Source organism: Spodoptera frugiperda, chromosome 24, assembly GCF_023101765.2.
Source record: "Spodoptera frugiperda isolate SF20-4 chromosome 24, AGI-APGP_CSIRO_Sfru_2.0, whole genome shotgun sequence".
NCBI lineage: Eukaryota > Metazoa > Arthropoda > Insecta > Lepidoptera > Noctuidae > Spodoptera > Spodoptera frugiperda.
In genome coordinates this window covers 5604413-5748591 of record NC_064235.1, presented here as the reverse complement: position 1 = coordinate 5748591, position 144179 = coordinate 5604413, and the positions used below count along the sequence as shown (strand labels likewise).

The 144179-nt window shown below is 39.6% G+C and overlaps 4 protein-coding genes and 1 non-coding gene across 5 annotated transcripts; 2 read left to right on the top strand and 3 right to left on the bottom strand.

Moving 5' to 3' along the window:
- Nucleotides 1-34686: 34686 nt before the first annotated feature.
- Nucleotides 34687-62686, bottom strand: LOC118278534 (uncharacterized). The gene is made up of 29 exons (XM_050703436.1): nt 62519-62686; nt 61005-61049; nt 60481-60692; nt 59686-59778; nt 58882-59004; nt 57821-57967; nt 56166-56290; nt 55189-55345; nt 54281-54375; nt 53552-53720; nt 52541-52787; nt 51802-51968; nt 51185-51408; nt 48302-48506; nt 47726-47863; nt 46847-46940; nt 46426-46524; nt 45647-45755; nt 44655-44798; nt 43913-44036; nt 43226-43323; nt 42607-42819; nt 41957-42095; nt 40263-40487; nt 38833-38940; nt 37603-37729; nt 36938-37052; nt 36286-36408; nt 34687-35176 (listed from the first exon to the last, which is right to left on the bottom strand). Exons 2-29 carry the CDS (start codon nt 61039-61041, stop codon nt 35026-35028), a joined length of 4008 nt encoding a protein of 1335 aa, XP_050559393.1. The 5' UTR covers nt 61042-61049; nt 62519-62686; the 3' UTR covers nt 34687-35025.
- Nucleotides 62687-75204: 12518 nt separating this feature from the next.
- Nucleotides 75205-110735, bottom strand: LOC118278533 (glutamate receptor ionotropic, kainate 2). The gene is made up of 21 exons (XM_050703835.1): nt 110428-110735; nt 94757-94867; nt 93718-93879; nt 91603-91737; nt 90763-90885; nt 89659-89825; nt 88424-88477; nt 87841-88002; nt 87038-87181; nt 86168-86380; nt 85397-85600; nt 84495-84599; nt 83525-83661; nt 82717-82840; nt 80917-81114; nt 79605-79811; nt 78809-78992; nt 77553-77680; nt 77031-77141; nt 76422-76542; nt 75205-75710 (listed from the first exon to the last, which is right to left on the bottom strand). The coding sequence occupies exons 2-20, from the start codon at nt 94827-94829 to the stop codon at nt 76498-76500; spliced, it is 2676 nt and encodes an 891-aa protein (XP_050559792.1). The 5' UTR covers nt 94830-94867; nt 110428-110735; the 3' UTR covers nt 75205-75710; nt 76422-76497.
- A 5681-nt stretch (nt 110736-116416) lies between these two features.
- LOC118278532 (complex I assembly factor ACAD9, mitochondrial) lies at nt 116417-123959 on the top strand. The gene is made up of 9 exons (XM_035597778.2): nt 116417-117219; nt 117926-118087; nt 118924-119067; nt 119572-119722; nt 120474-120625; nt 121370-121485; nt 122403-122560; nt 123040-123111; nt 123652-123959. Exons 1-9 carry the CDS (start codon nt 116562-116564, stop codon nt 123872-123874), a joined length of 1836 nt encoding a protein of 611 aa, XP_035453671.2. The 5' UTR covers nt 116417-116561; the 3' UTR covers nt 123875-123959.
- A 467-nt stretch (nt 123960-124426) lies between these two features.
- Nucleotides 124427-137911, bottom strand: LOC118278530 (glutamate receptor ionotropic, kainate 2). The gene is made up of 18 exons (XM_050703836.1): nt 137649-137911; nt 136473-136619; nt 135670-135873; nt 134894-135060; nt 134291-134464; nt 133469-133674; nt 132404-132563; nt 131605-131721; nt 130933-131037; nt 130310-130409; nt 129450-129627; nt 128791-128974; nt 128172-128293; nt 127086-127198; nt 126475-126565; nt 125901-126062; nt 125364-125437; nt 124427-124802 (listed from the first exon to the last, which is right to left on the bottom strand). The coding sequence occupies exons 1-18, from the start codon at nt 137725-137727 to the stop codon at nt 124489-124491; spliced, it is 2697 nt and encodes an 898-aa protein (XP_050559793.1). The 5' UTR covers nt 137728-137911; the 3' UTR covers nt 124427-124488.
- A 2553-nt stretch (nt 137912-140464) lies between these two features.
- On the top strand, nt 140465-140566 carry LOC126912311 (U6 spliceosomal RNA). Its single transcript, XR_007706937.1, has one exon. It is a non-coding gene; the product is annotated as a U6 spliceosomal RNA (small nuclear RNA).
- The last annotated feature ends 3613 nt before the right edge of the window (nt 140567-144179 follow it).

Genomic DNA, 144179 nt, shown 5'->3' with positions numbered 1-144179 from the left:
AGTAGTTAGCTGTTAGCTTTGTATGGTGAAAGGTATTTCATTAAAAACATAATATAAAAACTAAGCAAATCTCGATGAAGCTGTTTGTTTATCTTTAAAAAGTGAGGGAAAGCCATGATTCGGCACGAATGGGCCGGCTCGCCCGGAGTGATACAACGGCCTCACAGAAAACGGACGTGAAACAACGCTTGCGTTATATTTCGTTGTGTCAGTGTGATTACCGGAGGCCCAAATACCCCTTCCCTACTATCGATAAATGGCATACTTAAGCTGCGCATCTTACTCACACAGCTACAGAGCTTAGTATCAGTAGAAACGGTCACATATTTCCACAGCTTAGCTATTACATCTTCTTAGTATAGCTTGTTTTTAAGAGGAGAAAATCATCCAATGTCTTCTCACGCCTTGGGCGAGGCGAGAGGGAGTGTCTGACTCTTACTGACTAAAAACCACCCCGTTCCTACACCTGCTTTTTGAGTCAGAGCCCAGGTAAACCCGCTAGGTAGTCCGCAGCTATGGATGATACTTATCAGCTCTAATGGGCCCCATCTGTGGTCATTTGTTCGTAGCATATCTACATAGCACATCTCTGGTGCAAAAACTCCCCCCCTCTACTATTATACCGAAGTACAATAACATTAAGATTTTAAAAAGATGTCGCATTTGAAGACGGACCACTTCAATTCAAAACTTTTTCTCATTTCTTTTTCTAAATTAGTTTGTCAACTCACGACGTTTCGACATCTAATTTTGTTGAATGACTCAATTGTAAGTTGGTTATAATAAGTATGTACTTGTGTCACTGGACAGTGAACCTCGCTACCATCAGTTGACTGGACATCTACACTACATGAGTCACTGTTTACATGTGAACATTAGCTCATGACGATACCAGCGTACGTGTGTCACTGGACAGTGAACCTCGCTACCATCAGTTGACTGGACATCTACACTACACGAGTCACTGTTTACATGTGAACATTAGCTCATGACGATACCAGCGTACGTGTGTCACTGGACAGTGAACCTCGCTACCATCAGTTGACTGGACAAACAACACATTTTATTTTTCACTTTGTGTGATCCACAAAATTTTTGTCTCGGTTTTGGGTGTCATGTGTATGTGAACTTGTATGTTTGTAAACGCACCCACGACACAGGAGAAAATCCTAGTGTGTGCAACGTCTAAAAATAAATGATTGTCTAAAAACCTTTTTTATGGAATGGAGGGCAAACGAGCAGACGGGTCATTTGATAGTAAGCGATCAGCGCCGCCCATGGACACCCGCAACACCAGAGGAATCACAGCCACTTTGCCGGCCTTTTAAAAAGCAATAATTAACAATACATAATTTTATTTTGAAGAATGATTTCTAGGAAGTTTTGCCACCAACCATGTTTCAATATTCCTTTGACATTGAGCGATGGTAGGTCCCTCGCGTCATGTTTTGAAAACCTCTGTGTGACGTCATCAGTTTTAATTATGTTGCCTCAGTATTGCAAATATTTTGACGGAACCTTTGGCCGCGTAGTGTCGTGTGTGTGCGTGTGTGAGTGTGTGTGTGGGCGGACTGGACATTGTAATAATAAAATACAGAGATAGTAGACAATAAAATACAAGACAAGAAAATACAGAGACAGAAAAATATAGAGTGTATTTTTGGGTGTTAATTGGCTATACATATTATTAGTTTTTTAATGTTTTTTTTTCCATCGACTGCAAATAAGGTAGTTTTTTAGTTGGACCTGTATGTATGTTTGTGCGCGACTATCTCACGTTTGGCTGATCCGATTTTAATGTGGTTTTCAATATGGCATTTACTGTAGAGCATAGCATAGTACTGAGGAGAAGTCTTTGGGATATTACCTGACTTAAAAAAAAATGGAGGCGGCTTCCTATTTAAAAAAAGTGTTTTTAGTTATATGTAGTAAAATACTGCCTCGTTGGTTGAGTTTTCGCAAGCGTGACTGTCAAGCAAGGGCTCTCGAGTTCGATTCCTGTCATGCAAAATATTACTGCATATTTCAGTTTTTATTGGCTGGTAGCTGATGCACTAAGGAATATTTTAAAACATCCACAAACCGAAAAAAGTGTCAGTGGGCACAGTTAGTTACCTAGTAAAAAAATAAAACTGTACTGAAAATTTCACAAACACAACAAAATATATTCACCCTATACATAATATATACATTGAAATACATTACGTAAACAGCCAATCGGCGGTCTTTGAAACCATTTCCATCAATAATGAGCTATCTTCTGGTAAATAATCTTCCAATTCTCTTACATTTCAATTGTCTAACTTAAATTGAGAGGCTGTGTCAATATGGTGAAAGTTACAAACCCGACTCTGACAGCTGATGTTGCCAAGCAGGGGGGACTCGCTAACGAATTTATTCTTCAAACCAAATTGTTTTGGTAAAGAGAAGTTAAATTTTGTGTCTCTTTAAATAATGTTTTTTTGTTAGTAATATTGTATGTAGTATATACAAACGTGTAACAAAAAGGGGGTATGCATATCAATTGCACGGTTTCTAGATAACATAACAAACGATACCATAGGGGAAGGGTTTTTTAAACTTATGTTTTCATGGAACGAAGTTATGAATTTTTCCTATATTTTTTTTTCGTGCGAATCAAAATTAGTTTGAATGTTTCGTAATATTAGCGAGTGACCCCTGTGAAACGTGTCACAACACTGTGACACGTTTGCATGATTTGAAATCAAGAACCATGCGATACCGATATAAATGTGGGAGAGCCATGCTTCGGCACGAATGGGCCGGCTCGAACGGAGTGATGCCACGGCCTCATAGAAAACCGACGTGAAACAACGCTTGCGTTATGTTTCGTTGTGTGAGTAAGGTTACCGGAGGTCCAATTCCCCCTTTCCAATCTTCCCAATCCCCGATTCCCCAACAAGGCCAACAACGCACTTGTAACGCCTCTGGTGTTTCAGGTGTCTATGGGCGGCGGCCATTGCTTACCATCAGGTGATCCGTCTGCTCGTTTACCGGCTTATTCCATTAAAAATACCACTGACAAACAGTAAAGGAAAATATCGTGAGGAAACCTGGGCTTATAGCTTACAGTTTCGAATGAACGAAAGTCTGACTGTACTTATTTTAATAAGATAATTTCAGCCCTTTCCTACCAGAAAGTGGTTGAGAAGGCTTTTTGATGTAACTTAAACATAATTTCAACATTTAGGCTAGTGGAATTAAACTTAGGTTAGTAATTTTACCGCAAAACCGTTTTAACTTAGTTAAGTTTAAGTTTAAAATAACTTTGCATGAATTTTGTAGTAGAATTATGTGGTTATGTCTTGTAGTTGGGTGTCTTTAGCTAATATTATGCTGTATTTTAACGTTCTTTTTAAGGGGTGAAAATCATCCAATTACTTCTCTCGCCTTGGGCGAGGCGAGAGGGAGTGTCAGACTCTTTCTGACTAAAAACCACCACGTTCCTACTCCTGCTTTTCGAGCCGGAGCCCTGGTAAACCCGCTAGGTAGTCCGCAGCTCCGGATTAGGCATCAGCCCTACTGGGCCCCATCTGTGAAGGTCTGATAGCTCTTTGAGTACTTGACTTGACACTATTGATGATAGAGTAGTGCTACTCTAATAATACAATAATTTTTTAGTCTTTATTCCGCTTGTAGACGTATTTTCAGCATGCTGATGATGATGAGCTGACTAATTCTTATTTTAATGTCCGTCTTGTAGATTATTTTAAACATAAGAAACGTTTTTTTTTTCTACGGAAACAAATACATTCGAAGATATAACGATTCAAACTATCGCGTCAAAACAATTCTAGGACATTTTATTCGTAGAAATGACGTATTTACTCCCACTCCTAACCTTTGATTCGTTTTATTAACTTATGTGACGAAATAAAAAAAATACGTGTTTAATATTTGTCCATTACCTAACTGTACCCAAATATAGTGCATCTGAAAAACAAATGAGAGAATACATGTTGGCGATGGATGAGTTAGTGCGGTCACAATCACAGGAGAACCAATGTGAGAAATGTGATTCTAGCAATATACTGCCTGCTTGTACTTTGCCACCATGTGATACCACCTTGCCTCATGGTGCCAGTTTATTACTTCCTAGCCAATGTAATAATAACTCTAGTTGTAATAACAATAATGTTGTAATCTTCAGTGATGAGATTGGTAAAAACTTAGGTTCCTTATTGACAAGTAAATACCCTGGACAATCAATAATAAATCACTGTATGCCCGGCTGTACTTTTGGTAATATTTTGGAGAGAATTATTAATTATAATTTTAATCATGATGCTACCCTCATAATTATTTGTGCAAATAGAGGTAGTTTGAATAAAAATAATTTTCTTAAATATCATAGTTCACTTGTAGCACTTAAACTAAAGCAAATAATTTTGTTTACATTACCTTACAGCAATAGCTTGCCACAGGAAGAAAATAACCATAGATATAAATTAAATGTTGCAATGTGTAATTGCATAAATTATAATTTATGCAATTACACAAATGTACATATTATTGACACCAACAATTATGTTGGTAAACATGTATATTTGACGAAAGATAGGTACTATCTTTCCAGGTATTATTTAAGACAGATAGCTGTGTCGCTATCATATTTTATTAATATAACAGCCAAAAACTTGGCTAAACAGGTTGCTCCTATTGAGCAACATTCAAAGATTGACATAGCTCAAAATAATTCTATTGACATTCCCTATAATTTAAATTAAAAAATAAGACAAGAGAGTCCACCTCTTGCAAATATAACAGTAATGTTATCAATCTGGTTCACCAAAATATTCAAGGTTTTATGAGTAAGGAATTAGAAATAGAACTATTTTTAAATTGTAATAATGTTGATATTCTGTGCATTACTGAGCATTGGTTGAAATCTCATCAACTAATGTTCAACTTTGGTAATCATCAGATTGGTAGCTCGTTCAGCAGGGAAAACGCTATACATGGTGGTTCACTAATTTTACTAAATAACAAACTTAAATTTAAAGAACGCAAGGATATAGTTAGTTACTCTGTTGAACGTACTGTTGAAATAGCCTGTGTGGAATTAGAGCGGTTTATTGTTTTAAGTGTATATAGACCACCTACTGGTTTGTATGACTGTTTTGAAACAGTATTAGATGAAGTGTTAAATAAACTCAGTAGTTCAAATAAATTCATCATTACTTGTGGCGATTTTAATGTAAATTTGTTAGAAAATTCTAGTTTAAGTACAAAAATTGTAAGTTTATTTGCCTCATTTAACCTCACGAACCTGTTTCTGGAGCCCACTAGGATAACTCCTACTAGTGCCACTTGCCTAGATAATATTTATACTGATATTGTACCAATTAATAAACAAATTATATCATTGCTTGATTCAGATCATTGTGGACAATTAATTTCAATAACAAATAAAGTAAATAAAGTGTCGAAACCACATATTATTGTTAACCCAAAGACTGAAAGACGCATTGAAACTTTCAAATCTAAACTCACTGACAAAATACCTTTATTATTAAGGAATAAAAATTCTAATAACTTGTGTGATGAATTTTTTAACATTTACCATACCGAGTTTAAGTCCACCTTCACACCTAAAACTATACCAGCTCATGGCAATGCGTCTTTCAACCAATGGGCAACTACTGGCATCTATAAGAGTAGGAAACGCCTATATGAGCTTTATAACGAGAGGACATATATTAATACAACTGAATTTAGTGAATATGTAAAGAAATATTCTAAATTATTTAAAAAAGTTTGCTCAATTGCAAAATCGTTATACTTGAGCTCTAAAATAAAAAACAGTGACAATGTAATTAAAGCGACCTGGAGTATTATTAACAGTGAAACAGGGAGGTCTAAAGAGAAGAGTAGTGAATTTAGTCTTATAATTGATAATAATGTAATTAAATCGGATGCAGAAGTCGCAGCTGCATTTGAAAACTTCTTTTCGGACGTTCCTGTGTCCACTACTAAGTCTTTGAACTCATCTCCCACAGTTGCAGAATCTTTACTAAAAGAAAATGTTGCAGCTTGCAATTTAGGCTTCTCTTTCGAACACATAGATTATACAGATATAGTCAAAACGTTCCATACCTTGAACAAGAAAAAGACTGCAGATCTGTGGGGTAATTCTGTGTACATTACCGGCTCTGTAATAGATATTGTAGCACCCGTATTAGCTCTAATCTTTAATAACTGTATCAATCGTGGTGTGTTTCCTGATCTCATGAAGAATAGTAAAATAACTCCGTTATTTAAATCGGGTAGTACTTCTGACCCCACTAACTTTAGACCTATTTCAGTACTACCTACATTCAGTAAAATTTTTGAAAAAATTATTCTACATCAGTTGCAAAGATTCTTTAATAGAAATAAATTATTACATGGAAATCAATTTGGTTTTACAAGGGGTCGTTCAACAACTGATGCCGGTGTTGAACTTCTTAATCACATTTATGATGCATGGGAGGACTCGGCCGACGCATTGGGTATTTTTTGTGACTTATCCAAGGCGTTCGATTGTGTCCCTCATGAAACACTGATCAGGAAGCTATCCCATTATGGAATACGGGGCAGCTCTCTGGATCTTCTTAACTCATACTTGAGTAATAGGATTCAGAGAGTCGACATTAACGGAAAAGTTTCCTCCGGGTCTATTGTTAGGATGGGTGTTCCGCAGGGATCAATTCTCGGCCCGTTTCTCTTTCTTATCTATATTAATGATTTACCTTACCTTGTGAAGGATAACCATGGGATAGTACTGTTTGCTGATGATACATCTTTATTGTTTAAACTCAAACGTGGACAATTAGTCAGTGATCATGTAAATAGTGCTCTCTCAAAAATAGTACGCTGGTTTGGTGCCAATAATTTGTTACTTAATGAATCAAAAACTAAATGCATTAGATTCACAACACCAAATGTTAGACATGTGAAAACCAGCGTGCTAATCAAGGGCGAGGAGTTGGACCCTGTAGATTCAACTGTCTTTTTAGGTATAACCCTGGACGCTAAGCTACAGTGGGCTCCACACGTAGATAAGTTATCGAAAAGGCTCAGCTCTGCAGCATATGCCGTTAAAAAAATTAGAAATTTGACCGATGTAAATACAGCGCGATTAGTATACTTTAGTTATTTTCATAGTATCATGTCATATGGTATTCTCCTGTGGGGAAATGCTGCTGACATTCAGTCTGTCTTTGTGCTGCAGAAAAGGGCCATTCGATCAATTTATAATCTTAGTCCGAGGCACTCTCTTAGGGAACTTTTTAAAGAAATTGATATATTGACTGTTCCCTCTCAATACATTTATGAAAATGTAGTGTATGCTCACAAAAACATTAATTTATTCAAAAAGTATTGTGATATACATAATATAAACACTAGAAGTAAAAACAAATATATAGTTCCCACTACTAGACTTAAGAAAATAAGTGGTTCGTTCAGATGTCAATGTATACGCTTTTACAATAAAATTCCCAGCGATATTCAAAGTTTGAGCCTGAATAAATTTAAAAATGTTATTAAAGAAAAACTGTATAGTAAAGCTTTTTATAAAATTAAAGACTACTTAGATGATAGTCAGGCTTGGGAGTGAGCCGTTATAATGTCCACACAGGTCATGTTGACATGTTTGTAACACAAGTTACATTTTTATACAATTTGACATGATATACATTAATATCATTCGATATTTTTTATTTTTATTTTTAAAATTGTTAGTCTGAGGACCGTGTGAGAGTTTGCTTAGTTATTTCACTTTTAGTTAATTATATTCTGACAGTGTGAGCATTTACGAGACCTACCCAAATGTTCTTTTGGTTGGTAATGTTCGTCGGATCATTCAGCAACAGCCGTTAGCTGAGCTGATTGTAAACTGACACATGCGTACGGCCTTCTGAACAGGTCCGCTCATACTGTTGTGGTTCTTTCCTCTAAAGACCACTACAGAACCAACTTGCACGGTTCTCTCACATTAGCCTCTATTTCATTGTCTGGACTTTAAAAGAGACTATGACCTCTGAGTTTGTTTCGGCATTTCTTCTCAGAGTAGTCAGATAGGAAATGCCGGCCTCATCTAGCTATTTGAAATATTGACGTGTAAAAGTGTTATTTTATGACCTATTTACAGAAATAAATATCATTTATCATTTATCATTTATCATTTACTGACGGATTATACAGATTTTTAATTTTCATACGCCCGTCATCATCCCTATTGCCTAGCTATCGCCAACCGTGCAGTCAAAACCATTCCACGCAACGACACACCTTTTATCCCCGCTGGGGTAGGCAGAGGTGCACATTACGGCACGTAATGCCGCTATACAATGTACACCCACTTTTCACCATTTCTATACTAATATTATAAAGCTGAAGAGTTTGTTTGTTTGATTGTTTGTTTGAACGCGCTAATCTCCAGAACTACTGGTCCGATTTGAATAATTATTTTTGTGTTGAATAGTGCATTTATTGAGGAAGGCTATAGGCTAAAACATCACGCTATGACCAATAGGAGCCAAGCAGAGCGGGTGAAACCGCGCGGAAGCAGCTAGTTAATAATACGCCGTCATCATCCCTATTACCCAACTACCACGCAGTCAGAAACATTCCAAAAAAAGTATAATACTCTGTCTACCCCCTCAGGGGATATAAAAGCACGATTTATCACAAGATTAACTCGCTAACCTTCGACAATGAACTACATAGCAATAATAAGCGCCTTGGCATCCTCCGTGATCTCATCTCCTCATAATTTATTGAATTTTGTCCTCCTTGGAGGGACTCTGACCTTGCTAGAGTAAACTGGCCTTTAGCAGTTATTATCATGTATATGAACTATAGTAGAACTTACTAAGAGACATGCTTCGCCTCGAATGGGTCGGCTCGACCGGAGTGATACCAGGGTCGAGCAGAAAACTGACATGAAACAACGGTTGCGTTGTGTGAGTTAGGTTGCCGGAGGCCCTTCCTAATCTACCCAATCTTCGATTCCCTAACAACTCTTAAATACCTAACCTCTAAAAAGACGGCAACACACTTTTTTATGTTAAATGGGCCGATGTTTGGCCGCTATCTCGCCTGATGGTAAGTGATGATGCGGCCTACGATGGAGCACGTCTGCCCATAAGCAACCTATACCTACACTTGTCTTGTAATGCCTGTGGTTTACAAGTGTCCATGGGCGGCGGCGATTGCTTACTAGCAGGTGATCCGGTCTGCTCGTTTACCGGCTTATACCATAAAATTAATAATAATAAAAACTAGCTTCTGTACCTGGCTTCAGCGACGTCCCCGTGGTATAAAAAGCTCCTACTTTTTGAGTCTGAGCCCCGGTAGCCCATTAAGGCTAAAGACTGCCTAAGGAGTAATTGACAACCTAGGGTGTCCAGTACAGATTACCGGGGTTCCGGCTCAAAGCAGGAGAAGGAACGGGGTAGTTTTTAGTCAGTAAAAGTCTGACACTCCCTCTCGCCTCACCCAAGGCGGGAAAAGTTATTGGATGATTTTTCCCCTCAAAAAAAAGGGTGTCCAGTACAATTCCCGGGTCGGCCAAAATACTATTGAGTCATTTAGTGTTTTCGAAAATTTTCATATCTGCACACAGACCCAGGTTTGATTTACAGATCACACTAATTATGCACTAAGCACTTACATCTCTACCTACCCCCTTTTACCCACAACAGACGAACGTTAAATACATACACTTACCAATATACCTTTTATCATATTTACTCAACAATCAGACAATGAGAGATACATTCAAGTCAATGAACTCCACAACTACAGACGAAAATAACACTTAACGATACACATTTAAAGCTCAAATTCCCATAACCGTTACCAGATGGTAAAACTGCACATGTGAATATGGACTTTAGTATATAAGAGATAGAGTTTAAAGTTGGGTTTTAGATTTTATTTCTTTGTTAAAGCGTTTGATGGCATGCAAGGGCTTTGATCGTGGGTTATCACGAATTGGTGTTTACATTTGTAATTTTATATCTAGCTATTTATTTTTTCATGTGGTCGCAAGTGCGACTGCTGAACAAGGGGTCTCGAGTTCGTTTCCCGGGTCGCGCAAAGAATGACTGGGGCTTTTGGCTTTTCGAAAAAATCTCAGTAGTCTAGGACGGAGTCTGGAATTGTGTGCCAGTATATGGCAATAGGCTCGCCCCCTATTACATGGGACTTATAACACAAATGGTGAAAAGTGGGTGTACATTGTATAGCGAAATGCGTGCTATATCCATAGCACGCATCTATAGCATCTTTCCATAAAAAAAAACATAGCTTAGCTGAGTCCGTTTCCACCAGTGCTAAGCTATGTGTACCAATGAATATGATTGGTGGAAACCAAACGCATCCACAGCAACGTAGCATAACACATCTCTAGTGGAAAAGCACCCTTAATGTTACAAGGAGAATATATACAGAACAACAATCAAATATAGGAGACTATATTTGGTTCTTTACATTGAATTTTTAGAAACTCAATCCCCTCACATTAACAGTCTATAAGTGGCCACTGCTGACCAAAGGCCTCTTCTCACGCGAAGAAGGTCTGAGCATTAATCTTTAATTCTAAAGTATCTTATTCGGGTATATGACACCCACAGAAAGAATAGGGAAAGTGATAAATGTGTTCTACTCTCCTGTCACTACACTGAATATGAGAATATAAAATTTTAATACTCTCTCGACAATATGTTTGCGATAACCCACTTTATTAAAATCACACATAGTTCAAATTTCATTACCCACAAAAATGCTGTTTCGAAACCGTCTATTGCTTTCGTAGCCATACAATAATCAACCCTATTCTCTTCACATAGCGCTCAAATTTAATCGCAACCTAAACATTAACTTTTATTACCTTTTATAGCAGATAAAAATCGATTCAATTCTAAAAGAGATAAGGTTGATATTCGTATAATCGTTTTTATCGTTGGCAAAGTACGTTGAACCGAAAATTAATGAAAAAATATTCCGTAAGGATAATATATTAAAATTTTGTATAATTAATATATATTATCATACTGTGGGGTGAATGATAATTGGCAGGGATCACGAAAAAAAATTAACTTTTTTAAATCTTTTCTTTTAGTGACTTTTATTCTTAGAACATGCCAGCCCCGTTGTGTCATAAGCAGTGATAGGAATAGGTAGTGCTTATTAGCTTAAACTTTGAGAGAGAACAGAGAAAAGAAACGGAGACTTCTCTAGTACAATATTTTTCCGCACATCTGCCCGGACAGCACTTAAATACAATAAAAATAATGTGTTATTTGGAATAAGTTCGTGTTTTTCACCTAAAGTTTGCGTATAGACATAACATAACACAGTCGTCGCAATTATCTTTTCTAAATTAATTTTTTGAGAACATTTTTTTAAATGACTTGTTGAAGTTTTAAAACTATGAAACAAATATATAATAGAAAAAACTACCAATTGATTTTAAAAATAAATCTAGTCGCTAACTCTTTAATTCTTCATCCACAAAAGGCCGGAAACGCACTTGTAACGCTACGCTTTTTTTAGCGCCTGGGGAGACTGGAATAAAATTGTGCCCAGTATATGGCAATAGACACCCTGGGTGTTACATTGTACATGTGCTTCTCTGCCTACGCCTCATGAGACTAAAAGGCTTAACATATTATATTCTCTTACAATTTCAGACCTCAAACTGAAAAAATGATCAAAAGACTACAAAAATATCAAATAAATGATGAAAAACCTACGAAATCTGCTATCGTAGGCGTCTGCTACGCCGTAGTAACTACGCCGTAGTCGCTACGGCGTAGCATTTAATTTGATTTTAGTTTAGTTATAAATATTCAATGACTTGTTCGGGTTTATTTACTTTCAGGATTATTTAATGAAGGCCTTATGTTTTGATATAGACTGTTAAGTAGCCAAGTTTATTGAAAAATGAACCGTAATACAACGACATACAGTCTCATTTCAGAAAGGGATTTTGTTTGACTAATAGTAATACTTTTTTTATGGTATAAGCCGGTAAAGGAGCAGACGGATCACCTGATGGTAAGCAATCGCCGCCGCCGATGGACACCCGAAACACCAGAGGCGTTACAAGTGCGTTGCCGGCCTTTTGATGTTTAGGAATTTAAGGGTTGTTGGGGAATCGGGGATTGGGAAGGGGGCTAAGGTAACCTCACTCACACAACGAAACAACGCGTCGTATGGTACCTTGACCACAGAAGAGCTGTAATGTTGTAGGTTGTCTAAGAATGTTACGGACATGCGACGCGGCTGTTATAATGCCGTATTTGTAAAGAGTGTTCAAATTAGCTCAAAGAGAATAATGCACTTTTCGGCTTATCTACTGGGCCTATTTCGCTCATTTTTCGTATATTGTCAGCCAAGATGATAACAAATATGTGGTTTAAATTAAGTCATATGAGTTTGTTCCTTAAGATATTATCTTTCTTTCTTTATCTTTTTGAATTATTTGACTACCTCTGCCTACCTCTTCAGACATATAAATCCAATTACAATTCAATAACGCCCATTTCTCTATAAAAACAATAGCTAGCTATATAAAAATATCTCTACATAGTCTCTACATAGAGCTGAAAAGCAATTCCGTTAAGAAAACAGAGCATAAAGGCGCTTTTCCACCAGAGATGTGCTATGCTACGTTGCTATGGATGCGTTTGGCTTCCATCAATCATATTCATTGGTACACATAGCTTAGCATTAGTGGAAAGGGACTCAGCTAAGCTATATTTTTTTTATATAGAAAGATGTGTGCTATAGATGGCTTTCCTACTATCGATACATCGCATACTCGAGCTGAGCATCTTCCTCGCACAGCTACATAGCTTAGTATCAGTGGAAACAGTCACATAGTTTCACAGCTTAGCTATTCAGCTACAATTTGGAATGAGCACCTAGCTTCACTGACGGACAGACTTGTTTATTTCTTTCTTTGTTGACGTTTCAAAAGTACCTAAGTATATGGTTTAATTGGAATAAATGATTTGACTTTGACTTTTTTACGGAATAGGAGGCAAACGAGCAAACGAGTCACTTGATGGTAAGCGATCAGCGCCGCCCATGGACACCCGCAACACCAGAGGAGACACAAGTGCGTTGCCAGCCTTTTAAAAAGGAGTATGCTCTTTTCTTGAAGGTTTGAAGGTCGTATCGGTTCGGAAATACCGCCGACGACATACTTATTAAAAGCCTTTATTACATCCTCGTAGCATAGCTTTTTTTTAAGGGGGAAAGTCATCCAATGACTTCTCCCGCCTTGAAGCTACATAGTACATCTCTGGTGGAAAAGCTCCCTAAGGATTTATATTTAAAATCCACATCTAATGGCCTCACGTACAGACTCGACGAAGGCTTTTGTTAAACGTAGAGTTTGTGTAGACATATTTACTTTAAACGTTAGGTTTTGTCGACTCTATATCTTAGTTAAAGTACATATGTATGTCTTCATAGCTAATGTTCCCGCAGATATCAGTAACGCCGACTAAGGAGGGTATAGTGAAATTCTATAAAGTCAAAGTATATATTCGTGAAACAAATATATACTTTTTATTTGTGAAACAAATATATACTTTGGAACGAGCAAATATCTTTACTAGAGGACTGACCGACTGACAGCAGACTTTATGCTTTGGCACGAATAGGCCGGCTCGACCGGAGTGATACCACGGCCTCACAGAAAACCGACGTGAAACAACGCTTGCATTGTGTTTCGTTGTATGAGTGAGTTAATTACCCTTCCCAATTTTCCTAATATCCGATTCCCCAAAACAATTCACGTGTAACGCCTCTGGTGTTTCAAGATTCAATGTCTCCTATACAGAAGAGGCTTATAGTCTTTTTTTTTAGTGTGGAAAATGAGGCGAGAGGGAGTGTCAGACTCTTACTGACTTAAAACCACCCCGTTCCTTCTCCTGCTTTTCGAGCCGGAGCCCCGGGAAACCCACTAGGTAGTCCGCAGCTCCGGATCAGAGGTTTATAGTCTACCAGAGAATTGTCACGAGCTGTTGATAAGCAATTGAACCTTAAGTATCTTATCTTATAGTTTAAATTCCTATGTAGCCGTAAAATGTTGTTTAGTAAATAAACAAGCTGTTGTTGTTTAGAAATTGTTTTGTAAATGAAAATTACTATATTGTTTTGTGTAAAAACAATGTGTTAATTAGTGTTTTAAATTACGACAACAATGTTTAACATCTTCCTAGATAAGGCTGTTAAAATGTAGTCAGTATCAGCGTATGATTCGACATTAACAGCCTCAACAATCGTGGAGATTACAGCAAACCCTCTTTTGCCCACATGTCAGTTTCGCATAATCTCTACGCTTGGCAAACTAGTTTGAGATCAGAGATCGGTCTGGTACATTATTTTAAAACATTAGACATGTATTTTTTATTTTCTTACGGAAACAAATACTTTCGAAGATACCTAGATTTGAAATATCGTACGACGTTATTTCTAGGTACGTTTTATATGTAGAAATGAGGTATTTGCTCCCACTCCTAAACTTTGATTCCTTTTAGGTGTCTTATATCTTATATGACAAAACAAAAAAAAAAAATACGTGTCTAATATTTTTTCATTACCTAACTGACGGACTAAATAGATTTTTAATTTTCATACCCCGTCATCATCCCTATTGAGCAGCATTTCAGTATTTGGGCGTCAGTCAATAAGAACGCCAGAGTTTTTTTTTTAAAATTAAGTAGCGGTTGGCCGACTTCCCATGGGTGCAATTCCCTAACTTTTCCAAGCAAATTGACCCAATTTTTCTTTCATATAAACCTTGCCCTGACAATAAGGAAGATGGTAGCGAAAAAAAATTAGCCAATTTGTTGCAGTAACAAGTATTTCGGGAGTTATGAGTCTATATTACTCGTACATTTCGGGGACATATGTTTTAATTTAAAAGATTAGTTTGTCTCGAATATGAATTGAGTAAAGTTAAATTCAAAACATTTTTTAAGGCGTAGTATCGTCACGCCTTTTATCCCTTAAGGGGTAGACAGTGGTACACATTAAGGCACGTAATGTCGCTATACAATGCACAGTCACTTTTCTCCACTTTGTTTATAGAACCCGTGTAATAGGAGGCGAGTCTATTGCCATATACAAGGCACATCGTCACACGAAAAGTCGAAAAAAACATTGGCGATAGGTTCACCCTCTATTACATGGGACTTATAACACAAATAGTGAAATGTGAGTGTACATTATACAGCGGCATTACGTGCAGTAATGTGCACCTCTGCCTACCCCTTTGAGAATAAAAGGCGTGACGATACATTACTGCTGGTGTGGTTTCTGCAGCATATTTCGTTCACCCGCAAATTGTATCCGCACGTATTGATTTCAAGTTGCGTGCGTTTTTAATTAAATAAAGTATTCATTTTCGGTATATTTTTCCTATTATTATTTAAGTGAATTAGTCTGTATATAGAAAAGTTATTTGATATATTTAGTTTCATTGTAATTGTTAGATGTGAAAAAATATACCTATGTTTGTTTTTTATTTGATCTATAAAGATACGTTTTTAAATGCAGGCTCTAAACAGAATGGAACAAGTGATGGTAAAAAATCTAGGTTTATTGTCACAAAAAATATATGAGTTCAATGTTTATTTCTTGTAATAATAGTTGTAATCAACTGCTTAAAGCTGATGTTGCATGATGACACAAAAACAATTAAAATTACAAAAAACAAGAAACGATAGCGTTTTTCGAGAGCGTTCCGTTTACACCCTGTATGTTTATGAAAAATAATGTAGACTCATTTTCGTTTTTATAAAAAAAAAAATGTAGAGTCAGTCTGTTTTAATGCCTTGTTTTAATGTAAATGAAGATTCTGTGATACGAATATTATGGTAATTTCTACACAATACGTTTATACTGAAGGCAAGAGATCGCGCGTTCCCTAACGAGATGGAGCGATCAGGTGTAGTACTCGCCTTCAAAATACGCTAGTTTCCTACTAGTCAAATTCAATACTTTTTTCGAAACGTCAAAAACGATACTATTTTCTACGAACTTTGTATGAAATACTCTATTATGACGTCATCAGATTTTGACGTCAAATAGCAGACTTATTTCTAGAAATTTAGCTAGAAAATGTATGAATGAGAGTGTGATTATTTTTGAATATTTTATTGTATTGAAAAGTTGTAATAATTTATTTTTGACCCAGTCATCATCCCTATTATACATGGTTGTAAGAGACGCGCTGGACAGAAACCGCTGGAAGAAGATCATGTACTCCAGATGCAACCCTAATGCTGACCATAATCCTCAGACATGAGGGAACGACCCAGATAGAGAGAGAAAGAGATGGCAATTTTTAGACAATATTTTTTTCTTAATTCGAACAAAAGACAATTACATGCTATTTTTAAGGACGAAGCGAGGTAATTTTATTATGAATTTTTTATGATACTTTACGATTTTTTATTTTAAATCTAAATCCGAACGCGTGATTGAATAAAGGATCTCAAAAACATGTTTTTTATCGTCCGACAAAGCAAAGGAAAACATGATATTATGTATTGTATTTCAATTATTCCTTTACAAGACGAACATAAAATAGAAAATAATATTACAGAAATATCATTTTCAAAATTATCCCAATCTTCCAATCCCGATTCCCCAACAATCCTTAAATTCCTAACCCCCAAAAAGCCGGTAACGCACTTGTAACGCCTCTGGTGTTTCGGGTGTCCAAAAAAAGCGGCGATTGCTTACCATTAGATAATCCGTCTGCTGGTTTACCGGCTTAAACCATGAAAAAATATCTGTCAATATAAATTAAAATAGTTTACTGAGATATTGCGAAAAAAGCCCTTAATCTTGCCTTTAACCGCCCTAAAACCGAAGACAATTTTCCACAAAAATTTAACAGAAAAACTCAAAGAATTTTCATTGAAAAGAAAATTTCTCGTCACGAACTGAAAAACGGTACGTTTTATATCTTACCCACGAGCCGACCTGAGAAAATAGGGACGTCCAACGGTTGCGTATATTACAACAACAGCGAACGGCCGAGTATGCCGAAACAAAAAAAAAAAAAACAAAATTTACGGACCTTACTCAAAAACGAGAACTTACCTCGAAAAAAATTTTCTTCGCAAAATATTCTTATACTCTCTTTTTTTTCGTCAAAAAACTACACAAGTTATAATACACTCGCGTTCGTTTAAAGTGGTATTTTATGTCTATGTTGTACGTTTTTTTATGTTATTTTTTGTTACGGGCAGCGGGTGTCGGCGTCCGCTCGCGACGGCGGCTTGAAATCGACTGAAGCGTCGTTGGATCCCCCGTCTATATGTATAGCCCTCAACGTAGGTATGTTCGACTCGTGCACTACGAAACAGGGGTAAGAGGAAAATCAATAGTTTTCCTTTTTTCAAAAAAGTCAAAAGTAAAAATTATTTATTTCAAATAGACCAGGAAGGCACTTTTGAACGTCAAAGCAAATATAATAATATTAATAACGTCAGTCTGTCGGTCAGTCCTCTAGTGAAGCTATAATTGCTCGTTCCAAAGTGTAGATTCCTATGGAGAAGAACGAGCAAGAAACTCCATAGGTTACTCTTTTTCAATCAGATTCACAATACAATACTTGGTTACATTGTTTCGATTGCTTCAACTATGTGAGAACAATGTAAGTACAACTAATATTCAGTCAAAGTGATAGAAAAAAAAAATAACCTTGAGGACCTTTTTTGTCTTTTTGTCAAATTAGAATTGTTAAAGTTTAAATTTGAATGTATTAGTGATTGGTAATTTTAAGTTGTGTGCTTGGAATTTTTAGTGTGCTGTGAAGGGTGTTGAACTTTTATATTTTTTGCTTCTCAAATTGATAAAATGTATGAATGAATTAATAAGATTTATTATACTCTTTTAGGTATTTTTTTTTTCATGTCAAAGAAGAAAATTGTTCAGTTAAAGTGAAATCATTGTTTTATAAAACATCGACTGCTCGTCACAGTTCACTGGTTGTTTGTGGGCCTCCTCTGTATTAGAAGGTCGGCCATAATCTTCACGCTTAGCTAGTGGGATTAGGTTCATGATTTAAAATTTTCAAGTTTATGAGCCAGCACTACTGCTCCTCGGGTGTCATTACTGCTAGGACCGCCCGGAGGACACGGTGGATCATAGTATCATACGGTGGCAGGTGCCCTGCATGGGCTGGGTACCACCGTATCCTCAGGGATGTTATCGCCTCCGTCTCTGGTTCAAGCCGTCTCCTTGTTCTGCGAAGCAGTTATCCTAGCTAAAAAAGAGGCGGGCGCGTGAAGGAACAAACTTCCTTACGTCCCAACTGTCACAGAAGACACTTCGGGCGTCGGAATTTTAAAGACGGTCTCCGGCCACCGTAAGTGCGGGTCCGCATACAGCGGGCAACGGTAGCTCGCCGCCCAACCAGAACCTAATGCGTATGTGAGGCGCATCGCATTTCACATGCGCTTCAAAAAGCCATCAGACTATACAGTAGAGCTGATGCCTGACTCGGAGCTGCGACCAACCAAACGAGTTACTGAGGCTCCGGCTCGAAGAGCAGAAGTAAGAACGGGGTGGTGTCTAGTCAGTAAGAGTCCGACTCTCCCTCTTACCTCACCCAGGGTGGGAGAAGTTATTTGATTGAAATAAAATAAACTACTTCAGCCGCTCAGCCTCTCCACCTTCAATCTTAACTAATATAATAAATGCGAAATTAATTTTGCAAACACTTTACGCTTTCTAGTTAAACCAATCTTCTTGAAATTTTACAAGTATGGAGTTAATTATTATGTTATCGGCTTATTCACGTAACTGTTTGACGAGGAACTCGACTAGGTTCAAGCCATCCTAGAGGTTCATATTCATGAGCAGCATTCCGCGACACACATAGCAATTAATGTAATATGTCTCATGAAAGTTATAATAAAATTATAATTATGTAGTTGGTACGAAAAGAAAACAAAAAAAAAATACTACTACAAAATAACAACACTTACACGCTTCCCACACAATCTACAAACAAAATCACCATCACCAAAAACACACAACCTCTCCCACCACCGAAGTTAGTTAAACCAAAAAATTGCAATTCAATACTTACGTCGTTCTCGCACTAACTTAAAGCAACCCTCTGTTCAATGTATAGACGTACAAATATATATAAGTCTGTATAGCTATCTGACTGTTTTAAATAACACATGGTTATAATCTGGATGTCTGTGTGTTGTCAAGTTTTATTTAAAGCTTGCGGGGTAAGCAGAGGTAGAGGTTTTGTTTTTGAAGATATTTTTTTCTTTATTTTCTAGATTTAGGCTTTGGTGATAGTGGGTGGATTGTTTAGTAATGGTTCGATTACTGGGTGGACAAAAAAGATTATTGGATTTTTTTGGTGTTTGATTTTTTTTTATTATTGTATTGGAGTTTCTTATTGCTTATGTAAGGAGCTTTAAAAGTATCTGCCACGGCTTTAATGGGAGGTAGTGTTGTGTTTGAAAATTACAATAGTAAATATAAGTAAGTATGTTCCCGCTACTGGTCAGCTCTTATTTTTATATTTTTTCATCATACATTATTTTATTTTGTATTTTATAGGTAGTAAGTAGTATAAAATTTAATTTTAGAGTATTTTGAATAAATATATGAATATAAATGATTGATTATGAGTTTTTTATTTTTCATATAAAAAATCTACGTTTGTGTTTGTTATGAAAGAGCTGTCTCTTTCACTGTCTCTGTCGCTTCGTCAATGAAAATAATTATTTTCATCGCATCGTGCGTATTTGTGAACCACTTTATGCAGAGTAGAGTCAATGTTTATTTAACTTCTTTATGTTCTCAAACTGAATTAACTGGTCCGGGGTACGAAATTTCTTCACTATTGTAATCTTCAAACACAACACTACCTAACATTAAAGTCGTGGCAGATACTTTTAGAACACCTTATGTATTTGTTTTTAATACAAGCTATTTTAATAACATAATTGACAATAAATTATATGTAATGAATTTTAATACTACCTTTTTTTGAGAGCGGAATACCATCTATTTCTTTTTAAAGGGAGAAAATCATCCAATGACTTTTCTCGAATTGGGCGGAGCGAAAGGGAGTCTCAAACTCTTACTGACTAAAAAACACCCGGCTCCCACTCCTGTTCTTTGAGCCGGAGTCCTAACAAAACCGCTGGATAGTCCGCAGCTCCGGGTTCGGGCACGTTTTAGAGCCTTGCTTGATAAATGCACTGTACAACACAAAAATAATTATTTAAACCGGAGATTTTTTATGGAACACGCCGGTTAACGAGCAGACTTATCACCTGGTGGTAAGCAATCGCCGGGGAATCGGGGCTTAGGAAGATTGGAAAGGGGGAATTGGGCCTCCGGTAACCTCACTCACATAACGAAATACAACGCAAGCGTTGTTTCACGTCGGTTGACGCCATGGTATCACTCTGGTCGAGCCGACCCATTCGTGCTGAAGCATGGCTCTCCCACACTTAAAATTTACGTGTTCAAACAAACAAACAAACTCTTCAGCTTTATATATTAGTAAAAAAGTATAAATATAGATGTAACTTAAAACACAAAACCCTATCGTGACCACTTACAACTCATTTTATAGCGTGAAGTAAACCATTACAATTTTATAGGGAACATTTTAATACACGAACAACGAACAGACGATCACAAACTTTTACAGCTTTGGTGTTTGAGTATTGATACTTTCAGACTTTGTGGTTGACAAAGGGGGTGAGTAGAGGTGACGATTTTAGATGTAACAGGTTTTGACAAATTATGAATGTATTGTTCACAAGTACAAAGATATTTATAACTAGATATTTCCGCGTGGTTTCACCCGCTCATTTCGGCTCAAATACGCTTCTAAAATAAATTCTAGAATTGTACCTGTGTCGCAAAAAGCACACCATTAGGTACATGATAAAATAAAACTTTAAAAAATGGTATCGCCTTCAAATTTTCTTTACCGACTCTATTTTATTTCAAGTCGAGTAATATCCTTAAAATCTTCTCCTTAGTCTGAAAAATACTATGCTGAAAACAGAATCAAAAGCGGTTTACAAATATACATACATACAGATCAAACTGAAAACCTCATTTTTTGAAGTCGGTTAAAAACAACACCAAAATAATATACTGATAAAAATGCTCATCCAATTTCCTGCACCTCTGCCTACCCCATGAGCGAACAAAACAGCGTAAACATTTATAATTAAAATTCTTACCGAAGCAACAAAGCGCTGCTGATCTGTGAAATATAAAACAGGATTATGATATTATCATACGCGCGGATATCGGTCGGTAATTAAATTTAGAGACGAACGCCATATTGGATGTTTAAGGATGACAAACATCCATACTCATTTTTGCCTGTGGCTTCGTCCGTGTTCATCATCATCAACAGCCTATAAGTGGCCACTGCTGACCAAAGGCCTCTTCTCACACGGAGAAGGTTTGAGCATTAATCACCACGCTTGCTCAATGCGGGTTGGCGATTTCAAACTTATAATCAGAAATTATAAGCCCAGGTTTCCTCACGATGTTTTTTTCAACGTTTGTTAGTGGTGTCTAAATAATCTAAGAAAGTATTTATATCTCGGAAAAAGTTACATTGATATTTTGCCTTTGCGATAATATCGCATATTATGTGAGTGAAGTTAACGGAACCCAGTACCCGATTCCCCAACAATCCTTAAATTCCTAACCCCTAAAAGGCCGGCATCGCACTTGTAACGCCTCTTGAGTTTCTGGCTGCGGTAGTTGCTTACCATCAGGTGATCCGTCTGCTCGTTTACCGGCTTATATCATAAAAAAATTATCTGCCATCACAATGATTTATATGTAGTAAAAAAATACATTCCATGTGTATTTTCATTCCTAAAAAAGTATCAGGAAATCCACTCTACCTGTACCCTCATATATTTGATTCTAAAGTGATACCTATTAGCGAAAAATTCGCTTGAACTTTTCTAATACGGGGAGGATCGAAATCTAATTATTGTTAGGAGCAGACAATCGCACGTCAAGCTACCCCAATCTGTCACTCACCTACAATAGATATTGAACCTTTAACACACAATTGTAAGGTTGAAAATCCTCTGCTACACGTCGTACGCGATGAGAAAGCCAGCCGTGAAAATTACCTATAAAATACCGCTGTTACCGCCAACCCGCGTGCTGCGTTCAAATGGGAGAGTGCACTTGACTGGATTTCGTAATCTAGTAAGTAGTAAAATTGTCATTCATCTTTGTACGTTTGCTTATATATTTTAACTTTACTTAATTTTTATCTCTTTATTTAACGCGAGTAAACGGTTATTTTCATTAATAAACTCAATTGACCATTTTTGTATTAGCTGAGTAGTTGCTATAGTGATACCAAACAAAAATTTCATTCTTTAAAATTTCTGTTGGACCTGTACCTATAAATGTATCTAGAGTGTATGGCAATAGCCTTTTTTCTTTTTTTGTAATCTAATAATACAATTTTTATTTTTGGGTTCCATTCCGCTTATAGATGTATAATAATCCGTTAATATTTGACCCCTTAAGCAATTTTTATTATGGCACCAAAACTGTGGAACCAATAACTTCGGTTTTATTCAAGGTTTAAATATACATTTTCGGAAACATTATTGTAACGATTAAGGGTTATAGATTGAATAGAAACATCCAAGGTAGTTTCTTTTTACTGCCACACAATATACAGTAAGCACTTTTTACAGCATTTTCGAATTTAGACCAAAATTGTACGAAGCGTGAGTTAGATTTTCACAAAGTAACAGCCTTAACATAATTGTTACAAAACATATTACTCTGTAAAACAACATGTAAACTTGCCTAGAATGTTCCAACATTACCTTTAAAATACTTTCCTAACTGAGTGTTCGCAAGTGCGACTGCCGGACAAGGGGTCTCGGGTTCCATTCCCGACGGACAAGGGGTCTTGAGTTCGATTCCTGGATCGGGCAAAGTATTACTGAACTTTTTTCGGTTTTTCGACAAATTTCTCAGTAGTAGCACGGAAAATTGTGCCCAGTATATAGCAATAGGCTCACCTCCTATTACATGGGACTTATAACACAAATGGTGAAAAGTGGGTGTACATTGTATAGCGGCATTACGTGCCGTAATGTGCACCACTGCCTACCTCTTCGGGGATAAAAGGCGTGACGTTGCTTTTGTTGTTACATAATTGTTACAAAACACATTACTCTGTAAAACAACATGTAAACTTGCCTAGAATGTTCCAACATTACCTTTAAAATACTTTCCTCACTTTAAAGTAGAGTGGCCCGTTTGAACGAGCGAGTGACTTAGGCAAGTAACCAAACGAGGTGAGTTACTCATTTAACTGATGTTTAAGTCTTTGCCTGCCAATAGAAAACTGTTGATGGCAAATCCTCCGCTAACGTCGGTCACCTGTGACCCCCGTGGCGTTTAAAGTTGCACTCCAAGTTTTTTTTTATGAAACGCACCGGTAATCGATCAGACGTATTACCTGATGGTAAGCAATCGCCGCCACCCATGGACATGTGAAACACCAGAGGCGTTACAAGTGCGTTGCCGGCTTTTTGGGAGTTAGGAATCAGCCCTACTAGGCCCCATCTGTTGTGGTCTGATGGCTATTTGAGGCGATTGCGCAGAACGCGATTGCGCCGCACGCACGGGTCTGGTTCTGGTCGGGCGGTGAGCTACCCTTGCTCGCCGTCCGCAGACCCGCACTTATGGTGGCCGGAGACCGTTATGCGATCCCCGACGCTCGGATTGTCCCTCGCGACGGTTGGGGCGTGAGGAGGTTAATTCCCTCACTCGCTCCGCCTCCTCCTTCACAGTAGCGTTTAAAGTGTTAAAGTTGAACTCAAAGTTAATTTTGTCATTACGACAATGCAACGTAACATCACGACTTATTCCCGAGAGGGGTAGACAGATGTGTACGTGATTGTTGCAAGTAATGTGTCAAGCAAGTTGTGTATTATTAAGTGAGTTTGTTGGTGGTTATAAACAGGGCACTTCATATTTTAAAATATTTTTTATGGTATAAGCTGGTAAACAAGCAGACGGATTACCTGATGGTAAGCAATCGCCGCCACTCATGGATACCCGAAACACAAGAGGGGTTACAAGTGCGTTGCCATACATGGGTATTGTTGAGGATTAGGGAGACTAGGGAAGGGGTAATTGTGTTTCTGGTAACCTCACTCACACGATTAAATATAACGCAAGCGTTGTTTCACGTCAGTTTTCTATGAAGCCGTGGTATCACTCCGGTCGAGCCGGCCCATTCGTGCCGAAGTATGGCTCTCCCACACTAAAAAATAGACTGGACAGTAACTCTCTGATAAGCTCAAACCATTTTTATTCATCTTATTAATTTTTAACATGTAATAAAATTAAATTCTATAATTTTAAACTGAAATTTTTCAATCAACAAGCGTGTAGACAATTTCTCTCTGTTATACTTGATAGTATATGTCATTAAGTAATAATACATGAAAATCATAAAAATTCGTTGCAACGTCACGCCTTCTATCCGCGAAGGGTTAAACAGAGGTGCACCTACACATTGACACGTAATGCCGCTATACAATGCACACCCACTTTTCACCATTTGTGTTATAAGTCCCATGTAATAGAGGGTGAGCCTATAATAGTCATAAAAAATGAGGCATTTTCTACTGTCCTATTAAACAACTGTCTCGTCTAAACGCAGCACCACTCCGCGGTTTTTGGGTCAACAGCAAGCCGGTAGGATCTTTTTAGTAAATGTACACATATGATACGGATACGGAAATACTAATCAGTGTCTGTGTGATAGAAAACATGATATCACGTGTTTTTAAGGGGGAAAATCATCCAATGACTTCTCCCGCCTTGGGCGAGGTGACAGGGAATGTCAGACTCTTACTGACTAAAAACCACCCCGTTCCTACTTCTACTTTTCGAGCCAGAGCCTCAGTAAACCCGCTAGGCAATCCGCAGGTCTGGCTATTTATTTTTTAAGGAGGTAAAATCATCCAATGTCTTCTCCCGCCTTGGGCTAGGCGACAGGGAGTATCAGACTCTTACTGACTAAAAACTACCCCGTTCTGTACCTTGACTACAGAAGAGCTGTAATGTTGTAGGTTGTCTAGGAATGTTACGGACATGCGACGCGGCTGTTATAATGCCGTATTTGTAAAGAGTGTTCAAATTATCTCAAAGAGAATAATGCACTTTTTGGCTTACCTATACTGGACCTATTTCGCTTATTTTTCGTATATTGTTAGCAGAGATGAAACCAAAATAATGTGGTTTAAATTAAGTCATTAGAGGTACAATATTTTTTTTTTTTTGTTTAAAAGTAAAAGCATTTATTGAAATTCTTTCGGTATTATTTTATATATCGCGTTTTATACATAGATTAATTTAATTTAATTTGTTTTTACGTAGTTTTAATATAAAAGGTTCTTAATAACACGCATAATTTTTCGTATATCGTCAGCCAAGATGATAACAAATATGTGGTTTAAAGAGGTTTCCCCATACTGTATTTAAAAGATTGACCTCACAATTTCTCCTTACCCCAATTTTCTTCATCTCAAAACGTGTTCCGCCCACACGATTCAGGTATTTCGTAAGAACAAATAATAAGTAGGTACGTGTGTTTGTAAAATTTAATTTAATCTCACTTTGGGAGTATTTTTTTAATATTATTTTATCAGGGAGCAAATATTTGAGGTGGTCGGGCTAGAGAATTGGCGATTGTTTAGAAAAAAATTAAATTGGAGACCAATTTTTTTTTATGGAACACGCTGATGTTCCAGCAGACGTAACACCTGATGGTACGCAATCGCCGCCGCCCATGGACACTTGAAACACCAGAGGCGTTACAAGTGCGTTGCCGGCTTTTTAAGGGTTAGAAATTTAAGCTATGTTGAGGAATCGGGGATTAGATCGATCAGGGTAATTGAGCCTCCGGTAACCTCACTCACACAACGAAAGCGTTGTTTCACGTCGGTTTTCTGTGAGGCCGTGGTATGTATTTTAGGACAATGACTTAGGTAAAGCATATTCGCCCGTTTGTGTCACTCCGGTCGAGCCGGTCCAGCAGCGCCGAAACATGGCTCACTGTCACACTTAAAAGAGACTGGATAGTAAGTCTCTAATAAACTAGAACGATTTTAAAACTGCGATCTTCAAAAGACTACAAGCGGGTAGATAATTTTTTTAAGTCTGTGTTATACTTCAAAGTATATCTATTTAATTGAGTAGGTATGGTCATTCATACCTATTTGGGATAGAGACAGTTTTAGGGAGCTTTTGAACCAAAGATGTGCTGTGCTACATTGCTGTACTTGTACTGTGCTGTACACATAGCTTTGAACTGGTGGAAACGGACTCAGCAAAGTTATGTTTTTTTTTCGTAGAAAAATGCGTGCTATGGATGGCTTCCCTACTATCGCTACATCGCATACTCAAACTGCGCATCTTCCTCGCACAGCTACATAGATCAGAAGAAACGGTTACATAATTTCACAGCTTAATTTTTAAGAGGGGTAAATCATCTAATGACTTCTCCCGTCTTGGGCGAGGCAAGAGGGAGTGTCAGACTCTTACTGACTAAAAACCACCCCGTTCCTACTCCTGCTTTTCGAACCGGAGCCCCGGTAATACATCTTCATAGCATAGCTACATAGCACATCTCTGGTGGAAAAGCACCGTAAACCTCGCTGTTTTCCTAGCCCAACCTGTCCCCCGCCCACACCCAAATTAGGCTCTTGTCTATGAAACTGTGTATTTTTTTAAATTATAAAAACATTTATTTAGGAGCAAAACGCTGTTGTTTTGTGCTTGACATGTTTTTGATAACGTCTCTCGCTTTTTAGTTCTAAAAGGGTTAAGTTTAAGTGTCTTTTTTTTGAGGGGGAAAAATCATCCAATGACTTCTCCTGCCTTGGGCGAGGCGAGAGGGAGTGTCAGACTCTTACTGACTAAAAACCACCCCGTTCCTACTCCTGCTTTTCGAGCCGGGGCCCCGGTAAACCCGCTAGGTAGTCCGCAGCTCCCAAAGTTTAAGTGCCTTAAGATACTGCTTATTTGGTGCAATGGATGGTTAAACGGCTGCAGCGCAGGGCTTTGAGTTCGATACAGAACAACTCTTTGTGTCGTCGATAACGAATCGATGAATCGTTGAAATCTGAAATGACGTAATACGAAATGAATATTTTACGCAATGTCACGCCTTTTATCCCCGAAGGGGTAGGCAGAGTCGCACATTACGGCACGTAATGCCACTGTACAATGTACACCCACTTTTCAACATTTGTGTTATAAGTCCCATGTAATAGGGGGTGATCCTATTGCCATATATACTGGGCACAATTCCTACAACTACTACTGAGATTTTTTTACGAAACATCGAAAAGAAACCAATCTTTCCCGAGACCCCTTGTCCTTGCGACCACTGGACCATCAATTTATATTTCAGAGCAGTTTTTCATTAAGATTCAGTAAGTATAATTCCTTAGTAATGTATCATAACATTTAACACATAATCCCATGAATGATTTCTGCTCGGCCGTGGTATCACTCCGGTCGAGCTGGCCCATTCCTGCCGAAGCACTACCGACTCTCCAACAATATTTTTTTTCTAAACTTTAGACAAATATAATCATCCACATATCGCACCCCTAGATGAAGACTCCGGTAACTCAAAAAACAGTTTTTTCAAAAATAAAGAAAAACTGATATTTCTACAAAAGAAAAAATCTAACTATTAAGCGTCATTTTTTCAAAATGTTGGACGATATTGTTACGTGAGTTATATGTCCGTGTAGGTACTCGATACGAGGATTTGAAAATGCCATTAACTCAAAACGGGCACTTTTTGAGTTACCGGAGTCTTCATCTAGGGGTGCGAATTATTATAATACAAATCCATACCCAATACCACAGCAATTAAAAAAAAAACACACACAACGTCACACACCCAGCCCTCGCATGCTCGCATGAATGACCACGCATTACTGCGCATACTATGCTCACCTCCCCCCTACCATCCTTCATCCAATGCTCATGATCAAAGACCTTCAAAGATGTGCTCATTGAACACAGTCTATGAGATTATACGGCCTCCTGCCCACTTTGGTGAGGCGATGGGCAGGCATCAAGGTATTTGCCCATCGCACCGTAACACGGCATGCTTAGTTGAGTTTGTGGGCTGTGTGTGAGTATTTTTGTAACTGAGTAATGAGAAAAACTGTTGTCTCTCTGCATCACAAAGTTGACTGGTAGAGAATGCCAAATTGGCATTTAGTCCACCTTTGTATAATGTACATAAAGTGTAAGTAAATAAATAAAATGGTGACATAATTAGGTAGATGATTAAGTTTTATTTGAATGTCCGTCTTGTAGATTATTTTCAAATTATCTATTGTCTTAAGCAAACAAATAATTTCGACATAATATACAAAGGATGGATGAAAAATTATTACGAAAGAAATATACCTAAAGGCAGATATGTATTGAGCCGTAGGTAGAGTACGCCCTAGACGGACAAATAGAGACCAGATTAGCGATATATTAAAGAAGGGCCAAATTAAAAATACCTTTAACCGACGAGCATGCATGAAAAGACTGATGACTGTTGATGAAGCGAAAGAAGTAAGATTCGTAGCAATTGGCGGTCCATTGTCTCGCCTACCCACATGTGAGACAGGCATAAAGTTATGTATGTATGTAAAAAAATTATAAAGTTGATGTTATATTTGCGAAATCAAATACAATAGCTTAATGTCAGTAAAAAGTGCAGTAATACTTCAAGCCTACATCTCCCTATTTTTTATTGATAATTAATGAGCCGGTAAACGAGCAGACGGATCACCTGATGGTAAGTAATCACCGAGCGAGAGGCGTGTATTGCTGGCTTTTTGTAGTGAAGTTAGTTGGATTAGGAAAATTGGGAAGGCGAATAATTGGGTCCCCGGTAACCTCATTCACACAACGAAACACAACACAAACGTTGTTTCTGTAATTCATTCATAATTGACTAAAACCCACTGTTGAGTTTACATAGAACTCTTAGTTAACTTAACTAATTTAAAAAAAGTAGTGTTACATTTACACCACCTTATCAACTCTACTTGTGACCAGAAGGCTGGCTATTTCTTCGGTCAGAAGATAAGCATTGCCATTCAACGTGGCAATGCGGCCAGTCTTCTGGGAACGTTCCCCAGTGACAGCGATGCGGACGAGTACTTCGACGCCTAAAGGAGAGAATTTTTATTTTATTTAGTTAATTTTTCTTTATTTTATTTTTAAGTTTGTAGTAAGTTGCACATATTTATTTATTACTTTTTTAAGTTTTTATTTCCTGTAATTAAATAAATTACAGAGTTAAATACCGTAACATTAGTTTACTTTAATAATACTTCGAACCCACACCTCCCAGCAGTTATACTTTCATTCGTTCATAATTCACACGCAACGTTACGCTCAAGTGAAAATCAACCCTTATAAAACATATTCGTATAATATGTTTATGAAAATACCAAATAGGGTTGTGTTAGATACATCATTTGATTATTACACCAACCGTTTTCAAACTCAGTCGTGTTGATAAATTAAATTTCATATTAATGATTCGTATTTTGTTTATATTGATTTTAATTAGGTTTTTTATGGTATAAGGCGGTAAATGAGCAGACGGATCACCTTATGGTAATCGCCGCCGCCCATGGACACCTGAAATACTAGAGGCGTTACAAGTGCGTTGCTGGCCTTTTGGAGGTTAGGAATTTATGGGTTGTTGGGTATTCGGGGATTGGGAAGATTGGGAAGCTTGTGTTGTTTCACGTCGGTTTTCTGTGAGGCTGGACTCCGGTCGAGCCGGCCAAGCAGTGCCAAAGTATGGCTCTCTCACATTTGAACATTGATCTAAAATATTTTTTATTCATTATTCACTCATAATTCATATATTATATAATAACACATAATCATTAGCATATTGAACGCCGTGGTGGTCACCGGTGATTTGCCTTCAACAGTTTTCTATTGTCAGTCAAAGACTTAAAGTATTCATTCATAATTGACTGCCTCGTTGGTCGAGTGGTCGCAAGTGCGACTACCGGACAATCCCTCATATTGGAACAAACATGATGTTTGTTGTATATCCCACCTGTTGCATTATTAACTACCCGTGTCAATCCTATGATGTACTCCTATACATTACTAAGGTTTGCTAGAATCTCCACACCTGATAGTAGTGTCGGAGATTGCACTTAAAAAAATTAGATGATCCGTCTACTCATTTACCGGCTTATACCATAAAAAAGGATCAAACTCAAACTCAAAATATTTATTTGTATTACAGGTCTTAATTTAAATTTAAAGTACATCTTAACTGCCTTTTTCAGGCGTTGCAAATTTGAGGGCTAACTTATCCTAGATTACATTTACTTAACCTAGGACTTAATACAAACTTAAAAGTAGTGTTAATTTCTTATGTGTATAGGTATATTGTAGTATATTATGTAGTGAGCATGTATATACTACTCTGTCAGGAAAGTAGCGGGAAAAGATCAATAATTCACAAACTGTTTTTTATTCATCCAAATTTATTTTATCACCTTCAAAATATGCTCCTTTAGAAACGATACACTTACGCCAACGAATAATCCAATCATCAAAACATTTTTTAAACGCTGTTTCCGGAATTGAGGTCAGTTCTCGCCGCGAATTCTCTTTTATGTCTTCTACCGATTGAAAACGGGTGCCACTCCGAAGCTTGTTGACTAGTTTGCATGTCAAACTCATAAACCCACGTCTCGTCACCAGTAACAATGCGTTTCATGAATGTTGGGTCGGAATTGACTCGTTCTAGCATGTCCTCAGCGACTCTCATGCGATTGAGTTTTTGGAAAAAATTCAGGTCTTTTGGGACTAGCCGAGCGGCAACATGTTTCATACCCAAATTATTAGTTAAAATGGTACGGATCGACTCGTGAGATACAGAAAGTTCGGTGGCTATCTCTCTCAAAGTTGAATGAGGATTTTCAGTCACTATTTCCTTCACTTTTGCGATGTTAACTTCAGTTGCAGACGTTGATGGCCTACCAGAGCGAGGCAAATCTTCCATCACATCTCGACCGCTTTTGAACGCTTTGTACCACTCATAAGCACGAGTTTTTTATAAAGTCGATTCACCATAAGCCTTCTGTAACAATTTCAGTGACTCCGACCACGAAATTCCATTGGCAATGCAAAATTTAAGACAAACTCTTTGTTCAATGTTTTTGTCCATTATGAAAATTAGCAATACACACTAAATATGATATAACTAAAAATAGCACTGTATTTAATGTAAACAACAGATGCAACTCAAACTCCGCGCCAAAATGGAAAACAGTGCCAATCTAACAACAACAAAAAAAAAACAAAAATTTTAATTTGGAACCATAAATAAATAATCCATTACCGATACTTTTCTGACTGAATGTATATAGTAGTATGTGTATCTGATATGTAGTGAGTATATATATATATACAGTAGTATGTATATTATGATCTAAGGTTGTTTGGTTATAAAACCTTACCTTACCTTTGTTTTATTCATTTACACTTCTATGAATAACTATCAAATAAAAACAATCCTAATTATTCCTCTACACCAACATTTAGTAGGGCTGATGCCTGATCCGGAGCTACGGACTACCTAGCGGGTTTATCGGGGCTCCGGCTCGAAAAGCAGGAGTAGGAACGGGGTGGTTTTTAGTCAGTAAGAGTAGACTCTTACTGACTAAAAACCACCCCACACTTCCTCTCGCTTCGCCCAAGGCGGGAAAAGTCATTGGATGATTTTAATATTATATTTGAAGTGGAAATGAATATTATAAATTATATTATAAAGATTCATTTCAGATTGATCTTATTTATTCCTCTACACCTACATTTTATTTTTAAATTACCCTTTTTGTCTAGAAACAGATACATAAAGTTTACCAGGTCATTCGAAAAAAGATGAAAAAAATAAACAAATAACTAGCGTGGGATTCGAACCACCGCACATTACAGTCCACTGAAGCGATAACCAAAGAGTTCATTAACCCCTCCCCTACTAAAACTAAGCTTAGATCATAGACTAACATAAACAACTATAAACCCTCCTTACCTCCAACACCGTTTGTAAAATTAAAAAGTAACTGAAGCGAAACGACGATCAAAGAGCCCTTGTCTATGCTCGATTGAAAGTATAAGCCGATTAGTCTATGGTCATCCAACTGACCAATCACCAGTCGAGCTTGCACCGTGTTCTTTATTTAAAATTACCGTTACGTTATTGTTAGTCGGTGCCTGCTTGTCGTTGAGTTCACACGTGTGATCAAAGTGAAGATTTTATTATCGCTCTATTTAAAAAATATGTGAGGTGGCTCTTGTTCAATCGAGTTGAAAAATCGACCTAAATGCTTTGTTGTAGGGTTTTTTTTAGATGAAAAGCTGTTTGTTGGCTCTTTGAAGTCTTGGTTATGTAACTATAGGTGGTTGATGTGGAATAAAATATTACATAATATTGACATAGCATTTCATTATTATAACAAGAGACCAAGAAACCAAATTGGCGATATATTAAAGAAGGGCCAAATTAAAAGTACCTTTAACCGACGCGCATGCATGGAAAGACTGATGACTGTTGATGAAGCGAAAGAGGTGTGTAAGACTCGTAGCAATTGGCGTTCCATTGTCTCTGCCTACCCCCATGGGAGACAGGCGTAAAGTTATGTATGTATACATGTAACAATCGCTTTCACTAGTTATGTTATCAGTACCCTTAGTACGAGTTTCATTTAGGTTTAAAGTAATCGAAACGAGACCGCGTTCGGCGCTCTGATTGGTCGGTTTATACGAGCATTAAAATGTCGTGGTGGCCCAGAGGTTTAAGATGCCCGCTTCTCATACATGAGGGATTCGAAACTTACTAACGGCAAGTACCAATGTGACTTTTCCGAGTTATATGTACTTTCTAGTTTCTAAGATTATTTAGACACCATTGACAAACGGTGAAGAAAAACATTATGAGGAAACCTGGGCTTATTTATTATAAGTTTGAAATCGCCAACCTACATTAAGCAAGCGTGTTGATTAATGCTCAAACCTTCTTTTTTTAATACAATGGAGGCAAACGAGCAGACGGATCACTTGATGGTAAGCAAACGCCGCCGCTCATGGACACCCGAAACACCAGAGGTGTTACAAGTGTATTGCCGGCCTTTTGGGGGTTAGGAATTTAAGGGTTGTTTGGGAATCGGGAATTTGCGAAGATTAGGAAGAGGTGTAATTGGGCCACAACTCTTATATCATAAAAAAATAAAACATTAATTCACATAAATTATTTATTTATTTAAATTAATAATTGTAATTGTTATGTATATCTAAAATTATTTCTAAATATATTATATACATTACAAAAGTTACTATGTAGGTATGATTGTAATCACAATTTTAATTAGTACAACCTGATGCCCGTGGCTTCGCTCGCATAGTCTACCGACAAAATGACTTCATATTCTAAAATAAAAGTAGCCTAAGTTACTCCTTAGTACATCAGCTACCTGCCAATAAAAGTCTCATCAAAATCGGTCCAGTTATTTCAGAGATTAGCCGGAACAAACAGACAGACAGACAAAAATTGTAAAATATGTTATTTTGGTGTATGTATCGTATTAATATGCATGTAGTAAAAAGCGATTATTTCAATATTACAAACAGACACTTTAATTTTATTTATTAGTCTAGATTAGTTTAGATTAAATCTACTCTTATCATAATAAATTGGTCCTTTTATATTAAAACTATGCAAAATTATACAAATTAAATTATTCTATGTATAAAAAGCGATATATAAAATAATACCGAAAGAATTTCAATAAATGCTTTTATTTTTAAACAAAAATATATTGTATATGTGTATGTAATAGCAATGTCACGCCTTTTATCCCCGAAGGGGTAGGCAGAGATGCACATTACGGCACGTAATGCCGCTATACAATGTACAACCAATTTTCACAATTTGTGTTATAAGTCCCATGTAATAGGGGGTGAGCCTATTGCCATATACTGGACACTTTTGGACTCCGTTCTACTGCTGAGAAAATTTCGAAAAACCGAAAAAGCCCTGTAATAGGTACTTTGCCCGACCCGAATATCGAACCCAGTCGCACTTGTGACGACTCGGCCAACGAGGCAGTATATGTAATAATTATTTTTTATTACAACCGAAAATCACTCTTTTACTTATGTACATAAAGATTAATATACCATAAAGTAAATGACGCGGTGCTGAAACCTACCAACGGCAAGTACCAATGTGACTTTTTACGAGTTATATGTACTTTCTAAGATTATTTAGACACCACTGACAAACGGTGAAGGTAAACATCGTGAGGAAACCTGGGCTTATAATTTCTGATTATAAGTTTGAAATCACCAACCCCCATTGAGCAAGCGTGGTGATTAATGCTCAAACCTACTCCGTGTGAGAAGAGGTATTTGGTTAGCAGTGGCCACTGCCCACTATGATGACGTATACATATAGGCTGTTAATGTGTGATTGACATAATGACGTCTCCCGCTTTATATTCCCAAAAAGTAAGAGAATGTAATCTGAATCTTGCGAGATCTCGTTCATTTTTATATTTTTATTTTTCGCCAATTATGTTAAGAGAAAAAATTCTTGTAATACGCAAAAATACATATAATTAATTATTATGTTATCGGCTTACTCACGTAATTGTTTGACGAGGAACTCGACAGTAGCAGCGCGACAATCGTCGCGTCGTGTGTCGCGGAATGCTGTTCATGAATATGAGCCTCTAGCATGGCTTGAAACTAGTCGAGTTCCTCGTCAAACAGTTACGTGAGTAAGCCGATCACATAATTATTAATTTAGTATGTCTCACGAAAGTTACAATAAAAATAATACATATAATGTTAAGAACACTAATAATATACATTTTTGTTAGTACATATCCCACAGACGGAGTCTAGGTATATATGTGGTACCAGAACCACCAGCTCATACTCATTGAAGTATACTTGGAGATCCGTGGCCCTGGAGACTATCTTCACCGTGTCTCTGATGTGAGATATCCTGTGAAAATAAATGGAACATTAATATGAATGAGAAAAACTGAGTGATCGAGTGAAAAATAGTGTTGTTAGAGAAAAGTGTGGTTTGAAAGACATGGATTGAAAAGGGAATGTTACGATGGTTTGGACATGTAGAAAGGATGGATGAAAACAGATTTACGAAAGAAGTATACAAGGCAAATATGAGTGGGACCGTCGGTAGAGGGCGCCCCAGACGGACATATAGCGACCAGATTGGCGATATATTAAAAAAGGGCCAAATTAAAAGTACCTTTAACCGACGAGCATGCATGAAAAGACTGATGACTGTTGATGAAGCGAAAGAAGTGTGTAAGAACCATGGCAATTGGCGTTCCATTGTCTCTGCCTACCCCCATGGGAGACAGGTGTGAGGTTATGTATGTATGTATGTATGTATTTATATGAATGTCTTTTTAAACCCATCTAGTGTCAGAAGGTGCTTTTCCACGTTTGGCATCGACCAATCATATTTATTGGTACACGGGTTCAGCTATGTTTTTTTTTATTTTTTATATGGAAAGATGCGTGTTATGGCTTCCCTATTATCGATACATCGCGTAGGTACTTGAACTGCGCATCTTCCTCCCACAGCTTCACAGCTTGGTATCGGCGGAAGCAATCGCATAGTTCACAGCTTAGCTACTACATCTTCATAGCATAGCTGCATAGCACATATTTGGTAGAAAAACACAATTAAGGGGACACAGACGAAAAAGGTCTTCGAGACACAAGTCCACTAATGAGATTACTAAATTGTTTCAGTAGGTCTGTACCAAAAAGTGTCGCAGGTGCCATGATGGTGGTGGCATCATGAACTCACCTATAATACTTGGTTTTTTATGGTATAAGCCGGTAAACGGACGGATCACGGCAAGCAATCGCTACCGCCCATGGACACCCGAAATACCAGAGGCGTTACAAGTGCATTACCGGCCTTTTGGGGGTTAGGAATTTTAGAGTTGTTGGGGAATCAGGGATTGGAAAGGGTAATTGGGCCTCCGGTAACCTCAATCACACAACGCAAGCGTTGTTTCACGTCGGTTTTCTGTGAAGCCGTGGTATCACTCCTGATGACGTCAAATAACTTACCAGAAATGGTTGCCCCCATTGCTGCTGTCCACGATAGGTTTCTGCTCATCCTGTGACGTCACCAGCACGTAAAACCCTCCTGTGTATATCTTCACACCATTCTTTACTTTTATTACTGCGAATCTGTGAGGAAATATGAATAATATTAATATTTTTTAGTTGAACGCGAAGCGGTGCGGTGACACGCGAATACAACGCGATGCGGTGTGACGGCGGCTATGTCCTACGTGCATGTGAATCGTTACGCTATGTTTCTATTTCCGAAATTATACGGTGCCATGTCCAGTTCGCGCGAAAATATCAACCCAATTGATCGCGTTCGCGCCGCGCCTTACCTTATACCACATAGGTTTAGTCAGGTAAATACATTTTGACACTAGTATTAGAACTCGAAACGGGATATTTAAAATGTTTTTTACTCATCAGTTCATCCGTGATCATGGCGCTTGCAACAGTGCCGAAATATCGGAAACATGGTAAATATCCCGTTTCGAGTTCTAATACTAGTGTTAGTGACCATGTCAGTTTAAAAACTTATACATTTTGATAGTTTGTTGTTTTCGCAACCGCGCCGCACCGCATCGCCTTCGCGTCTAGATCGCTCGCGCAAAACGTCGTGTTAGATAAAATATTGAATAAAAACATGACTTACTGTGGTTTAACAGTGCAATCAGCCAAGATGACGTGCTCAGCTGTGTCTGACGTCATCACCAGCTCTTCTCCTCCGAACAACAAGTGTACCAAGTTGTCTTGGACGCGACATTCACCTAAATTAAACAAATTCAATTATTACAAAACACATTTTTTAAGGAGGGAAAATCATCCAATGACTTCTCCCGCCTTGGGCGAGGCGAGAGGAAGTGTTAGACTTTTACTGACTAAAAACCACCCCGTTCCTACTCCTGCTTTTCCAACCAATCAAAGGGCTTAATACGAGATCTCGCCGCCGTCCATGGACACCCGTAACACCAGAGGCGTTACAAGTGCATTGCCAGCTTTTTGGGGCTTAGGAATTCGAGGATTAGGTAGATTGGGGCGTGGGGCAATTAGGTCTCCGGTAACCTCACTCACACAACGCAAGCGTTGTTTCACGTGGGTTTTCTTTGAGGCCGTAGCATGGCTCTCCTACACATAAGTAAGTAAGTAATAAAAAAATAAAACGGTGTCTGAAAAATACCGACTTTCAGACACTAAAACTGGTGGTGCCCATAAACCTCGAAGTAATCGGTGTACATAAATAGAAAAAAATATATACCGGCGGAATTGCGAACCTCCTTTTCGAGGAAGTCGGTTAAAAGTCACAAAAGAACTACTTACGGTACAGTCCCAAGGTCTTCATGATCTGCACATCAGTCCAGCTGTCCAGTAACCAGGCGAAGTTATCAGACTTGAACTGCATGTCAGCGCCCTTGTTGACACTCACTGAGGCTAGGCCATTTCTTTCCTGGAAACAACAAAAATATCAACATCATTAGCTAGAAGACATGGGACAGGAGATATAAAATGGGAAGGTAGCCACAACCTCCCAAACTACTGCAACTCCTGTGCACCAGGATCTACAGTAGATACAAACATGAAAACACCGGAAAGGTATTGGGACAAGCTCGTCAAAACCTCCCCAAAACCGCTGCAACTCCTGTAAGCCAGGATCTACAGTAGATACAACCATGAAAACACCGGAACACTGAAGTCCGGCGCGTCTCAGGGATATGAATGACTGTCTTGGATCCCGCAACGAAACAAATCAGAAGATATTATTATAGGAGAAGAAAAAGAAAACGATAGTTTCCACTTCTCTCGGTGAATTTAATGCAGGAGTCAGAATGACAGAAGCCTAAGATTGCACAACTGGGAGAATATGGCGAGTCTGTTTCCACCAGTGCTAAGCTATGTGTACGAATGAATATGATTGGTGGAAGCCAAACGCATCCACAGCAACGTAGCATAGCACATCAGGGTTTATCCTTCCTGACGCTATAACTCCAGAACGCACGAACCGATTTCCACGGTTTTGCATTTGGAAAGGTCTCGGGCTCCGTGAGGTTTACAGCAAATTCAGGAAAAAATTAACATTGGTGGTGAAACTCACTCTGGTCGAGCCGGCTCATTCGTGCTGAAGCATGGCTTTCCCACACTTATAATAAACTAACTACTTCCGCGCGGTTTCATCCGCTCTGCTTAGCTCCTATTGGTCATAGCGTGATGTTTTATAGCCTATAGCCTTCCTCGATAAATGCACTACCCAACACAAAATTAATTATTCAAATCGGACCAGTAGTTCCGGAGATTAGCGCGTTCAAACAAACAAACAATCAAACAAACAAACTCTTCAGCTTTATAATATTATAGTCTTCCTCAATAAATGGACTATCCAACACAAAAATAATTATTCAATTCGGACCAGTAGTTCCCGAGATTTGCGCGTTCAAACAATCAAACAAATAAACTCTTCAGCTTTATAATATTATTATAGTATAGATGTGCCACACAGCTGCGGCTGTATGGGCCTCGTTAGTGGTGGTAGAAAAGGATTATACTATAACTTACTTTGATAACCGCAGTCATATTAAGCGGTTCCTTGCTGTAACTCCTGACGAGCTGGCCCAGAGCAGTCTGTGTCACTATATCAGACTCCAGGATACCCATCTCTGATAACTGGAATAAAAAATAACTTTTGTATGCAATACAAAATATACAAATATGTGCCTTCAGAACAATATGAGTTGGCTTTACGTTTAAAGTAATCAAAACAAAAGTGCGTTCGGCGCTCTGATTACTGTTGAGAAGTCCATTGAAATGTTATATAAAATAATATTAATTCAAAATTTAAGAGACTTATTATAATAAACTGCTTTTAATTGAATATTATAATTGAAAAATAAGAGGTATGTAAGAGTCGTTGCAATAGGCATGTTTCCTACTAGTCAAATTCAATAGGTACTTTTTTCAAAATGTCAAAAACAACATTTTCTATAAACTTTTTATGAAATACTCTATTATAACGTGATTATGACGTCAAATAGCAGACTTATTTCTAGAAATTTAGCTAGAAAAATTCTAAATTAAATAGTTCTTGATGAACTACTTAATTTATGAATGAGAGTGTGATTATTTTTGAATATTTTATTGTATTGAAAAGTTGTAATCATTTATTTTTGACCCAGTCATCATCCCTATTGGCGGTCCATTGTCTCTGTCTACACCAATACAGACAGGCACGAAGTTATGTATGTAATTTAAAAATAAATAAATGGCTGTGTGAGTGGCTGGGCAAGAGGATGCCGTGCAACGTGTAGCGGGTTCGATTCCCGCACGAAACAACTCTTTGTGTGATCCACAGATTGTTGTTTCGGGTCTGAGTGTCATGTGTATGTGAAATTGTATGTTTGTAAACGCACCCACGACACAGGAGAAATCCTAATGTGGGACAACGTCCTAACAACCCCTTGTATGCCGTATATAAAACACAATAGAAAATACATTCTGTCTTGCGTGTATCCATGTTTTGGGCACAAGAGGTTTATTCCAATGCAGTCTAGGGATCCTGTGGCATCAAGCAGTTATTTTTTGATTTGAAAGATTAAATTATATATTATTTTTATTTGTATAGAAGCATTATTTCAAAATTGTAAGTGTACATAATATGTGGGCACTATGTTTGAAAACCCGCTATTTTATTTTACAAATTGGTTTTATAGTCCCGTTAGTTTTGACGTATGGTAGTTACATTGTTCCTACATATATATACAACAGATTAATAGTGTATTAGAGATATTGTAAAAAACCTTTTTTTAAAAGAGTAACGATGGAGTTTCTTGCTCGTTCTTCTCCATTCGAAGCTACAATTTGGAACGAGCGCCTAGCTTCACTGACAGACAGACTAACGGACAATTCAATTTGACGTTTCAAAAGTGCCTAATTTAGGATTAATTGAAATAAATATAAAAAAAAGAGGGGAAAAAAATGATGAAACTCACATTACTCCCAAAAATTTTCACCTCGAAAAACCTCTCGAGTTTTCCATATAAGTTCTGAGGAATACCCTTGTACTTCAGGGTCAGCTCTGATGCTGGACCGGACTCGAAGCAGTCGGTCTTGTTTCCTGAGTAGGTGATGGTGAGGTGACCTTCATAAGACGTTGGGTGGATGGCTATATCCTGGTCTGATGCTCCATGACTGATGTCCTGTTCTCGAAGACATATCTGGTGGTGGAAAGGCAGAATTAAAGATTGCTTCTGAAATTTTGATGATGCTTAGAATAAGTACTAAAATATTAAGAAATAAAATCTTCCCAATCCCCGATTCCCCAACAACCCTTAAATTCTTAACCGCCAAAAGGCCGGCAACGCACTTGTAACGCCTTTGGTGTTTCAAGTGTCCATGGGTGGCAGCGATTGCTTACCATCAGGTGATACGTCTGCTCGTTAATTGACGTGTTCCATAAAAAAACGTAAGTAAAAACTAAATTGCAGTAAAATAATTAATTATTATTACGCGACGTCCTGCGTGACCGATCAAGAAGCGAACGCGAAGCGGTGCGGTAACAAGCGAATACAACGCAAACGTTATTTCACGTCGAGGGTAATCGGGCCTCCGGTAACCTCACTCACATAACGCAAGCGTTGTTTCACGTTGGTTTCCTGTGAGACCGTGGTATCACTCCGGTCGAGCCGGCCCATTCGTGCCGAAGCATGGCTCCTACACTTACTGAAAACACCCCATTTTGCTTGCCCCAAAACATACACCAGCCGTGATGTTATCCTACGACAATAATGCGAGCTACGTGGCTATCTCTCTACCTACCCCCTTGGGATGCAACTATGTGTGAAAGTAAAAGGGAGAACGTGTAATGTTGATGTTGCTAAGAATGTACTCTTTTTATACACGGTTTACCTTTTAGTGAGAAACGAACGAGCGATTTTTTGGCAACTGTTGCGGGCGATTTTGTTGCTATTAGTGCTTGAAATCTAATATATAAAATTCTCGTGTCGCAGTTTTCGTTGCCATACTCCTCCGAAACGGCTTGACCGATTTTGATGATTTTTTTGTTCCTATCTCATAGATACCGATCTATGAGAATCGGCCAACATCTATTTTTCTTCCCCCTAAACAGTATAGACTAATCTAGTATAATATTATAATAATTTGAAATACATACAGAGTGACTTGTAATACGTCCTATGGGGAGGTGACAATACAACAAATTTCCTACAAATTAAGCCCTCAGGTAATTTTTTCAAGATAGTAGAGAGTCTTTTAATTTATAAAATTTTTAAGTATGGGAATTTGAAATCTTTGCCAGTTTGTATTGTTCATCTTATAAAGTCTCTTGATCGCTATTCGAACATGGCTCGTTTATTTATTTTTTAGGAGGGAGATCATCTAATGACTTCTCCCGCCTTGGGTGAGACGAGAGGGAGAGTCAGACTCTTACTGACTAAAAACCACCCCATTTCTACTTCTGCTTTTCAAGCCGGAGCCCCGGTAAACCCGCTAGATAGTCCGCAGCTACGGATTCAACCGTGGTCGCAAGTCTAACTACTCTACTCTCTGTTCCCTCACTCACAGATTTTTATTAACTTTTTTTAATCTATCATTTTTACGCAATAAGAATTAACTGTACAACGTAATGACTAATATAATATGCTAATGACAATAACTGAAGACTCACCGTCCACTCCTTCCTAGTAACATTATCAGCACTAGGCTGCAGACCATGTATCGTCAGCTGCACGTTGGCGTTCCCTCCCGTGCTCTCGATCTTCGTGAGCGCTTCCATCTCGAAGAATACCTTCTTCGGCTCTTCCTGGCTGTGATAAGAAGCAGAAGTGAATTAGGAAACACATAGTAATTGCCATTTGACTTGTATCTAATACAGTAATATCTACATATGTATAAGATAATGAGAACATATTGGGTTCAAAGAATATTTTGTCTTTGACTTTTACATTGACATGATTTTGACTTTAAAAATAGACATGCTTTTAACTTTGACGTTGACATAACTGGGACCTTGAATTTGACTTTGGCTTTAAATTAGACATTAACATGCCCATGACTTTGACATAGCTTTCACTTTGACATTACTTTGACTTTAACATGCCTGTCACTTTTTGACATCGACATTTGCTTGACTCTTTCTCTTTCTTCTCTTTCTCTTTCTCTTTCTGTTTCTCTTTCTCTTTCTCTTTCTCTCACTCCTATTCTCACTCTCACTCTCACTCTTCACTCTCAATCTCAATCTCAATCTCACTCTCTCTCTCACTCTCACTCTCACTCTCACTCTAACTCTTACTTTAAACGACTTACTGTGTAACATACCTGAAATAATTCAGCATCATAGAAAGATCAAACTTCGTGGTATCTTCATTGACGCTCATCTCATTCAATTGGATCTTCAACTGCAGAATGTCGTTGGCAGTCTTCATCAAATGCTGTGGTGGAAGTATCAGGCCACAGGATCCTGAGGGTGGGGAGGTGAAGAGGAGTATGCTGTTTAGGATGATCAGGGATGGTTGGATTGAGGTTAAGAAGCTGAAATTAGAGAGAAATGACAATTTATAATATCATAATAAAGGATTTTCAAGAAACTATATACTTATATTATAATTATATTATAACTTTCGTGAGACATACTAAATTAATTATTATGTTATCGGCTTACTCACGTAATTGTTTGACGAGGAAGTCGACTAGTTTCAAGCCATGCTAGAGGCTCATATTCATGAGCAGCATACCGCGACAATCGCCGCGTCGTATACACAACGCGCGCGCGAAATTTTGTTGTTTTGTTATTGTGATAAAAATAAAACTAATGAGTATACAAAAAAAGTATCTTTGGGAAAGTTGTTTGTAATCATGAGTACAATTACGTGTTTAAATATCGTTCACTAATTACCAGTCACCCTATATGTTGAAGACAGATGCACTTAGTACTTACTCATAGTGATTGTTTTTAGATGTAAACAGCTTGTCTAATACTTCAGCTCCAGTCATTGGTCGTTCGCAGTCGAAGAACACGCTTTTATTGTCAAGATTCTGGAATAAACATGGTAATTATAATTCCTATGTGTATTTAAAAACAGTCCTTACGCGACGTCCTGCGTGAGCGATCTAGAAGCGAACGCGAAGCGGTGCGGCGACACGCGAATACAACGCGATGCGGTGTGACGCGGCGGCTATGTCCTACGTGCATGTGAATCGTTTCGTTTTGTTTCTGTTTCCGACATTATAAACAAACACGTGACGGCACCGCGTCCAGTTCACGCGAAAATATTAAGCTAATGATGCTCATCGCATCCCCATAGATTTTGACAGACAACAAGTGTAGAAACAGGATGGTTTTAATTTACCAAGAGTCTGACACTCCCTCTCACCTTCGGGTTGGAGAAGCCATTGGATGATTTTCCCATGCAAAAAATAATCCACAGGCGGCGTCAATTGCTTACCCTAAGACGATACGTCTGATTTGCCTCTCAACTATCGATTTTGACAGACAACAAGAGTAGAAACAGTATGTTTTTTTTTCGCCAATTGCATACCGTAAGGCGATACGTCTGCAAATTTGCCCTTAACAACCCCATAAAACCACCCTCTTCTTTAAAGTATACAATATCTTCACGCTCACCGTCAAATTGTCACCAGCAGTGACTGTAGAAGTGGACTTCAACGATGAGGTCTCCACAGCTATCTGTGCCCGGGAGTGCATCGCCACACCTCCTTGCTGGGCTCCTGGGTTTGGCCATGTCAATCTAAATGATAATGATAAATGATCAATCTCTTAAATAAGTAGATGAGGCCGAACTAAAAATATAAAATCAGTTTAACACAACTTCGTGATTACTGTCTACACACGTAATATTTGAGGTCACTCGTTTAGTTTTAGGAATTATTTGGAGCTCATAATAATAACCAGCTTGAATGAACTCGAGCACTCTCAAACAATTACGTGAAAAAGTTAATATCTTTTTTTTAAACATTAGGATTTTCTCCTGTGTCGTGGGTACAAACATACAAGTTCACATACATATCACACCCAGACCCGGAACAACAATTTGTGGATCACACAAAGAGTTGCTCCGCTCACGCAAGCAATCATTGTGCCGATAGTCGTATCTGCCAATGTCGTATAGTCAAAAGCCACCTAAGTAACGTTAGATGGCCAGGTCAAGAGCCTGATACAGAAGGCAAGTACTTCTAGACATAGCGCGTATTGTCCGGAAATTCCTCTCTGATGAGCCTTGACCGTCGGTAGCTTGGTTTTCTCCCGTTAAAGGTGGGCTACTGTTTTTTAAACTTTTAAAAGTTTTATTTCAAAAAAAAAATCACGTATTAGAAATAAATAAAGAAAAGTTATAATTTTTACTTACTCAATATTCTTGTCCACATTAGAAAATGACACGTTGAACTTCATTGGTAGATGAGCTACCAATGATTGTTGAATGCGTGCCGAGTGCAGGCTTCGAACCAGTGGACCGTCAGTCGAGAGTGTGGTCACTGATGTGCCTTGGTACCTGGGGGGTGTAAGGATTACCAATTATTAATGAAACAGCGCTCCCACTTGATTGACTGGACAAAATTTTGGAAGGAGAATTATGCTGCTTTTTTACCAAAGATGTGGTAAGTAGCTATGCTAAAAAGACGTAATTGCTAAGCTGTGAAAGTATGTAATTATTAATGAAGTAGTCTGAGATGCATATTTAAATAGACCACCACAGATGGGGCCCTGTAGGGGTGGTGCCGCCCCGGAGCTGCGGACTGCCTAGTGAGTTACCGGGGCTCCGGCTCGAAAAGCAGGAGTAGGAATTGGGTGGTTTTTAGTCAGTAAGAGTCTGACACTCTCTCTCGCCTCACCCAAGGCGGGAGAAGACATTGGACGATTTGCCCCCTCAAAAAAGTGTGTTTTATATTGGTAAAAACATAGCCTGTATCACTTTGTTACTTCTAGATAGCTAGAAGGATTTTTGTGGCTGGAGATAGCTCCAGCCACAAAAAATCATACTAAACCCACAGCCTCATGCATGAAGAGTGGTGTTAAATCTCCGGGCCACTATGGCCACACGATATCTCTTAACATAAATGTATAATATAAAAATAAGTCGGATTTTCCTCCCTAACGCTATAACTCCAGAACGAACGAACTGATTTCCACGGTTTTGCATTCGTTGGAAAGGTCTCGGGCTCCGTGAAGTTTATAGCAAAGAAAAGTTCAAGAGAAAAGCAGGAAAACAGGGAACATCTTTGGTTGCCAAACGGAGTTCGCCAGGTCTGCTAGTGTTTACATAAAGATGCTAGAAACTTTAATTATCTTCTCGTGCCCCCAAAGGAGACATGCGTATCCGTTGTTCGTATGACGTATTACCTGATATGCAAATCATTTTTCCAAACTTTGTCTTGAGTAGAGGGCGCTGTGAGGTTCCCTCTGATCGAAGCGAAAGATAGGATTGTTGATTGTAGACGGATTGGAGTTCCTGCAAAATGAGAGAATATAGTACCAGGCTTTTTAATCTTTAGAGGTATCTTACGACAGAAACATAGATACAGAAGCGAACGTGTTCAAAGTCCTATTTAATAGAGGATGAGCCTATTGCCATAGCTCGGGCAAGATCGCAAGACTCGAACTATGACAGAGATTTCTCTGCTATTTTTGAAAAACTGAAAGCAACCAGTAACTTTTGATGCCACCGAACCACCTCCGCGCTTGTTTGTTTTTTATGTATAAGCCCGTAAATGAGCAGACGGATCACCTGATGGTAAGCAATCGCCGCCGCCCATGGACACCACCAGAAGCCTTACAAGTGCGTTGTCGACCTTTTGGGGGTAAGGAATATAAGGGTTATTGGGGAATTACGTTCGTACGCGGCCAGTAATGGAATTAATCAAACACGGGGAACAAGCGCAGAGGCGGCTAAGTGGCGACGCGGTGGCAGCGTGGAGGCGGCGCGGTGGTGGCATCGTATATGGGGACACTAATACTTTGTTCGGCTAGGGAATCGAATACTTTTGCTCAGCAGTACTCAATCAACAAAACTACAGCATCATTTACTGCATTCAAGATGGCAATAGAATATTTCTGTTAACAATGAGAAATACTTGGTATTCCTTATTATTTCCAAGACGCCATATTAAATAATATCTCACCCATTTCGCTAGGAATGTTGACATCAGTCTGGAACGGATAGTACACGATCTGCTGGTTGATGTGACTTCCGAAACGAAGGAAATCTTCAATGTAGGCCACTGAAATAGGGATGATGACGGAGTATGAAAATTAAATATCTATTTAGTCCGTCAGTTAGGTAATGAAAAAAATATTTTTTTATTTTATCATAATAATATAAGATAACAATACTTGGATAAAAAAATCAAAGTTTAGGAGTGGGAGCAAATACGTCTTTTCTACGTATAAAACGTACCTAAAAGTGACGTCACGCAATATTTCAAATCGATATATCTTCGAAAGTATTTGTAATGTTTTAAAATAATCTACTGTGTTTATAAACGCACCCAGGACACAAGAGAAAACACAAGCATGGAGCAACGTTTTTTTTTAAATACTTACAATCCTCTCCGCTACCACTTTCAAAGCGCGATTGGTTCATATGTGTCGCGAATACAGCTTTATCCTGGATCTTTATCACCACATCTATGTGAACCTGTGGAAAGACAAATGTATAGGTAAGAAGTAGACTATCATCACTATATGGACCTGTAAAAAGACAAATGAATAGGTATAAGAAGTAGACTATCATCACTATATGGACCTGTAGAAAGACAAATGAATAGGTAAGAAGTAGACTATCATCATCATTATCATCATCATCAGCTACAAGACGTCCACTGCAGACATTTCAGCGAAAAGATTAGTAATTTCAGGAAACAGATTTTGCTAAAGGCTTCCAGAGCATTTTTGGGGCGAAAAGTCATCCAATGACTTCCCCGCCTTGGACAAGGCGAGATGGAGTGTCAGACTCTTACTGACTAAAAACCACCCCGTTCACCTGCTTTTCAAACAAGAGCCCCGGTAACCCGCTAGGTAGTCCGCAGCTCCGGTTCAGCTCCAAGTGCAATGGAAGGGAAACTCCTCTGTGGTTTACACGTTAACCGCCACGTCAGATAATAGTAATCGACGATTAGCAAAGGATTTGCCTTCAACAGTTTTCTTTCGTCACTTAATGCTTTTAAAAGAAATTAAGCAAAACGCTTCGTTTAAGTGAATGAACTAGGAAACTTAATAGACTGCACGGTTGGTGCGGTGGTTGGGCAACTGGCTGCCGCGCAACGGGTAGCGGGTTCGATTCCCGCACGGAGCAACTCTTTGTGTGATCCACAAATTGTTGTTCCGGGTCTGGGCGTGATGTGTATGTGAACTTGTATGTTTGTAAACGCACACACGACACAGGAGAAAATCCTAATGTTTTTTTTTTTTAAATAATAATACCTTCTCCGGCGCCTTCACAGCCCATACTCTCATTTTCTTCAGCACATGGATCAGATCTTCCACCTTCAGGTTCTTTTCATTAAAGTGGTTCAGCTTCTTGAAGAGGCTGGTTGCTACTCCTTGCATTACCAGGTAGATCTGGAATTAAATGGATCATCATTATCATCGACAACAGTCTCCCACACATGTCATGCTTCGGCACGAATGGGCCGGGATACCGCGGCCACACAGAAAACCGACGTGAAACCACGCTTGCGTTGTGTGAGTGAGGTTACCAAATGCCCAATCACCCCCTTCCCAATCTTCTCAATCTCCGATTATACAATAACCTCTAAATTCCTAACCCCCAAAAGGCCGGCAACGCACTTATAACGCCTCTGGTGTTTCAAGTGTCCTTAGGCGTCGGCGATTGCTTACCATCAAGTGATCCGTCTGCTCGTTTACCAGCTTATACCATTAAAAATGGAAGAAGGATTGCGAGGCCTCGGTGGTCCGTCTGCTCGTTAAAGGGTCTGGTAGGGAAGCCTTTGCCCTCCAATGGCAGAATCACGTCTAAATATAAATATAGGTACTCACATCAACCTTGAAAGGCCGTCTCCCACCAGTACACAACCTAGCTCCAATGAAGTTGGGCAGCACACCCTCAGGGTCTCCCACACTGAAGACCTGCAGTGATGCTGCACTGTCCTCCTCCTCAGCGCTGATGATGTAGTTGTTCGTCGCCCAGTACAGAGGGTCGGGGTTCGATACCTGGTTCACTACGAATGGGACGTAGAAGGAGCTGGAAATTAAAATTAATATTGATGTAAATTATTTTAGAAAGGTGATAGACATAGGCTGCGTCTTTTTTTTTCCTTGGTCGAAGTATAATTAATGTTGAAGTATGATTAGGTTCGATTGCCGGTTCAAGCAAATTATTCATTTGGTTTTCTGTTTTGGAATTCCTCTTAGGTAGGTACAAACTAGATTATGACAGCGGTTTGGCCCGCGGTTCCGTGGAATAAAAAGTATCCAATGTATTTTTTCAAACCATAATCTACCCCTGTTTCAAATTTCAACCGAACCCTTCAGCCGTTTTGACCTGATTGAGTAACAAACATACACATAAACTGACAAATTTCCGCATTTATAATATTAGTAAGATACTTGTATATATCACTTTTTTTATTGGGACAAGCCCGCCGCAACCTCCCAAGTAGCTGTAACTTCTGTAAGCCAGGATCTACATTAGATACAACCATGCAAACACCGGAACACTGAAGTCCGGCGCGATGTCTGCAGAGATGCACATTACGGCACGTGATACCCCTATAAATGATAAATGATAAATGATATTTATTTTGCAAATAGGTTATAAAATAACACTTTTACACGTCAATCTCTTAAATAACTAGATGAGGCCGGCATTTCCTATCCGACTACTCTGAGAAGAAATGCCGAAACAAACTCAGAGGTCATAGTCTCTTTTAAAGTCCAGACAAAATCAATTAAAGATGTCGGAGAACCGTGCAAGTTGATTCTGTAGTGGTCTTTTGAGGAAAGAACCACAGCAGTTTGAGCGGACCTGTTCAGATGGCAGCACGCATGTGTCAGTTTACAATCAGCTCAGCTGACGGCTGTTGCTGAATGATCCGACGAACAACACCAACCAAAAGAACATTTGGGTAGGCCACACAAATGCTCAAACTGTCAGAATATAATTTACTAAAAATAAAATGACTAGCTAAAGTCTCACACGGTCCTCAAACTAACAATTTTAAAAGGAAATATAAAAATATAAAAGGAAAAAAAAATATATAAAAACAATGTCAAATTGTATAAAAAATGTAACTATATGTTACAAACATGTCAGCAAGACCTGTGTGGACATTATAGCAGTTCATTCCCAAGCCTGACTATCCTCCAAGTAGTCTTTTATTTTATAAAAAGCTTTACTACATAGTTTTTCTTTAATAACATTTTTAAATTTACTTAGGTTTAAACTTTGAATATGGCTGGGAACTTTATTGTAAAAGCGTATACATTGACATCTAAACGAACCGCTTATTTTCTTAAGTCTAGTAGTAGGAACAACATATTTATTTTTATTTCTAGTGTTGATATTGTGTATACAATGTACACCCACTTTTTTCACCATTTCTGTTTTAAGTCCCATGTAATAGAGGGTGAGCCTATTGCCATATACTGACACAATTCCAGATTCCGTGCTCCTACTGAGAAACTTTCGAAAAACGGAAAAAAAGCCCAGTAAGACTTTGCCCGACCCGGGAATCGAACCTGAGACCCCTTGGCCGGCAGTCGCACTTGCGACCACTCGACCAACGAGGCAGGCAGCGTTTATTTAGCGTGTAGAATAAATGTTTTTCTTTCTAACTTTTATATTTTATTTTACAAAGAATACACAACTCCACTTAGCTCCTAACTGTGACAATATGTTGACAATTTGTTCCCGCAGGTCAACGCCCTATAAAAGATTTCATTAAAGTTCTGTGTAGCAGATACATTCTAAGATTAGGTACTTTTTACATTGACCCACACTGCAATAGTCGCCTCTGTCGTATGTGTGTATAAATGTGAACCACAGTTTATATGAATCCCACCACTTGTCATTTCAATTGTTTTAAACCTGGTCATGTAACTTGTTTCAGAATTTATTATATTAATATTATTATATAAGCTTAGTTTTAAGCCCAATGTCTGTATTAATATGGTGGAAAATAAATAAATTTTATTTATTTTTCTTTTATTAACACTTTAAACGCCACGGGGGTCACCAATGACCGACGTTAGCGGAGGATTTGCCTTCAACAGTTTTCTATTGGCAGTCAAAGACTTAATTGTTTCATGTACAATTTCAAAACCATGACAAATGAATTATCCATACTATTAAAAATCGAATTCAATTGCATTAAGGCGGTCAATAAATCTTTCTTTTTTATGGTATAAGCCGGTAAACGAGCGCCCATGAATACCAGGGGCGTTAAAAGTGCGTTGTCGGCCTTTTGGGAGTTAAAATTTTAAGGGTTGGTTCGGGGAATCGGGTATTAGGAAGGGCGGTAATTGGGCCTCCGGTAACCCCACTCACACAACGCAAGTGTTGTTTCACGTCGGTTTTCTGTGAGGTCGTAGTATCACTCCGGTCGAGCCGGCCCAGCAGTGCCGAAGCATGAATCTTTGACGGACTAGGAAATCAAACCCGAAATACCTTGGTCAGATATCACAATTTTGTTTTTGTTCTTTAGCGCAGTAGACCGGCTATCGCGCAATCTGAGTAATCAACAAATGGCTTTTCCGGGTGTGTCATATGTATGTGAAATGTTTTTAAATACACCCCTGACACAGGAGAAAAATATTCTAGAGTGGAATAACGTTTTTAAAAACAGTCCACTGGTCTGGCGACAGACCCAAGCACTAGTTCTAATTCAAATTATTAGAAAACAACTATCTACAGATACTCACGTGACCCGATACCCAGAAAAGTTCTTGTTAGCCTCCAAATTCTTCATAGTCGCAAACCAGAACCTCTTCAGCTGATTATTGTGACAATTCCTAATATAATTGTGTATGAACATGAAGTCAGTTTCCCTCACGTTTGACGAACTCAGAAACGAGTGTAGAGCTATAATTCTCAGCTGTATGTGTTCAGTTTCGTTCGTTATTATTGGTACGGTCGTTTCTAGAACCTGGAAAAAATTAAAAAAAAGATTAATTTTGATCAAATTTACAGACATATTCAAAGTTATAAATATTTCAATGTCAAAAATATGTCAATGTCAAACTCATGTTAATGTCAAAGTCAACGTCAATCTGAATGTCAAAATCGATGTCAAAGTCAATGTCAACGTCAATGACAAAGTCTACGTCAATGTCGATGTCAAAATCATGTCAATGGCAAAATCGTGTTAATCTCAAGTCAAATTCAAAGTCAAAATCATGTTAATGTCAATATCAATGTCATAGTCATAGTCGAGATCGAAGTCAAGTTAAAGTCAAAGTCATGTCACATTCCAGTTTCCAGTCTGTTTTGAATCTTCCAATAGTATAAAACTAAATAATAAAAATCTTGGTCAAATTACCGTATAAGACTCTTCAGTCTTGGGGCTCCCAGCGAGCGCTGCCCAGAGCCTCTCGTGCCGGTCTCTCGTGGAGTCTGCGTGTATGATCCTCGTGTACGACTCTGCTGAGTAGCCAATGTTGCAGAGCCCTTGGAGCCATATCATCCTGTCCAGGTACTGAGGACAGTCTGAAAGTTGATGGATGATGGAGTTAAATATATGAGTAACAGCATCTTTTAGATTTTTGGTGATCTAACTGCGATCCCCAGTTCGTTTGACAAGTGTGGGGATTATGGCAGATCAATTTTAACTTGAGGCCACTAAAGGTTAGCGTCCACAGGCCCGCATCGTACGCATTCCGTATGACGTCATCAGTACGCAACTCATGTACGCATTGCCGATGATGCGGTCCGTACGATGCGGATCAGTGGACGCAGTTGTATGAGTTTCTATACAAGACAAACTATAATCCGTTGCGTGAGGAAAACTTTCACATTTATTACTAAGATTTACATTTCTGTCTTAAAAAAAAACGTTACTCCACACTATTTTCTCCTGTATCGTGGGTGCGTTTACAAACACACAATTTCACATACACACGACATCCAGACTCGGAACAACAATTTGTGGATCATACAAAAAGTTGCTCCGTACGGGAATCGATCGAACCCGCTACACGATGCGCGGCAGTTAGTTGCCCAGCCACCTCGTCAACCGTGCAGTCTAGATATCTACTAGATATATATCAGACAAAACTCACCGCTATACATCCTGAAATACTTCACGACGATGTTATCAAAGTAATCCTGCTTCACTTGAGATATCTCCATGGCCTTATGCAGTAACGTCGCGAAGCTCAGTATACCAGCGTGGCGGATATCTGGTGGGAAGTCCAGGCCCAACTTGCTGAGGACCTCCAACTCTTCCAAAAGAGCCTGGTTCGGGGCTGCCACGTTGAATGGTAGTTTCCTGATCAAGGATAGTAGGGCTGCATCTTCTACTTTTTCCTGGAAAATGTGGTGTGGGATCTTAGGTTGTATGTTGTACTACATAGCACAAAGAGACGGTGGCATATAGGTCTCCATTTTTTTTTTAAGGGGTGAAAATTATCCAATGACTTCTCTCGCCAGGGTAAAGGCGAGAGGGAGTGTCAGACTGTTACTAACTTAAAACCTCCCGGTCCAGGATTAGGCATCGGCCCTACTGGGCACGATCTGTGGTGGTCTGATGGCTCTTTGAAGCGCGCGCGGAACGCGACGCGCCGCACGCACGGGTCTGGTTCTGGTCGGGCGGCGAGTTAACTTTGCTCGCCGTCCGCAGACCCGCACTTACGGTGGCCGGGGATCATCCCGTGATCCCCGACGCCCGGAGAGTCTCTCACGACGGCCGTGGTGGTCACCGGTGACCGACGTTAGCAAAGGATTTGCCTTCAACTGTTTTCTATTGGCCATTAAAGACTTGCTAGCATGACTGCTTCGCAGAAGGAGGAAATGGTATCCCATGCAAACGCTCCGCGACATGGCCTGAACCAGAACCGGACGCAAGAGGTTGCCATCGCCGATCACGTCCTTAAAGACACGGCTGTGCTCAGCCCATGCAGGGCACACCGTCACTGTATGCTCCCGTGTCCTCCGGATGATTCTTGTAATGGCGACATCCGAACGTTTCCTTTCTTCTAACACTTCCAATCACAAAACTAGCCCATTTCACAAATTCCTTTTAAACTACACTATAAGCAAAAAACAACCTTTAAGTACTAAAAATAAAGTACCTTTTCCTCCAAAACCAAGTATTTGATGAACCTCACACAGGCGTCGCTTCTCGCATGTGGTAGGACTTCTAAGAATATGTTCCTAGCTGTTTCTAGCTCGTAACTAGTGCCTAGGACTAGGTCATTGAAGATGCTGATTAACGTCTCCTGGTTTAGTCTTGAAATTGTGCTGTGAAACAAAAAACAATATTAATATCGGGTCTTTTCAAGGTCAGAGTAAATAGGTACTTTCTAAGTCTCTGGCTCCATCCTCGGCCACATCTACGCTTCGCCGTCCTGGCAGTGAGCGGGTTGGTGGCCAAATGCAGACTTATCAACGTTAAAAAAAACATTTAAGAAAAATGTTTTTTGGGTTAGCAAAGAAACAGCCGTATCACCTGATGATAAGCAATCAGGACAGACAGACTTTTAGGATTTTGTGCCGTCCCGGGAATCGAACCCATTATTTTCGCCGCTGGTGAACATACCGAGCGTCATAACATCATCGCACCCAGCGTTGCTCATAATGAAGAGTCTATCTGTGACTCGAAACTAGTAGATCTTTTCTCGATACATTTATAACGTGAGTAAACCGTTGTCTTTAGTTAATATAGGTACTTTTTTATGGAATAGGGGGCAAACGAGCAGACGAGTTACCTGATGGTAAACGATCAGCACCGCCCATGGACACCCACAACACCAGAGGAGTCACCGGTGCGCTGCCGGCTTTTAGTTAAAAAAGGTACTTACTTCAAAAGGTCTATAAAATCCAAGCTGTGTATAAGCGAAGCATTCCTCACTATGTTGTCAGCATCGATACCTTTCCTAGCGATTTTCAGGAGCATCTGAAACAAATATAAGCATAAGTAACCAGTTAGTTAGAGATTAGTAAAGTGTGGGAGTCACATGCACATTTAGGTACAAATGACACCCAGACCCGAAACAACAATAAAATTTGTGGATCACACAGAGTTACTCCGTGCGGAAATCGAACCCGCTACACGTTGCACGGCAGCAGCCAGTCACCGCGCCAACCATGCAGTCATTGACGACACAACATTGATGAAGCGACGCATCGTGCGTATTTGTGAACCACTTTATGCAGAGTAGAGTCAATGTTTATTTAACTTCTTTATGTTCTCAAATTGAATTAACTGGTCCGGCATACGAAATTTCTTCACTATTGTAATCTTCAAACACAACACTACCTCCCATTAAAGCCGTGGCAGATAAGTACTTTTAGAACACCTTATACCGTATGGGGAAACCTCTTATGACTTAATTTAACCCACATATTGGCTAACGATATACGAAAAATTAGCGAAATAGGCCCAGTAAGGAAGCCAAAAAGTGCATTATTCTCTTTGAGCTAATTTGAACACTCTTTACAAATACGGCATTATAACAGCAGCGCCGCATGTCCGTAACATTCCTAGACAACCTACAACATTACAGCTCTTCTGTGGTCAAGAAACATGAAGCTGATCCCACAGAATTTAATACTTGATTAATTTCATTATTTATTTTGTTTGAAAATTTCGTTGAAATATTTAGTTGTATTATGCTTCTGTGGACGAGTACTACTTGTAGTTTCATTTAAGTCATATGAGTGATCTCCATACTGTGTATTGCAAGTTAAATTAAACCTTGTAACATACCTCATAAGTGATATTTTTCAAATAGGCTTGTGATAGGTTCCGGATGCCATTGGAAGGGTCTCTATAGTCACTGGCTACATACTGCACCGTTGTCTGAATTAAATTCAGTTTTTCAACACTTTTCGCCGCTTTATCATGGTCATAGGATATTGATAGGCTGTAAGAAAGAAAAACATATGTTTAGACACAACGTCTCGCCTTTTTATACCCGAAAGGGTAGGCAGAGGTGCACATTACGGCATGTAATGCTGCTATACAATGTACAATCACTTTTTACGATTTGTGTTATAAGTTCCATGTAATAGGGGGTGAGCCTATTGCCATATGCTTGACATAATTCCAGACTCCGTGCTACTCAAGTCTATTGGCAGATTTTTAATTTCACAATTATTATTTTTCCTGAGAAAACCGATGTGAAACAACGCTTGAGTTGTGTTGTGTGAGTGAGGTTACCGGAGTCCCAATTCCCCCCTTCCCAATCTTCCCATACCCCGATTTTCCAACAACTTTTAAACTCTTAACCCCCAAATATAAAACAAAGTCGCTTCCTCTGTCCCTATGTCCCTTTATCTGCTCAAATCTTTAAACCTACGCAACGGATTTTCAGTTTTTTTTAAATAGATAGAGTGATTCAAGAGGAAGGTTTATATATATATTACATGCATAATATCTGTGTCAATTATCGCTCTTCCCAATCTTCCCAATCCTCGATTCCCCAACAATCCTTAAATACCTAACTCCAAAAGGCCGGCAACGCATTTGTAACGCCTCTGGTGTTACGGGTGTCCATGGGCGGCGGCGATTGCTTACCATCAGTTAATCTAGCGTGGTTGGGCTGACGGATTAACTGATGGTAAGCAATCGCCGCCGCCCATGGACACCCGTAACACCAGAGGCGTTACAAATGCGTTGCCGGCCTTTGCACCCATGCGAAGCTGGGGCGGGTCGCTAGTATACCATAAAAAAGAAATACTTACTCAGTGTTAACTGCCAGTATGTGGTCATGTGTTTTGTACTGGTAACTGCCTCTCAGCTCCACTGAGCTCAGACCTTTGTAGTCATCCAGCTCGTATGTTCGCTCTGCTGACGATACTGAGTCTATCTGAAATAAGAAAACAAAATAAACAATTAAACATAGACTTGAACTAGAATTAAACATAGACTTGCTTTCTTTTCCTTTTTTTCCTGCCTCGTTGGTCGAGTGGTCGCAAGTGCGACTGCCAGACAAGGGGTCTCGGGTTCGATTCCCGGGTCGGACAAAGAATTACTGAGCTTTTTTCAGCTTTTCAAAAATTTCTCAGTAGTAGCACGGAGTCTGGAATTGTGTCCAGTGTGTGGCAGTAGGCTCACCCCTTATTACATGGGGCTGACAACACAAATGGTGAAAAATGGGTGTACATTGTATAGCGGTATTACGTGCCGTTATGTGCACCTCTACTTACCCCTTCGGGGATAAAAGGCGTGACGTTGCTGCTTGCTTTCTTTTCAAAGTCCTTTGTCAACATGCCACAGCTTTTGTATAAATCTAGAGATATTACTTGAGAAAATCCTACACTAGGAATTTCTCCTGTGTCGTAGGTGCGTTTACAAACATACAATTTCACATACACATGACACCCAAACCCGAAACAACAAATTGTGGATCACACAAAGAGTTGCTCAGTGCGGGAATCGAACCCGCTACACATTGCACGGCAGCCAGTTGCCCAGCCACCGCGCTAACCGTGCAGTCATGTCAGTCATTCATTTAAAACATACATACATAACCACGCCTGTCTCCCATGGCGGTTGGTACAGACAATGGAACGCCAATTGCCACGATTCTTACACACCCCTTGCTTTTAATTTAAAATATTAAACACGTCTTTTTTATTTTGCTACCGGAGAAAAATACTTTCAAAAATATATTGAAATGAAATATCACGTGACATCACTTCTAGGTACGTTTTATATGTAGAAATGACGTATTTGCTCCCCCACTCCAAAAGTTTAATTCGTTTTATCTAAGTATTGTTATCTTATATGGCAAAATAAAAAAATACGAGTTTAATATATTTCATTAACTAACTGACAGGCTAAATAGATTTTTAATTTTCATAGGAAATTAACACATTGAATACCGTGGTGATCACCGGTGACCAACGTTAGCGGAGGATTTGCCTTCAACAGTTTTCTATTGGCAGTCTATTGTAACTTTCGTGAGACATACTAAATTAATTATTATGATCGGCTTACTCACGTAAATGTTTGACGAGGAACTCGACTAGTTTCAAGCCATGCTAGAGGCTCATATTCATGAGCAGCATTCCGCGACACACGACTGTAGCAGTAGCTGCTCATAAATATGAACCTCTAGTACGGCTTGAAACTAGTCGAGTTCCTCGTCAAAAATTAGCCAATAACATAATAATTAATTTAGTATGTCTCACGATCTATCTATCTCTCCCAAACTATCAATTCTTCAATCTTTCAATAATCGATTGTCGCACTGCTACTGAGCTCAGTCATGAATATGAGCCTCTTGCATGGCTTGAAACTAGTCGAGTTCCTCGTCAAACATTTACGTGAGTAAGCCGATCACAATAATTAAGTCAAAGACTTCATGAATTTTCTCTCCCACCTAACTACTCACCACACTTCTCCCAGTGTACACTGAAGACCAGGGTACTGAAGCCCAGCTGTTCCTACTCCTGGCTGTAGGCACCTTCAGGCTGGTGAACTTCTTGATCAGGTTCCCTCGAGAAAGGTATATCATGGCGCAGATATCGTCTAAACAGGGCTGGGGAAAGATAGAAAGGTGTGAGGTTGCTTTTCCACCAGAGATGTGCTATGTAGCTATGCTAGGAAGATGTAATAGCTAAGTTGTGAAACTATGTGACCGTTTCCACTGATACTAAGCTATGTAGCTGTGCGAGAAAGATGCGCAGCTCGAGTATGCGATGTATCGATAGTATGGAAGCCATCCGTAACACACATCCATAGCACGCATCCATAGCACACATCCATAGCACGCATCCATAGCACACATCCATAGCACGCATCCATAGCACACATCCATAGCACGCATCCATAGCACACATCCATAGCACGCATCCATAGCACACATCTTTCCATATAAAAAACATAGCTTAACTGAGTCCGTTTCCACCAGTACTAAGCTATGTGTACCAATGAATATGATTGGTGGAAGCCAAACGCATCCACAGCACATTTCTTCTGACGAAGCGACACATCGTGCTGTATATGTATGTATGTACTTTTAACCTTCTAAAAAGGAAGGCATATTTTTGTGCACTTTACATGTATGCTGTTTTTTTTTTTTTATTGGGACAAGCCCGCCACAACCTCCCATCCTATTAGCCAGGATCTACAGAAGATACAACCATGAAAACACCGGAACATTGAAGTCCGGCGCGTCCCAGGGAAATGAATGACTGTCTTGGATCCCGCAACGAAACAAATCAGAAGATATTATTAGAGGAGAAGAAAAAGAAAACGATAGTTTCCACTTCCCTCGGTGAATTTAACGCAGGAGACAGAATGATTTAAGCCTAAAGGCACAAAAGAGATTGCACAACTGGGAGAAACCCAGTTGCCAAGCACCACGGAAATTTTACTTAAAATTAAATACTAAATGGGTTCTATGCTTAAGCTGTTATACTTGCTTCTATATGCTGTGTTTCTAGCTCTCACCTCATTAACAGAATAGGTGCCACTATCCTTGGTGACCTGGAAGTTGATGGAGATGGCCCTCTTCAGGTTCACCGACCAGGCTGGTTCCTGGCCAACGTATATAGACTTTATGTAGCCATTGTCCTGTAAAGCACAGTCATTATTAAATATTATGTTTGTTCTTTTCTTTTCACGGGACCTTAGAGTCCCGGACCTTTGGAAGACGTACGAGGAGCCGAAGCCAACTCGCAGAGGCCCGTTGAACAATTTTATTATTAATTACTATGTAATGTATAATCGCCGCGTATTCAATAGCCGCTGCGGAATACTGCTCATGAATATGAACCTCTAAAATGGCTTGAAACTAGTCGACTTCCCCATCAAACAGTTACGTAAGTAAGCCGATAGCATAATATTCAATTTTAGTATGTCTCATGAAAGATACAATATAATCAATTTTATTATTAGTGAAATGGGACATATGCCTCCAATTATCCCTGTATACATCATGGTAGTACACCAAAGGACAATTACCGGGTGATGCAGGACTATTGTGAGATATAGTAAACGGAAATTATAGGTGAGAGTGACTATGAAATTGTATGAGGTAGGTCCCTGTGCGGTGTTGGCGACGATTCTATAATGGTGTCTGTACACGGTGCTCTGCGTCCCAGTTTTCTCAGAACATTTACGTGAGAAAGTCGTTGTTTTTAGTTTATCAAAAAATTTACTTAACAATCTTTAGGTACACCTATAACATTGGCTGTGGACCATAGCTTCTTTCAACCATAGGTTCTTGTGCAAAAATTGTAGTAAAATTATTACCTGATACTCCAATTCCCATGGTTCCTTCAGGATCTGATCATCATCAGTCTCCAACTCGCGTACTGGTCCGTGATCCGTACAGCATACTAATTTCTGGAAAAGTAAAGAAAACAAAATTAATTTCATCTTCACATCATCATCAACAGCCTATAAGTGACCACTGCTGACCAAAGGCCTCTTCTCATACAGAGAAGGTTTGAGCGTTAACCAAGCAAGCAAGCGTGGTGCTAGCTCAATACGGGTTTTTTTAATTTCAAACTTATTATCAGAAATTATAAGTCCAAGGTTTCTCACGATATTTTCCTTCACCGTTTGTCAGTGGTGTCTAAACATGCTTATAAAGGACATATGTAAAGGTACATAACATAGTAGTAACTCAGAATTAGTCAATAGGTACTTTTTTCATACCAACGGTAGCAAATAGCACCCGGCCTACAAGATGGTAAGTGGTTACCGTGGCCTAGAACGCTTGCAATATTTGCAAGTTGGTAGGTTATGCGCAGGTGCACTATCATGCATGAGAAGCGTCTTAAGCCGACATGTCCACCAATGACACACACGAGAGCATGGATGGCGACCTATGGGTGCCGTAAATGGAACATAATCGGTGCCATTAGCTTGGGTGCCATTTAACCGGGTGCCCAATGTGGAATACCTCCTATTACTGAGAAATTTTCGAAAATTCGAAAAAAGCCCAACAACACTTTGCCCGACCCGAGAATCGAACCTGAGACCGAGACCAACGGGGCAGCCAAACAAACCAACGAATTTAAAAAAGAGGAATATTTAAGTTACCTCCAATTCATCCAAAAACAGTCTTGCCTTCGTGAAATTGTCATACACCTGTATATGCAAGTTGCCTTGCAGCTGCCAATAGGTGGCGCTTTTCCGAGGATTCCAAGTTCCAGTGGACACATTACTTTTTAAGATATAGACGTATTCTCTATGCTCGTGTGGAAACATCAGCTGTAGGCCTGATCGCAGTGAGTTTGTGGTCGTTATTGTTACTGAAAAAATAAGTTTAAAATTCATTATTAAGTGTGGTAGAGCCATGCTTCGGCACGAATGGGCCGGCTCGACCGGAGTGATACCACGATCGAGCAGAAAACCGACGTGAAATAACGCTTGCGTTGTGTGAGTGAGGTAACTGGAGGCCCAATTACCCCCTTCACAATCCCCAACAACCCTTAAATTCCTAATCCCCAAAAGGCCGGCAACGTACTTGTAACGCCTCGGCTTATACCATAGTATATGAGCACCTCAACGATTTCTTCTCCACTTTTGAAGAAGATAAAAAGAAAAATATATGAAATACATACCAACAAATATGAAGAATATTCTTATATTCATTTTCATTTGTGTATCTGAAAAAAAGTAATGAATTCCTTCAGTAAACCTCGCTACCATCAGTTGACTGGACATCTACACTACACGAGTCACTGTTTACATGTGAACATCGCTACCATCAGTTGACTGGACATCTACACTACACAAGTCACTGTTTACATGTGAACATTAGCTCATGACGATACCAGCGTACGTGTGTCACTGGACAGTGAACCTCGCTACCATCAGTTGACTGGACATCTACACTACACGAGTCACTGTTTACATGTGAACATTAGCTCATGACGATACCAGCGTACGTGTGTCACTGGACAGTGAGCCTCGCTACCATCAGTTGACTGGACATCTACACTACACGAGTCACTGTTTACATGTGAACATTAGCTCATGACGATACCAGCGTACGTGTGTCACTGGACAGTGAACCTCGCTACCATCAGTTGACTGGACATCTACACTACACGAGTCACTGTTTACATGTGAACATTAGCTCATGACGATACCAGCGTACGTGTGTCACTGGACAGTGAACCTCGCTACCATCAGTTGACTGGACATCTACACCACGAGTCACTGTTTACATGTGAACATTAGCTCATGACGATACCAGTGTACGTGTGTCACTGGACAGTGAACAAACTCTACACGCAAAAACTACGCCCATGTATTATAAAATACTAGCTTCTGCCAGTGACTTCACCCACATTATCGCGAGATAAAAAATAGCCTATGTGTTATTCCAGACCATAATCTACCTCTGTTCCAAATTTCATCCCAATCCCTTCAGCCGTTTTGACATAATTGAGTAACAAACACACAAACGTATAAACTTTCGCATTTATAATATTGGCAAGATTAAGTAGACCCGTTCAGTCTTTATAATTCCTAAGGAACCGATATTATTATTGAGTTCAATGACCCTTAAGACCAGCATCAGTCATTTAATAAGTTTTTAAACTGACATGGTCACTAATAATATCATTAGTTTCCACCGAACCAGTTCATCCGTGATCATGGCGCTTGCAACAGTGCCGAAATATCGGAAACTCATAGACATAAATAAACATGGTAAATATCCCGTTTTAAGTTCTAATGATACTAGTCATTTTGGCAAAAGTCAAAGTCAAAGCATTTATTTCAATTAATCCTAAATTAGGTACCTTTGAAACGTCAAATTGAATTGTCCGTCAGTCTGTCTGTCAGTGAAGCTAGGTGCTCGTTCCAAAGTGTAGTTTCGAATGGAGAAGAACGAGCAAGAAACTCCATCGATACTCTTTAAAAAAAATGTTTTTACAATATCTCTGATACATTATTTGATCATTTACCTATTGTATATATATGTAGGAAGAATTCAACGACAATACAGCGTCAAAACTAATGGGACAATAAAACCAATTTGTAAAAAACATAAAATAGCAACGCCTAATTCCCTTATTCGACGCAATTCCTATTTTTTTTCAATACAAAAATTACGTTTAGAACTTACTCTTTCTTTCACTATTACACACTACGTTTCACTCTCACTGTCAGTGTAGGATTATTAAATAATTATTAATAATATAATAGTTGATGTTATTATTGTATTATTATTGAATTATTATATCACAGTCAAGTGTAATGTGTTCGGACATCGCCGCAGGAATGACTCTTGTCGTTGTCTATTGGGAAACTGGCATATGTTAATATGTAAAATTATGACATTTTTGGGTTTTTTGTTAAGTAAAAATAATAATAGTCTCTCTATAATAACTATCGTGAGATATGTGTGTGTGAATTAACTAAAAATTACGGTTTACTCATGTAAATTAATGGAGAAAAGCTCTAATAGTTTCGAATCACAGAGGGACTCTTCATTATGAGCAGTCCTACATCAGGCGTCCCACTCTGTGACTCAAAACTAGTGATTTTTAAATAATTTCATATTATTATCTCGTTACTAACTTCGTTGGATAAACACAGATGCTGAGCAAATAGTATTATCAAGTTGAGCAAAAAACAATTGTGATTTAGGAAAATATTTCTTGGGTATGACTGAAATAAAATAAATATTAAAATTTTCATGCCCAGTAAGTCTGATGCCAATCCGGAGCTGCAGATTACCTAGCGGGTGTACCGGGGCTCCGGCTCAAAAAGCAGGAGTAGGAACAAGGTGGTGTTTAGTCAGTAAGAGTAAGACACTCCCTGTCGCTTCACTCATGGCGAGAAAACTATTTTAATGACCCCCCCCCCCTTTTAAAAAAGGTAGGTTCCTACCGCTCGATCAGCGCGGCAATTTTGACAGACAAACAGACACAAAGCCAAAACTAAATAATAATCACAAAATAAACAAAATCCACCTCACTAACTCAAATTCTTGACTTACGCCGCTTCACCACTGACTCTCTTATCAAGCCGCGTTGATAACTACTTGACCCCTAACCCTTGAATTGAACGACTCATTAAAACCCGACCAATATACCCTGACCTACCACATTTCATACTCCCATCTCAATGTAGAATCAATTACTTAGTCCCAAGATGAGAGGAGAGGTCAAGGAATTTTGGTCTATTAGCAAAGCGCTTCGGGTTTTATTACAAGGCCATAAGAATTAAAAAATATACTTAAAAGGTGGATTTTTGTAAACAGCACACTCCTGTGCACTGATGGAGTGTGGATCTCCTCTTCAGAAGTCTTCAGAAGACGGTCTTTTTTAATGGAATAAGCCGGCAAACGAGCAGACGGATCACCTGATAGTAAGCACCGCCCATGGACACTTGAAACACCAGAGGCGTTACAAATGCGTTGCCAGTCTTTTGGGGGTTAGGAATTTAAGGGTTATTAAAATTGGGGATTGGGAAAAGGGGTAATTGGGCCTCCGGTAACCTCACTCACACAACGAAACACAACGCAAGTATTGTTTCACGTCGGTTTTCTGTGAGGCCGTGGTATCACTCCGGTCGAGCCGACCCATGACTGCCGAAGCATGGTTCTATGGAACTTTGAGTTTAAAATGTTCAGGTTTATCAAAGAGCGCTGCTGACCGGGCTCTGACAAAATAGTTCTTTAATCGGTTATTGCAACACTCATGGGAAGAGGAAAGGTGGGGACATTTGTAGTCTACTTCTGTCGCATGCATTGAAGAGATTGTCCAGTCAACTGATGATAGCGACGTTCACTGTCCAGTGACACACGTACACTCGTATCGCCATGAGCTAATGTTCACATGTAAACAGTGGCTCGTGTAGTGTAGATGTCCAGTCAACTGATGGTAGCGAGAGTCACTGTCCAGTGACACACGTACGCTGGTATCGTCATGAGCTAATGTTCACATGTAAACAGTGGCTCGTGTAATGTACTAAAACAATATGGGTGCGTTTTGAAGCATATAATTTTCGACCCGCATACATTAGTGTTAGATAGACATTTAGTACATACAGTCTTTAGCTTTCTGGCTTTGCTTATGCTATGCATCTTCAGCAAGACTGCGTTCACTTCTGAACAAAATTCGTCTTCTTCAGTGAAAGTCCTATTATCCTTCTTCTCAGTATTTCTCTTCATTACTGAAGGTCCTGTCTAAACTGGTGCTTTACCACCAGAGATGTGCTATGCTACGTTGCTGTGGATGCGTTTGGCTTCCACCAATCATATTCTTTGGCACACATAGCTTAACACTGGTGGAAACGGACTCAGCTAAGCTATGATTTTTTATATGATGCGATATCTAAAGATGCGTGCTATGGATGGCTTCCCTACTATCGATACTTCGTATACTCGAGCTGCTCATCTTCCCTGCACAGCTACTTTGCGGCGACACATCTTCATAGCACAACTTACTCGCGCAGCTTTAAAGCTTAGTATCAGTGGAAACGGTTACATAGTTTTACAAATACTTCTACTACCTGTGTATTCTCCCGCGAGGCGAGAGGGAGTGTCAGTTTCTTACTAACTAAAAACCACTCCGTTCCCCTACTCCTGCTTTGAGCCGGAGCCCCGATAACCTGTTACCATATCCGTAGCTTAGCTATTAAATCCTCGCAGCATAGCTACATAGCACATCTCTGGTGGAAAAGCACCATAATTCCCACGCTTAACAGTGTTGGACATCGCAGTGTAAAAGGTTCAGGTTTATCAGAGAGCGCTGCTGCCCGGTCTCTGTCAAATGTTTATTCCCTTAACGTGTAGACACGATGGTGAGTAAATACAAATAGATAATTAAGATAAATACTTTGTGTATTTTAGATAGTATAATTTCTTAATTACTGCTCGTTGGTCGAGTGTTCGCTAGTAAATATGACTGCGGACAAGACTCAGTCTTGTCAAGAATGGGCCGGCTCAACCGAGGTGATACCACTGTTAGTGTCACTGCTCCAATTGACGATAGCGTTATGTTTTATATCTTATAGGCTTTTTTGATAAATAGACTATTCAACACTAAGTGTTGGAAAGCCATGTTTCGGTACGAATGGACCGGCTCGACCGGAGTGATACCACGGCCTCACAGAAAACCGACGTGAAACAACAAGGGTTGTATTTCGATGTGTGAGTGAGGTTACCGGAGGCTCAATTACCCCCTTCCCAAATCCCCAACAAACTTTAAACTCCTCACATTCAAAAGCCGGCAACGCAATTAACGTAACGCCTCTGGTGTTTCAAGTGTCCATCAGTTGATACGTTTGATCGTTTACGTGTTCCAAAAACAAAAAAAAACAGTTATTTGAAAAACCATAAAAATGCGTGAGACGTAAAAGAAACACACAAACAAACATACTGTCTCATTTAAAATATTAGTAAGTATAGCTTATATCTACAGGACATAATATTTCATAACCAGTTTTTGTACATACTATAAATGTATGTGTCTTTATCACGACACAACTAAAGAACAGCTGCACCGAATAGGATAATATTCTTCTTTTGTTTTTGTTAAACAAATTTACAATTGGTCGAGAAAGTCTTAAGGTAAGCGTCCACAGGCCCTTATTGTACGCATCGCATGCATCGTACGCATTCCGTATGACATCATCAGTCAGGCACACGGACTGATCGCATCAAACGGATTAATTTTTCAGACTGCGTCCACTGTATCGGCAGCGTTCGGATAGTAGTATTAGCAATCGAATTGCCGGTCCCATTTTCGCTCAGATTTTTGGCATCGGCATTCCGTATGACGTCATCAGTACGCATCGCATGTAGGCATTGCCGATAAGCGGTCCGTACGATGCGGATCAGTGGACGCAGTTGTATGAGTTTCTATACAAGACAAACTAAAATCCGTTGCGTGCGATGCGTACGATGCGGGCCTGTGGACGCTTACCTTAAAGGATAGCTCCCGTGTGTAAATTTGATAAGTTTTGTAGTAATATTATATTCTGTTTTTTTTTTTTTTTAGTTTGATCATTTATTTTTTTAATAATGTCTCCTTTGAAGAAATGTTTTTTGATGATTATAATGCTGTTGAGTAATGGTAAGTTATTAAAATATAATTTTTATTTTTTGCCCCAAACGTACATACTAGGAGTTTCTCCTGGGTCGTGGGTATGTTTACGAACATACAAGTTACGCTCGAAAAGCAGGAGTAGGAACGGGGTTTTTAGTCAGTAAGAGTCTAACACTCCCTCTCGCCTCACCCAAGGTGGGAGATTGGATGATTTACCAGCCTTAATATGTAAATAAAAAAGTGTTAGTTGGTATGTATAACATAACCTTGTTATTTTTATTTTTTGATATAGCAGTCATGAATAATGTCTTACTCAATTTTTATTTTTCAGAAATATTTGCGCTGAAAAACGTATCTAGACAGAAAAGGTAAGTCTCGAATAAATCAGTGTGTCATCATCAGCTTGATCCTATTTACTCTTAGACATAGACATAGATGTGAGTGAGGTTACCGGAGGCCCAATTCCCCCTTTCCAATCCCCGATTCCTAACCCCCAAAAGGCCGGCAACGCATTTATAATACCTCAGGTGTTTCGTATATCCATGGGTGGCAGCGATTACTTACCATCAAGAGATCCATCTACTCGTCTACCGAGACACACACATGAAGCTACTATCTACTACTCTGTGTTGAGTCTAAAGATTTAATTTTGTTTTATTGTAACTTTCGTGAGACATACTAAATTAATTATTATGTTTTCGGCTTGAAACTAGTTAGTTCCTCGTCAAAACGTCACGTGAGAAAGCCGATAACATAATAATTTAATTTTGTGTATGAAATATATGTTTTTGTCAGCTGCCCATTGGTCGAGTGGTCCATAAAAATCTAATATATACACATTATACACACACACACAACTTCACGCAAGGGGTAGGCAGAGGTGCACATTATGGCACGTAATGCCGCTATACAATGTACACCCACTTTTCACCATTTCTGTTATATGTCCCATGTAATAGGGGGTGAGCCTATTGCCATATCCTGAACACAATTCCAGACTTCGTGCTACTACTGAGAAATTTTCCAAAATCCGAAAAATGCCCAGCAATACTTTGCCCGACCGGGAATCGAACCCGAGACCCCTTGTTCCGCAGTCTAATATATAATACCATTATTACAGATGCATAGTAATTCAGAAGCAGACTGGAGGGAAGGCAGACAGCGGGGAAGGGTCTGATGATGAGGATTATGACTACAGCAAGGGATCTCCTCCCAAACCTACTCCGGATCGACTGAGGAGTAAGACTGATGATTTGAAGAGAGGAGATGTTGAGGTTTGTAGCAAACATATTTTATTATTCCACCTTTTGTTGATACCGTAGTTAGACAGAGATATTAGTTTGACGCGGTGGCTGTGCAACCGTCTGCTACGTAGCGTGTTGCAGGTTCGATTCCCGCAAGGAGCTTTGTGTGAACCAGAAATTATTGTTTCGGGTCTGGATATCATGTGTGTGTGTGTGAACTTGTATGTTGCTTTGCGTCCCGCAACACAGGGTAACACACACCGCAAAAACGACCAATGGTGGGGCAACATCTTATATAAAAAAATCCCGGAGCTGCGGACTACCTAACAGGTTACCAGCTCGAAGCAGGAGTAGGAACGGGTGGTTTCTTAATCAGTAAGAGTCTGACACTAGTCGATTTCTTCAGCTATTTTGACGAGATTGAGTAACAAACATACACACAACCATTTGCATGTACATAATATTATACTAAGACTAATACTCAAACGCCCACCCCACAAAATACTTTTAAAAGTATTTTCAAAAAACTTTTTTTAACCCTCCCTACGTCACATTTTTCCCCTCTATCGAAGCAAATAATCACAATGGCGTAGATTTGGAAAAATAGGTCACCAATGGTCTGGGTAGACGAGCAACTTTTTTATGGTATAAGCCGGTAAACGAAGAGACGGATCACCTGATGGTAAGCAATCGCCGCCGCCCATGGACACTTAAAACACCAAAGGCGTTACAAGAGCGTTGCCGGCCTTTTGGGGGTTAGGAATTTAAGGGTTGATGGGGAAATCGGGGCTTGGGAAGGATGAGGGAGCTGGGCCTCCGGTAACCTCACTCACACAACGAAACACAACGCAAACTGAAGTGAATTATTTCACGTCAGTTTTTCTGTCAGTCTGTCTGTCAGTGAAGCTAGGTGCTCTTTGTGTGATCCACAAATTGTTGTTTCGCGTCTGAGTGTCATGTGTATGCGAACTTGTATGTTTGTAAACGCACACACGACACAGGAGAAAATCTTGGTGTGGGGTAAAATTTTATAAAAAAAGGTAATTTAAAAAACTAAAAAACCCGAATGCGTTTCTTTATATTATGAAAATGAAAAAACCCTAAAAATTCATCGTAAAATTTAAGCAGTCGGGACCCGTTCTAAATATGAACACTTAGTGAGGGCACATACGGCTGGCTTTCTAGAATGGGTCCCGACTTACATACATATGCTGCCGTCAGCTGAGCTAATTGGAAACTGACACATGCGTGCTGCCATCTGAACAGGGCCGCTCAAACTGCTGTAGTTCTTTCCTCAAAAAAACACTACAGAATAAACTTGCACGGTTCTCCGACATCTCTAATTGATTTTGTCTGGACTTTAAAAGAGACCATGACCTCTGAGTTTGTTTCGGCATTTCTTCTCAGAGTAGTCGGATAGGAAATGCCGGCCTCATCTAGCTATTTGAAATACTGACGTGTAAAAGTGTTATTTTATAATCTATTTACAGAAATAAATATCATTTATCATTTATAAACATACTCTCGAAAAACATAACCCTCCTTCTGGCGCAGTCGGGTAAAAAAAATATTTAATGGAAAAAAGTATTCCGTCTACACCGACCCTAAGTAACTTTGCAAAAATTCACCCCTGGCCGAATTTGAACCGGTTTTTAAAGTCACTGAGGCCAAAGGGTTAGTGTAAGCGTTGTAATGAGGTTAAGTAAATGGGGCGAGGTTTGGAAAAGGATGGGTTTGTAGGACAATAGTTATTTTCAATGGTTTTTTATGCTCGTGTGGGTTATTTTTGGTTTTGTTATTGTTTGAGCGGTATTAATAGATTTTTATTTATATGTTTACTAGCGAGCTTCGCATGGGTGCAATGGTGATATATTATGCATGTATTATACAAATAAACCTTCCTCTTGAATCACTCTATCTATCCAATGATACTCTCTGTACTAATATACAAAGCTGAAGAGTTGGTTTGTTTGTTTGTTGGAACATGCTGGTCGATTTAAATGACATATTATTCTATTATTCATTATCTTTACATTTAAAGTTTTTTTCATTTTAGTAATAATTGTGTGAGAGCCATACTTCGGCACGAATGGCTCGACCACGGCCTCATCGAAAACCGACGTGAAACAACGCTTGCGTTGTGTTTCGTGGTATGAGTGATGTTACCAGTGGCCCAATTACCCCCAATCTTTCCAACCCTTATATTTCTAACTACTACGCACTAGTAACGCCTCTGGTAATTCGGCGTGTCCATGGGCAGTGGCGATTGCTTATCATCAGGTGATCCGTCTGCTCGTTAGCCAGCGTATACCATAAAAAAACTATTTCTAATAAGTACTAATAATTACATTTTTTTCTTTCAGAATCTCCCACCAGAACTACAAAAATATCAAGTACCAAGTAAACTTATGTACAAACAGATGCGACTGAAGAATCGACTGCTGAGGAACCATCTTTATTAATATTGATACTAGTGTACCGACCTGACTTTGTTCGACTTTTCAGTGATGATATCGGCAATATAAATATGTTTTTTTTAAGAGTGTTTCCTAAAATATACTTGTGTTTGTATGATAAATACGATATTTTTTTATTGTTGTGCGTTGTGTTTCGTTGTGTGAGTGAGGTTACCGGAGGCTCAATTATTTCCCTCACGACGGTAAACTTCCCAAACTCCAATTTCCCAATAACCCTTAAATTCCTAAGTACATTAAGGTCGACAACGCAATTGTAACGCATATGATGTATCGGGTGTCCAAGGGTGGCGGCGATTACTTTCCATCAGGTGTTCCGTCTGCACGTGAGCCAGCTTAATACCATAAAAAAAAAATTCATGGAACAGTTATTCGTTTGTGAGCCCACACCGGGAGTCGAACCCGAAAACTCTTGCTCTTATGTCATCTTAATATCACTCATGTCATATGAAGATCCATCATAAGTTTGAAATAGCTAAACCACATTGAGCAAGTGTGGTGATTAATGCTCAAACCTTCTCCATGTGAGAAGAGGCCTTTGGTCAGCAGTGGCCACTTATAGGCTATTGATTTAATGAAATAAAACTTCAAAAAAATACTTATTTCGCCTTTATTACCAACTTACTCGAAACATTTTTCTTCTGAATTTATACAATTTTCCTTAAATAAAATTAACCTTAACAGCTAACGTATAAAATATCCTCAGATATATAATATAACCTAACAATACTTATACAAATATCTAGCGTCCTTACCATTTTAAAATAATACTATGTTTTAATACTAATATACACAGCTATTTAGCATGCAGGACCCTTAAGGTAAGCGTCCACAGGCCCGCATCGTACGCATTCCGTATGACGTCATCGATACGCATCGCATGTAGGCATTGCCGATGATGCGGTCCGTACGATGCGGATCAGTGGACGCAGTTGTATGAGTTTCTATACAAGGTAAACTAAAATCCGTTGCGTGCGATGCGTACGATGCGGGCCTGTGGACGCTTACCATTAGTACGAGTTTGTTTTACGTTTAACGGGAGCGCGTTCGGCGTTCTGATTGGTTGGTTTATAAAATAATAAAAATAAATCTTTATTCGCAGAATCATGGTAACTACAACAATTAATTACTTTATAAATACCTAACCACATTTCGCCTTCAGTAGGCAATTGAAAACTTAATATAAAATTTTGTTTCTATACTTAAAATATAAAATATGAATATTCTTGGGCTTAGAAGCAGTTTTCAATAAGCCAGTTTTTTAGCTTGCTTTTAAATTTCATGATAGAGGTAAGAGCTCTCTCTAAGTATCTTTTTAGGAATATTGATATTATATATTTATTCGAGCCGGCCAATCAGAGTGCCGAATGCGCTCTCGTTTCGATTACTTTAAACGTAAAGCAAACTCGTACTAAGGGTACCTGCATACTGAAATGCTGCGCTGACTGTACCTAGGTTGAACCTTAAATGAATTCGTCATGAACCTCGCTACCAGTTGTCTGGACATCTACACTACACGAGTCACTGTTTACAAAATTTATTTTGGTACCGTCTTTTGATTTATTTCAAAATAATCGTCTCACATTCGATTACAATACTATATTTGGCAGTATTTTAAAAATAATACGCTTTCAAAATGCATGTTATTTCTTTATTTGACAACCGTTTGTTTAAAACTCATCACGTTTTAGGGAACAGAAAGTAAAGTTCCCTAAGAAAATGAGGATCCGGCGGGCTTTCTGCCCAACTGTTGTTCGTTGGGATTTTCCATCCATGTCTATTCGCAAGTAAACTTCAGGGTGTAGGATTTTATGACGTCATCCGTTGACTTATTCATCGACTTGGTCTTAACAAACACCGCTCTTAACAACCATTAATTAATTTGTCATTTAAATTTGAACTTTAAATCGTATGTCGTATGATATATTTCATAACGTCAATTTAAAATGCCAACAGCGGGTGGCTAGCGCACGATATTCTTGAGTTGTAGGCGTCCGCGCGCTTCAAGCGAGCGGGCCATGTGTTTACTGCTATAGACAACAGTTGATCGGTGGTGAGCCGCCCACGGGGCGTAAGCGAAAAAACGTCGCCGTCACTCGCCATCAATGCGCTGACGACGAGCTTGCGCCTCGCGGGCGACGCGCCGTAAGCACACTGCCAGCTAGCGGTAGCCACAATTTGAAACCACGCCGAGCCAGAACCGTGATTGTTAAATGTGTTTTGATCTTTAACATGCATTTCGAATTTGTATTCATTTTACATAATTAACAACAAATAAACTTCATAAATACTATAAACAACACTTCTATATAAATACAAATAACATATTAAGGTAAGCGTCCACAGACCCGCATCGTACGCATCGCACGCATCGGACGGATCGCATCAAACGGATTAATTTTTCAGACTGCGTCCACTGTATCGACAGCGATCGGATTGCCGACGCGAGTATCAGCAATCGGATTGCCGATACCACTTTCACTCGGATTTTTGGCATCGGCATTCCGTATGACGTCATCGGTACGCATCGCATGTAGGCATTGCCGATGAGCGGTCCGTACGATGCGGATCAGTGGACGCAGTTGTATGAGTTTCTATACAAGATGAACTAAAATCCGTTGCGTGCGATGCGTCCGATGCGGGCCTGTGGACGCTTACCTTTAAAAAAATGTAATTTTGACACTTCTATCTGAAATATTTGGCATACAATTTTGGCACAAATATTGCGACATAATATAAAAATAAGTCGGGTTTTCCTTCCTGACGCCATAACTCCAGAACGCACGAACCGATTTCCACGGTTTTGCATTTGTTGGAAAGGTCTCGGGCTCCGTGAGGTTTATAGCAAAGAAAATTCAGGAAAATTCAAGAGAAAAGCAGGAAAACAGGGAAAATCATTAGTGGCGAAACGGAGTTCGCCGGGTTTACTAGTCATGACATATAATATTGAGTTTTTCAAAAACCGTATCACGCCGTATAGAGTTAAATTCGTTGCCATTTTTCAAATATAAATACAATATATTCCTTCAACTGTATCGGCCATTTTATAAACGGATCTGAATTCCTACGAAAAAAGGATTGAAGCTAAACTTGAATTTAATATAATATTAAATATTTGTAACAAATTCGTCGGGACACCTAGTTTATTTACAATGTTTTCTTGTACTATAAATATTTTATTATGTTACGTTATGTCTGCTAAATTATACTTAGATCAAAATCGATGTGTAATGTATGAAAATAAATACTGACTGACAGACTATTATTTCTTTATTTGTTTTCGATACGAAATCGTTACTAAGGAATAGTTTAAATAATCATTTAATGTCTCTGAGTGCGGCAGTTTGACGAAGATCGATGTGTAATGTATGTAAACAAACCATAAGTGAGAACTACGACTGTATAAAAGAGATAACTCACAACACGCACTGTTCCAACCCCTATTAAATTGTCATTTAAATTAGAACTTTAAATCGTATGTCGTAAGCTATATTTTATAACGTCAATACAAATAGTCCGACGGCGGGTGGCTAACGCGCGGTCCTTTTGAGGTATAGTTACCGCGCCCGCCCGCATACTACTCGCCGACTAGCGAGCCGGGCAAGCGAAACAACGTCGCATCGCGAGCTTGCAGCCCGCAGTCGGCTCGCTGTAAGCATACTGGCAGCTAGTAGTAATCACAATTTGAAACAACGCCATGCCGGTGCCGAGCAAGAGCCGTGTTTTTATAAGTGTTTTGGTCTTGAACACCGCGGTGTTACATCATACTCCCGCCCTCTCTCTACTCGTATTTTCTTACAATTAAATAGTGTTATGGTAGTGCCAACTATTTGCTGCGGACAGATAATTCAACTGCGACGAACAACGCATGTTTGTGATTTCATTGTGTAAGTGAGGTTACCAGAGGCCCAATTACCTCCCTTCCGAATCTTAGATCCCCGATTCCCCAACAACCCTTAAATTCCGAACCTCCCAAAAGGCCGGCAACGCACTTATAATGCTTCTGGTGTTTCAAGTGTCCATGTACGACCGCAAATAAGGCAAAATCTCTTCAAAAATTTTTTTTCGAGCGTTGCTAACCATCAGGTGATACCGACTGATCGTTTACCGGCTTATACCATAAAAAGGTTGCACCTTTGTAGTTTGTTTACAAACATTTCACATCGGTCTTGATCCAATGGAGGCTACAGTAATTTTGCTCACCAGGTGACGCTAGTGTGAATCTCTGTTCGTCCAATAGGGAATTAGCTAGTATCACACCATTGGACGTTAAATATTTAACAGCTGCAGTGATTGGACAGAAAACCTTTTGCTACACTTGCGACATCTGGTGACCAAAATAAACGGTATCCTCCATTATAAGTAGTTAAAAAACTCGGGTCAAGTTAAAAAACTAGTATATATATATGTATAAGGTGTTCTAAAAGTATCTGCCACGGCTTTAATGGGAGGTAGTGTTGTGTTTGAAGATTACAATAGTGAATATAAATTATTAATTATGAGTATTTCTTTATAAGTTTTTAAACTGACATGGTCACTAACACTAACATTAGAACTTAAGACGGGATATTTACCATGTTTATTTATTGTTCATACGAAGTTCATCCGTGATCATGGCGCTTGCAACAGTGCCGAAATATCGGAAAGTCATAGACAGAAATAAACATGGTAAATATCCCGTCTCAAGTTCTAATGTTAGTGTATTTTTTATTCATACAAAAAACCTACATAATAATATTTTTTCTATGTATCTCTGTGACTTTCAACAAGTGAACCACTTCATGCAGGGTAGAGTCAATGTTTACTTTTTTTTTTTCAAATTGAATTAGCTAATCGAAATTTCTTCACTATTGTAATCTTCAAACACAACACTACCTCCCATTAATGCCGTGGCAGATACTTTTAAAGCTCCTTATATATATGTAATATTATATCAATATAATATATGTATACTATATAACATAATTAATACTTAATCTTAAACAACAACACACAAAAAATCTTTTATTTAAAAAAAACACTCTTTCAACAATTTTTATTAAATAAAAATAAAAACACCTTTTTTTTAAAAAAGTCACACACAATCTCACAATTTAACACTTTTTTAGTTTTAGTTTTACATTTATTTTAGTTTACGTTTACAGTTGTTTACATTTTACATTTGTAGGCCTTTTTTTAGTTTACACACTTACGCGACGCGCGCGAGCGAGCGATCTAGAAGCGAACGCGAAGCGGTTTTTTTTTTGAGGGGGAAAATCATCCAATGGCTTCTCCCACCTTGGGCGAGGCGAGAGGGAGTGTCAGACTCTTACTGACTAAAAACCACCCCGTTCCTACTCCTGCTTTTCGAGCCGGAGCCCCGGTAAACCCATTAGGTAGTCCGCAGCTCCGGATCAGGAGCCTTCGCGTCTAGATCGCTCGCGCAGGACGTCGCGTGATTCTGTAAACCTATTTGTTAGGTTATGCGATAATTTGAACATGTTTCTTCTCGCGAGGCTCCTTTAAAACGTAGGATGTCGTTCTTCTTAGAGAACCGACCGAATCTGCGAAAAAAATATATATTTAAACTTTCGTTATACATACTAAATTAATTATTATGTTATCGGCTTACTCACGTAACTGTTTGACGAGGAACTCGACTAGGTTCAAGCCAAGCTAGAGGCGCTGCCTCAGTAGCAGCGTGACAATCGCCGCGTCGTGCTCATGAATATGAGCCTCTAGCATGGCTTGAAACTAGTCGAGTTCAAATAATTACTTGAGTAAGCCGAAAACATAATAAATAATCTATGAAAAATTGTTACAAATTAAATTATAATAATAACTATGACTAAAATATTTACAACTTAAAAAATACCTAAAAAGAAATAAAAAGTAACTTAAAGCGTCAAAAAAATCCTCATCAGAGTCGTGAGGTCGAGTGCCCAAAAGGCTGTCAGCATTGCCACGTTGAATAGCAATGCTTAACCTTTGACCAAAATAGAAGCCTGTCTTTCGGTCATCTAAAGTGTCAACCATCCTCTTTACATTATTTTAGTACTAGTACAAAAGTAAGGTAAAATATTGTTCTGAAGTAAACGATCTGAATATGAAGCAGAATAAAAACAAAAAACCGAGAACATGATCGTCTTATAAATTTTCAATAAAGGATACAATAATGACAGACAGAATAGAAACAAAAGCCAAGAAAATTCTCGCGTTATAAATTTTCAATAAAAAAATATGGGACCCAGAACAGGTCCCTGCGGAACACTCACTACAATGTAGGGGGTGCGGCGGCGGGGGTCGCGCGGGGGAGGCGGGCGCGGAGGCAGGCCCGCGCCCGCCGCGCCGCTACGACCAGCGCAGCTCCTTCAGCTCCACGCTGCTGCTGCGGGACTGGGGGGGAGACACACTGTCAGATGGCTTACTTAGAACGATACACTATAAGATATTTCGAAATATACTTGTTTTTTTTTGTCAAATGACGAATTATTACACACAAGAACTGCAAAAGCAGCATTTTTGCATTTATTAGGATATACACTTTGGAACGAACTCTACATAATCTATGAAAAGTGACTTATTGACTGACATAGTGATCTAACAAGCCACAACCCAAACCACTGGACGGATCGGGCTAAAATTTAGCATGCCGGTAGATGTTATGACATAGGCATCCGCTAAGATAGGATTTCAATCAATCTTTGTCCATTTTAAACCGACGGGGCTGAGAAGCTACTATGACGTAAAAGAATTTTAATAAATTCCATTATACTTCTTAACGTGAGCAGAGCCGCGGGCAAAGCTAGTTAATCATAAAAGGCTCTTTTAAAAGTAAAGTACACGCACAGTAAGAATACCATAACATTCATCAGCAATCTGACCTGGTATCTAGAAGAAGATGGAGGCACGTGTGTGGCTGGCGAGCACCTGGAGCACCCAGGCCTCAGCACTGTTCTACTGGAGGAACCTCCTCGCATCGCTGTCCGTAGCTCCTGGAAATTGAGGAGTGAGGTTTTGAAGAAAATTGCTTGATCGGTCAGTTGTTAAACGGAACTAATTATTATTGAAAACTTTTTAAGACACATAATAACTTTTTTTTTTAAGTGTCTATGAATTCTCCATTTTTTTTTAAACTTTGCCCCACACTAGGTTTTTTCCTATGTCGTGATCGTGGGTGCGTTTACAAACATACAAGTACGCATACACATGACACCCAGACCCGAAACTACAATTTGTGGATCACACAAAAGTTATTCCATGCGGGAATCGAGTCCGCTACTCGTTGCGTGGAACCCGGTTACCCAGCTACCGCGCCACCCATGCAGTTGAATCAACATTACTTGATCTGTCTTCTAATCCCTTTTCAATAGCAAAATGTTAAATAACGACAACAATCTCCTCACCTGCCCCATCTCGCTGCACAGCGACTGTCTCCCCTGGCTGGCGTTCTTCTTGGTGTTCCAGCAGAACTCCAGGATGGCCACCACTATCGCCAGGGCCAGCCCACACAGTAGTGTCACGAATACTCCACCTGATGACAATGTATTTATTAATTACTAGCTACTTCCGCTTTGCAACGGCTCTGCTCGGCTCCTATTGGTCATAGCGTGATGTTTTATAGACTATAACCTTCCTTGGTAAATGGACTATCCAACACAAAAAGAATTATTCAATTCGGACCAGTAGTTCTGGAGATTATGTTATCGGCTTAGTCACGTAACTGTTTGACTAGGAACTCGACTAGTTTCAAGTCATGCTAGAGGCTCATATTCATGAGTAACATTCCGCGACACATAGCCTCCTTAGAGGGAGTGTCTGTACTCTTACTGTCTAAACAACTACCCCGTTCCTACTCCTGATTTTCGAGCCGGAGCAACGGTAAACCTGCTACATAGTCCGCAGCTCCGGTCAGCCCTACTGGGAACCGCGCGGAACGCAACGCGCCGCACGCACGGGGACACATAGCCTCTAGCATGGCTTTAAACTAGTCGACAATAATTATGTATATTTAGTATGTCTCACAAAAGTTATAATAAAACTATATTTATTATTTAATCTTCATAATTATGGTACTTTTCCACCAGAGATGTGCTATGTAGCTATGTTAAGTAGATGTAATACCAAGGCTGTGAGACAATATGATAAAAAAAAATAGCTGCACGAGAAACAAGAAACAAGAGCGTTTTCGGGGCCCTAATTGGTTGGTTTATTCAGTCCGGCCAATCAGAGCGCCCATCGCGCTTTCACTTCGTTTTCGTTCAACGTAAAGCAAACTTGTACTAAGGGTGCAGATTTCTCGGTCACTACTGAGCAAAGTCCTTCTCACATGGAGAAGATTTGATCATTAATCACCAAAGCTTGCTCGAGCAGGGTTGGCGATTTCAAATTTATTCTGGTTGACTATTCAATTTATTATAACTTTCGTAAAACATACTAAATTAATTATTATGGAAAGTATCGGCTTACTCACGTAACTGTTTGACGAGCAACTTCGCGACACACGACGCGGCGCAGAGTAGCAGAGCGACAATCGCTTCGCGTCGTGTCGCGGAACGCTGCTCATGAATATGAGCCTCTAGCATGGCTTGAAACTAGTCGAGTTCCTCGTCAAACAGTTACGTGAGTAAGCGGATAACATAATAATTGACTATGCACTTACCAATATTCTGTACACCAAGGGGATTAGCCTTGCTGTCTTTTCCATCTCTGTTGCAAACATCCCCTGTGTTCTTCCACCATTTGTCATACAATATTTGGATCACCCCCTTCTCTTGTAGTTCTAGTATCGCTAGCGAGATCTTGTCTCTCCATGGACTGCCTTTCCATGTTGCTATGCCGTAACCCTGGAATGATGAGGAGCATATAATGAAAATCAAAGATTGTCTGGAAGAAAACACCAATGCACACCGCCGAAAGGGGTTGTACAGACGTACTACTTAAAATTTATGTAACCTAGGCTACTTAAATGTGTATAATAAAGGATATATAAATAAATAAGTGCTACTACTGCCTAGTACCTTAAGTGTGGAAGAGCCATGCTTCGGCTTTAATGGGCCGGCTCGACCGATGTGATACCACGGCCGAGCAGAAAACCGACGTGAAACAACGCTGCGTTGCGTTGTGTGAGTGAGAGTACCGGAGGCCCAATTCACCCTTCCCAATACGAGGCGTTATAACGCAACATCTGTTGTTTCGAGTGTCCTTGGGCGGCGCCGATTGCTTACCATAAGGTGGTCTGTCTGCTCGTTTACCGGCTTCACTGCATAGTATAAAACAAAGTCGCTTTCTCTGTCCCTATTTCCCTTTGTATTCTTAAATCTTTAAAACTACGCAACGGATTTTGATGCGGTATTTTTTAATAGATAGAGTGATTCAAGAGGAAGATTTATATGTATAATACATGCATAATAGAAGTTGGGGCGGGTCACTAGTATAACATAAAAAAAGACTTAAACCCTTTCGGGTGAATCCAACAATCCCCCAATTTGCGTCAGATTACAGTCCCTCTGGACCCTATGGTCTAACATAGTGGACTCCATAAGGAATGCATAGTTCCCTGCCAGGACCCTCCTCACTCCCTCCTCGTAGGAGGACACCAGCGCCGGAGGAGAGGCACTGGACATGTGGAGCCACATCTTCTGGTATATGTCTATGTTGGAGTCCTGGAATTTGAGATAATTTTCATGTCAGTTGTTTTTAGCTAGTGAACGAATTAATTTTATAAACTTTTGGTTCGATGGTCGACAATTATTATCAATAAGAGTCTGTTTTGAGAGTATTTCCAGATCAGTAGGTCGAATATAATATAAAGAGCTTTAAAAAAATGCCACGGTGTATTACAAATAAGCACGATATGTCACTCCGTCAGAAGAGATGTACTATGCTACGTTGCTGTGGATACGTTTGGCTTCCGCCAATCATACCACTGGTGGAAACGGACTTAGATAAACTATGTTTTTTATATGAAAAGATGGGTGCTATAGATGGACTTCCGTACTATCGATACATAGCTCGAGTATGCGATACTCGAGCTGGAGTATGCGATACTCGAGCTGCGCATCTTCCTCGCACAGCTACATAGTATCAGGGGAAAGGGTTACACATTTTTAACAGTTTAAAGCTATTACATCTTCGTAGCATAGCTACATAGCATATCTCTGGTGGAAAAGCACCCTCAAATATGGTCAATACCCATACACAGAAAACCGAAATGAAACAACGCTTGCGTTGTGTTAAGTTGTGTAAGTGAGGTTACCGGAGTTTCAATTCCCCCTTCCCAATCTTCCCCATCCTTGATACTCCCGAGACAACAACCCTTATGGGCAGACGTAGCTCCATCGTAGGCCACATCATCACTTACCATCAGGTGAGATAGCGGCCAAATTTTGTCGACCCATTTAACAATAAAACTAATGAGTATACCAAAAATAGTTTCTATGGAAAAGTTGTTGTAATCATGAGTACAACTCACGTGTTTCAAATATCGTCACTAATTACCAGTCACCCTAAATAACTATACAGATCATTGTCGAACAGTCCTTGAATGTTCCACCTGTGTAACTCCTGTTTCATGAAACCAAAATGCTCTCCTTCCACTTACCTTTTTTTTGAGGGGGAAAAATCATCCAATGACTTCTCCCGCCTTGGGCGAGGAGAGAGCGAGTGTTAGACTCTTACTGACTAAAAACCACCCTGTTCCTACTCCTGCTTTTCGAGCCGGAGCCCCAGTAAACCCGCTAGGTAGTCCGCAGCTCCGGATCCACTTACCCTGAAGAACGACATGGTAGACCCCCCATTGAGGGTGCCATACTGTATGCTGGTCTGCGCGGCGAGGTCGGCGGCACTCTGTATGGGCAGCACGGTCCGCTCCACCGTGAGGAAGGCGGCCAGGTTCGCCGTGTACGACGACAGGATGATCAGCGTGAAGAACCACCAGATACCCCCCACTATACGGGTGGATGTCGCCTGGAATGGGGGAGAAAATTTATAAAAGTCGTTGCCCCACACTAGGATATTCTCCTTCCTTTCCTTTAGGTGCAGATGGTGGCCACCGGGGTTGGTTTTAGTGAGTAAAATCCCAGGCACTCCCTAGTTTTTCCCCAAAACGAGGCGCCTTTTGAAGGTTTCCACCCGTAAAAAAAAAAAAGATTTTTCCTGTGTCAATTGCTCCGTTTACAAACATAAAGTTCACATACACTGGTTAAATTCATCGAGGGAAGTAAAACTACCGTTTTCTCTTCTCTAATAATATTTATTTCGTTCGTCGTGGATCCAAGACGGACATTCAAGACAGACAACAGTGAATTCCGAGTGTTTAGCATGTTTGAATCTACTCGTAGTTGCCTCGCAGTCAATACAGATTGTTTTGTCCCACGCATGAGTACCCAGACCCGAAACAACAATTTGTGGATCACATAGAATTATTATTTGCATGGCAGCCAAGCCCAGCCACCGCGCCAACCGTGTAGTAAATATTAGTCTTTTTATTTAGTTTCCTTATAAATAGTAGATGTTGTTGTTCATTATTTACTGTGGTTGGCGCGGTGGCAGGAACCGGCTTCCGCACGTGTTGTGCGTTCGATTCCCGCACGGAGCAACACTTTGTGTGATCAACTTGTTGTCAGGTCTGGGTCTGATGTGTATGTGAACTTGTATGTTTGTAAACGACCTGACACAGGAGAAAATACAAGTATGGGGCAACGGCAATACCAATGTGCCTTTTCCGAGTTTTACGTACTTTCTAAGATTATTTAGACACCACTGACAAACGGTGAAGGGAAACAAGAAGTTTTTAAACTGATATGGTCACTAACACTAACATTAGAACTTGAGACGGGATATACAAACATATGTCTATGAGTTCATCCGTGATTATGGCGCAAAATCGCAACAGTGCCGAAATATCGGGAACTCATACACATAAATAAACATGGTAAATATCCCGTCTCAAGTTCTAATATTAATTTATTTTATTTTATTGACCATTTTGGTTATTTTGTTGACATTTCTCTTTAACTTTGACATTTTAATTTATGAATCATGTTATTATTATATGTTACATATTTATTTAAATTCCTCTAAAATTACTTTTTTAAATACTACAAAATACAAGATAAAATAATATTTAAAAAAATATAAAAATAGGAGCCGACAGCCGATTTTCCTTTATTGTATTATATGTATACCGCACTAATATAGATTTTCAGTATTACTTATTAACAAATTTTATGGACCAATTGGGTAGGTTCCTAGGTCAAAAATAAATTATTTTGATATTTCAATATAATAAAATATCCCAAAATAATCGTATTTTCATTCATTCATTTGACGATATACTTATTTATTTAATTTTTCTTGCTATTTTTTGCGTAATAAGTATGCTATTTGACGCAAAAAAAATATGACGTCATAATTTGCAATGTCATACAAAATTCATAGAAAAGTAACGTTTTTGACATTTCGATAAAAGTATTGAATTTGACTAGTAGGATAATACCCTATTGTTGTCTTAATGAATAAATAAATTATTATTAAACAAGAAGTTGTAAAATATTGAAGGTTCCTTACCTTAGGGTTCAGCCCAGACCCTTGCCTCAGGAAGGTGCCTGTGATGAACCAGAAGGAGTTGCACACGTTGAACTGGTTCGTCAGGAGTTTCGTCTCGTGGCCACACACGTGGGTGCTGGTAGACCTGCGAGGAAGATCAAGGTTCCTTTTAAACACACACACACATACAACGTCACGCCTTTTATCCCCGAAGGGGTAGGCAGAGGTGCACATTACGGCACGTAATGCCGCTATACAATGTATTACTCACTTTTCACCATTTGTGTTATAAGTAATAGGAGGTGAACTTATTGCCATATATTGGACTAAATTCCAGACTCCGTGCTGCTACTGAATTTTCTAAAATCTGAAATTAGCCCAGTAGTACTTTGTCCGACCCGGGAATCGAACCAGAGTCCCCTTGTACGGCAGTCGCATCTTGCGACCACTCGACTAAAGAGGCAGTTTAACTGACTTCAAGAGAGGGAGATCGGTTCTAATTTTGTCTTTATATGAATTATTATGTTATCGGCTTACTCACGTAAATATTTGACGAGGAACTCGACTAGTTTCAAGCCATGCTACAGTAGCAGCGCGATAATCGCCTCTAATGAATATGAGCCTCTAGCATGGTTTGAAACTAATCGAGTTCCTCGTCAAACAGTTACGTGAGTAAGCCGATAACATAATAATTATTTTATATTTTTAAATGTTTCATTTTTTTCTTTTTAATTTAATATTTAAAAATATAACAAACAAGTATACGAAATAAATGAATGATTACAATAATTTGATAAAGTTGTATACTCTATTTCAATATAAAACTTACCACTCATAAGGCGAGAACCGCGCCATGACAAACAGCGTGAAAGACACGAGGATGTAGGCAGCGAGGACGTACAACCAGATCTCTATCGCGAGCGGGTTCAGGAAGCTGAAGAGGCGAGTCGGCTGGGAGGTCGGGACCTGGAACCAAATCATTTTCCTTATAATTTATTAATGCGAAAGTTTACGTCAAAACTGGGCCCTATTTGTGGTGGTCGATGGCCTTAGTGGTAAGCGCGAAACGTTTGGCGACCGGATGACACCCGGGCCTTTAATAAAGAACAGGAACCTACGCGAGGTTAGGACGCCATGGCGCCTCTCTAGCCACTCCTTTTTAACGGGGCTTACGGCTGTAATAACAAGTTGCAATGCGAGCCTAACTATAACGCAGGGGTAATTTGACCCAAATCCTTTAACCAATAGGAAGCCAAAATCCAAAGTTTTTGCATCACGTATTAATATATGTATAGATAAGCGCCAGTTTGTGTGTATGTTTGTGTTTGTTACTCAATCACTACAAAATAGTTAATTAAAGAGATTTAAATGAATTTGTGTTGTCGGTGCGTTTACAAACACACAATTTCACATACACATATTTGTGGATCAGACAAATATGTGTGCTCTGTGCGAGAATTGAACCCGCTACACGCTGTCGCACATGCAAATTCTCCACTCGTTCGTGCATTGACGATGATCAATGACGGCCGCACGAGAGTGTGATTTGTTCGCAGCGAGATGGAAGGATGTATGTCGTGAATGTTTAAGGTTTTGTGAGAAGATGGATGGCTGATGAATTAGTTTTAAGTAATAAAAAATATTGTACTTTCTTTTGTCAAATATTTATGTAATTACATCATGTGAAGTATTTCATATCACTTTAACTGTATAATATATTTGCTTAAGCTGTGAAATTATGCATGTTTTATTTATTAAATAAATCAATAAATAAGTCACTGTTTACATCACAAACGTACCTTAAACAATATTCCGATCCCGAGGTTCATGAAAGGTTTCGTGAAGTCTATGACTGCCTCCCGCGCGTAGTTTATTGTCATAGACGCCACCGCTATATCTGCTTTCTGAAACAATATTCAAAGTCAAAGTCAAAACATTTGTTTATTGGCTAGTTAAGAGCAAGCAAGCGTCCACAGGCCCGCATCGCACGCAACGGACTTTAGTTTGTCTTGTATAGAAACTCATACAACTGCGTCCACTGATCCGCATCGTACGGACCGCATCATCGGCAATGCCTACATGCGATGCGTACTGATGACGTCATATAGAATGCGTGCGATGCGGGCCTGTGGACGCTTACCTTAATTCGCTTAAGACGCTTACCACTTATAAGGTCCGGATCTGCGGACTTCTTTTTTACTTATAATATGAATACCTACACAGAGCCGTGTTTTTAGGTCATAGTGCACAATCACATTATGGTATCTCCTCTTTGTACTTGCTTCATAGTTGCGAATGCCCATTTGCAGCGCTGATTGCTTACCATTAGGTGATCCGTCTACTCATTTACCTGCCTAACCCATATAAAATCCGGAGCTACGGACTATTATAGAACTGTGGACTACACCGGAGCTGCATACTACCCCAGAGCTGCGGACTACCATGAAGCTGCAGATTACCTAGCGGGTTTTACCGGGGCAGCGGCTCGAAAAACAAGGAGTAGGAACGAGGTGGTTTTTAGTCAGTAAAATCTCACCTCGCCAAAGGCGGTAATTGGATGAATTTACCCCTCAAAAAAAAACCATAAAACATGAAAAACATTTTGATCTACTCCCACAACAGAAATATGCTGAAGACCTTTAAAAAAGATTTACTATACAGACCTCCACAAATGAAGACATGAAAAAGAAAGTCTACTTACCCTATCCATCAGCTCCCTAACGATTCCATTCCAATGTCCAGTATCAGGGTCCCTGGCTCCGTACATGTTATCAGGAACCAGTCGGAGGCGGTAATGGAAACCAGCCCTCGCAGCCACCCTGGCTAGAAGGTCTATGCAGAAACCTTCGAAGCGAGCGTTCCCTTGCAAGTTCCAGCCTTCTTTCACCATCACGTAGGGCTTTTCCTGGGTGAAAATTGGATTTAAAGAAGTTATTAGCAAAATAGGATTAAAATTAAAAAATGATTTATTAAAAGCGTATTAAGGAATGGTTCAAAGTCAAAAGATTTATTTCAATTAATAAATTTGAGTGCATGGTTGGAGCAGTGGCTGGGCAAACGGCTGCTGTGTGACGTGTAACGGTTTCGATTCGCACAAGAAGCTACTCTTTGTATGATCCACAAAAGACAAAAAAAATAAAAACTGGGGTAACGTCGTCAGAATCAACTTTTCTTTATTAAAGAATAATACTTCCTCATTGGTCGAGTGGTCGCAAGTGCGACTACCGGACAAGAGGGTTCGATTCCCGGGTCTGGCAAAGTATGAGCTTTTTTTCGATATGTCGAAAATGTCTCAGTAGTAGCACGGAGTCTGGAAACATGCCCAGTATACGGCAATAGGCTCACCCCCTATTACATGGGACTTATAACACAAATGGTGAAAAGTGGGTGTACATTGTATAGCGGCATTACGTGCCGTAATGTGCACCTCTGTCTACCCCTTCGGGGATAAAAGGCGTGACGAAATACTTACTTCAACAGTCACCACAGTAAGAGTCACATTAGGAGGGGGGTCTCTGGTATATGCAGCGGGGTCTGTTATAGCCAACCCTTCCCCCGGGGTCCAGTGTCCAGAGACCACCATACCCCCTTTCTCCCCTCCAGTGAGCCTCATGAGCTGAAGGTGGAAATTCGTTCGCACTCCATTCTTGAATTCTATTGGTCCTGTGAGGCCGTGCGCTTGGATCTGTGAAGGGAAATTGAATATAGTAGTTTTATAAATGGATTTATTGATTGATGGGTTGATTTTTTACTCCGTCAATCCTTAAATCCAGCGACAATCGGTCTGATTGATGAAACATTTAAGATTAATGGATTGAAGGATAAAACATGTACGTATTGTACGTATTGAATGACGTGATGATTGAAAGATTGAAGGATTGATAGATTACGAGACTAATAGATTTTATTATAACGTTTGTGAGACATACAAAATTCTTAAATCTTTGAATTCTTCAATACAGTTATTCATCAATCTATTACTCTAATTATTATGTTATCGGCTTACTCACGTAACGGCTTAGTGAGGAACTTCTTTATATACCTAAGCTGCTACTGCTACTAAGTAGCAGCGCGACAATCGCTGCGGCGTGTGTCACGGAATACTGCCCATGAATATGAGCCTCTAGCATGGCTTGAAACTAGTCGAGTTCCTCGTCAAACAGTTACGTGAGTAAGCCGATAACATAATAATTAGACTAATAGATTGATGAAATATTACATTAAAGAATTTAAAGATTTAAGAATTGATGGATTGACGGATTGATAGATTGAAGGAATAATAGTTGACGGACTAAAAGATTTGAGTATTATGGATTGATAGATTGATAATTTTATTACTCACATTATTAATATTATCATAAATAGTTTTCCCATGGTTCCAAGGTATATCTTTGTCGCAGGAAACGTTTCCTGGGTGGAAGTCTTCAGTGAGGGCGAGAGCTTGGCACAGGATCTGAACAGCGTCGTACAGGAGAGCTGGTTCCGTCTGGAAGAGATAAAATTGGTGCTTATTTGAGGCTGAAGAAAGTATATAATTTAACTGTGGGAGAGCCATGCTTCGGCACGAATGGGCCGGCTCGACCGGAGTGATACCACGGACTCATAGAAAACCGATGCGAAACAACCAAGGGATTGGGGGTGAGGTTACCAATCTCTGCCGCCCATGGACACCCGAAATACTAGAAACGTTTTTGGGGATTAAGAATCTAAGGGTTGTTAGGGAATTCGGGATTGGAAAGGGGTGATTAAGCATCTGGTAAATTCACTCACACAAAAAAACACAACGAAAGCGTTGTTTCACGTCTATTTTCTGCTCGGCCGTGGTATCACTCCGGTCGGGCCGGCCCATTTATGCCGAAGCATGGCACTTCCACACATAAATTCATCAAATACTATTTATTATTAAATGAATAACTTGCTTAAGCGTACATGGGCGGCGGCGATTGCTTACCATCAGGTGATACATCTGCTCGACTACCGGCGTGTTTCATAAAAAAAAAACTTTGGCATGAGCACCTAGCTTCACTGACGGACAGACTAACAGACTATTATTTCTTTCTTTCCTTATTGACCTTTCAAAAGTACCTAAGTAAATATAATTGGAATAAACGAATTGACTTTGACTTTGACTTTGAAATACTGTACCTTAATATGCCCCCCGCTGATGATGGAGGCTCCAATAGGATGGAACTTCTCCATGACCTGGAGAGATTCCTTCACTTTATCGGAGTCCCGGTCCACCAGGCGCCAGCCGCTCATGTTCACTCGGTTGTAGTAGAAGTCTTCCATGTCGAATAATTCGAAGTCCTGCAATAGAGATGATGACGGGGTATGAAAATTAAAAATCTATTTAGTCCGTCAGTTAGGTAATGAAAGAATATTAGACACGTATTTTTCCGTCAGTTAGGTAATGGAAGAATATTAGACACGTATTTTTTTGTTTTGTCATATAAGATAACAATGCTTAGATAAAACGAATCAAAGTTTAGGCGTGGGAGCGAATACGTCATTTCTATGAAAAAAACGTACCTAGAAATGACGTCACGTGCTATTTCAAATCGATGTACCTTCGAAAGTATTTGTTTCCGTAAGAAAATACAGTCACATAGTTTCATAACTTAGCTATAACATCTTCATAACATATAGCTATATAGCAGATCTCTGGTGGAAAAGTACCCTTAGAGGTGAATTTTCTATATGTGTTAATTTTAATCAAAAAATTACTTACGAACGAAGTAAAGACGTAATGATAGTTTTCATTGTTCATTTGCAGTTGAAGAATCTGAAACATAAAAATAATAATATGAGTTTAGTTGAGGGCAGAAAATCATCCAATTGTCTTCTCGCCCTGGTTGAGGCGAGAGGGAGTGTCAGACTCTTACTGACTAAAAACCACTCCTGCTTTTCGAGCCGAAGCCCCGGTGAACCGCTAGGTCGTCTGGAGCCGATAGCAATTAAAACCTTGAGAGTGCTTTGTCACCAGAGATGTGCTATGCTACGTTGCTGTATTTGCATTTGGCTTCCACCAATCATATTTATTGGTACACAATAGAATAGCACTGATGGAAATGGACTCAGTTAAGCTATGTTTTTTATATAGAAAGATGCGTGCTATGGATGACTTCCCTACTATCGATACATCGCATACTCGGGCTGCACATCTTCCTCGCACAACTACATAGCTTAGTATCAGTGGAAACAGTCACTTAGTTTCACAGCTTAGCATTACAACTTCGTAGCATCTTTTTCTTGGGCCAAGCCCGCCACTACCTCCCATACCGCTGCAACTTCTGTAAGCCAGGATCTACAGTAGATACAAACATGAATATCACAACTGGGAGAAGCCAGTCGCCAAGCACCACGGAAATTTGACTTAAAACTAAGTGGGTCCTATGTGTGAGCTGTTATATCTTCGTAGCATAGCTACTGTTGTAAACTCTATGGTAAATTTGTAATCTGTGGGCCTGCAGTGTCATCTTTAGTTTTTTATTTATTGTTTTGTTTTTTTCTTTACAATTCATGGCGTCCCGCTTATAAGTTGTAATTTTATTTAAATAAAGTTTATGTTACTGATTCCGGTCTAGTCTACTTTATATTAACATCACCTCACGTTACAATATTTCAACAGTTTTTTTTTTTTTTTTTGATGTGGGAATATCATCCTACGACTTCTCCCGCCTTGGGCGAGGCGAGAGGGAGTGTCAGACTCTTACTGACTAAAAACCACCCCGTTCCTTCTCCTGCTTTTCGAGCCGGAGCCCAGGTAAACCCGCTAGGTAGTCCGCAGCTCTGGATCAGGCATCAGCCCTACTGGGCCCCATCTGTGGTGGTCTGATGGCTCTTTGAGGCGCGCGCGGAACGCGACGCGCCGCACGCACGAGTAATATTTCAACAGTTACATAGCACATCTCTGGTGGAATAGTACTCTAAAGCACAAAATTAACTAAAAACACAAATACTCACAGCTCTAGCCAGCTGCCTCACTCTCTTAGGGTCAGTATCCACCACGATATGGTCAATCTGCTGCGCCTTCAGCAACGCCAGCCCACGTCTATACTCCTTGGCGTCCCGACACCTCACTGTATACATGTCCCTCCCATCTTTCGCTATATTCAGGATGTTTAGTTCGCCTGAAAATTTATTTATTTCAACTCTTATAACTAACATTACAGGAAATATAACCTAATGCATTAGCGAGGCATTTTTCTTAAATATTTACTCTTACATAAACAAATTGATAGGACTATGAGCATGTAATAAGATAATAAACTCATTAAAGTGTGGGAGAGCCATGCTTCGGCACGAATGAGCCGGTTCGACCGGAGTTATACCACGGCCTCACAGAAAACTGGCGTGAAACATGCTTGCGTTGTGTGAGTGAGGTTACCGGAGACCCAATTACCCCGCTTCCCAATATTACCTATCTCCGATTCTCCAAAAACCCGAAAATTCCTAACCTTCGAAAGGTCTGTAACGCCTCTGGTGTTTCGTGCGTCCATGGGCGGCGGCGATTGCTTACCATCAGGTGATCCGTCTGCTCGTTTATCGGCTTATACCATAAAAGAAAACAAAATCCTGTCTCCTGAAAGAGGTTTCCGATTGTAATAATCCCCACACTTGGCAATTTAGTCAGAGAACATAGTAAATTTTGAGGATACTATGGCTCATTCTCTGCGACTGGTCGCATTTTAACAATATACTCCGATCCCAAGAAGAAAAATAAGTAAAAAAACTAATAATAGTATGTGTATACATATATGTATGACAGCCTCGTTGGCCGAGTGGTTGCAAGTGCGACTGCCGGGCAAGGGATCTCGGGTTTGATTCCCGGGGCGGGCAAAGTATTACTGGCCTTTTTTTGGTTTTTCGAAAATTTCTCAGTAGTAGCACGGAGTCTGGAATTGTGCCAAGTACATGGCAATAGGCTCACCCCTATTACATGGGACTTATAACACAAATGGTGAAAAGTGGGTGTCCATTGTATAGCGGTATTACGTGCACCTCTGCCTACCCCTTCGGGGATAAAAGGCGTGATGTTGACGACTAATGATAGTAGGTTTAACTCACCATATCCATAGTCTTCATAGATGACTCCCATCCTCGTCCAGTTCAGGTATGAGAGGAACTCAGCGAAGGCCTTCGTGAGGAGGTCCCTTGGCGGGTACAGGTTTATTGTGAAAGTGTGGTTCACTGCGAAAAATGGACAGACATGTGTTTATAAAACATAATTTTATTATTAGTATCTATGTAAGTGACGGCTCAGCTCTTTCTACGTGGAGGACTAAGGGGGTGGCCTTTGTTCAATAGTGGACGTCTCTCGGCTGATGATGATGATGATGAAGTGTGGGAGAGCCATACTTCACCAGGAATGGACGTGAAACAATGGTTGCGTTGTGTTTCATTGAGTGATTGAGGGTACGGAGGCCCAATTACCCCTTTTCCCAGTCTTCCCAATCCCCGATTCCCCAACAATCCCTAACCCCCAAAACGCACGTGTAACGTCTCTGATGTTTCGGGTATCCAAAAGCGGCAACGATTGCTCACCATCAGGTGATGCGTGAGCTCGTTTACCGGCTTATACCATAAAAAAATTACTGCCATACTCAGAGTAATTTAATAGTCACTTCACCCAGTCCTTAGCAATTTTTTTCAAAACAAAATCGTTACTAAGGCACAGTTTAAGTAATCATTAAATGTCTCTTAGCACAGCAGTATCTAACTTTCCGGAGCTGCGGACAACGTAAAAGGTTACCGGGGCTCCGGCTCGAAAAGCAGGAGTAGGAACGGGGTGGTTTTTAGTCAGTAAGAGTCTGACACTCCCTCTGGCTTCACCCAAGGCGGGAGAAGTCATAGAATGATTTTCCCCTTAAAAAAAAAAAATTGTTATAAGAAGAACAAAGTACTCACAATTCTCAGGAGTAAAAGGTCCAACAGTTAGGTGTGGGGCATGGAGGCTGGTGCTCATGTGGTCCAGAGTGTTGCCCAGCAGTGGACCCACGCCACTGAATATGGCCACCGCACCCGACTGGATTTGAGCACACGCTGGAATAAAACATTGATTCTTATGAGGAGATCATTATTAAAGGCATCATTATTTATTTAATTAATTTAATATAACGATAGAAAAAAAATTACACTACTCAATACATTAATAAAAATTGTAACGTTCATTCTTCAAACATTCCGATAGCAAACAACAACAAAAATAATCTTATTTCACTCGAAAACACCGATTCGATTTAGTTTAAAAGTTTCATAGTGCTCGGTAACGGAGACTTACTGACTATTCTACATAGACAGAGGGGAACAAATTAAACATATATTTCATTGGGACCAGCCCGTCACAGCCTCCCAAAACTGCTGCAACTCCTGTAAGCCAGGATCTACAGTAGATACAACCATTATTTTTCTTATCCGCTTATAATATCTTCCAACCTCCCAAAAACCGCTGCAACTCCTGTAAGCCAGGATCTACAGTAAATACAACCATTCTTATTCTTATCCTCTAATAATATCATCTGATTTATTTCGTTGCGGGATCCAAAACAGTCATTCATGTCCCTGGGACGCGCCAGACTTCAGAGTTCCGGTGTTTTTATGATTGTATCTATTTATAGATCCTGGTGCACAGGAGTTCGACAAAAAGTGGACCCTCGAAACCCTTGCATTGTACAAATAGTTAGAAGAATACAATCACACGCAAAAAGCACAATAACACTTTAACCGACTCCCCTCATCCAACCCACTCGAAACAACAAAACTACAAATCGTGCATAATATCACTACTTTAACAATTCCTACCGGCGCTGTAGGAAAAGGGTTTCATAATAAAAAAACTCCTGTAATAATGTTGGCGGTAAATGCCACGGAAATCAAATATGGCGGCCGTTTCCCGCCATGCTATGAGAAAGCGTTGAGCGTTGTTTGAAAAGCATGGAGTATGGAATTGCGGAGTGTTATTATTTATATTTGTGTGTGAAAAAGTTATTGTTGGTCAAGTGTTTAATTTTATAGTGCAATTCTGGAGGTAGGGTTCCAGGGTATGATATTTTTTTAACTGACTTCAAATAATGGAGGTTTTCAGTTTGACCTGTATGTATGTTTGTGTGCAATTATCTCGCGTTTGGTTAAACTGATTTTGATGCGGTTATGAGCTTAGTATTTTCATACTTAAGAGAAGGTTTTAATTATATTAACCAACCTAAAAATATGGAGGATCGCATTAATACATACGAAGAGGGTTCTGTTTTTAATAAAAAAATATTTTATTTCAGTATTAAAATTAAGCCTGAACTTCTAACCCCCAAAAGGCCGACAACGCACTTGTAACGCCTCTAGTGTTTCGTGTGTCCATGGGCGGCGACGATTGCTTACCATCAGGTGATACGTCTGCTCGTTTACCGGCTTGTACCATAAAAAATAGTACTCCGCTATTCTATACTCCAAGTCATGAACGAAGCTTTATAGTGCAGTTTTTGATAAAAAAAAAAGTTGTGGTTTTCACATATTTTTTCAGTATTTTCGAGTGTGAAATTATCGTGAAGTTGCGTGCGTTGTGGCTTTGCACTGCATTTATAAAATGGAAGAGTTTTTAATTCTCATTTTTTTCAAATTGTGCTTCTTTGGCCTCGTCGGGCAAGGGGTCGACAAAAATAGTATTAGCACGGAAATAACTGTGAGAGAGCCATGCTTCGGCACAACGCGCACGTATGGCCGGCTCGACCGAAGTGATACCACGGCCTCACAGAAAACCGACATGAAACAACGCTTACGTTGTGTGAGTGAGGTTACCGGAGGCCCGATTCGCCTCTTCCCAATCTTCCCCATCCCCATTCCCGAACAACAACCTTTAAATTCTTAACTCCCAAAAAGCCGACAACGCACTTCTAACGCATCTGGATTTTCAAGTGTCCATGGGCGGCAGTGATTGCTTACCATTAGGTAATCGTCCTGCTTACCGGCGCAAAAAAAGGAAGTTTGCCGTGTCAGCTAGTAAGTTTACTTAATAAAAACCAAAATTACCTTTCTTAAAAGTCTTGAAGCTGTCCCGCGAGGGAGTATACTGTATATCGTACACCAGGGTGCTGTTCGGCAGCAGAGTCCTCTCTTTATTGATCCTGTAGACAGCGTATTTGAACGCCAGCTCCGTGCTACCACCTCTTGCGTCTTCTGTGAACACCGCGCCTGAAATAGGGATGATGACGGGGTATAAAAATTAAAAATCTATTTAGTCCGTCAGTTAGGTAATGAAAAAATATTAGACACGTATTTTTTATTTTGTCATATAAAATAACAATACTTAGATAAAACTAATCAATCAGGAAAGGCAATTAATCAATGTGGAAGCAAATACGTCATTTCTACGTATAAAATGTAACTAGAAATGATGTGACGCTATATTTCAAAACAATATATTTTCGAAGAATTTGTTTCCGAAAAACTATAATACATATTATGCGTGTCTAATGTTTTTAAGATAATCAACAAGACGGACATTTATGTATAAAATGAAATAGGAAGATTTAAATACTAGGTAAGTATGTATTTAAGTAAACGTAACTATGATGAGGGTACGATGGGAATGGCGGGCATGGTCTTTGTGTGGCAAAAAGACCTTAAATTAATAAAGAGAATAAAAAAGATGGACATTAAAATAAAAAAAAATGTCATCAGGGTAGATGAGTAATTAAAACGTTAAACGTTTTCGTTGAACGAAAACGGAACGAGACAGTTTTCGGTGCTCTGGTTGACCGGTGCAAATGAGTCAACCAATCAGAGCGCCGAACGCTCTCTCGTTTCGATCTCGTTAAACGTAAAACAAACTCGTACTAAACCTTCAGTTGTACGTAAGTAAGCCTAAAATAAAATAAATAAAAATCAAATAACTAACCTAACATTAGAACTTGAGACGGAATGTGTTTATTCATCCCTGATCATGGCGCTTGCAACAGTGCCGAAATATCGGAAACTCATAGACGTATATAAACATGGTAAATATCCCGTCTCAAGTTCTAATGTTAGTGTTAGTGACCATATCAGTTTAAAAACTTAAATAACTAACCTATTTTAACCACCGGAGAGAGAGCCGCCACAGTATTCAGCGTTAGCACGACACACCACCACTCTGACCACATCCTGCCTCATCGTCAGCCCTTGACGATATCCACACCACCTGGAAACAAACATCATCGTCATCATCATCATCATCATTAATAACGTAATCCAAAGCTTTTTTGGGGACAAGCCCGCCACAACCTCCCATACCGCTGTAACTCCTGTAAGCCAGGATCTACAGTAGATACAATCATAAAAACACCGGAACACTGAAGTCCGGCGCGTCCCAGGGACATGAATGTCTTGAATCCCGCAACGAAATAAATCAGAAGATATTATTAGAGGAGAAGAAACAGAAAACGATAGTTTCCACTTCCCTCGGTGAATTTAATGCAGGAGATAGAATGACTTAAGCCTACAGGCACAACTTATTTGAACACTCTTTACAAATACGGCATTATAACAGCTGCGCCGCATATCCGTAACATTCCTAGTTCCCAGTTTGAAAATAACAATTTTTAATTTTTGGCATTCTATCAAATAATTGTATTGTGGCGACACTCTGACAAGTGACAGATGACAGTAGTCGCACATAGACTATCGACAAGCAAATCAACGGATGACGTCATAAATATCCTGCATCGCACATACGATGTTTACATGCGAATTAACACGGATAGAAAATCCCAACGAACAACAGTTGGGCAGAAAGCCCGCCAGGCATGATCACCTCGCCTGGTCGGAGGATCCTCCTTTTCTTAGGGAACTTTACTCTCTGTTCCCTAAAGTGGTGACCCCCGACGTGATTGAAACCAACCTTCACGGAGCAGATCAGCACCGTCATCCATATCGCCATCTCCCTCACCCATCACTTCTCCGCTGAGCGGTAATCAAGTCGCAGCCAACCAGCATCCTCGGCCTCATCTGGGACCACCACACGCTACATCGAAGATATGCAGCCTGGTTCTTCCCTACGGCCTCATCAGCGTCTAGGCACAGCACTCTCTGCACACGGTCTGAGGACGTCTTCCTCCCGTCAACGCAGACTACTACGCCACTACGCACCTACCCTCGCAGCATCTATTCCCCGACTCACCGTGGGACACTGCGAGCCTCACTACTCCGACTCACTGGAGTATCACCCTGCACCGCTCACCCGACTCACTGGGCATTTAGCGGCACAGTTCCGACTCACTGGAACTAGGGAATTTCTACACTGGCTCTGGCACCGCTCATCTCAAGCATCGACAGCCGTCTCAACAGGATCGACCTCCGGTCTTGGGGGGGAGTGATGTGGCGACACTCTGACAAGTGACAGATGACAGTAGTCGCACATAGACTATCGACAAGCAAATCAACGGATGACGTCATAAATATCCTGCATCGCACATACGATGTTTACATGCGAATTAACACGGATAGAAAATCCCAACGAACAACAGTTGGGCAGAAAGCCCGCCAGGCTGATCACCTCGCCTGGTCGGAGGATCCTCCTTTTCTTAGGGAACTTTACTCTCTGTTCCCTAAAGTATTATGCTTCTGTGGACGTGTACTCCTTGTTACCTACCTATTACATTTTCACAACATAGCTACATAGCACACCTCCGAAGGAAAAGTAACCTAAAACCTTCCGTGGACCTCCATAGAAAGATAGAAATTTAAGATCAAAATTAACCGAAACGGTCCAGCGGTTCTCGACTTTTAGCGAGCGAGAATATCTATAAATAGATATAGACATATACTTAATATGTATAAATACAAAATAAGATGAAAAACCGTCCCCTCCACACATACACACGTGGATCTCGTAATTTCAGCGCGGCAATACATTCGCCACCCCCCTCCCGTGCCGCTCAGAATGCCGAGTACATTCTTGGAATATCTGGCGTGGTTCGAGGCGACAATACACACCGATCAACACATATATTATAGTTGTGGTGATGTAGATATTTGGTTGACATACTGCTTTGTGGGACGGAGGACAAAGTTTCGTACTTATACCGTATTTTTTTTTTTGAGGGGGGCAAATCACCTTTTTCTCTCCAGGGCGAGGCGAGAAGGAGTGTCAGACTCTTTCTGACTAAAAACCACCCTGTTCCTACTCCTGCTTTTCGAGCCGGAGCCCCGGTAAACCCGCTAGATAGTCCGCAGCTCCGGGTACTATACCGTATGGAGAAACCTCTTACGACTTAATTTAAACCACATACATATTTGTTATCGTCTTGGCTGACGATATATTTTATTTTTATGGAACACGTCGGTAAACGAGCAGATGTATCACCAGATGGTAAGCAATCGCCGCCGCCCATGGATACTTCAAACACCAGAGGCGTTACAAGTGTGTTGCCGGCCTTTAGGGAGTTAGGAATTGAAGATTGGGAAGATTAGGAAGGGCGGAATTGGGCCTACGGTAACCTCACTCACACAACGACAACGCGTCATTTAAAATCAAATCTATCTGTTACATAACATTATTATATTTAGTAAAAAGACTCGGTAAGAGTGTGTCAGGAAATTAAATTAATTTATTTGATCTCGCTACCCTGTGGCTCACGACAGATATTAGCAGGGCGCCTCAATTAGGCTAGATATTACAGATTGGGTATTATAATTTTAATAAGCTGCTGACTGTAATAATTTTTGGGTATAATGTTTTTTTTTTATTATATTTACGTAAAATATTGCACGATTGGGTCCAATAAATACGAGGCTGGCTTGTTGTCTCAATTCGAAACTACACTTTAGAACGAGCGCCTAACTTCACTGACTGACAGACTGACGGACAATTCAATTTGACGTTTCAAAAGTGACGTTTTAGGATTAATTGAAATATAAATGTTTTGACTTTGGTTGCAGATGCAAATCCTTATTGTGACTTCATCGGTTTTATTGTAACTTTCGTGAGACATACTAAATTAATTATTATGTTATCGGCTTACTCACGTAACTGTTTGACGAGGAGTTCGAGTAGTTTCAAGCCATGAAAGACACACGACGCGGCGAGTAGCCAGTAGCAGCGCGACAATCGCAGCGTCATGTGTCGTAGAATTCTGCTCATGAATATGAGATGCCTCTAGCATGCAACTAAATCTTGGATCACGCAACGAAATAAATCAGAAGATTATTATCATTAGAGGACGAAGAAATATTATGAAATAACTTTAAAATAATCTATAATATAAAAATAAGTCGGGTTTTCTTTCCTGACGCTAGAACCCCAGAACGCACGAACCGATTTCCACGGTTTTGCATTCGTTGGAAAGGTCTCGGGTTCCGTGAAAAAAAAACAAGAAAAAATTCAGAGAAAAACAGGAAAACAACGAAAATCATTGGTGGCGAAACGGAGTTCACCGGGTTTGTCTATAGTTTTGTATTAATAACCCTTATAAATTTATAAGTATCTTAAAGTCTTAAGTAATCATACCTTAAAACAAATAACCCCCATCGTCAAGCTATCCAACTTTCCGGTCAGTGTGTCCCGCGCCCCATAATTGAGAGGTTTGCATATTTTCACGCGACGGCCCCACTGTTGGGGGGCTCGGGGGACCCCATCGAATGAAGATTAATATTTATACCCACAATAAACAACTAGTAACTTCACTTTATTGAGAACTTGAAATGTATTGTGAAAAAAAGAGGTCAACTTAAGGTCGTTTGGCACCCCACCTATACTCTTTTCGGGGGTGTGACTAAAACACAGGCTTCTTGTTGTGATAGTGTAGTATAGTATAAGGAGGCAAACAAGCTGACGGATCACCTGATGGTAAGCAATCGCCGCCGCCCTTGGACACCCGAAACACCAGAGGCGTTACAAGTGTGTTGCCGGCCTTTTGGGGTTTTTTTAAGGGGGGATAATCATCCAACGACTTCTCCCGCCTTGGGCAAGGCGAGAGGGAGTGTCAGACTCGTACTGACTAAAAACCACCCCGTTCCTACTTCTGCTTTCCGAGCCGGAGCCCCGGTAAGCCTTTTGAGGTTTAGAAATTTAAGGGTTGTTGGGAAATCGAGGATTCGGAAGTGCGGTATTTAGGCCTCTGGTAGCCTCACTCACACAACGAAGCACAACGCAAGCGTTGTTTTACGTCGGTTTTCTGTGAGGCCGTGGTATCACTCCGGTCGAGCCGGCCCATTCGTGCCGAAGCATGGCTCTTCCACACTTGAAAATTAATTGATTTATTGTACGGTCATCAAGAATAAGAGTGTGTAGCAAATATCAGTTTGATCTATCATTGGAAATGGGATAAAATTCCAATAACTCAAAAGGGGCAAACTAAATAAAATCGAGTTTCAGTTTGTTAAACTATTCGTTTTCAAATGATATTATGTCTAGATACAAAAGCGTTAACAAAGAAAACTGATCCTGAAATATTTCACAATTTAGGTCTGTCTGTACGGTTAGTACGAGTTTGCTTTACAATTGTTTTTTTTTAAACGTAAAAAAAACTCTTACTAAGGCAACTGATTGGTTGGTTCAACTTAAAGTTAACTCGTACTAAGGGTACAGAGCGCTGAACACGCTCTCATTTCGTCTAACGTAAAGCAAACTCATACTAAGGGTCGGAAAAGACTGAAAATATTCATTATTGTAAATTTTTCAGTTGCATTTTCATGACACCTGTAAAGTAGTTAATCTGTTTTGAAAGGTTATCACTAGATTCGACAAAATGTAGTTAAATTGAACATGAACATTTTTACGAAAAGAACGTAATAAATGCAGGCATTTTTAATTAAATGTCCATATTCAATTTTCAACAAATTTTTCACGTTCAATTTTGTCAATAACTACAGAAAAGCCTCGTCTCCACTAGAAACATTTGTCGAGCAACATTTGTCCTTGAAGACATCGGGCGATGTGGGACGACGTCGGGCGTCATCGCCGCGACATTGTTGAAAGGGTTCCTTGTCGCACAATCGATGAGAAATGGGAGTAGAAGAGAAGAGGGAGAGTGTAGGCTCGCCATGCTTCGGCACGAATGGGTCGGCTCGACCGGAGTGATACCACGGCCGAGCAGAAAACCGACGTGAAACAACGCTTGCGTTGTGTTTCGTTTTGTGAGTAAGGTTACCGGAGACCCAATTCCCTCCTTCCCAATCTTTCCCATCCCTGATTCCCGAAAAACAACCCTTAAATTCCTAACTCCTAAAAAGCCGGCAATGTACTTGTAACTCCTCTGGTGTTTCAGGTGTCCATGGGCGGCGGCGATTGCTTACCATAGGTAATACGTCTGCTCGATTACCGATTTTCATAAAAAAAAAGATTAGAGATAGAATGAACAGCTACATCAGCCGTTGTCACCAGGGGAACATGTTGCTCGACAAATGTTCCTAGTAGGGACGAAGCTTAAAACTTTTCATGTTCGTTTCATGTTCATGCACGTATAGCCGTCACGTCACACCGCATCACGTGTCATCGCACCGCTTCGCGTTAGCTTCTAGTTCGCTCATGTAGCGACGCAACTTGAGATACGCGTCCACAGGCCCGCATCGTACGCATCGCACGCAACGGATTTTAGTTTGTCTTGTATAGAAACTCATAAAACTGCGTCCACTGATCCGCATCGTACGGACCGCATCATCGGCAATGCCTACATGCGATGCGTACTGATGACGCATGACGTCATACGGAATGCGTACGATGCGGGCCTGTGGACGCGTACCTTTGCTCGGCATTCGCAGATACGACGTTTCAACCATTGAGCCAAAGCGACGAGGCAGTCCACAGAATTGTAATCAATCAAAAACTTTAGGAAAAGTTATGTTTACTTTAATCGGAAACGCATTTACATTCAATATTACGAAAGATGAAGTTCCATTCTAATTTAATATATTTAGTAATTTGATGGCCAAGTTTCTTTGTGTAATGTTTAACCTATAAAAAATATTTTAGGTAGTTTTTTTATATTTGATTGGTCGATGTTTGGCCGCTATCTCGTCCATAAGCAACTTATTAACTCGGGCCTTGAAGACATCCAGGTTGTACCCATCATGTAAAAAATGTTTCTACCTAAGGCTACTTTTCCACGTGCTATGCTACGTTGCTGTGGAATCGTTTGGCTTCCACCAATCATGTGCATTGGTACACATAGCTTAGCACTGGTGGAAATGGACTAACTAAACCATGATTTTTCTACGGAAAGATGGGAGCTACGGATGTGAGCTATGGATGGCTTCGCATACTCGACTTGCGCATCTTCCTCACACAGCTACATTCCTTAGTATCAGTTATTACATCAGCTATTACATCCTCGCATCATAGCTACATAGCTCATTGAAGAAGAGTAACCTAGGCGTACGAAATTTTACAATATCAATGTCGATCAATTGAAATTAGATTCAAAAGTAAACCCCCTAAAGTATGAAGTTACTTGCTCGTTCTTCTCCATAGGAACCTACACTTTGGAACGAGCAAATAAAGCAACTAGACGACTGACCGACAGACAGCGCCTTCGTAGTCTGATTGAAATAAATGATGTTGACTTTTGACTTTGATTTTGACATGGCTTTAATCTTTAATCTTTGATGTGACAGAGGTGTGAGTGACACTCCCTATTTATCACAATACGGTAGTTTGGTATTAGGAGACAGCCTTGGAGTTCTTACTCCGTCAATCAGTCGTCCCTTATAAAGCAAGCAATAAATAGGTATGTTGGGTTAACTATAGGTAACTAGGTAGTATGTACTTTCTAATATTATTTAGACACCACTGACAAACGGTGAAGGAAAACATCGTGAGGAAACCTGGACTTACAATTTCTAATTATAAGTTTGAAATCACCAATCCGCATTGAGTAAGCAAACCTTTTCCGTGTCAGAAGAGGCCTTATAATTTAATTTGAAACACATATTTGTTATCATCTTGGCTGACGATATACGAAAAATAATATTTATATTGTTTTAAAAATTTTAATTTATGTGAATTATTTAGTTGTTTTACGCTTCTGTAGATAAGTAATACTTGTAGTTTCATTTAAGTCATATGAGTGACTGTTGATGATGACGATTTAAACAATATACCTCTATTTTCAAAGCAAAAATTTCGTGTCTTGTGACATCACTACATAGTATAAAACAAAGTCGCTTTTTCTGTCCCTATATACCTTTGTATGCTTAAATCTTTAAAACTACACAACGGATTTTGATGCGGTTTTTTTAAATAGATATTACCATTCAAGAGAAAGATTTACATGTATAATACATGCATACATGCATAATATATCACCATTGCACCCATGCGAAGCTGGGATGGGTTGCAAGTTACGTTTAGTCAAACCAAACATGGCGTCCCTACAAATGAGAACAAGGCTTTTAATATTCAGCTTTCTGCACCAATACTGTCTGCCTTTGTATTGCAAATGACATACAAACATACATACATACATACTGATCTGCTTACACCCTGATTAAAGGAAAACTAGGTCGTGAATGTAGTGATGAACGATGTTTTTCATAGCTTAGGTTACATGTACTTTATTGCACGGTTGGCGTGGTTGCTGGGTAACCGGCTGTCGTGCTAATTGTAGCGGGTTCCAGAGTTAACTATAAACAATAATAAAAAACAATGTTTTTTTATATAACATCACGCCTTTATTCCCCGAAGGGGTAGGCAGAGGTGCACATTATGGCACATAATGCCAATGTACATCCACATTTCAAAATTTATGTTGTAAGTCCCATTATGAGCCTATTGCCATATACCGGGCACATTTTAAGACTCCGTACTACCACTGAGAAATTTTCGAAAAGCCGAAAAAAGCCCAGTAATACTTCGCCCGACCCAGGAATCGAACCTGAGACCCCTTGCCCGGCAGTCGCACTTGCAACCACTCGGCCAACGAGGCAGTCAAAGATTTTTTTATTTATTTATTTATTTAAAGCTTTATGCACAAGTACATGAGTGGACATAATGCCGTTGGCATTTTCTACCTGTCTGACCCTTGGGTGGTGCAGAGACCATAACAGTTTTTTGTGTCGGTTAAAGTGTTATTTTGGTTTTTGTATATTATGCACATTACGACACGTAATGCTGCTATACAATGCACACTGACTTTTTACCATTTGTATTATAAGACTCATGTAATAGGGGGTGAGCTTATTGCCATATAGGTGTTGTGTTATTGTTTTATTATTACCTACAGTTTAATACTCGGTAAAAACATGGGTAATTAAATTGTTACCAATACAACCCCCCTTGCTATGGTGGTGCCATCGTCCCCTATTGCTTAACCCACAATTTCGGAATACGCTCGAAGCCATAGGAAGATACGTATTGTATTACATTAGTTTTATCGAACATACTATCAGAATACACGGGTTTACTCGCTTTTAGTGTGTTTATGTTGTATGACTGACTCGTTTGTCGAGTGGTTGCAAGTGGGACAGCCGGGCAAAGGGTCTCGTATTCGATTCGCGGGTCAAAGTCAAAATTATTTATTTCAAATAGACCAGGAAGGCACTTTTGAACGTCAAAGCAAATATAATAATATTAATAAGGTCTGTCTGTCGGCCAGTCCTCTAGTTGCTCTATTTGCTCGTTCCAAAGTGTAGATTCCTATGGAGAAGAACGAGCAAGAAACTCCATAGGTTACTCTTTTTCAATCAGATTCACAATACAATTCTTGGTTACATTGTTTCGATTGCTTTAACTATGTGAGAACAATGTAAAACTAATATTCAGTCAAAGTGGTCAGGCAAAGTATTACTGGGTTCCTTTCGAAAATTTCTCAGTAGCAGCACGGTGTCTGGAAATGTGTCCGGTATATGACAATAGGCTTACCACCTAGTACATGGGACTTACAACTTAAATTATGAAAAGTGGGTTTACATTGTACAGTGGTATTACGTGCGTTATGTGTACCTCTGCCTACCCCTTCGGGGTTAAAGGCGTAACGATGATAATTTATGTACTTGATTTGCTTAAAACAGAAATATTGGATAATATGGATGTATATTATATTGATATTATCAAGATATAATTTGACAAATAATATCCAAACTCGTGTCAAACCATAATATTGACTTGTCTATTATTCGCTCGTTTGACCAGCGAATGAACATCATCTATTATGTCAACTAAAGCGAAAAATATTATATAAAAGACATACGTATTAGGGGTGAATTTCCACCAGGGATATGCTATGTAGCTATATGCTACGAAGATGTAACAGCTAAGCTGAGAAACTATGTGACCGTTTCCACTGATACTAAGCTATGTAGCTGTATGAGAAAGATGTGCAGGTCGAGTATTATTTTTATTTTTATTTTTTAAGGGGGGAATATTATCCAATGACTTCTCCCGCCTTGGGCGTAGCGAGTGGGAGTGTCAGACTCTTACTGACTAAAAACCACTCCGTTCCTACTTCTGCTCTTTAAGCTGGATCCCCGGTAAACCCACTAGGTAAGCAGCTCCGGATCAGACATCAGCCCTATCTGTGGTGGACTGATGGCTCTACAAGGCGCGCGCAGGCAGGTCAAGTAAGTGGTATATCAATAGTAGACAATCAATCCATAGCACGCATCTTTCTATATAAAAAACATAGCTTAACTGAGTCCGTTTCCACCAGTGCTAAGCTATGTGTACCAATGAATATGAGTGGTGGAAGCCAAACACATCCACAGCAACGTAGCATAGCACATCTCTGGTGGAAAAACACCGTAATAAAAGATTGTAATTCGTCTTATATAAATAGACAGTACAGGACAAATTTTCCTGCTCTTAGATTCTATATTTAGATTCATGAAAGACGCCTATATACTTTGAACATTTTAGTTATAAACAAACTAGCGTTTGGCAGCAGCTTCGCTCGCATTATCACTACATAGTAAAAAACAAAGTCGCTTTCTCTGTCCCTATGTCCCTTTTTATGCTTAAGCTTATCTCATCTTTAAAACTACGCAACGGATTTTGATGCGGTTTTTTTAGAAGGAAGATTTATATGTATAATAAATGCGTAATATATCACCATTGCACCCATGCGAAGCTGGGGCGAAACGCTAATTAATAATAAAGAAAAACATTTCATTTGCACCGTTACAACATATTGCAGGCAAAACAAAAAAAAAACAACACTGCGCAAAAAGGCATATTTGATTTCAGTCATGTAAATTAATGGAGAAAAGCTCTACTAGTTTCGAGTCACATAGGGACTCTTCATCATGAGTAGCGACGTTTCTACGAATAAAATGTGACTAGAAGTGACATCAGGCGATATTTCACATCGATGTATCGAAGAAAATAAAAAATACGCGTCTAATGTTTTAAAATACTCTACAAGACGGACATTAGAATAAACTTTCGAAGATATATCGATTTGAAATATCGCATGCCCTCACTTCTAGATTCGATTTATACGTAGAAATAACGTCCACTCCTGAACTTTGATTCGTTTTATCTAAGTAATTGTTGTTATCCATATCTATCTATACGACAAAATAAAAAAAAATACGTGTCTAATATTTTTCATTACCTAACTGACGGACTGAATAGATTTTTAAATTTTCATACCCCGTCATCATCCCTATTACTATGAAATCAAGTGATAGTAAGGGAGTGGGTGTTTATTCATAATAAATTATTTGTCTCGTAAAGGTAGCAGCAAGAATTTCTTGAATTCACACCACGAAACGTTTTCGCCGAATTACGCCCATAGAAATCTGTTTTCTATAGATACTTAAAATAGGTTTCTTGGTCGCTTTGTTGAGGTAGAAATTATTCCACAGAATTGTGAACCTTCAGATCTTATTTATTTTTGTCGTGGTGACCCGGAGGTTTAAGTTTAGGTGTACGGAAAATATTTAAAAATATAAATAACAATAATTTATTCAAAAAAGAACTGAAAAACTTACTTATTAAGCGGTGTAAGTACCGTATTAAGGATTTTAAATGATAATTTAGGAGTTAGTTTATAAGTAGATTTTTTTTAGGATATAAGTAGGTAAACGAGCAATCGGATCACCTGATGGTAAGCAATCGCCGCCGCCCGTGGACACCCGAAACACCAAAGGCGTTATAAGTGCGTTGCGAAGAAAAGGAAAGGGGGTACTTGGTCTTTGCCGTTAGTAAGTTTCGAACCCTCATGCATGAGGTGTTTAAGTGTGAGAGAGCCATGCTTCGGCACGAACGGCTCGACCGGAGAAATACCACAGCGTCACAGAAAACCGACGTGAAACAACGCTTGCGTTGTGTTTCGTTGTGTGAGTGAGGTTACCGGAGGCCCAATTACCCCCTTCTCAATCCCCGATTCCCTAAAAACCCTTAAATTTCTAACTCCCAAAAGGTCGGTAACGCATTTTAAACGCCTCTGGTGTTTCGACTACTCGTGTATCGGCTTATGTCATTAAAAAAGAGCCCGCATATACTTTATAAAAACACCCGTCACAGGAGGAAATTATAAAGTTGAGGAACGCTTTTTAATAAAATAACACAATATCATACCTACATTTTAATCCCCGAAAAGGGTAAGCAGAGGTACACACGTGTAGAACGTTACACCCACATTTATCCGGAGCTGCGGACTGCCTTGCGGGTCACCGATTCGAAAAGCAGGAGTAGGAACGAGGTGGATTTTAGTCAGTAAGAGTCTGACACTCCCTCTCACCTCACCCAAGGCGGTAGAAGACATTGGATGATTTTCCACTTTTAACAAAAAAAAAACACCCACATTTCATCTATTAATGTTTTATGCCCGAATACTCAAACGCTACTCAATTTTAAGACGCTCAGATGTAGTTCTGTCACTATCAATTCTTTATAAAATGACAGAGATAGCACGATATTTAAGTACGACTTAAAATTGAGTAGCGTTTGTGTATTCAGTCGTAAGAGTCCTATGTAAGGGCCCTCGCCCGGCAAATTTTGTTGCGATGCTGTTGCGAAGTGTGAAGAATGCACGTTTAACGCGGTAGCTAGGCGACTGGCTGCCGAGCAACGGGTAACGGGTTCGATGCCCGAATAGAACAACTCTTTGTGTGATCCACAAATCGTTGTTTCGGGTCTGGGTGTCATGTGTATGTGAACTTGTATATTTGTAAACGCACCCACGACACAGGAGAAAACCCTATTGTGGGGCAAGGTTTCTTAAAAAAAGTGTATATCACATAAGGGCCTTCGCCCACGACTTTTTGTAGCGATACTTAGCAGTAGGTTCGCTACAAAAGGACCCTAATATCACATAGGACATTAGGCACATTGAAACAGTGAATTTAATTAAGCAAATAGGCTACAAAAGAGCACTTTTACAAGTTAAAATAACGCTTGCGTTGTGTTTCGTTGTGTGAATGAGGTTACCAGAGGCCCAATTAGACCGTCATCAATCCCCGATTCCCCAACAACCCTTAAATTCCTAACCCTCAAAATGCCGGCAACGCACTTATAACGCCTCTGGTGTTTCGGGTGTCCATGAACATGACTGCACGGTTGGTGCGGAGGCTGTTCAACTGGCTGCCGCGCAACGGGTAGCGGGTTCGATTCCCGCACGGAGCAACTCTTTGTGTGATTCCCCGTTCCATTGTTTCGGGTCTGGGTGTCATGTGTATGTGAACTTGTATGTTTGTAAACGCACCCACCTCCCAGGAGAAATTCCTGGTGTGTTTATTAAAAAAAAATGTATATCACATAAGGGCCTTGCCCACGACGAGTTTTTGTAGTGATACTTAGCAGTAGGTTCACTACAAAAGGACCCTAATATCACATAGGACATTAGGCTCATTGAAACAGTGAATTTAATTAAGCAAATAGGCTACAAAGGAGCACTTTTACAAGTTAAAAATACGCTTGCGTTGTGTTTCGTTTTGTGAGTGAAGTTACCAAAGGCCCAATTAGACCACTCCTCAATCCCCGATTCCCCAACAACCCTTAAATTTTTAACCCCCAAAGGCCGGCAACGCACTTGTAACGTCTCTGGTGTTTCGGGTGTCCGTTGGTAGCGGCGATTGCTTACCAACAAGTGAGAGGGGTCACTTGACTCTCACTTGATGGTAAGCAATCGCCAATTTTATTAGCAATCGTCTGCTATGTTACCAGCTAATACCATAAAAAAAACTAAATAGCCAGATTTTCAAACATCATTATCATTAAGTATCTAAAACCCTTAAAAACCTAATAATACTTTACCCGACCTCTTACGTCCCATGACTATAAATTCAAAATACCTATATCGATAGCTCATCAGTCACTCGGACTTTTATAGCCACAATTTTGTATCCTGAAAAGGCCTGAAAATCTTTAATATACCGCCGAAATACGTGAAATGGGCCCCTGAAGAAAGTTTTCGGAATAAATTTAAATTTCAATACATTTGCTGGAGGCCCGTTACCTATAAAGTAGGCTGGAAGATTTATTGTTTAATCTTATGACTTGAGTGCGTGCGACACTTGTTATATTAGGCTTTGTAGTAAAAAGGGGTAGGTAGAAATATGTATTAAATGTGACATTGTTATGTACATGCATTAATTAACGCATAGGGCTACTGTTCACGTAACGTCATTTGAAAAAATAGTGCATTCATCAGAAAACAACTTATCATAGCCGGCAAACGAGCAGACGGATCACCTAATGGTCAGCAATCGCCGCCGTCCATGGACACTTGAAACACCAGAGGCATCACAAGTGCGTTGCCCGCCTTTTGGGGGTTAAGAATAAATTCTTAACCCCCAAAAGGGTTATTGGGTAATCGGGTATAGCGAAGATTGGGAAGGGGGAAATTGGGCCTCCGGTAACCTCATTCACTCAACGAAACACAACGCAAGCGTTGTTTCACGTCGGTTTTCTGTGAGGCCGTGGTATCACTCCGGTCGAGCCGGCCCATTCGAGCCGTAGCATGGCTCTCCCACACTTAAATTATCTATCACTTATTAATTATCGTCATTGTGGCAAACCCTCTTATTCAAAATCAAATCATTTATTCCAATTAAACCATAAATACTTAGGTACTTTTGAAACGTCAACAAATAAAGAAATAAATAATAGTCTGTCAGTCCAAGCTAGGTACGCGTTCCAAAGTGTAGCTAAGAATGGAGAAGAACGAGCAAGAAACTCCATTCGTTACTCTTTTATATTATGTCAGAGTAAATAGGTACTTTCTAAGTCTGTGTGCTCCATCTTCGGCCACATCTTCGCTTCGCCGTCCTGGCAGTAAGCGAGTTGGTGGCACAGTCGTATTGTATCACGCACTGCTTTTGATAATGTTAATCATCATCATCATCATCATATAAGCCATAAGACGTCCACTGCTGACCATAGGTCAATGACTTCCATATGGGTCTGTTGAAAGCGACCTTTTTTTTAAGGGGAGAAAATCATCCAATGACTTCTCCCACCTTGAGCGAGATGAGAGGGAGTGTCAGACTCTTACTGACTAAAAACCACCCCGTTCCTACTTCTGCCTTTCGAGCCGGAGCCTTGGTAAACCCGCTAGGTAGTCCGCAGCTCCGGATCAGGCATCAGCCCTACTGGGCCCCATCTATGGATTATATCAGCTATAAGACGTTCACTGCTGAACATAGGCCTTCCCTAAGGCCTTCCAGATAGGCCGGTTGGAAGCGACCTGCATCTATCCACCTTGTGGGTGGACGTCCTACACTTTTTAAGGGGGGAAAATCATCCAATAACTTCTCTCGCCTTGGGCGAGGCGAGAGGGAGTGTCAGACTCTTACTGACTAAAAACCACCCCGTTCCTACTCCTGCTTTACAAGCCGGAGCCCCGGTAAACCCGCTAGGTAGTCCGTAGCTCCGGATCAGGCATCAGTCCTATTGGGCCCCATCTGTGGTAGTCTGATTCTCTATGAGGCGCGCGCGGAACGCACGCACGGGTCTGGTTCTGGTCGGGCGGCGAGCTAATCCAGCGTCTCCCTGCGACCTTAATCAGGTCTGTCCACCTTGTGGGTGGACGTCCTACGCTGATGCCAGTACGCGGTCTCCACTCGAGAGCCTTTCTGCCCCAGGCCGTCCGTTCCTTTGGTTCAGGCCATGGTGCGGAGCGAGGGGGACTGGGATGCCGTCTCTTCCTTCTGCGAAGCAGTCATGCTAGCTAAGTATGAGGCGGGACGCGTGAGGGAACGAACCTCCTTACACCCCAGCCGACGCGAAGAACACTCCGGGCGTCGAGGATCGCGTGACGATCTCCGGCCACCGTAAGTGCAGGTCTGCGGACGACGAGCAAGGGTAGCTCGAAAAAGGCCGTCCGTTCCGCTATGGAAAGGGCTATGCTCGGAGTTTCTTTGCGAGACCGTATAAAACACGAGGAGATCCACAAAAGAACAATATCACCGACATAGCCCAGCAGATAAGCAAGCTGAAGTGGCATTGAGCAGTCCACATAACATAAATAATTTCAGAAAACGATAATTAAAATAACTATTATTATAAATGCTTTCTACATTTCATTATTAAAGTCAAGTTTCATGAGGACATTAATTAACCTCACTCACAATTGCTAAGTTTTCATTCGGTACTACGATTTTTCACCATTAAAAACAAAAAAATCTATCATTTTTAGGGATTATTCTAGTTTTAGTAAGATTTTTAAGACATATTTGTTAGTTTTATCGATGAAAAGTCATAAAAAGTAATGTATGTGACTAATGTACTTATCATAAACAATGCTTTTCTCGATTTTCTCGTATTAGAGGTAATAATTACTATGTTTAACCTTAAATTTATATCTGAAATAGCTCTAAACCTACCATTAAATGGTCGATCCACGATCCCTTAAACGTGTAACCATTAATTCTGAGTCACGACAATTATTTTCACCATAGAATCACACACAGACACCACTTAAACACAAAACACGGAACACGTCTCCATTTTTCCACAAAAATTTTCACGCGACACACGAAAAACTAAAAGGAAAATGTCAAATTATTTTCGCGCGAATCGTAACGGAGCACATTTTTTTTTATTCCGTTTTTTTTTCTGCCGCTGTCTAGCTTGCTTGACTGAGGCGACGCGTTCAGCCTAAAACGCGTCTGTTTCCATCGTTTTTATGAAACTTACTGATTATTTTATGCCCCAAAACCTACATACATTTATGTAAAGCAACTCAATTTTATGTTTGCATGCTATTCTGTTATATAGGGGCCTGGAAATAAGGTTTGATTTCGTGTGGCGTAAAGAATGGGGTTGCGACATCTTACCGTCACCCCTCTTTTATAATACTAGGGTTGTGTTTCATCGATTTTGTCCCGTTGCTGTTTCGTTGTTCGTTGGTTACTGTTATAACTGTTTTTGCCCGTTTACGTTGTTCACTCTTAACTTATTTCCTAAAGTTTTTGTCAAAAAATTTTCTACATTATAATATGGGCAAGTATATTGTTAACAAATGAAGTGACGTGAAGTCCACCAGTCCACCTACCCTGCGCACTGGGTAAAAAAGAAACTCATGATGACAAGGATGTAATAAAAAATATATTATTTTCTATGAATATGACTAAAAATATCTCTGATTTCGGAATCGAACTTCAGGATCATCATAATCTATCGCTCGTGAAATTGTCTCGCTGTTACAGTGATTTTCCCACAGAGATGTGCTATACTAAGTTGCTGTGGATGCGTGTGGCTTAGCACTGTTGGAAACGGACTCGGAGCTAAGCTATGTTTCTTATATGGAAAAATGTGTGCTATGTAGGGCTTCACTACTATTGATATATTGCATACTCGACCTCTTCCTATTCTTTGAGCATCTTCCTAGCATAGTTATTTTGCAACGTTTTTAAAAACAAAATGAAAAAAGACTCGAAGTTGTTGTCAAATAACTGTTGTAACAAAAACAGTTATATTTTTCACATCACTAAACTCACCCCTACGCAATGTTGCCAGCCAACAAAAAAAGATTTTAGTAATTGTAATAGCACTTGACTTTTAGTAATTTATATAAAATTCCATCTTTAATTACATCATTTTAGTTTTAAAATCAAGCAGATTTTTTTGTAAGTAAAAATTTCTTCCTAATTTTATTCTCAAAGTATTTTACTTTAATGACACTTGTATCGATCGTATGTATGTCCAAAGGTTAAGCTAGAGTTGCCAAGGACAGTACTTGGATGGTTGACATTAAGTTTTTTTTTTATTGGCTACGCCGTAGTCAATTGTCGTAGCAATTGACTTGTGGAAGCTACGCCGTAGTCAAGTTGTTAATTTATTTTAGTTGTAGTTTCCAATTGAATTTGTTACATACTGCTAAAACTAATGATTGGTAGAATAGGGTAGATGATTAATTTTTATTTTAATGTCCGTCTTGTAGATTATTTTCAAACGTTAGGCAGGTATTTTTGATTTTCTTACGGAAACAAGTAGTTTCGGCGATATATTTAATTTTAAATATCGAGTGACGTCACTTCTAGGTACGGTACATTTTAGAAATGACATATATTTGTTCCCACTCCTAAACGTATATTCGTTTTATCTAAGTATTGTTAAGTTATATAAAAAAATAAAGAAATACCTGTCTAATGCCTCATCTAGCTATTTTAAATATTGACGTGTAAAAGTGATATGTTATAACCTATTTACAGAAATAAATATCATTTATCATTTAATATTTTTTCATTACCTAACTCACCTTACTGATGGACTAAATAGATTTTTAATTTTCATACCCCGTCATCATCCCTATTACTGAACAAAGGAATCAAATTCCGTAATCGAACAAGAACATATAAGCCGTAGTATAAGCTACGTAGTAGGTGTAGCGCTACAAATGCTACGTCGTGCTACACGAGCTACGTCGTAGTCACATCACCACAAGATCTGAAGATTATAATATCATAATCAAATCCTCCTAATATTAAGCAAGTCATAAGTCAAAATCAAATTGTAATGCGAGCTGCATAGCCCCTTCAAGTTGTAGTATAAGCTATGTCCTTGTCAAGTCGTTGTGCGAACTACAAACCTTGTAGCCCAGTAGGGCTGATGCCTGATCCGGAGCTGCGGACTACCTAGCGGGGTTACCGGGGCTCCGGCTCGAAAAGCAGGAGTCGGAACGGGGTGGTTTTTAGTTAGTAAGATTGTGATACATTCCGTCTCGCCTCGCCCAAGGCGGAAAAAGACATTGGATGATTCCCCCCCCCCCTTAAAAAGGCACTGGTACTTACACAGTATGCTATTTTGCGAAAAAATCATTTAATAAATCCTCCCGCCTTGGACGAGGCGAGAGAGTATCAGACTCTCACTGACTAAAAAACACCTAGTTCCCACTCCTACTTTTCGAGGTGAAGTCAGGATAACCCGTTAAATTGTCCGCAGCTCAGTTGGGCATTAGCTGTGGTGGTCTGATAGCTCTTTGCTGTCCGGTCTTCGTCAGCTCTTACGACACCCACAGTAAGAATAGAGGTGGTCGATAACTCTGCCGTCGCCACAAAGTTTTAGGAGAATTTTAGGCATTAAAAAAATGTTAATTCGTCGTCTATAAAAGTACAAAGTAACATTGCCTTGAGAATTAGCGAAACTTTTGTTTTAAATTAACGTAATTACAATTCCGCGGGATCTGCTCATTAGGAGATACTTCGGTGGCAATCAGACTTCTTTTCATTTTCATTTTTTTAAGGTTCCTTGATTAAAAAGAAAAAAGCGTTAAGGTTTTTTAGAGTCAGTAAAGTGAGTAAACATGTTCAGTTTTGCAGATATTATAACTACGTGAACGGGCTTCGGGTTCAATTTGTTAATCAGACAAAATGTGTATGAGCATTCAAGTTTTCGATTATTTTTTTACAGTATAAAGGTGTTTTTTTGCCTGTGCGAATAATCTCTATATGTAAAAATCAATTGCTGTTCGTTAGTCTCGCTAAAACTCGAGAACGGTTAAGTCGATTTGACAAATTTTGGTCTTGAATTATTTGTGTAAGTCCAGGTAGAGTTTGAAAGGTGAGAAAAATGTGTTTGCGGCGGTACGAAGTTTGCGGGGCCAGCTAGTTTGCTATAAAGATGCGCTGCCGCAAAGTACATGTGCGAGGAAGATGCGCAGCGATCGATTATAGGGGAACCATCCACAGCACGCATCTATAACACACATCTATAGCACGCATCATCATCATCAGCCTATAAGTGGCCACTGCTGACCAAAGGCCTCTTCTCACACGGAGAAGGCTTGAGCATTAATCACCACGCTTACTCAATGCAGGTTAGCGTTTTCAAACTTATAATTAGAAATTACAAGCCCAGGTTTCCTCACGATGTTTTCCTTCACCGTTTGTCAGTGGTGTCTAAATAATCTTGGAAAATACACATAACTCGGAAAAAGTCACATTGGTACTTGCCGTTGGTAGGTTTCGAGCCGGCGACCTCATACATAAGAAGTCTTAGACCTCTGGGACACCACAACTCATTTCAGCACTTTATATAAATGCATTTACCCATTTTAGAATACCCTAAAGGCATCTACGACTTAACAAAATTACAATAAAATTGCAATATTCTTAAGAAAGCACTCTAATCTTTATTTTTACAAATAACAAAATGAGAGTGACTTCACTTTGTTAGGAAATTATTTGTATTATTTAAAAGGAAAAGTAGTACCTATCTCTCGAGTGCATTGTGAACCACGAAAGATTAATATCGAGGGTTAACAGAGGGCTTAGTACGAATTTGTTTTAAGTTCAACGAAATCGAAACGAGACCGCGTTCAGCGCTCCAAGCTGATTGACCGACTCCAATTCATTTATTCATATTTCAACAACAATATAGACTTACAGTTAGAGAAACAAATCGTCTACATTATTTTTTTAAATTACATTAAATCAAAATTAAATCTTATACAATAATCAAAATGAATTAATGAACCAACCAATCAGAACACCTGACGCATTCTCATTTCGATTACTTTAAAATATTTATAACGTAAGGCAGCATACTCATGTACTAAAAATATTGAATATTGGCACGGAGCTTAATGTGTAAACTTCACTTCGATGCAACAAGTCATTCTTTTTTATTGAGGGTGCAATTGTTAAGATCTTAACAAAAAGGCTAAGGCGAGCGGGTGAGGATTTGGTTTTTATTTTTTAAATCTTTGCTTATTGTTTGGATGTTTATGTTAATACTACATGAAGAATATATTGTCTAAGTGGAACTAAAGTTATTTTGTCGCCATATGTTTCTGAAGTGAGGGTATTAGAAGGTGGCCACTAATGGAGACAAAATTATGAATTTCTCCATCTTTGGCCACATGGCTGGCCAAAACTTTTGTACATAGACGCCCCACTTCTAGTCATTTATCGTAATTTATTTATTATTTTTCCTTGGCTTTACATATCAACAAATACATTTTTCATTTTCAGAGATGCAATAAATTGCCTTCACACAAAGGGGTCAGTTTACTTTGCAGCTTTTACCAACGTCATATAAATGTTGATCTCTTTATTTGTAAGTTAAATTCAAGTGAAGTAATAATATTTCATATTTTCCAAACTAAATGAAAACCATTGTTTCTAAAATGTCAAATTTAATTAATAAATTTTGATTACTTTTATTGTATTTTTTGATGGCCAGAACTGGCACACAACCGTGGCCAGAAATGGCACACAACCGTGGCCAGAAATGGCACGAATCTGGCCAAAAATGGCACAAACTCCCTTTTTTTTTTCTTTTTTATACAGTTATTTTTCTATTGGACGTTCTTTAAAAAAGGGTTTTCTTAGGCAAGGTTAATACATGTTAAATGACTTTTTACAAGAAATATGTTCGTGATAACAAAAACTATAAGTTACGAAAGCCTTAAAGTCGACAAAATTCTTAAAGTGGCCACAACCGGGTCACTTACGATATTTCACGTCGGTTTTCTGTGAGGCCGTAGTATCACTCCGGTCGAGTCGTCCCATTGGTGAAGAAGAATGGCTCGCAAAAAAAATGTGTTAGTTACGCTCAAGAGATATTTTAATTCCTATACAAAGTAAAAATGGAAATTAACACCAATACGAAATAAGGGAGGGTCGCTAGTAAATAATTAAAATGCAATATGATCTTTTGTGTAAACTACTCAAGTTTATTAGCATAGTTAGGCAATACGGAAGCGGTAAGTCCAGTATAAACTGACCTCTCAGTGAAAACTGTGCTGTTTTGTAAAAGTCACGGTTTACTCACGTAAATTAATAAAGAAAAGCTTTATACTAATTTCGAGACACCAAGGGACTATTCATCATGGCAGCGTGCGCAGTTGCGGCAATAGGCTGCGATAGTTATTATAAAAATATAGTCCTGTATTCTACTATGTCATACTAAAATTTAAGAACAAGAAACAAAGAAGATTGGTATAAAATTTAAAAGAGACGAGACGTGTAGATTACCTTCGTTTTATCCCAGTTACTTGAGTGAGGCCGCTGGCAAAAGCTAGTTAATTTGAATGTGTATATTAGTTTAGTTTTCTGCATCTCATCATTATCTCACTCTTAATGTAACAAAGATGAAAAATAGGTTCTTAAATTATTAAAATGGACACATAAACCTGAGTCTCAATTGAACGTATCTATGTAAGTGTGTTCCAGTTCCAAATTAAATGTAAATATATTTCAACACGGACAGAAAAACGGAAAAATGATTGGTTTGCTAATATAATAATTTAATTAAACATAATAAAATGAAATCGTACACATTAAATTAATTATTTATTTTAACTTTTTTTATAAGCAGTAACGCGTTGAAGTTACACAACGTAAAAACAAAACGCGCTCGCTCGCAAATGTCAAATTGTCAGTTGTCAACATAACCTAAAAAGTTCACGAAACTATTTTGCGTAAAAAATACAAAACTATTTGCATTTAAACGAACTAAAAGTGCTACCAAGCATTTAAATTAAACTAAAACTTAAAACTATAACTATTACACAATGAATTTAGCACGTAAAGTCTGCACAGTTCACCACAGTTATGTCACTAAAAACCTTTACCGAAAATTCCGATTTTCCGCAATAAACTACGATAATTCAACTGCAACACAGCCTCAAGTCAAAGAAGAGAAGTTCAACTTCGAAGACATCAACATTCTAGAGCGAACAGAACGCCGTAAAGCGCAAATCCAGCCATTCATGAAAGATATATTCACATCTGTATTTAACAAAGAGTTACTCGCTTACCCGGAGATTTTAAACAAAGAGGAGACTGAATCTTTAGATAAACGTATCGATATTATATCCAACGTATTTCAGAACCCGCAAAAAACAGCCGCAGATCGTAGAAATGTGTTAAAAAATGCTAAAATTTATGCTGCTCCCATAAGTCTCACAAAAAATGGTTTAGCTGCTAATATAACGGAAAGTTTGAGGTATTTAGAGGTCATAGCTGGTGATTTCCAACTTGGGCAGGAGATTAGTGACCACTGGGTTGCACTCCGGGCACTGCAAGAAGGTTTAACTCAAGAGCAATTGTCTATGATCATCGATGATCTTGCCTCTGGTGATAAACCAGTGTCTCTGGCTATTAAAGAGAGAGTTGCTGAGAGGATTTCGCAGGCTGACTTCAGGACTAGTGCTGAGATGGATAGCCAAGGTTAGTTCTCTTTCTCCTCTAATAATATCTTCTGATTTATTTCGTTGTGAGATCCAAGACAGTCATTCATGTCCCTGGGACGCGCCGGACTTCAATGTTCTGGTGTTTTCATGGTTGTATCTACTGTAAATCCTGGCTTACAGGAGTTGCCGTGGTTTGGAATGTTGTGGCTTGTTCCATAAAAAAAACTAGGGTTAGTTTTTTCAAATAACGTAAGATCGGGTTGCTTTGACCCTAGTGGGTAATTTTGACCCAAACTTTTAAACCAATAAAAAACTAATATACATTATGCTTTGTTCTGGATTCCTATTGGTTATAGAAGTTACCCCAGGGAGTTATAGTAGCTTACATATTGTATTTTTATTCTTCAAACTGTGCCAGATTCGCTACTGTAAAATAAATTGAACTAGCCCCACACTAATACAGGGACAGGGTGTAAACAGAAAGCTCCCAAAAATGCTACAAAATACTTTTGTTTTTATCATTCTATCGTTTTAGTTTTTTTGTTATTCATGCAACATTATGCTTAAGCAGTTGACGACTTAAAACTATTATTACATTACATAAACATAGATTTTTTCATCATTGTTTTTTTTTTCAAATTAAAGCTTTTTTTATTAATCACCATTTCGCGGTTTTTGGGATCTTTCCATTTACACTCTGTATTTCACAGAAAAAAATTAACAATGTTATATTATTATTACAGGTGTATGGTATATAAGCGGTGAGAAGGTCTGCAACTACAGCAACGGCTACATCCTGGTGTTGGCTTCGTACGAGTCCGCACAGTTGAGAGCATTCCTCGTTCATCCGGGAGCGGCCGGAGTCAGCTCCAATGGAGCTTTCATTTCTTTCATGAGGACTCCAGGTATGATTGTAAACTAACTTAATGTATAGAATGAAATCAGTATATAGAATGTTATCAGGCGTTACTTGGCGGAAATCCATGCTACACTAACAATACAGTAAGATTATTTCGTTTTAATTCCGCTTATACATGTATTTTTTAACATGCGACGTGCAGCACCGCCCTCCCGCCCGCAATTAAATGCTCATGCAGCAGGGGTGCAACATAAAACACACACATAACATGCAATATACCACTCGACATAAGTTTCGCACCTCCACGGAGCGTTTAATTTATATCTCCTATAAAAATGCTTTGATTGTGATAGAGCCATAAGTGGTCACGGCTGATCAAAAAATAATCACCACTTCACCAAACCCATAATCCCCACTCCACTTACGTTTAAGTCTAAGCTATTTTGACATTTGATTCGTTTTTTTTATATGGAAGGATGTGTGATATGGATACGTGCTATGGATGATTTCCCTACTATCGATACATCGCATACTCACGCTGCGCATCTTCCTCGTGCAGCTACTTTGCAGTGGCACACCTGCATAGCACATCTTACTACATAGATATAATAGCACACCGCTACATAGATACATAGCACATCTCTGGTGGAAAAGCACCCTCAAATCTGCAACCTCTTGTCATTCATACTTTAGACCAGTCGACCAACAATAACTTAGTTTTAAGTAATTAAAATTATTGCACTTTTTTTGTCAAATAGGTAATTACATAATGTGAAAGTATTTTATATCTTAAGCTCTAAAATTATGCTTATTTTTTTAACTAATAAATACAAGATAAAATAAATAAACTCCGTTTAAATGACCATTTAATCTCCCTTCCAGCGACCCCACTAGAAATGATAAAAGACGACAAGTTGGCAAAGATCCTCGGTCTCTCTCGCCTGTTCGCGGCTGTGCTCTGCCGCTGCCGACTGTCTGCTGCTGTCCAGAGCGTCGTGGAGTACACGAGGCCTAGGGCTTTCTCTGGTAAGTTGCCATCACGGCTTTTGCTCAGTAATGGTTGAAATTAATAAGTAGTGTCCATCTAAAATCTCAAGGTTAAGATTGTTTATAGCCGTTTATATATATAAGTTAATAACTGAGGGCTTACTACGATTGTGTTTTAGTCCTCTGCTGGTCTATTAGTTGATTCATTTAGTATTCATTTTAGTAGTCTGTTGGTTGATTCATAGGAGCCAGCCAATCAGAGCGCCGAACGCGGTCTCGTTTCGGTCCATTGACGTAAAACAAACTCGTACTAAGCTCTCTGAGCTCTTGCCTAATCTTTAGATTGAGATCGAATTTTGCTATTTGGTACCTGATCAGTTCAGAGATATTTGATTATTATGAGTATCTTCACATACACACACAAAGAGTTGCTCTGGGAATTGAACCACCTACACGTTGCGCGGTAGCCGACTGTTCAGCAACCACACAAACTTAACCGTTAACATCTGGGCCCCCAATAAGCACACTAGCGCTACATTACAGGCAAACCACTAGCGGAACTGACAACAATACAATCCTGTGTCGGGAACGCGGTGCTTGACATCTACGCGAGCGAGAGTGCCGAGTACTTCACTGCTGGACTCCTGGATGGGTATGCCGACCCTGATGCCGAGGTCGAAGTGGCTATGTGCAGGTAAGGAGTAGCTTTTTATAGCTTGGAAAGGAAGGAAGGCAGAAGTGCAGACATTTCAAAGTAAAAGCATTTATTTTATACATACATACATCACATACTGTAAAGTCAAAGCATTTACCACATGTATGTACATATATAACCTCACGCCTGTCTCCCATGGGGGTAGGCGGAGACAACAGAAAGTCGCTTGCTACGAATCTTTACACACCTCTTTCGCTTTATCAACAGTCATATGTCTTTTCAAGTATGTTCGTAGGTTAATGATGCTTTTAATTTGGCCCTTCTTTAATATATTGCCAATCTGGTCGCTATATGTCCGTCTAGGACGTCCTCTACCGACGGCCCCATTCATATTCGCCTTGAATATTTATTTCTATTTCAAATCATTTATTTATGGGATAGCATTATGGAAAATAGAGAGTGGCGTGGTTTGTAACATCTCGCGCTCCCCGTAAAGTGTCTCGTATTATGTTTACATCGCACGCAACGGATTTTAGTTTGTCTTGTATAGAAACTCATACAACTGCGTCCACTGATCCGCATCGTACGGACCGCATCATCGGCAATGCCTACATGCGATGCGTACCGATGATGTCATACGGAATGCGTGCGATGCGTACGATGCGGGTCTGTGGACGCTTACCTCAAAAGGGAAATCCAGTTATGACATCTCCTCTTTGTATTTTCTTCATGCTTAAAACCTTAATTATTTTATTTAAGTATCCATTATTTACAAAATATAAATTTGCAGAAACTTCATAGCCAAACACGGCTTGACATCGATGCTCCAACTCCTGAATATACCAGCGTTGGACAAGGAAGAGGAATGCAAACAGTTGCTGGACAACATGCGGCATGTAGCCACCAGGGGCGAGACGCTCGATAGTGTCAACATGTTTATTGGTAAGCGCTGTCAACTTCGCTTCGCTTCAAGCTTCCTTGCCGGAGTCTGTGTTTCCTGATGGGTACAACCTGGGTGTCTTCAAAGCCCCAGTGAATAGGTTGCTTATGGGCAGACGTGCTCCATCTTAGGCCGCATCATCACTTACCATCAGGCGAGATAGCGGCCAAACCATTTAATATAAAAAAAACTGTGACTGGTCAGCTCCAGACTGTATGATTTTATTGTCCTTAAGTCTTTGACTGCCAATAGAATACCGTTGAAGGCAAATCCTCCGCTAACGTCGGTCACCGGTGACCACCACGGCGTTCAATGTGTTAAGGTTATTATCTTTTTCGATCTCTTTGACTGAATATTGGTGTTACATTGTTCTCACATAGTTGAACCAACAAAATGATGTTACCAAGGATTGTATTGTGAACCTGATTGAAAGAGATTTACAATAATTTGTGAATCACACAATGAGTTGTTTGTGTTGTTTGAGTGTGAGTTTTAGTGCCGTAACGTGCAAATCTGCCTACCCCTTCGAGATTTAAAGGCGTGACGTTGTATCACAAAGAGTTGCTCCGTTCGGGAATCGAACCCGCTACACGTTGCACGCTGCCCACGGTGCAGTCGAGTTTATTATTAATGAAAATATTGTTTACTATTAAGAATGATCAAATACCTCGCCCAATCCAAGAATCGAACCAAGTCTTGTTAAACTAGAAGTTCCTTCCTACCAAGATTTTTGCTCTGTTTTTCAGCCCTAAACGGCATCCACCACGCCGGCAAAGTAATGTCGGAGGAGGTGAAGCAGATCAGGAACCCGCTGATGCATCCAGCGTTCATATTCAAGAAGGTTATAGCTAATAGGCATCAGGTAAGTCTCAGTTAATCTTTATTGCCATAATCAACAGCCTATAAGTGGCCACTGCTGACCAAAGGCCTCTTCTCACATGGAGAAGGTGTCTAAACATGTTTAGAAAGTTAATTATTATGTTATCGGCTTACTCACGTAAATGTTTGACGAGGAACTCGACTAGTTTCAAGCCATGCAAGAGGCTCATATTCATGAGCAGCATTCCGCGACACACGACGCGGTGATTGTCGCGCTGTTACTGTCACCGCGTGCGCGTTACGTGAGTAAGCCGATAACATAATAATTAATTTAGTATGTCTCACGAAAGTTTCAATAAAATTATGTTTAGAAAGTACATATAACTCGGAATAAGTTACATTGGTATGTACTTGCCGTTGGTGCCGAGTTTCGAACTCGCACCCTCATGCATGAGAAGCGGGCGTCTTAAATCTCCGGGCCATCACGACATTTTTAAATTTGACACAAGCTTACCAAGCCAATGTAACTTTATAGTTATAACTATGTACTTTCTAAGATTATTTAGACACAACTGACAAACGGCGAAGGAAAACATCGTGAGGAAATGTGAGCTTATACTTTCTAATTAAATACCCTTATTGAGCAAGCTTGGCGATTAAGGCTCAAACCTTTTCCGTGCGAGAATAAGCCTTTGGTCAGCAGTAGCCACTTAAAGGCTGTTTTTTTTAATGGAATTGCTTTAAGTCTTTGACTGCCAATAGAAAACTGTTGAAGGCAAATCCTCCGCTAACGTCGGTCACCTGGTGTCCCCCACGGCGTTTAACGTGTTAAACGAGCAGACAAGCCACCTGATGGTAAGCGATCAGCGCCGCCTATGGGCACCCGCAACACCAGTGGACGATGTTAATGTTCTAATTTACTTCTTAAACAAAAATAACCATTATTTCACCATTTTACAGGAGAAAGACGATCCAAAACTGACTCTGTACCTAGCAGAACACCTCCACCCCTCATTGAAGCAACCATCGGAACAGCTGGAGTACTGCGTACTTCGCATGAGGTTCGCATGCGAGACCCTCATGGCGAGACACGGCGTCAAAATAGCGGCGGCTTACACGTAAGTGGGGTGGGGATTATGGATTAACTGAAAAATTACGGTTTACTCACGTATGTCAATAAATATGTAATAATACATATGTGAAAAAAGTAATGGAGAAAAGCTCTACTAGTTTCGAGTCACATAGGGACTCTTCAGACGCGGCGACGTCACGCAGCCTACTGCGTACGTAGTGCCATTAATAATACGTGAGTAAACCGTGATTTTTAGTTAATTTAGTATGTCTCGCGATAGTTATTATAAAAATATGTGGATTATTGCTTTGGTGAAGGGGTGATTATTTTTTGTGGAGCAGGGATTAATGTCCCTGGGACGCGCCGGACTTCAGTGTTCCGGTGTTTTCATGGTTGTATCTACTGTAGATCCTGGTGCACAGGAGTTGCAACGATATTGAGTGGTTGTGGCGGGCTTGTCCCATTATAAAAATGATAATATTAACCTGTATTGAATAAAATATTGTTTTTTTATTTGTTTTACAGAGAACTGAATCGATTGGCTGAAGCGGCGACTGAAATATTGGTTATGTCGGCAGTCTTGGCTAGAGCATCAAGGTATGAAACATTTATTATAATTCTAACTTCTTCCAACGGCTTTGCCCGCTTTTTAAAAAGTATCCTATCACCCAAGTCAGCTCATACAGTATGGAGATCACTTATATGATTTAAATGAAACTACAAGTAGTACTCGTCCACAGAAGCAGAAATAGATGATATAACTAAATATTTCAATGAATACGAAAATTGAAATTTTCATGAAATTAAACCAGTATTAAATTCTGTGTGAACAGCTCCATGTTCCTTGACTACAGAAGAGCTGTAATGTTGTAGGTTGTCTAGGAATGTTACGGACATGTGACGCGGCTGTTATAATGCCGTATTTGTAAAGAGTGTTCAAATTAGCTCAAAGAGAATAATGCACTTTTTGGCTTACCTACTGGGCCTATTTCGCTCATTTTTCGTATATCGTCAGCCAATATGATAACAAATATGTGGTTTAAATTAAGTCATAAGAGGTTTCTCCATACGGTATACATAAATACGTATAATTCTAAATACATCATAATATAAAATGATTTTTCTTTTTATTCACAGAGCATACTGCATTGGCCTAAGAAATTCTGAAATGGAGATGAAACTAGCAGCTTGCTTCGTAGAGAAAACGAGAGATAGAGTAAAGAAATTAATAAAAGAAATAGATGATGGTGAATACTTGAACTTGGACCATTTTACTACCCAATTTGGTAGGAAAGCGCTCGACAGTAATGCTACCAATCCTACCTTGGTAGAAAAAGCTACGGCGAGAGTATTTTGGTAGGATTTTTTGGGATATATTATTATAATGTATTTAAGAATTGGTTTAGTTGTTATTTTGTAAATAAATAAAACTAGTTTATTGTTTTTATAGTGGTTTTATTTGTTAAATCCTTATTCTATAAAAGCTTTCCTTAAAAATATCTCAAAATGCAACTACCATCAGTTGACTGGACAATAACGCCGCGTCTGCGCACGCTGCTCATGATGAGGAAATCCATCTGTGACTCAAAACTAATAGAGCTTTGCTCCATTAATGTATGTGAGTAAACCATGATCTTTAATAAATACAATATTATACTTATTTTTCTCAAAGTGACTGCAATATAATTGCCTTTTTAGTGTTTTAAATTCTAAATGAATAAATATTTTCGTGAATACAGCGTGTATACTTAAGCTAAGTTTGATATTATCACTAATTAAAATAAAATACCCTTAATATTTTATGTAATTAAAAAAGTGCAATAATCTACACCTTCTTTTGAAGGGGGAAAATCATCTAATGACTTCTCCCGCCTTGGGTAAGGCGAAAGGGAGTGTCAGACTCTTACTGACTAAAAACCACCCCGTTCCTACTCCTGCTTTGACCCGGAGGCCCGGTAACTAATTCTCTATACCCTAAGGCCTATAATCTTTAGGAAAAACACTAATATAAGACACACCCTTTTCGGAAACAGGCTTAAAACTGTCACCAAAAGTAACATTCTTGGCTACATTAGCCCTTTTCCCAATCTTCCCCCTTTTACGAATTTTCGCAACAGATTGTGCTACTTTTGATTCTAGACTGGATTTCGCGTCGAAAGCTTGTTTCTCTGGCTTCGCATTAAAGGTTTGTACTTTATTTTTTTCTTTGCGTTTGTAGTAGAATACTTCCCAAGCTAATGTTAGCATTGCTAGACCTAAACCGAAGAGCGTTGCGATGAAAACTCCACCTGTGAATAAAAATCTAATAAATAAAATTCTCGTGTCACAGATTTCCTTGGCATACTCCTCCAAAACGGCTTGACCGATTTTGATGATTTTTTTTGGCTTATCCGGTATCTATGAGAATCGACCAATATCTATTTTTCATCCCTCTAAATGTTAGGGATAGTACAACCCTAATTTTTTTAATTTTTAGTGACGAAGTTGCGGGCTACCTAGATTTATAAATCTGCTTAAAAGTCAAGTCTGTTCTAAAAGTATCTGCCACGGCTTTAATGGGAGGTAGTGTTGTGTTTGAAGATTACAATAGTAAAGAAATTTCGTACCACGGACCAGTTAATTCAATTTGAAAACATAAAGAAGTTAAATAAACATTGATTCTACTCTGCATAAAGTGGTTACCAAATACGCACTATCAGTTTAAAAATATAAGTTTGAAATCGCCAACCCGTATTGAGCAAGCGTGATGATTAATGCTCAAACCTTCTCCATGTGAGAAGAGGCCTTTGGTCAGCAGTGGCCACTTATAGACTGTTGATGTTATGTGTGAATAAATAGGAGATACATACCCAAACTCTCGAGTGTGATCCCTTCAGACTCATCAGCATCCGGACAAGCCTGTCTAGCTGATTCATTCCAATATCTAAAATGCAAAACAACAATTACTAGTTTAAGGTGTGTAGTATAAAGTGTCTAACAGGCAACATTTAAGTGTGGGAGAGCCATGCTTCGGCACGGATGGGTCGGCTCGACCGGAGTGATACCACGGCCGAGCAAAAAACCGACGTGAAACAACGCTTGCGTTGTGTTTCGTGGCGTAAGTGAGGTTACCGGAGGAAAATCACCGCCCTTCCCAATCCCCAATTCCCCAACAACCCTTAAATTCCTAAAGCCCAAAAGGCAGTACACTTGTAACGCTTCTAGTGTTTCAGATGTCTATGGCGGGCGGCGATTGCTGACCATAAAAAAAAACAGCTGTAACAACTTTGAAGACTGCCTTGGATAATAAATGGGTCCTATGTGTGAGCTGTTATATTTGCTTCCAGTAATAGGTATGGCAGAAACGCCTAAACGCACGGAAAGATATGGCAAAATTTGGTACTCACTTAGAAGCAAGCTGTTCCAAGAACCTCTCCTTCTGCAGCTCAAGCAGTGCCCTGGACAGGTCCTCCTGCAGCCTGGACCCTTGCTGGACAGCTATGGCGTACGGCTGCTCAGCGAACACCTCGCCCACCTCCGTCAAATTACAGTTTCTTGTTACTTCGTACCTGGAAAATAGCATTCTAGCTACTAGGTTGCTCCACACTTGGGTTTTCTCCTATGTTTACAAAAACAAACTTTAACCTATAGACTTATTCTCCCAATTCTCTCCCATTCCCCATCCTCCATCCCTATCCATCAGACTATATCCCCCATAGCCCATCCCCCATTCCCCATCCCCCATTCCCCATCCTCCATTCCCCATCCCCCATCCTTCACACAACATACCCCATACCCTATTCCCCGTACCTCACATCCCGCATCCCCCAGCCCCATTCCCATCCATCATCCCCTATTCCCCAGCCGTTATCTCCTGTCTACCCTAAATACTATGGTCTGCAAACTCATAGTCCACACATCTATTTGTAAAACATTTTTGCTCTATCACAAATTGGGATTATTAGATAGTTAGGTACTAACTTTATTTCAGCCGAATCGTGTATGAAAGCGAAGTCCGCGTCCGTATGTTCGTTCACTTGCTGGAAACCGGTCTTTGCATCTGGTACGGGCTCTAGAAAAATAAAATATATCTATGTGAAATATCAGGAGCTGCGGACTACCTAGCGGGTTTACCGGGGCTCCGGCTCGAATATTTTGCAGTCAGGTTATAGGGTTAATAAATGATATTTATTTCTGTAAATAGGTTATAAAATAACACTTTTACACGTCAATAGTAGGGTAGTTGCAGAAGGTTACGTTGCAATAAATTAACGAAGTATACATAGCTCTGGTTTGAAGCAGGAGTAGGAACGGGATTTTAGTCAGTAAGAGTCTGCGCTTTCTCTCGCCTCCACGAGAGAAGTCATTGGATGATTCCCCCCCCCCCTCAGGCCATAGCTACCTGGTCTGCTGGCGAAGACTACAAGCTTTTGCCGGGCATCGAACCGGAACCCTTGAGGATGTTCTTTAGAATTGAAACTGCACCTATAAAAGTTATTGGATAATCCGCCCCCCCCCTCAAAATGGGGGGAGCACTGAGAAAGGCATCCCCTAAATCTCTACAAAATCTGAGAGAAACTGTAGCGACTTACGAGAAGCGTTGATGGCTAGTAGTATATGTCCATACTGCTCCCTGATTGGGTAATCCCACACTCTATACTGCGCCTGATCCGATGTCGCATTCAGAGTTATCTCTTTCCAAACCCTGGAAAAAAAAAAATATAAGTTTTTAAACTGACATGGTCACTAACACTAGTATTAGAACTCGAAACGGGATGAACGTTCATCCGTGATCATGGCGCTTGCAACAGTGCCGAAATATCGGAAACTCATAGACATAGAAAAACATGGTAAATATCCCGTTTCGAGTTCTAAAATAGATTAATAATGGCTACAACTTAGAAACAGGTCGCTTCCAACTTTTTGGCTCGACCGGAGTGATACCATACGGCCTCACAGAAAACCTTTTTTTTACATTTGATGGGTCGACGTTTGGCCGCTATCTCGCCTGATGGTAAGTGATGATGCGGCTTACGATGGAGCACGTCTGCCCATAAGCAACCTATTCACTCGGGCCTTGAAGACACCCAGGTTATATCCATCAGGAAACACAGACCCCGGCAAAGAATTACTCCCTAGCGGTTCGCAAAACCGACGTGAAACAACACTTGCGTTGTTTCGTTGTGTGAGTGAGGTTACCGGAGACCCAATTATTCTCCTTCCGCCGGCAACGCAATTATAACGGCTCTGGTGTTTCAAATGTCCATGGGCGGCGGCAATTGCTTACCATCAGGTGATCCGTCTGCTAGTTTACCGGTTTATTATTACGAAGCGCTTCGCTTCAAGCTTCCTTGTGCGAACTGCTAGGGAGTGGAGTGAATAGGTTGCTTATGGGCAGACGTGCTCCATCGTAGGCCGCATCATCGCTTACCATCAGGCGAGATAGCGGCCAAACGTCGACCCATCAAATCTATACTAATATTATAAAGATGAAGTGTTTGTTTGTTTGAACGCGCTAATCTCCAGAACTGCTGGTCCGATTTGAATAATTCTTTTTGTGTTGAATAGTGCATTTAGCGAGGAAGGGGTTAGGCTATAAAACATCAAGCTATGAGCAATAGGAGCCAAGCGGGTGAAGACGCGCGGAAGTGGCTAGAGTATATCATAAAAAAACATACCTGTACAGTGTATCTTCAGCAAACTTCATATTGACGAAGTATTGATGTACTGATGAGCCTTCCACCACCGTGTAGTTGATGCGAGACTGTCGAGCTAACTGCTCTAGCGAGGAGACTGGAGTCTGGAGACCAAATACCAATATTAATTGCCCGTAAAGTTATAAGTAAACATCGTATGAATATCGTGTCAGGCAGCGTGCCAGGCAAAATTAAGGAGAAGGCGGGGCGCGTAAGAGCACGAGTCTCCTCACGCCCCAGTCGTCGCGAGACTCGACACTCCGACGACGGGCATCGTTAATGCGGGTCACCGCCCGCCCAAAACCAGACCCGATGATCGTCCGGCCACCGTCAATGCGGGTCCAGAACCAGACCTGTGCGTATGCGCGTTTCAGACCACCACAGATGGGCCCAAGTAGGGCTGACGCCGACCCGGAGCTGCGGACTACCTAGCGGGTTACCGGAGCTCCGGCTCGAAAAACAGGAGTAAGAACGGGATGGTTTGTAGTCAGTAAGAGTCTGACACTCCCTCTCGCCTCGCCCAAGGCAGGAGAAGTCATTGGATGATTATCCACCCCTTCCAATAAAAGTAGTCAGACGCTGATGATGATGGAAGGCATACCTGCATCCTCTCCACAGTCAGGAAGGCAGCCAGGTTAGCAGTGAACGTAGCCAACATGAGCACCACAAAGAGCCAGTATGCAGCTACAAGCGTCCTCCCAGATAAAGCCTTCGGTGCCTCTCCACCGCCTTGTGGAGTGAAGGAGGTTAGGGCAAACCAGAAGCTTTCTTTTAGAGTGAATTCTCTGAAAGAAAATATTTAAATTATAATATTAAGTCCAGTTTGAAGAGGCATTGTACATTGACGCTCATAAGTTCAGTAAAAAACGTAACTGTTTCGAAAGTCATACATATTATGAAAAGTCTCAACAGTCACAAAAAGCCACAACACTCATGAAACTCCACAATATTTACGAAAAGTTTTAACAATCATACATTTCTTTAACAGTCAGAAACACTACAACAACCAAAAGCCGCAACAGTCAAGAACCGCCACAACACTCACAAAATCTCACTACATTCTAAAAAACTCACAACACTCACAAAAACGACAGTCATGAAAGCTCATAATATTTAAGAAAAGTTTCTGTCTGTCGGTCAGACCTCTAGTAAGCTACGAGTATTTGCTCGCTATAAAAACCTCAACAGTCAAAAACCCCAACAGTCACCAAAAACCCCAACAGTCACCAAAAACCCCAACAGTAAACATAATCAAATTACCTGCACGGATACGGGTACGCATCAGGATTATTCCTGGCGGAGTATGGAGAATATTTGTCCAGCAGCCAGATCATGAACCCGGTCAGAACGAGCGCAGCCACGATGCTTAGCCATACTTCTGTACGTAGCACTGTCATGAACTTGAAGAGCGATGTTTTTCTTATGGGTTTGCGAATTACTGGAGAAGGAAGGAAATATAATAAGCAAAGTGCTTTGTGTTAGTGGCCTTAGTCTGCTATTACAATTGTGCAAGAGGGACGGAGCTATATAGGTTGTATAGCTCCTTCCCTCTTGCACTGCTCAATGATCGACCATTCTGACACAATTGTAATAGCAGACTAAGGCCCCAGTAGAGACATGTATTTGGGTGCTTTTCCACCAAAGATGTGCCATGTAGCTATGCTAGAAAGATGTAATTGTAAAACTATGTCACCATTTCGACTGATAATAATGATTAAGATGTGCCGCCGAAAATTGGAAGAGCGTAGCGTAGCTCAAGTCTACGATGTATTAAGCCATCCATAGCACACATTCATAGTACACATCCATAGCACGCATCCATAGCACGCATCTTTCCATATAAAAAACATATCTTAGTTGAATCCGTTTCCACCAGTGCTAAGCTAGGTGTACCAATGAATATGATCGGTGGAAGCCAAACGCATCCACAACAACGTAGCATAGCACATCTCTGGTGGAAAAGCACCAAGAAAAGCAGCTGCGGTGCGAGCGCATGTTACTCGCACAGCTACATATCTTAGTATCAGTGGAAACAATCATATAGTTTCACAGCTTAGCTATTACATCTTCACAACATAGCTACATAGCACATCTCTGGTAGAAAAGTACCATAATCTTACCTATAAGAATTCCAGTTTGTTCGAAGTACGGAGCCACAAAATCTATCACCTCCTCTCGTTCTGCTGTCATTGTAAGAGCTGAAATGGCTATGTCTGTTTCCTGGAAACACATAGTATAAGATAATAATAACCTTAATAGACAAATGGTTTAAACAGAATAGAAGAAGAAACGGCGTAATAGAAAATAGAATAGAATAAGCACACCCTTGTACTGATTCCAATGATTTCTCCAGCCTTGGGCGAGGCGAGAGGGAGTGTCAAACTCGACTACTCCTGCTCTTCGAGCTGAAGGCTCGGTAAACCCGCTAGGTAGTTCGCAGCTCCGAGTCGGCATCATCCCACTGGGCCCAATCTGCGGTGGTCTGATGGCTCTTTGAAGCGCGCGTGCAACACGACGCACCGTACGCACGGGTCTGGTTCTGGTCGGGCAGCGAGCTCGAAAAGCAGGAGTATAATCGGTGTAGTTTTTACAGTAAGAGTCTGACATTCCCTCTCACTCCACCCAAGGTGGAAGAAGCGAGCGGGCGAAGTTCCCCCTCAAAGTCCACTAATTGACCTTACCATAATCTTCACGCGTAGGGTTTTAGAATAGTTTAAAAGATTCAGATTTATCAAGAACTTACTCCTCTCATAAGATCCCCAACGACTCCATCCCACGTGCCATTCGGGAGCTTCTTCCCAAAATCTCCAGTTTTTGGGGAAACTATCTCATAATCGAAAGACATGGTCTGAAATAAAGAATATATCGAAATCTATTGCTATTGTTCGTTAGTCTGGCTAAAACTCGAAAACGGCTGCACCGAATTGCCTAATTGGTCTTGGATTATTTGTAGAAGTCCAGGGAATATAAGTTTTTAAACTGACATGGTCGCTGGACATAGAACTTAAAACGGGATATTTAACATGTTTATTAGTGTTAAAGTGCTAATAATAAACATGATAAATATCCCGTTTTAAGTTCTAAGTCCAGGGAAGGTTTAAAAGGCGAGAAAAAATTGTTTAAGGCGGAAAGAAGTTTGCCGGGTCAGCTAGTAAATAATATAATCGATCGAAATTAATATAAAACTGAATAGGTATCGTCTCATCAGTCGGTGTAATCTCTTAGTCAGTGGTGCCTTTAATGTTGTTCAGCTACCTGTACCTACACCGGCACCACTCACCACCCCACTTAATTCATCAATTCAAAGTCATGGGGCGGGGCTAAAGAATGGGTCTCATCAGGTGCAAGCAATCATGAACTTAGTAGTGGTTCATGCGCATGTGACCACCATTGTACTTATCTCATAATATCTTACCTCAGATAATCTAGCGATGAGATCGATGCAGTATCCTTCGTACAGCGGCTGGCCATCCTCATTGTACATCTGTTCTCCAGTCGTAGGGTCTAGCTTCATCAGGGTCCAAGGTACAGCCTGGTGGATAGATCAGAAATTAATCATCCCCTAATGTTGATTTCGTCGTTGCCCGGTGGTTTAAGAGACTCTTTTTTTACAAACATACAAGTTCACATACACGTCACGCCCAGACCCGGAACAACAATCTGTGGATCACACAAAGAGTTGTTCCGTGCGGGAATCGAACCCGCGACACGCCCGCTCCTCATGCATGAGAGTGTAGGTTCGAAGCCAAGTACCATTGTGACTTTTTCTACCAACGGCAAGTACCAATGTGACATTTTCCGAGTTAAACGTACTTTCTAAGATTATTTAGACACCACTAACAAACGGTGAAGGAAAACATCGTGAGGAAACCTGGACTTATCATTTCTTGTTTATAACTTTGAAATTGGCAACCCCCATTGAACAAGCGTGGTGATTAATGCACAAACATTATCTGTGCGAGAAGAGACCTTTGGTCAGCAGTGGCCACTTATCGGCTGATGATGGTGATGTTGAAGATCTTAATTAAGCTTCGTGATCGAAGAAAGACGGAAGACGTCCATTGTTGAACAAATATCTGCCTCTTAACTCAAGATAAATGGGTCCTCTGCTGAAAGACCTCCGTCTTCAGATTGTCCATGAGCGATGGCGATTGCTTACCATCAGGTGATCCGCCAGCTCGTTTACCGGCTTATACCATAAAAATGTAACTTACAGGCGCAGTTCCAATTCTAAAGAACATCCTCAAAGGTTCCAGTTCGATGCCCGGCAGTAGCTTGTAGTCTTCGCCAGCAGACCAGGTAGCTATGGCCTGCTGACCGTCTTCTGGCTTGTACGTGGAGAGCATGAAGCGAGAGCGGAGGAAAAGACCAGATCTGGTTGGGAGAAGACCGTTGTTATAATAGTCTTTTTTTAAGGGGGAAAATGCATGAGGGAGTGTCAGACTCTTACTGACTAAAAACCCCGTTCGTATTCTTTATTTTCGAGCCAGAGCCCCGGTTAATCCGCTAAAGTCATAAAAGTCAAAGTCTAAGCATTTATTTCAATTAATTCTAAAACGTCTTTGAATTGTCCGTCAGTCTGTCTGTCAGTGAAGCTAGGTGCTAGGCTAGATCACGCATCAGCCCTACTGGGCCCCATCTGTAGTGATCTGATGGCTATTTAAGGTGCACGCAGAACGCGACTGCTCCGTGCCATACGTACGGTCTGGTTCTGGTCGGGCGGTGAGCTACCCTTGCTCGCCGTCCGCAGACCCGCAGCTTAAAAAATATGCATGAGACTGAGTGTTGCAATACGTGTCGTGGGTTCTTAAAATTAACGAAGCTATTCGCTTCAAGCTTCCTCGTGCGAACTGCTAGGGAGTGGAACTCCTTGCCGGAGTTTGTGTTTCCTGATGGGTATAACCTGAATGTCTTCAAGGCCCGAGTGAATAGGTTGCTTATAGGCAGACGTGCTCCATCGTAGGCCGCATCATCACTTACCATCAGGCGAGATAGCGGCCAAACGTCGACCCATCAAAAGTATTAAAAAAAAAATTTGGTTTAATGCACAAAAAATATATCTAATATATAAAATTCTCGTGTCACAGTTTTCGTTGCCATACTCCTCCGAAACGGCTTGACCGATTTTGACGAAATTTTTGTGCTTATCCGGTATCTATGAGAATCGGCCAACATCTATTTTTCATCCCCCTAAATTTTAGGGGTAGTACAACCCTAATTTTTTTAATTTTCCGCGGACGAAGTCGCGGGCAGAAGCTAGTGTATACTATGAAACGTACCGATCACCATCCCAAAAGAAGACTGTCTCGTTACTAATCTCGGAGTCTTCAGCAAACTGCTTGAACAAGCGATCCCTGGTGGTATTCATGGAAGGCTGTGGATCCTCGCATTGTATGGACGAAGTCGTGAGAGTGAGGTCTCCTTCCAATTTGGAGTAAACCTCTGATAGGTAGAGGATTAAGGAGTTTATGATGTGCTGTTTTCTCTGTAAAAAAATCAGATTTTATTATGACTTTCGTGAGACATACTAAATTAATTATTATGTAACTATGTGACGAGGAACTCGACTAGTTTCAAGTCATGCTAGAGACTCATGTTCATTCGCTCTACTACTGAAGCAGCGTAACGCGTCGTGGGTCGTTAATGAATGAATTGGAGCCTCTAGCATAGCTTGAACCTAGTCGAATTCGAAACAAAACGAGAGCGCGTTCGGCGCTCTGATTGGATGGTTTTTTCGCAACCGCCAATTAGATGTCACTGCCGCCAATGCTCTCTTGGATGCAAATCCAACAAATAATCTGTTCGTGGATGGATGGAAGGGATTTTGTCGGAATGCCTGAAGTACTGCGAGGCGAACTAATGAATGCGGTTAATTCCTGTTTAATTATGTTTTAGTTATGTATGTAAGTTGCTTTAATTGGTTGTCTACCGTTGTAACTTTTGAATTAAATAAATAAACAGATAAATAGAGCGCTGAACGCGCTCTCGTTTCTTTTCTTTCAACGTAAAGCAAACTCGTACTAATGGTACTAATCATTGTGAAACAAAGATTCATCTAGGTACCACACCTAAATAAAAAAGTTTATTTAAAAAAATATCACCTGAAAATCAGAAGGACAGTTGCACTCATCTTTCCTCAGCAGCTTGCAGCATTCTCCTGGATCCGACTGGAGTATCACAGTCGGCAGTACTAGCTGACCAACCTCCACTGAGGAGTAGTCAGTGAGCACCAGGTTCCAGCGGTAATTGCGACGAACTAGCTTCTCTTTGACGGCCTGTTAATACAAATATGCTGGAGAGCCTCTTGACAGAAGCTAAAGAATAAAAGTGTGTCAAAAAAAGCAACGTCACGCCTTTTATCCCAGAAAGATAGGCAGAAGTGCACATTACGGCACGTAATGCCACTATACGATGTACACCCATTTTTCACCATTTTTTTGTTGTATGAGTGGTGCCTGTTGCCATGAATACTGGGCACAATCCCAGACTCCGTGCTTCTACTAAGACATTTTGGAAAATCCGAAAAAAGCCTAATAATACTTTGCCCGACCCAGAAATTGAACTCGAGACCCTTGAGACCTCTCCAGACCCAAGAATTTGACTTTGACCTTGACTTCAACTTTGACTTGGACTTAACAGGCACAAAGTGAATGTTACATTTTTAATATCTATTCCTGATATCAAACTAAATAAAACCCTCTTACCCGTCTATAAGTATCCATAACAAATCCGTTTTCCCCCACAATGACGTAGAAGCTGGGCTCCGGCCGCATGGTCTTCAATGCTTTGGCGGAGTCTCTGGTCAGGCCGGCGTGGACCCACACCCTGATGTTTGATGCTCCTAGCAACTCGTATAGGGTGCGGTCTACGTCTGCAGGAAAAGGAGGTTGAATTGAGAAACTTATGCCCGAAAAACGCTACTCAATTTTAAGACGCTCTCAAATGTACCTAGTTCTGTCAATATCAATTCTTTATAAAATGACAGAGATAGCACGACATTTAAGTACAACTTAAAATTGAGTAGCGTTTGAGTATTCGGGCGTTATATAGTTACCGAAGGCCCAATCACCCTTTTCCCAATCTTCCCAATCCACAATTCCCCAACAACCCTTAATTTTCTAACCCCTAAAAGGCCGGCAACGCACTTGTAACGCCCCTGGTGTTTCGAGTGTCCATGGGCGGCGGCGATTGCTTACCATCTGGTGATCCGTCAGGTCGTTTACCGGCTTATACCATTAATATATTTTTTTTACTTTTAACGGGTCGAGTTGGTAAGTGATGATGTGGCCTACGATGGAGCACGTCTGCCCATAAGTAACCTATTCACTCGAGTCTTGAAGACAAGCAAGTTATACCCATCAGGAAACACAGACTCCGGTAAGGAGTTCCACTCCCTAGCAGTTGGCGCAAGGAAGCTTGTAGCGAAGCGACATATAATATATATATAAAAATATCCCTTTGTTCATCTCCCAAAACTTACCACTCTCACTCTCCAATATCAGAGCAGCATCAGTAGCATTCCTGGACTCCAGGTAGCTGTCCAGAGCCTTCACCAGCTGCTGCGAGCCTAGCAAAGTCCTCACCAATGGTATACCAGCTTCCGAAGCCAAATCTTCGGCTACTTGCCATGGAGACCAACTCAAATCTATTATCATTGATACCCCTTTCGATATGGCGGCGCATACTAAAAAAAATTATAATGAATAGCTAAGTAAATGGCCTATTTTATCACTCTCATATAATAAACTAGCTTTTGCCCGCGACTTCGTTCGCGTTTAGAAGTATTATTATTGATGGAATTTATCAAAATCTTTTCTTAGGGGATGCCTACCGGAGCTACGGACTACCTAGCGGGTTTACCAGGGCTCGAAAAGCAGGAGTTGAAACGGGGTGGTTTTTAATCAGTAAGAATCTAACACTCCCTCTCGCTTTGCCCAAAGCGAAAGAAGTCATTGGATGATTTCCCCTAAAAAGGGATGCCTACGTCATAGTAGCTTTATGCACGCAATTTTTTTATTCTTTATGCAAATTTGACCAAATAAAATTTCTTGTTCTTAAAAGTCTCTGCCCGATCGCTAATAGGTAAATTGCCCCCTTCCCAATCTTCCCAATCCCCGATTCCCCAATAACCCTTAAATTCCTAACTCACAAAAGGCCGGCAACGCACTTGTAACGCCTCTGGTGTTTCAGGTGTCCATGGGCAGCGGCGATTGCTTACCATCAGGTGACCCGTCTGCTCTTCTGTCACTCTATCCCGTAAAAATGGTTGAAAAATATACTTACAAATCCTATTACTCTCTTCATCATTTTCTCTATCAAGCAGGACGATAGCATCATCGAGTTTAACATCAGGCCGTACAGTTTCAGACAATTTCAGAGCTCTCCCGATGTCTCGTGTCAAATCCTGCTCCTGTGCCTCTATTATGAATACTAAAATACAAAAATAATTATTATCCGCCAGTACCGTTAGTATAAGTTTGATTTACCGAAACGAGAGCGCGTTCGGTGCTCTGATTGGTTGGTTTATTCGAGCCTGCCAATCTAAGCGCCAACGTCACGTAACTGTTTGACGAGGAACTCGACTAGTTTCAAGCTGCGTCGTGTGTCGCGGAATGCTACTCATAAATATGAGCCTCTAGCGTGGCTTGAAACTAGTCGAGTTCCTCGTCAAACAATAACGTGAGTAAGCCGATATCGTAATAATTAAAGCGTATCAAGTTCGATTTCCTAGACGGGTAAAACGATAATAACGTTTTCAAAAATTCTCAGTTAGTAGCACAGAGTCTGATTTTTTCACAAACTGTCTGACTTAATTAACTAATTCTGCACATTACGGCACGTGATGCCGCTATACAATGTACACCCACTTTTCACCATTTGCGTTATAAGGTCCCACGTAACAGGGAGTGAGCCTATTTCCATAAACCTATTATCATCATCAAAGTATGTGCTAATGACTAGGTAACTTAGCTTCACTTTTGGTTTGATATTAATTTAAGCATGTGGTGTTCACCTATAAGTGATTGTTACACTGTAATATTATCATTAAGCATGTGTTTTATAATTGAAATTGTGTAAACAATTGTTGGTGAACCTATTATAATAAATAAAAAAAAAATACCGACTGGACGCAAATCCAGACTCCGTGCTACTTTTTTCTACACTTTTTTCTAAAAATTGCCCGACCCAGGAATCGAACCCGAGACCCCTTGTCTGGTATTTAATTTTATAATTTATTATCACTACATAGTATAAAATAAAGTCGCTTCCTCTGTCCCTATGTCCCCTTTGTATGCATAAATCTTTAAAACTACGCAACGGATTTTGATGCAGTTTTTTAAATAGATAGAGTTATTCAAGAGGAAGGTTTATATGTATAATACATGCATAATATATCACCATTGCACCCATGCGAAGCTGGGGCGGGTCGCTAGTATATATATATAATTAAATACTTACCAAATCGCAAACTCAGCTCAGATATAACACACCCAACATTAATAAAGAAAATCAACAAAAATAAATAATAAATTGACATTTTGTTTTTAATATTTACATCTGTAATAATTTAATTTAGTTTTTCAATATTAATAATTGCAATTTTTACAATTACAGGTTCTTATTTTATTTATTAGAATTGCTGAAATATATTCTTGTAATAAATATGGGATGAAAAGAGCTAATAGAACGTAGAATATTATTCTTAATTTTTCAAACATTACTAAGCTGCCATTTTTGTTTTTTTTTTTTAACGTATTTTCTGTGTAAATTAATACAAATTATTGTATTACTCTATTATTTATAAATTTATTTATTTAAGATTTAAATATTGAAAAATAGAGCTAAAAATTATAAATTTTAAGAAAACTTTTATAGGTATTTTAACTGTCAAATATGTATTTTTATAGGTTATAATTTTATTTTTTTCGAATTTCTAACTCAAAAGTCAATGTTTGTCTATCTTGAACTTGACAATTTAACTGGATATTTAACTGCAGTTACTGCTAACTTAGGGTATGGTTAAGCGAATAACTAATGCATTAAGATTGACGGGTAATTTCGTTACGAAGACAAATTATTGGTAAACAATAGAGAATACAGAATGGGTAGGTTCATGTGTTTAAAGCCTTTGGTACTGATGCGTACAAAACGGTGTCGAAATAGGAAATATAAAACATGCCTTTAGATACCATATGAAATTATTTTTTATCGCGTGTTATCGAATAAACATACGTACCTACTTACTTACCTTTTGTTTTTTATAGTATAGGTAAGCCCGGCACAACCTCCCAAAACCGCTGCAACTCCTGTAAGCTAGTAGCGAGGAGTAGATTTAAGTGTGGGAGAGCCATGCTTCGCCACGAATGAGCCGGCTCGGCCGGAGTGATACCACGGCCTCACAGAAAACCGACTTGAAACAATGCTTGCTGTATCGTTGTGTGGCTGAAGTCCCTTCCAAATCCCCGGTTTCCCAACGACCCTTAAATACCTAGCTCCCAAAAGGCCGGCAACGCACTTGTAACCCCTCTGGTGTCCATGGGCGGCGATGGTTGCTTAGTGATTTGTCTGCTCGTTTACCGGCTTGTACAAAAAAAATAACACTTATATGATTTACTCTTTAATTATCTCTATATTTTCACTATTATCTTCTTGATTAAGTACTTATTTCTAAAAGTACCACGTACCACGGCAAATGTGCGACATCTGGCGCCCAACGTGGGATTTTTATATTCCTTTTCTGTTTCAGGCATTTTTTGAAATTATGAATAACAGACTAATTAAGTCTGTCTTGCAATGTATAGAGGTTTCGATTCCCGTACGGAGCAATTCTTTGTGTGATACACAAATTGTTCTGGGTCTGGGTGTCATGTGTATGTGAAATTGTATGTTTGTAAACGCACACACAACACAGGAGAAAATCCTAGTGTGGGGCAACGTTTTAATATTTTAAAAGAAAAGAAAGAAAAAATCAACAGCGCAATATCTGGCGCCCAACGTGGGACTGCTAGGTTACTTTACAAATATTTTGAAATATCTACAGTTACTAGCGGACCCGACAGACGTTGTCCTGTCTACACGTCTTTAATTAGAAAATTTTAAACTTTTTTTAATACTCGTAAGCTAAAACATTCTGGACCTTTTTGATGAAAATTATTATTCAAATGTTATGACAATATCTAACGTCATTAATATTTGACACTGCGATGGTAGCGCCGTCTGTCCGATCCAATGTAAAACATTCCAAAATCAACAACTACTAATAAATTAAAAATTATTTAAAAAAACATTGTCCAGCTGACAAAATTGTGAATCTAAACCATTCTCAGATCCCCTTGAACACACACAAAAAATTTCATCAAAATCGGTCCAGTCGTTTAAGAGAAGTTCAGTGACATACACACTTACAGAAGAATTATATATATAAAGATATCTACAGTTATGTATTTAGTCGTATCAATCTATTGGTTATGTCTCCTTCTAAAATAACATAACACTACTTTACCCGACAGTACTCGCCAATATATAATTCAGGTGTAACCGTTTCACATAATTCACAGTGATTTTATAAGCGTGGGACATTGTACACGCGGTGTCGGGTCACGACATGGTTAGGAAGTAGAATGAACTAGTATGAGTTCCTTGATTCACTTGTTTTCTTCAGTTTTTTTAACTGAGTGAAATGAAATTATATTTATTTCTGGAAATAGGTTATAAAATAAAACTTTTACACGTCAATATTTCAAATAGATGAATAAAAACAAAAAGATTCAATGAGGCCGGCATTTCCTATCAGAACACTGAGAAGAAATGCCGAAGCTAACTCAGAGTACAACGTCACACCTTTTTATCCCCGAAGGAGTAGGCAGAGGTGCACATTACGGCAATGCCGCTATACAATGTACACACACTTTTCACGTGCAATAAGTTGACAGGGGTCAACTTATTGCCGCCTGTTGCTATATACCGAAAAAGTCCAGTTATACTTTACCCGACCCGGGAAAAGTATTCCGGGATTTGAACCCTGACTCTTTACTGAGTACTTAGTTATCTTTTCTTTTATTTAACTTCAACACATTGCTTTCAGCCCCAAGATATTCTCCATTTAGGGAATATGACGGTAATCAACCAGCCGGATCACCAGACATATAAGGTGTTCTAAAAGTATCTGGGTGGCTTTAATGGGCGGTAGTGTTGTGTATTATTACATAAAACAAACATCGAATTCCCTAATTTTTTGAAAATAAAACTCGTATTTTACCATCACCTGTTTCTACTTGCTTCTGCAGCACATATACTAAAAGTGGAACAATACAAAGAAGATTAGCATGGATCCTGCGCAAGAATGACACGCAAATCGTGAAGTGTTCCACATTTTTTACCCGACTGCGCCAGAAGGAGGGTTGTTTTAGAAAGCAAGCCGTAGGTACGTGCCCTCAGTAAGTCTTCATATTTAGAATGGATCCCGACTGCTTCTATTTTATGATGACTTTCTTGTTTTAGGGTTTTTTCATTTTCATATTATGAAGAAAGGCAGTCGGGTTTTTTCGTTTTTTAAATTATTTTATAAACTGTGAAGTTTATGGAGTAACTGAAGATATCTATCATGTCCTAATGGAATTTGAAAGTACAGAAAAGACACATCAAATCGTCTGTATTTCAAGTAAATAGCATCCTAGCTCTCCCTCTGTCAGAGGATACTAGTCTCGACTTCTAAATGTAATTTATGAGTAGCAAGGATATAAATTATACTATTTTAAATATAAAAAAGTCGGGTTTTCCTTCCTGACATCATAACTCCAGAACGCACGAACCGATTTCCACGGTTTTTCATTTCATTCGTAAGGTTTATACCGAAGAAAATTCGGGAAAAAATTCAAGAGAAAAGTAGGAAAACAGGGAAAAACATTGGTGGCGAAACGAAGTTCGCTGAGTTTGCTAGTACTATGTAATTTCAAGTATAACCTAAACTAGTTCATAAGGTACCCAATACATTTAGATAAATTCTTCGTTTGTAAGTCACGAGGTGACATAACCGCTATGTGATAAAATCCCTTAATAAAAATATAAAAAGCCATCACCAATTTGCGGCGTTTGGGAGCGTTCCGTTTATATCCTGTATAGTGTTTTTTTTTTTTTCGAGGGGTTAAATCATCTTATGACTTTTCTCGCCTTTGGCGAGGCGAGAGGAAGTGTCAGACTCTAACTTACAAAAAACTACGCCATTCCTACTTCTGCTTTTCAAGCCGGAGCCCCGGTAACCCGCTAGGTAGTCCGCAGCTCTGGATCAGTCAGATCTGTAGTGTCTAGGTTTATTATAAAGGGTACTATTATAGAAATAAAACGAGCAATGTCTTTAATATATAATAACTATTTATGTATACAAACATTACATCAATATTATAAGAAAAAAATATGTATTTATTTATCTAGGGAAATAATAAAATTATGCCTTAATCTGTAAACAATACAACCTCACACTACATGAATTAATTAATATATTATTAACCAAAGAAATAATAATAATCATAATTAATTAATTATTTAATTAATATGTAATAAATTTTTTAAAAAACTTTTTTTTCTTGCATTGCTGAAATCTATTTCCTTGTTACCACTAAGTTCTTATTCTATTTAATTCAACGCTGCATAATATACAACGTTTGGGACCTTTTAGTGTCGAGAAAAAAAGAAAAACTAAAAAAAAAAATATCGATAAAAATTTTTTTTTGGAAAATTTCGATTTTATTTACACATCTTTTTTTGTATAACGTGTTTTAAGGTCCAAAATTTTGCGAGTCGAGATTCAAAATGATGTTAATTTCAGATTCGTAATGCGAACACTAAATGGGCCCAAACCTGCCTAGACCTATGGACAGGGCGAAGCCCCATATAACTTAACAACTACCTCTCCGAAAAATTTCTAGTAAAATCTAATTTATACAGATTTCCACACACCCGAAAGAAAAAAAAATACCTATACTAGACGAATGAAAAAAAAAATACCAGAAATAAAAATTAAAAAAAAAACTACAACACCTTACTAGCTCACGGTAAAAAAAATCCGCATAAAAATCGCCTCTAGAGTTAGGGATGTGCAAAAGTATCGATATGATTATTTTTTTCTGTAAAACTAAAAAAATGTGGTCTCGTTTTTTCATGTCGATATATCGATATCGATAATATTGCGCGTCCCTACCCTGTTAGTACTAGATAATGGTTACCGCGTCATTTTATGTGAAATTGTTATAATTTATACCTGAATAAATGCCACATCCGAAGTGGGACGAATTAATCGATTTAACATTTTACAATCCGATCGCACTTCGGAACTATGAAAACAAGAAACGTCTCGACAAAACGGTTTGGGGAGGTTCAACGTTAATTTATCCAAAATTGTGACTTAAATGCAATTGAAAAAAGGTTGATTTTAGCCTGTCATGAACTTACTAGAAGAGTAAATTTAATCTACAAGTAAATTCAAACAGAAAGCTTAGTACGAGTTTGATTTACGTTAAACGAAAACGAAACGAGACCGCGTTTGGCGCTCTGATTGGTTGGTTCATTTCTATCGGCCAATCAGAGCGCCGTACGCGGTCTCGTTTCGATCTCGTTAAACGAAAAACAATCTCGTACTAAGACTGTTGATTTTTTATATTTTTTTGTTATATATTAAAGTCTGGAAATAGATTGGAGTAGGCCGATCGACGTGCTACTCATTATTTTTATATTTTTATTTCAAACAGTCTTTGAAAGACTTAAATTCTCTAAACTGTAGTCAGCCCTTTAAAACCATTTTTTTAATTTTATCATAATACTCTAGATAGCCAATAGAAAACTATTGAGGGACAAATCCTTAGTGTAACCCCTCCCCAAACCGTCAGCCGATACGCACCGATGGATGTCCAGAAAAACCTTTAAATTCTTATAAATACGAAAAAAAATTATCTAGGAACATTAAGAGCTTAAAAACAAAAATAATGCTAAAAATGTTATTAATTTATTTAATTAAAAAAAAATGTGGAAATTATATTTTTTTCAACACGAAGTCGCGTAGATGACATTTTTTAAACATTTTAACCTAGTGTTTTTATATCTGGTATATTAAGTATAAGTTTTTAAACTGACATGGTCACTAACACTAACATTAGAACTTGAAACGGGATATTTACCATGTTTATTTATGTCTATGAGTTTCCGATATTTCGGCACTGTTGCAAGCGCCATGATCACTGATGAACTCATAAACATGGTAAATATCCCGTCTTAAGTTCTAATATTAGTATATATCTATTTTAATGCAGATTTTTGTGTCTAAAGACAGTTACAAAGTTATGGGTGCTTTTCCACCAGAGACGTGCTATGTAGCTATGCTACGAAGATGTAATAGTCAAGCTGTGAAACTATGTGACTGTTTCCACTGATACTAAGCTATGTAGCTGTACGAAGAAGATGCGCAGCTCGAGTATGCGATGTATTGATAGTAGTAGCGTAACACATCGGTAATCTCTGGTGGAAAAATCACACTAAAGAGTGATATTAGTTATTTTCTTCCTTTAAACACGCGGGTGAAGACACGGGCAAATGCTAATTGAATATTAAGTTCAAAAAATGTCACCTACGCCACTCGCACGCAGACTGTTTGTTTAGCCATAAACGCACATTGGAAGTTAAAAATATCGGTGCGTTTTTTTCTATCTTAAATAAAAAAACAAAACTGCTTCGGTTGCTATGAACTTAAGAGATAAGATTCATGAAATTTTGAAATATTTTCCTTTTTTTAAGAAACTAAACTGAGTTTACTTAATAAAATTTTATGTGGTATAAGCCGGTAAACTAGCTGACGGATCGGATGATGGTAAGCAATCGCCATCGATTGTGGACACTTGAAACACCAGAAGCGTTACAAGTGCGTTGCCGACCTTTTGGGGGTTAGAAATTTAAGGTTTGTTGAGGAATTGCGGATTGAGAAAATTGGGAAGGTGGGTAAAT

Coding starts and splice junctions, on each gene's coding strand:
- LOC118278534 (XM_050703436.1), bottom strand. CDS start 61,041: ATGAAAATGAATATAAGAATATTCTTCATATTTGTTG. Junction 42,820..43,225: donor TCTAAAAACAATCACTATGA/GTAAGTACTAAG, acceptor CTCTAATTTCAG/CTTCTTAACCTCAATCCAAC. Junction 38,941..40,262: donor TGAAAATTTTTGGGAGTAAT/GTGAGTTTCATC, acceptor TTTTTATTCCAG/TTATCAGAGATGGGTATCCT.
- LOC118278533 (XM_050703835.1), bottom strand. CDS start 94,829: ATGTGGTCAGAGTGGTGGTGTGTCGTGCTAACGCTGAATACTGTGGCG. Junction 87,182..87,840: donor TCAGCGGGGGGCATATTAAG/GTACAGTATTTC, acceptor TATCTCTTCCAG/ACGGAACCAGCTCTCCTGTA. Junction 82,841..83,524: donor CGGTTCTCGCCTTATGAGTG/GTAAGTTTTATA, acceptor TCTTCCTCGCAG/GTCTACCAGCACCCACGTGT.
- LOC118278532 (XM_035597778.2), top strand. CDS start 116,562: ATGAATTTAGCACGTAAAGTCTGCACAGTTCACCACAGTTATGTCACT. Junction 118,088..118,923: donor TTCTTTCATGAGGACTCCAG/GTATGATTGTAA, acceptor TCTCCCTTCCAG/CGACCCCACTAGAAATGATA. Junction 119,068..119,571: donor GAGGCCTAGGGCTTTCTCTG/GTAAGTTGCCAT, acceptor GCTACATTACAG/GCAAACCACTAGCGGAACTG.
- LOC118278530 (XM_050703836.1), bottom strand. CDS start 137,727: ATGTCAATTTATTATTTATTTTTGTTGATTTTCTTTATTAATGTTGGG. Junction 136,620..137,648: donor TGAGCTGAGTTTGCGATTTG/GTAAGTATTTAA, acceptor TTTGTATTTTAG/TATTCATAATAGAGGCACAG. Junction 135,874..136,472: donor TGAAGAGAGTAATAGGATTT/GTAAGTATATTT, acceptor AATTTTTTTTAG/TATGCGCCGCCATATCGAAA.